This window comes from Eumetopias jubatus, unplaced genomic scaffold, assembly GCF_037043125.1.
Source record: "Eumetopias jubatus isolate StellerSeaLion01/CBP00866 unplaced genomic scaffold, mEumJub1_p1.0 scaffold_8, whole genome shotgun sequence".
Taxonomy (NCBI): domain Eukaryota; kingdom Metazoa; phylum Chordata; class Mammalia; order Carnivora; family Otariidae; genus Eumetopias; species Eumetopias jubatus.
In genome coordinates, this window is record NW_028274814.1 from 111,285,737 (window position 1) to 111,429,915 (window position 144,179).

At 37.4% G+C, this 144,179-nt stretch overlaps 1 protein-coding gene across 1 annotated transcript; it reads right to left on the reverse strand.

Annotated features, from left to right (window-relative positions):
* Positions 1–30,202: 30,202 nt before the first annotated feature.
* KITLG (KIT ligand) lies at positions 30,203–98,019 on the reverse strand. Its single transcript, XM_088025733.1, has 9 exons — positions 97,900–98,019; positions 71,207–71,320; positions 60,245–60,307; positions 47,437–47,607; positions 44,903–45,062; positions 44,096–44,179; positions 32,265–32,374; positions 31,514–31,581; positions 30,203–30,242 (listed from the first exon to the last, which is right to left on the reverse strand). Exons 1-9 carry the CDS (start codon positions 98,017–98,019, stop codon positions 30,203–30,205), a joined length of 930 nt encoding a protein of 309 aa, XP_087881859.1.
* Between the last annotated feature and the right edge of the window lie 46,160 nt (positions 98,020–144,179).

A 144,179-nucleotide genomic window follows, 5' to 3' on the forward strand; every position in this document is an offset into this window, starting at 1 on the left:
AGGAAACTAATAAAAAATCTTCTTAAGATAAAAATAATGCTATTCGGGGACTCAAGCTATATCTATAATTGGTTTTTAAATTTTTATTGATACATATTATATTGTAGATATGGTTCTTCTGTTCTCAGTGCTTTACAGTATTCCATTTTGTGAATATACCATAATATATTTGTTCCATTGTTAATGGGCATTTGAGTAGTTTTCAGTCTGGGAAACTATAAACAGTACCGGCTACGAACACTCTTGTGCATGTCCTATGTTGAGTATGCTTCTGAGAATGTGTAGGTAGTAGAACTGGTGGGTCTTAAGGGATGCAGACACTCAGCTTTCATTGATATTGCTCATGAGTTGTTTTTTTTAAGACTGTAGTTTATTTTATTTATTTATAATTTATTTGTTTTACTTGCTTTCTTTTTTTTAGTTTCACATTTTTATTTAAATTCCAATTAGTTAACATACAGTGTAATATTAGTTTCAGGTGTAGAATTTAGTGATTCATCACTTACATACAACACCCAGTGCTCATCCCAAGTGCCCTCCTTAATCCCATCACCCATTTAGCCCATCCCCCCACCCACTTCCCCTCCAGCAACCCTCAGTTTGTTCTCTGTAGTTAAGAGTCTGTTTTATGGTTTCTCTCTCTCTTTTTTTCCTCATGTGTTCATTTGTTTTGTTTATTAAAATTCACATTATGAGTGAAATCATACAGTAATTGTCTTTCTCTGACAGACTTATTTAGCTTAGCATAATACTCTCTAGCTCTGTTCATGTCATTGCAAATGGCAAAATTTCATTCTTTTTGATGGCTGAGTAATATTCCTCTGTGTGTGTGTGTGTGTGTGTGTGTGTGTGTGTGTGTGTATACCACATCTTTGTCCATTCATCAGTCTATGGACATTTGGGCTCTTTCCATAATTTGGCTAATGTTGATAATGCTATAAACATCGGGGTGCATTTATTCCTTCAAATCAGTATTTTTGTATCCTTTGGGTAAATACCTAGTAGGGCAATTTCTGGATTGTAGGGTAGTTCTATTTTTAAATTTTTGAGGAATCTCCATACTAGAGGGTTCCCATTTCTACACATCCTTGCCAACATTTGTTGTTTCCTGTTTTGTTAAATTAGCCATTCTGACAGTGTGAGGTGATATCTCATTGTAGTTGTGATTTGCATTTCCCTGATGATGAGTAATGTTAAGCATCTTTTCATGTGTCTACTAGCCATCTGGATGTCTTCTTTGGAAAAGAGTCTATCCATGTCTTCTACCCATTTTTTAACTGGATTGTTTGTATTTTGGGTGTTGAGTTTGTTAAGTTCTTTATAGATTTTAGATACTAACTCTTTATCAGATATGTTGTTTGCAAATATCTTCTCCCATTCTGAAGGTTGCCTTTTAGTTTTGTTGATTATTTCCTTCACTGTGTAGAAGCTTTCTATCTTAATGAAGTCCCAATAATTCATTTTTGCCTTTGGTTCACTTGCCTCCAGAAATGTGACTAGTAAGAATTTGCTATGGCCCATGTCAAAGAGGTTACTGCCTGAGTTCTCCTCTAGGATTTTGATGTCTTCCTTCTCACATTTGAGTCTTCAATCTATTTTAAATTTATTTTTGTGTATGATGTAAGAAAGTGGTCCAGTTTCATTCTTTTGCATGTTGGTGTCCAGTTTTCCCAACACCATTTGTTGAAGAGACTGTCTTTTTTCCACTGGACATTCTTTCCTGCTTTGTCGAAGATGAGTTGACCATAGAGTTGTGGCTCCCTTTCTGGGTTTCTATTCTGTCCCACTGATCTATGTGTCTGTTTTTGTGCCAGTATCGTACTGTCTTGATAACTACCACTTTGTAATAGAGCTTGAAGTCCGGCACGGTGATGCCTCTGCTTTGCTTTTCTTTCTTAAGATTGCTTTGGCTATTCATGGTCTTTTGTGGGTCCATACAAATCTTAGGATTATTTGTTCTAGCTCTGTGAAAAATGCTCGTGGTATTTTGATAGGGGTTGCATTAAATGTGTAGATTGCTTTGGGTAGTATAGACATTTTAACAATGTTTGTTCTTCTAATCCATGAACGTGGAATGCTTTTCCATTTCATTGTGTCCTCTTCAATTTCTTTCATCAGTGTCCTATAGTTTTCAGAGTACAGAGCTTTTACCTCTTTGGTTAGGTGTATTCCTAGGTATCTTATGGTGTTTGGTGCAATTGTAAATAGGATTGATTCCTTGATTTCTTTTCTGCTGCTTCAATTGAAAATTAAACAGATTTCTGTACTTGGTTTTGTATCCTTCAACTACATTGCATTGGTGTATCAGTTTTAGTAATTTTTTGGTGGAGTCTTTCAGGTTTTCTACATAGAGTACCACGTCATCTGCAAATAGTGAAAGTTTGACTTCTTTCTTGAGAATTTGGATGCTTTTATTTCTTTTTGTTGTCCAATTGCTGAGGCTAAGACTTCCAGTACTATCTTAAATAGTACTGATGAGAGTGGACATCCCTGTCTTGTTCCTGACCTTAAAGAAAAGCTCTCAGATTTTCCCCATTGGGGATGATATTAGCTGTGGGTCTTTTGTGTACGGTCTTTATGAAGTTGAGGTATGTTCCCTCTATCCCTACTTTGTTGAGGGTTTTTATCAAGCATGGATACTGTATTTTGTCAAATGCTTTTTCTGCATCTATTGAGAGGATCATATGGTTCTTACCCTTTCTTTTACTAATGTGGTGTCTCACACTGATTGATTTGCCAATATCAAACAAACCTTGCAACCCAGGAATAAATTCCACTTGATTGTGGTGAATGATTCTTTAATGTACTGTTGGATTTGATTTGCTAGTATATTATTGAGAATTTTTGCATCCATATTGATCAGGGATATTGGCCTGTAGTTCTCCTTTTTAGTGAGGTCTTTGGTTTTGGAATCAAGGTAATGCTAGCCTCAGAGAATGAGTTTGGAAATTTTCCTTCCATTTCTATTTTCTGGAACAGTTTGAGAAGAATAGGTATTAAATCTTCTTAAAATGTTTAGTAGAATTCCCCTGGGAAGCCATCTGGCCTTTTGTTTGTTGGGAGACTTTTGATTACTGAATCCATTTCTTTGATGATTGTCTATGTGTTCAAGTTTTCTATTTCTCCCTGTTTCAGTTTTGGTAGTTTATGTGTTTCTAGGAATTTACCTATTTCTTCCTGATTGCCCAATTTGTTGGCATTTAATTTTTCATAAAATTCTCTTATAATTGTTTGTATTTCTTTGGTGTTGGTTTTGACCTCTCCCCTTTCATTTGTGAATTTATTTATTTGGGTCCTTTCTCTTTTCTTTTTGATAAATCTGGCTAGGGAGTTTATCAATTTTATTAATTCTTTCAAAGAATCGGCTCTTAGTTGGGTTGATCTGTTCTACTGGGGTTTGGTTTGTTTGTTTGCCTATCATTTATTTCTGCTCTAATCTTCATTATTTCCCTTCTTCTGCTGGCTTTAGGCTTTTAGCTCCTTTAGGTGGAAGGTTAGGTTGTGTATTGGAGATTTTTTTTTGCTTCTTGAGGTAAGCCTGTACTGCTATATACTTCCCTCTTAGGACAGCTTTTGCTGCAGCCCGAAGGTCTTAGACTGTCATGTTTTCATTTTCATTTGCTTCCATGTTCTTTTAAAAAATTTCTTCTTTAATTTCCTGGCTGACCCATTCATTCTTTAGTAGTATGTGCTTTAACCTCTATGGATTAGTGGTCTTTCCAAATTGTTTCTTGTGATTGACTTCAAGTTTCATAGCATTGTGGTCAGAAAATATGCATGGTATGATCTCAGTCTATTTGTACTTGTTGAGGCCTGACTTGTGACCTCCTATGCGATCTGTTCTGGAGAATGTCCCATATGCCCTCGAAAAGAATGCGTATTCTGCTGCCTGAGGATGAAATGTTCTGAATATGTCTGTTAAGTCCCCCTGGTCCAGTGTATCATTCAAAGCCATTGTTTCCTTGTTGATCTTCTGCTTAGATGATCTGTCCATTGCTGTAAGTGGGGTATTAAAGTCCACCACTATTATTGTATTGTTATCAATGAGTTTCTTTATATTTGTTATTAACTGGTATATATATATTTGGGTGTTCCCAAGATGGGGGCCTAAATATTTGCAGTTGTTAGAGCTTCTTGTTGGATAGACCTCCTTTATTATGATATAGCGTCCTTCTTCATCTCTTGTTACAGTCTTTGGTTTAAAATCTAGTCTGTCTGAAATGAGTATGGCTCCTCTGGCTTTCTTTTGATGTCCATTAGCATGATAAATCGTTCTCCATCCCCTCACTTTCAGTCTGCAGGAGTCTTTAAGTCTAAAATGAGTTGTAAGCAGCATATAAATGGATCTTGTTTTTTTTAATCCATTCTGACCCCCTATGTGTTTTGGTTGGAGCATTTAGTCCATTTGCATTCAGAGTGATTATTGGTAGATATGAATTTCGCACCATTGTATTACCTGTAAAGTTGTTGTTTCTGGAGATTTTCTCTGTTTCTTTCTAGTCCTTGTTCCTTTTGGTCTTTCTTTTCCACTCAAAGAGTCCCTTTCAATATTTCTTGTGGGGCTGGTTTAGTGGTCATGAACTCCTTTAGCTTTTGTTCAGCAAATTTTTTTTTTTTTTTCTGAGAGAGAGAGAGAGAGAGCGTGTGAAATGGAGAGGGGTGGCAGAAGGAGTGAGAATTTAAGCTGGCTCCATGCCCAGTGCAGAGCCCGAATATGGGCCTCATCCTCATGACCCTTAGATCATGACCTGAGTGGAAACCAAGAGTCAGACGCTTGACTGACTGGGTCATCCAGGCGCCCCTGTCTGGGAAACTCTTTATCTCTCCTATTCTGAATATCAGCTTTGCTGGATAAACTATTTTTGGTTGCATATTTGTCCATTTCAGCATGTTGAATATATCATGCCATCTTTTCTGGCTTATCAGTTTTCGGTGGATAGATCTGCTAACCTTACTTGTCTTCCCTTGTAAGTTAGGGATTTCTTTTGCCTTGTTGCTTTGGGATTTTTTCCTTATCTCTGTATTTTGCAAATTTACTGTATGTTTTGATTTTGGCCTGCTTTTGTTTATTTGTGCTTCCTGGATTTGGATGTCTGTTTCTTTTCCCAGATTAGGGAAGTTTTCAGCTATAATTTACTCAAATAAACCTTCTGCCATTTTCCCCTCTCTCTTCTTTTTCTGGGACTCCTATGATATGAATGTTTTTATGCTTTATGGAATTGCTGAGTTCCCTGTCTACCTTCATGATCCAATATTTTTCTCTCCCTCTTCTTTTCAGCTCATTATTTTTCCATAATTTAATCTTCTATATCATTTATTCATTCCTGTGTTTCTTCTGTCCTTGAGGTCATTCCATCAATTCAGTTTTTCATCTCAGTTTTAGCATTTTTTATTTCAGCCTGACTAGGTTTTAGGTCTTTTATCTCAGTGGTAAAGGACTCCATGGTGTCTTCTCTGCTTCTCACAAGCCCAGCTAGTATCCTTATGATTGTTGCTTTAAATTTGGATCAGGCATATTTCTTATATCTCTTTTGATTAGATCCCTGGCCATGACCTTTTCTTGTCTTTCTTTTGGGATGAATTCCTCTGTCTTGGTAATTTGTTTAGGTCTCTGTCTTCTTTTGTTTATTAGGAAAGCCTTGTATGTTTCCTGTTCCTGAGAGTAATGGCTTTATAAAGAAGAGGTCAGATTCTTCCTTCTCTACAGGAGCACCACAGTGTCCTCAGGGCTCCACACTGGCCATGCTTTGGACCTCTAAAACTCCAGTCTTTGAGCCCCACTGGTTGTAAAAACACACGAATATCAGCCCCTCACATTTTCCTGTCCAATGGCTTTGGGGAAGTGTTTTGCTTGTGCAATCCCCTGTGCACTCCTCTCTCTCTCACCTCTCTCTGTGACCAAGGCTCCTTCCCCACCGCCACACCTGTGATCCATTTCTCCCCCAAACCATGTCTCTGCACCTCATATCTTCTGCAATGTCACCTCTTCTCTCCCTCTAGTTGTGCTGTTTGTTCTGTCAGTCCTCAGATTAATTTCTTGGGTATTCAGGATGATTTGATATTTATCTGGTTGTGTTCAAGATAAAAGGCAAACCTAGGGTCCTCCTCCTACTCCTTAGCTCCTCCCCCATATATAATTGGTTTTATACAACATCTGACAAGAGGTAAAAAATAATCAGGTACATGAGAGATAAGACAATGAGATCAAAATTAAATGAAACATATGACACAATGAAATTGTATCATCAACTTTATATTTTTAAGTTTCTCATTATGGAAAATTTCAAACATACACAAAACTAGAAAAATAGGGGTGACTGGGTGGGTCAGTCAGTTGTGCATCTGACTCTTGATTTCATCTCAGGTCATGATCTCAAGGTTGTGAGATTGAGCACAGCATGGAGCCTCTCTTTCCCTCTGTCCCTCCCCTCTGCTTGTGTGCACTCTCTCTCTCTCTCTTAAAAAAAAAAAAGAAAGAAAGAAAAGAAAAAAAAAACATGATAGAAAGAAAAAGGAACACCTTTCTATCTATGTCATCCAACTTTGTTCTTCTTTCTCAAGATGGCTTTGGCTATTCCAGATCTTTTGTGGTTTCATACAAATTTTAGGATTATTTATCCTAGTTCTGTGAAAAATACTACTGGTATTTTGAAAGGGATTGCATTGAATCTGTAGATTACTTTAGGTATTATAGACTTTTTAACAATATTAGTTTTTCCAATCCATGAGCATGGAATATCTTTCCATTTGTTTGTGTCATCTTCCGTTTCTTTCATCAGTGTTTTACAGTTTTCAGAGTGAAAGTCTTTCACCACTTTGGTTATATTTATTCCTAGGTATTTGATTCTTTTTGTTGGAATTGTAAATGGGGTTGTTTTCTTAATTTCTCTTTTTGCTACTTTATTATCATTGTATAGAAAGGCAACAAATTTCTATATATTTTGTATCTTGCAACTTTACTGAATTCATTTATCAGTTCTAATAGTTTTATGATGGAGTCTTTAGGGTATCATGTCAACTGCAAATAGTCATAGGTTTACTTCTTCCTTACCCATTTGGATGCTTTTTATTTCCTTTTCTTCTCTGATTGCTACAGCCAGGACTTCCTGTGTTGAATAAAAGTGGTGAAAGTGGACATCTTTGTTGTGTTTCTGATGTTTCAGTTTTTCACCATTGAGAATAATGTTAGCCATGGTTTTTTATATATGTCATTTTTTAAGTTTAGATATGTTCCCTCTAAACCTACTTTATTGAGAGTTTTTATCAAGAATGGATGTTGTACTTTGTCAAATGCTTTTTCTGCATCTATTTAGATGACCATATTGTTTTTATCCTTCTTCTTGTTAATGTGACTGACTGATTTATGAATAGTGAACCACATTTGTATCCCTGAAACAAATCCCGCTTGATTGTGGCAAATGTTTTTTTTTACTGTATTGTTGTGGATTTGGTTTGCTAATATTTTGTTGAGGATTTTTGCATCTGTCTTCATTAGAGGTATTGGCCTGTAGTTTTCTTGTTTATAGTATCTTCATCTGGTTTTGGTATCAAGGTAATTTGGCCTTGTTGAATGAATTTGGAAGTTTTCCTTCCTTTTCTATTTTTTGGCATAGTTTGAGAAGAATAGGTATTAACTCTTCTTTAAATGTTTGGTAGAATATTTCTGTGAAGCCATCTGGTCCTGGACTTTCATTCGTTGGGAATTTTTTGATTACCAATTCAATTTAATTACTAGTAATTGGTCTGTTCAAATTTTTTATTTCTTCCTGATTCAGGAAGAAATAAAAAAACTTCCTGATTCAGTTTTAGAAGATTGTATGTTTCTAGGAATTTATCCATTTCTTCTAGGTTGTCCAAATTTTAATATAATTTTTTATAATCTCTTATAATTCTTTGTATTTCAGTGGTGTTGGTTGTTATTTCTTCTCTATTTCTGATTTTATTTATTTGAGCCCTCTCTTTTTTTCTTAATAGAAAAGATTATTTTCTTTTCTTTTATTTTCTTTTCTTAATAGAAAAGATTATTAATCTGGCTAAAGATTTATAAATTTTTTTTATCTTTTTAAAGAACTAGCTCTTGGTTTCAATGATCTTTAGGTCCTCTTTTTAGTCTCTATTTCATTTCTGCTCTAATCTTTAATATTTCCTTCCTTCTACTAACTTTGGGCTTTGTTCTTTTTCTAGCTCCTTTAGGTGTAAGATGAGATTGTGTATTTGAGATTTCTCTTATTTCTTGATGTTGTCCTGTATCACTCATTATACATTTCCCTCCTAGAACTGCATTTGCTATATCTCAAAGATTTTGGACTATTGTGTTTTTATTTTCATTAGTCTCCACGTATTTTTAAATTTCTTCTTTTACTTCTTTGTTGACTCACTGGCTTATAATAGCATGTTATTTAGCCTCCATGTGTGTCTGTTTCTTTCTTTCTTTTTTTTTTTGTAATTGGTTTCTAATTTCATATCATTGTGGTCACAAAAAGATACTTGGTATGATTTCAATCCTCTTAAATTTATCAAGATTTGTTTTGTTATCCTGGAAAATGTTCCATGTGTCCTTGAAAACAATGTATGTTCTGCTGTTTTTGGATGGAATGTTCTTTATATGTTTGTTAGGTCCATCTGGTCTAATATGTTATTCAAAGCCACTGTTTCCTTGTTGATTTTCTGTCTGGATGATCAATTCATTGATGTTAGTGGGGTGTTAAAGTCTCCTACTATTATTGTATCACTGTCAATTTCTCCCTTTATGTCTGTTAATACTTGCTTTGTATATTTAGGTGTTCCTGTGTTAGATGCATAGATATTTATAATTATTATAATCTTTTGTTAGATTGATCCCATTATCATTATTCAATGCCTTTCTTTGTCTCTTGCTACAGTCTTTGTTTTAACATCTGTTTTGTCTGATACAAGTATCGCTACCCCAGCTTTCTTTTTTTGCTCTGTTTGCATGGTATATGTTTTTCTATCTGTTCACTTTCAATCTGTATGTCTTTAGATCTGAAGTCTCTTGTAAGCAGCATATGGATGGCTCTTGTTTTTCACCCATGCAGTCACCCCATGTCTTTTGATTGGAGCATTTAGTCCATTTACATTTAAAGTAATTATTGATAGGTAGGTACTTAGTGCCATTTTGTTAACTGGTTTTTTTTTTTTTAGAAGTAGCTACTTTTTATTGAATTATAATTAACATACAGTGTTATATTAGTTTCATGTGTAGAACATGATTCAACAATTTTATACATTACACAGTGCTCATCACAATAAGTATAGTCACCATCTGTCATCAAACAATGTTATTACAATATTATACACTATATTCTCTATGCTGTACTTTTCATCCCTGTGACTTATTTTATAAATGGAAGTTTGTACCTCTGAATTCCCTTTGGAATTCTTATCTGTTCTTTCCCCTTCTCTTGCTCTCTTCCTTTGTGGTTTGATGGCCTTCATTAGTACGATGCTTGGATTCCTTTCACTTTTTTTGTGTTTGTATTTATTATAGATTTGTGGTTTGTGGTTACCATTGGGTTCAAATATAACATCTTACATGTATAAGAGTCTGTATTGAGTTGACGGTCTCTTAAGTTAGAACACATTCTAAAAGCACTAATTTTTTACTTTCCACTTCACGTTTTATGTATTTGATGGCATATTTTACATCTTTTATTTTGCATATCCTTGACTAATTTTTTGTAGATATAGTTGATTTTACTACTTTTGTGTTTTAACCTCTATACTGGCTTTATAAGTGATTAGTACCTTTATATTTGCTTTTACCTGTGAAATTTTTTCCTTTCATAATTTTCTTCTAGTTATGATCTTTTCTTCTCACTTAAAGAATTCTCTTTAACATTTCTTGTAAGGCTAGTTTAGTAGTGATAAATTCCTTTAACTTTTGTGTGTCTGGGAAACTATTCTTCTATTCTGAATGATAACAGTATTCTTGGTTATAAGTTTTTTTCTTTTCAGCATTTTGAATATATTATGCCACTTTCTTCTGACCCACAAAGTTTCTACTAAAAAATCAGCTGACTGGGGCTCCCGGGTGGCACAGTCATTAAGCATCTGCCTTTGGCTTACGTCATGATCCCAGGGTCCTGGGATAGAGCCCCACATCGGGCTCCCTGCTCAGGGGGAAGCCTGCTTCTCCCTCTCCCACTCCTCCTGCTTGTGTTCCCACTCTCACTATCTCTCTCTGTCAAATAAATAAATAAAATCTTTAAAAATATTTAAAAAATCAGCTGATAACCTTAATATGGTTTTCCTTCTGTTTTCTCTTAGTGCCTTTAAAATTCTCTCTTTATTCGGGCACCTGAGTGGCTCAGTTAATTGGGTGTCTGGTCATGATCTCAGGGTTGTGGGATTGAGTCCCGTGTTGGGCTCCATGCTCGGTGCAGAGTCTGCTTTTCTCTCTCCCTCTGTTCCTCCCCTGGTGCTCTCTAAAATAAATAAATAAAATCTTTAAAAAAGTTCTCTCTCTTTATTATTATTACTCTTTGCCATTTTAATTATTATGTATTTTGGTGTGGACCTCCTTGGGTTCATCTTTTTAGGGGCTCTCTGTCCTTGCTGGCCCTGGATGTCTGTTTCTTTTCCCAGATTTGGGATGTTTTCAGCTATTATTCTTCATATAAGTTGTCTGCCTTCTCTCTCTCTTCTCTTTTTGAGATTGCTATAATGTAGATGTTATCATACTTGATGATGTCACAGAGCTCCCTAAATGTATTTGCATTTTTTATTATTATTTTTTTTCTTTTTGCTGTTCAGCTTGGTTACTTTCCATTATCCTATTGTCCAGATTGCTAATTTGTTCTTCTGCATTTTCTAATCTGTTGATTCCCTCTGGTATATTTTTTGTTTCAGTATTGAATTCTTCAGCTCTGACTGGATCTTTTTAAATATTTTCTCTTTTTTGAAGTTCTCAATGAGTTCATCCACTCTTAAGTCCAGTGAGTATCTTTATTACCATTGTTTTTGAATTCTTTATCCAGCATACTGTTTATCTCTATTTCATTAACCTATAACGTTTATTTTGTTCATTCTTTTGGGACATATTCTTCTGTCTCAATATTTTTTCTCTCTGTGTTTTTTACTGTGTATTAGGTAGGTCAGTTATATCTCTTGGTCTTGAAAGAAGTGACCTTATGTAGAAGAGGTCGTGTGATGCCCTATAGAACAATGTCTTCTGGTCATCAGAATGAGGCACTTCAAGGGTTTCCCCTCTGTGGGCTGCATGCACCCTCCTGTTGTGGCTGAGCTATGGTTGCCTTCAGCCCAGTTAGCTGCAATAATCTCCTTTGCTTGCTGTGGGCACACTGGGCAGGTGTTGCTCCCCACATTATTGAGAGACCTGTCTGTGGCCCATTTGGGCTCATTGGTGTGTGGGGCAGGTGCTCACCCTAGTTCTCTGCAATTAGCCTCTCTGTCACAGCAGGAGGTGCACCAAGGCAGGGCTTGCTCCCTGCTAGGCCAACAAGGGGACTAGCTGTAGGAACTACAAGTGCACTGGTGTGTAGGGTTATCTTCCTGCACCCTTACCAGGGCATGAGTCACTCTGGTGTGGTGCCAGTCATGGCTGGGGCTGCCTGCCAGGTGCAGTGGGTCAGAAGCTGATTTGGAGGGATGCCTGTTGAGACAGGCAGGTTGGATGCAGTGGGTTCATAGGGGAATACTGGGGCAGGTCATGTAGTTCTAACAGGATAGATGGAGGGTGTTAGCACTGGTTCCAGGAAGTGCCTAGCTATCTTGGTTGGGGGATGGGAAAACAAATGGCATCCACTGGCACCTTTGTTTCCTGAAGAAATCTCCTGCAGATCCTTGCACCTCCAGCAAATGTTCTAAGATTATTCAATGAATCTCCTTCACATATACCCCAGGCACTTTTCAAACTTCTGCTTCTGAACCGTGTGTCTTGGGCCAAATTATTTAGTATGCTGACTTTTTAAGGGCAGTGACTCAGTTTTCTACCACCCTCTGGCTCTCCTGGAATTAAACCTGCTGGTTTTTAAAGCTGTTGGCGTTAAGCCCCACTGATTTTTAAAGTTCTCAGAATTAAGCCCCGCTGTTTTTCGAAACTAGATGTTATGGGAACTGTATTTCCAGTGCAGGTCCCCAATGCCAGGGGTGCTCATTGTGGGGTCTGATCCTCTTGTTTTTCCATACTTGTGATGTCCTTCTTGTTTGTGGTCAGTCCTGCCAGGCATTTGGTTCCCAGCTATGTCTCTATCCCTCCTACCCTTTTTGATGTGGCTTCCTCTCTATGATTAGCTGTGAAAGGTCTGTTCTGCCATTCTTTAGGTGGTTTTCAGAGTTACTTGCATGGATGTAGCTGTGATGTATGTGTGTCCATGGGACAAAGTGAACTCAGGATTCTCCTACTCCACCATCTTCTTAAAACTCCTAGGTTTTTAATAAATAAATATAAAGATTACAGAATCTTTATATCCATTTAATATATTTGAATTAGGAGTTTACAATTTCTCAGTTGTTTTTATGAGCTATTCCAAAACGTGTTTCCAGATTGGAGTTAAACAATATGTCTGAGTTTTATCACTTTTTTTTCTAATGTGTTTTGATTTTTTGTTTTGAGTTTTTAAAACTATATGTTAGATGTCCTTAAAAGTCAGAAGTCCTTAAAATGTCATTATTTCCCAAAAGCCTTATGTTGGGGAGACCATCTTGTTACACAAAACCTCTTTAGAACATTTTAAAGTATGTTTAAAGAAATGCTTGAAGCTGCTCTGTGAAAGACATTATTAGGAGAATGAAAAGCCACAAACTGTAGCAAATATGTGCAGAACACATCTGACATAAGATTTGCATCTAAAATATACAACCTTTTAAAATCCAATAGTAAAGAAACAACCCAATTTAAAAATGGACAAAAGATTTGAAAAGACATCTCACCAAAGAAGATAAACAGATGGCAAGTAAGCTAATGAAAAGATGCTCACCATCATTGGTCATTAGGGAACTACAAATTAAAACAATAATGATACACTATTCCCCATCTATTAGAATGGCTAAAATCCAACAAACTGACAATAAAAATTGCTGGAGAGGATGTGGAGCAGCAGGACTTTTCATTCATAGCTGCTGGGAGTACAAAGTGGTACAGTCACTTTAGAAGACAGTTTTGTGTTTTTTACAAACCTAAACATAGATGTCCCATATAGCCCAGCAATAATGCTCCTAGGCATTTACCCAACTGATTTGAAAACTTATGGCTCCCCAAAAAATAAATGTTTATAGCAGCTTAATTCATAATCACCAAAAAACTGGAAACAACTAAAGATGTCCTTAATAGGTAAATGGATAACCAAACTATGACACATCCAGACAATGGAATATTATTTTATGATAAAAAGAAATGAGCTATAAAGCAGTGAAAATATAGATGAACATTAAATGCATATTGCTAATTGAAAGAAGCTAGTCTGAAAAGACTACATATTGTAGAATTTCAATTATATGACACTCTGGAAAATGTGAAAACTGTAAAAAAAATAAAAAATCAGTGGTTTCTAGAGGTACAAGGGAGGGTAGGAATGTTGAATACATAAAGCACAAGAGATTTTTTAGGGCAATTAAAACAATTCTGTATGTTCTATAATGGTGGGTGTACAACACTACACATTTGTCAAGACCACTACATTGAGAAGCCTAAAACATGTGTCCTTATATACAGATTTTCTGGTTCTATAAACATAGCAATTTTAGGGGTGCCTGGGTGGCTCAGTCATTAAGCATCTGCCTTTGGCTCAGGTCATGATCCCAGGGTCCTGGGATCAAGCTCCGCATCAGGCTCCCTGCTCCATGGGAGGCCTGCTTCTCCCTCTCCCACTCACCCTGCTTGTGTTCCCTCTCTCACTGTGTCTCTCTCTGTCAAATAAATAAAATCTTTAAGAAGAAACATAGCAATTTTATTAAATTCTATTGTGTTTCCTCATAATTAAGAGGAAAAAAGTGTATTTTTTTTTTATACTTATATTACTGAGCATTTTCTGGTTGGGGAAAGCTACCAAGCCTTGACCAGGCATTAATGAAACCTGGTTCTTCCACTTACAATTTTACACATCAGGTGATTGTGATGATTGTGAGAATTTTCCACAAACTGGCTTCTGCCTCCATTCATTTCAAACCTTGTTTCTCATCCATCACCCACATATTTCTGGTACCAGGTCCATAAGACACATTTACTAGGGCATCCTGATGCAGCCTCTGCTCACACTATTTTGGGTCATGGTGTCCTAGTGAATTGGTGCAGTGGTCAGTGGGAGTGTTTCTAGAAGCCATTCCCACACCAGAACACTAATACCTTAAAGATAAATGGAAGTGGCTGCAAATTTTACAATATATTACTACATGAATACATTGCTAGCTCCTTCCTATGATGTATAAAAGACCTACAATGTGTGAGGACCAGAAATTTAAGTTTCTTTAGCTTCACAGAAAATCAGCCTCCAGGTGTTAAGGAGCCTTTGGAAGTTCTCTTTTATTTTTTTTTCAGTTTTCAAGGTAAAATAGCCATCAAGATTATGAGCTAAGAGTGAGAATGGGGAATGCAGTGGGGGGTTTGGGAGACAAAATAATGTATAAAATAGCTATGAGAATGGAAAAGCAAAAAAGACTAGAGGAGAGCAATAGACTAGAAATATAATTGTTGGAGCAGCATTAAGACCTACTTGACAGGAAGGAATCTAGAGAAACTAGTAGGTATGATAGTGTATTGTATACCAGTCATGTTTAGCCATACAAGCACAGATAAGGAGTGGATGGAGAACTGTATTTGAGCAGGGGTGTCAGTTACCAGGCAAATATTAGGAACTGAGAAGGATCAAGAAGAAAGTATATGCAAGAGAATGATTATAATGCTGGACTGTGGATTTTAACCCATTTAAGGAGAGAGGACATCAAAGATTGACAGTTAGTGGAAAATGGTAGAATTATAGATTGACAGGCCCACTGGATCAAAGGGAGTAAATTGGAAAGATACAAAGTGGTGGTCAGAGATGGAATATAGGGAATTGAGATATGAATGCGTTACACTTAATGGAAATGATAAAGTCTATAGGAAGACCATCAGACTAAGTGGCTAGGGTGGTGTTGAGAACTGGCTCATTAGAAGAAAAGTTCAAGGACCTGAAAAGACAGGATGTTGAAAGGATCACTTATGTGCATATCAAAATCCCAAGAATTAAGACCGGAATACAAATGAATTGAGTGACAGTGAACCCAGGCCTAACACCATCAAGAAATGAGTGAGTGGAACCTAGGAGTTATTCATGGAAGCCACAGTGAGTGGCAGTGGATATATAGTCTAATAATATGAGAGTCAAATCTGGGAGGGCTTAAGGAGGAGAAAATAAAACAGAAGCAGTAATGAAGAGCAGAGTACCCACTTCTGGACCCAGTGACAGTTATGGAGGAAACACAGCCACTAACTGAGAGGCCTGAAAAGGTAGATATATCCTCAGAAGAGATCCTCATTTTGAGTAAGATGATGAAGGAAAAGTTCTGAAAGTACATTGGATTTTGCTAAGTATGGACTGGAATTCCAAAGGGCGCCCATTTTATTACAATCTCAATGTCCATCTATAATTTCCTGGCTATAATGGCACAGTGGATAAAGCCTCATCTGGGCTGATCCAGAGTGTTACACATTCTTCTAATAAATGGAAAAGGTAAGGTTAGAGAATAGTATTATACATATTATATACATACACACATATACATACATAGACACATATACGATTTGCTCATGCCAAAAAGTTCTGGAAGTTAACACAAAGTAGTTAGTGGTGTTAATCTCTGGGGGAACGAAAATTCAATATTAAAGGGAGACTTTTGCCATTATTTTATACCCTGCTGTAGTGCAATACTGAAATGTACAACGATGTGAGACAATTGACATGTGAATACTTACTGACTCTTTAATATTAAGGAATTGTTCATTTTTCTTTGGTGTGACAAGTGTACTATGGTTATGTTTTAAAAAGTTATAATTTATGAATACACACATAAATATTTACAGGTCAAATATTTTTAGGTATTGACCTACAAATAATATGAAAAGGGGAGTGGAGAAGGAGTATAGATAGGAGGCTTAGAAAAAACAAGATCATTCAGTAGTGAAGTCAAGTTGAAGCTAAGTTATGCTTACATGGGGTTTCATTATACTACTCTGCCTACTATTATAAATATTTCAAATTGTTCATAAAAAAACATTATAGAAAATAACTTACCAGACATTAGGTAATATCTGTTCACTTCAAATTTTGTTTCAATTACACACTTTATTATTTGTATTAAATTTGGGGAATACAGGTGTATAAATATTCATGGTCCTATACCTCACATTGTTCATGGCTTAAAGGGGAAAGAAATCAATTACCAATCCCCCCAAAAAAATTATGAGATGGATCAAGGAGGGCCTTGTAAGCCATGTTAAGGCATTTGGGTTTTCTTCTGAAAATAATGAGAAACCATTTAGGTGTTTTAACCAGAGAAAAATAACATCAGATATCTCCTTATTATTATTTGCTCTAACTTAAGGAACTGATTGAAAAAGGGTTAGAGATGTGTGATCAGTTAGAAGGCTATTATAGTTGTCTAGGCTTATACTGGTAAAAGTTTGCAATATAAACATTGAGCAGAGGAGGCAGAAACACCAAAGTTGAAAAGAAAGGGGTGAATAAGTATTGTGTTATAATGGTAGGGGATGTTGTCTCAAGAATCAAAAACCAACCAGAGGTTAAGCAAGATAACAATTTATTGCCCAAATCACATGAGCCACCATGGTGTTTGATCTTGCCATTCTTCTTCTCAGAAACACGCAATGGGAATTTTCCCATGGTCCCTAAGAATATCTACCCTCAGGGCGCCTGGGTGGCTCAGTTGTTTAAGCGACTGTCTTTGGCTTAGGTCATGATCTCAGGGTCCTGGGATCGAGCCCCGCATGGGGCTCCCATGCTCAGCAGAAAGCCTGCTTCTCCCTCTGCCTCTCTGCCCACTTGTGCTCTCTCTCTCTCAAATAAAAATCTTAAAAAAAAAAAAAAATCTACCCTTCTTGTGGCATTCAAGAAGGCTGTGCTCTCTTCTCTCTCTATATCTCTTTTTGTATTATATGCTCAGGGCACGCTGGTTTGTTCTGATAGAATAAGCTAAGAAATTTTATTGCTTCTTGCTTTGGAAAGTGTTGCTCAAACTGGGTATAATTCTCCCGTCAAAATTTTTCTCACCCCTGTAAGTCTCAGCCCAAATACCAACTCCTCCCTAATCTCACCTAGTCTATATCCATTTCTTCTTCTTGCATGCTTTAAGGACATGCTCTAAGCTTTGCACTTAGGTAATTACTTCAGTGTGGTTTTATGCATAGTACAGTGGTTTTCATGTATTTTCCCCATTAGAAACCTCTTGAGATCAAACAATGTTAACTTAATAGGTCAGGTAATCAAAGACAATTTTAGTAACCAGTGAATATTTATTGAATTAAAATGATTTATCTCATGTCCATATGACAAAATCTAGATTAATTTCTGTAGAAAAATTTGATTTTAGCTTAATAAATTGCTCAACCATGTTTTTTTTTTTAATTTATTTATTTTAGAGAGCACGAGCTTGAGGGGGAGGGAGAGAAAATCTCAAGCAGACTCCTTGCTGAAGGTGGGCTCAATTTCACAACCTGAGCTGAAACCAAGAGTCAGATGTCCAACCGATGTGCCAGTCAGGGGCCCCCTCAACCATGTTTTAAATATGTGTGATAATCTTGAGATATAAAATGACAGGGCAAACTTCTGAGAGTGCATAAAATTCTTTATTTAGAACAATAAAGTATATGTATATATAATGTAATTTCAAATTCAACCTGTATAAAAAGGGGTCAGGACATATACCTAGTTTAAAAAGTACACATATAGTATATACACATACACATCACATTTTACAACCTTTTTTATTTAATTACACTTCAGTCATAATAAACTAGTGTTGACATACATTTACATTACAATATGCAAACTCCAATCTATGACTGAACTAGCAATATATCTATGCATCCATCTAAATGTCTGAATACTTTTCAAGTCCATCAATTTAAAAAATAGTGACAAGTGGACACTATAATCACACATTAATCCTTAGAATATAGGATAGGATATTCTTATTGAAAATTCTTGAGTCTTATAACTGAGAAATCAAGTAATTGAAAATACTATGGTTTTTAGGTTAAACAATTATCTTAATTTTATTTTTAAAAATAACATCATAAGGATGTAGTTGGAGATGGCAGTTATAAATTTACAGTGCTTAGGAAACATTTTAGGATTATGAATATCCACTTTAATATAAATTACTTCTAAAACATCTTTTAGGAAATTAAAGTACCATTATTTTATCTGTAACAAAGGCATTTCCAGACTTGTTAATGGAAAGCAGCAACACCATAAATTGTGTGATCAAACACCATAAATTACTAGAATTTCAATTTGAATGTTTATATTTTAATGCCAATTTCACAAAATAATACTGTTTCAAAGACAAGCTGGCTTAATTAAAATTCTTATCCCACTTTCTAATTTTAATATGTAATTTATGGATGACCCCTTTCCAAATGGATTATAAATTATCTTTTGGCACTCAAAAACTTTGAGCATCTTATATTTTGTGCTCTAGGCTTTTAATAAAATGAGAGCATTTAAATAAGCTTAATTTGGTGCATTTCCAAAAGTTACACATATCTTATAGTATCTCTTTCTAAAATGTACTTGTGGTTTTCATTCTTCAGAGGCAATCCAAAAACATTTACTTAAGCAAAGGAAAAAGCCATCTCGTGTAAATGGTTATCCAATTCACCCTACATGAGATTTAATTTTACTTTTACTAACGGATCCTATTTACATTACAAACAAGAACAGCAATGACTTTTTATGTTCAAATTGCTTATTCACAGAGATCAGAGTTCAATATTTTATATGGAATAATTTCAGATCTATTTTATTATCTTTGTCAGTCATATAATCAATAGGTTTCACACCTAAGGATATGTGACCTCCAACTTCACCATAAAGGTGAATAAAAAACTGAGATCCAAAGAGAAGTGACTTACCAGTATTAGTTAACAACGGAGTGGAGGCTTCTGACAATTTCCCCCCCATCCACTTTGCTATGCCAAACTGTCTTTTTGAAAAATATTTCTTAAAGAATAGATGGGAATGGGAATGGCTAAATGCCTCATGTTGGAATTACATTTTGAAACCAAAACCTAGCTGCACAAAAACATTAAGAGATATCAATGAATTCTGAATGGATTTTCTGTTACTTTCAAACCTCAGTTGAATTAGAATACCAAAATATGCCACAGAGTTTCCCCAAAGTACTTTAATACTCAATTAAATGTGTTTAATTCTTACTAAAAGCAAACACTGCATTATAAACACATACTTTCTCATACATTTTCATTCTTCACATACTTAATCCTTTTTAAAGAGAATAGGGTACTTATTCTATTATCATATTGAAAAAAAATCAATTTGTCTCTGACTCATTAAAAAGTGTTAGTGTGGTAAGCACATGAGATTATAATACAAAATCCACCAACACTTCAGTATCACTGAGCAGGCACCATTTATCACAGAGCCAGTTTCTTTATGGGTTTGTGTTCTACCAAAGAGGTACAAAGCTCTTAGTATAATTTAGAATCTGCAGACTTCTGAGATCATTTTAAAAGGCAATTTTGAAATGTTACATAAGGTAACTATCAGGTACATGGCACCAATTTAAAAGGTGATTTCATGGTTTATAGTATCATTTGTGAGTTTTCCATGATTTCTGAAGGATATTTAGGACAAATATTGGATAAAATAAAGCAAAGATATATATGTATCTATATATATCTATATCTATTTATCTCAAAGCAGATATGACAATTCCCAAGCAGCTAGCATCCAAAATAATGTTCAGCCTTTTTCTACTGTTCATGCATTTTATCGAACTTTAGTGTTTTCAAAAATTGGTAATTCATATAACTCTCAATGAACCAATACATTTAATTAGGCAGAATATATTGCCCCTTGCCGATCATGCCATATTTCATAACTTGCTGAATTTGTTTATTTAACTCTATTGATTAGAACCATGTCCTTGAGTGTTAAAACCCAGCTCCTAGCTTTGAGAACAAAAGTGCATTTATTGTACTCTCAAGCTCATTAAACAGCATTTTCTCATGCCTAAGAGAATCGAAACCGCTGGTGAAATAAGTCAAATTATTAAATTGAGAAGTATCAATCTTCTCAATCTATACCTGACCTGCACACATAACTCGTACTAATTTATATCTCTTTTCCTCAAAACAATCAATATCACACACTAAGAGAGGTCCTTTCAGCAATTAAACTGACCTCTGATTTTATTACTAGTGTTGATTGTATCAGGGGATATTTAAGGGCCTGAATAAGTCAATGCAGCTTCCCAAAGCACCTGGGTTATATCTTAGAGAAATGACTACCTTTTAAGGAACCCCAGCACTTTAGAGAAGGAAGGGATCATAGAAATCATCTGGGCTCTTTGGTACAAAAAAAGAGCAAAGGCCACTTCACTCAAGTTTTATTTGGATCTGCTTTGAACATAATCTAAAATCCAACTATGCTAGAAATTCTTGGACTTTTGAAATCAAAGGAAAGCTCGCAGTTTTTCATGCCCTCCCTTTTTTTTAAATCACAACACTGAAAATGGTCATCTGAGGGGGAAGAACATGACAATAATGTTTTAACAAGAATTAAGTTATAATAGAAAGCTTTGGGTTCCTTTATGTATGTGTTCATGATATAATAAAAGAATCTTCATCAAAATAAACCACAAGAAATCATTTTAGTCAGATGTTTCTTTGCGTATAAAAAAATTGGTAATGGAAATTCACGTAATGTCTTAACAAGTTTTAGTTTAAAAGCATGATGTCCATCTTGGGAATTCTTACCAAATTCACTCTTAATAGGACAAACGCAGTTACACATTTTAAATACAAACGGACATGCATAACTACATAAAGCTCGCTATTTTTAATTCATAAACATTAATGAATATACAGTGCCTGATTTTAAATAAATGGATCCTTTAAACTGATAATGGTGATTATATGAGAAATAACTAAAATTTCCTGATTCCTTGCTGCCTTATAAAAGCCAAGTAACCTAGTTTTCAATACCCATATTACCATGTGAGTGTGGTTTTCTAATTTTAGATACTAAATATCATTTATTTTTACTTTCTCTCATGATGTAAATTGAAAATGGGACTGTCACATATTCAGCAATTTCTCTTACATCCCTTTACATAACTCTGTAGTTTTAGAATATAACCATTTCATAATATATTTTGCAAGCACAATTTATACACTCTTATAGGGGCAGGGGAAAAGGGTGTCGAATGTGCTCCTCAGTGACTGTCTTGCTGTTCAGTGTTCATAGCTTTGGGCCATAGTCTTTTGGAAAGTCTCCTCTCTGCAAAGGCATCAATATTTTGGGTTTTTTTGGGGGGGGACTTATTATCTTTTTTTACCTTTTTATTCAACTTAAACTAAAAAACAAAAAAACCTAGTTCATCCATTTATTCCCCCACCCCATCCTGTGCAACAACCAATCTTTCCTTTGTGTCTATGAGCTTGGTATTTTTAATTTTTTTACTTTTCTTTTTTTAGATTCCACATATAAGAGAGAGATATGGTTTTGTTGTTCTGACTTATTTCACTCAGCACAATGCCCTCAAGTTTCATCCATATTGTCACAAATGGCAAGATTTCATTTTTAGAGCTGAATGATAATCCATTTTGTGTGTGTGTGTTACACATACACACACACACACACACACAGACACACACACACCCATCTTCTTTATCCATTCATCCATTGATGGACACTTACATTGTTTCCATATCTTGGTTACTATAAATAATACAAATAACATAGGGGTTTATACTTCTTTTAGAATTAGTGTTTTCATTTTACTTGGATAAATACTCAGAAGTAGAATTCCTGGACAATATGGCAGTTCTATTTTAAATTTTTTGAGGAAACTCAAAATTTTCCATAGTGACTACACCAATATACATTCCCACCAATAGTGCACAAAGGTTCCCTTTTCTCCACATCCTCACCAATACTTGTTATTTCTTGTCTTTTTGATTTTAGCCATTCTGACAGTGTGAGGTGATATCTCATTGTGGTTTTGATTTGCATTGCTCTGGTGATTGATGTTGAGCATCTTCTCATCTGTAGGTCTTTGGAAAAATGTCTATTCAGATCTTCTGCCCATTTTTAAATTAGATTTTTTTCTATTGAGTTGTATGAGTTCTTTGTAGATTTTAGATATTAGCCCCTTATCAGATATATGATTTGAAATCATTTTCTCCCATTCAGTAGGTTTTCATTTTGTTGGTGACATCACTGTTCTAATTCAATACTGGCTCCCAGGCATGATTAGATCCAGCTAACCATGTCCATTTGTCTAGTGGGATATAAGTTTATGTTGAGAAGAGACTGAGATCAGACCCAGATCATTAATTAGCATCTACAAGGCTAACATGTCACCCTACTCCAATTATTTTGTTTCCACTGCTTTCTATATGTAGAGTTGCTGATGCTATTGAGTTTTTGTTTTTAAAATTTTTTCTAGATCTCTTTGAGAAAAATTATTAACCCCCCCCCCCCACTATTCAGGATGAAATCTACTTGCAGAGACCAAGATAACTATGAACTGCAGGTTGTAACTGAAAATAAAGCTATGTGGCTTTTCAGCAATTAGACATTTCTGGAGGCATGCAAAACGGTGCATGCAGTCTGGGACACGTGCTTTCTCTCCCAACATCAGTTGCAAGTTCTAAATGAGACCACAAGTCCCCCAGGTCCTTAAAATAGAGTCCTGCTCCATGCAAGTTCTTCTTTATAGATGATTAATTCAGTGCCAGTTTCACAGTAAAACACTTTGTTCCAACTTGTGAATCATCCATATAGAGTCATGGGTAGCAAGAACAGATAAAAATGCAGTCTGTCACTCCAGACAGAATATGAATTTGTTTAAAGCTGCTTCATTTATGAAGCAAACATGAACTGTTACCCGCCTAGAGAGGAAAGAAAAGAGAGAGGTTATGGTGTATCTGCTTTCTGCCTTCTTTTCATTCTCAATAGCTGAATTCATAGGACTACAGATTGAGTAATAGACTTAAAATAAATGCTTCATTTACACAGCCTAAAAGAACTTGACAAATCTTTTCCTAGATGCAATGGCTAGTCACTCCCTCTCTGATCTTCCTGGTAATATTTAACATTATCTGAAATGATCTTAGTGTTTGAGTCCCTCCTCCCATTAGAATGTATGCTCCATGAGGACATAGAGCTTTGTCCACCTTTTTTTTTTTAATATTTTATTTATTTATTTAGAGAGCGAGAGCGAGCAAGAGGGAGGGGCAGAGGAAGAAGCAGACTCCCCCCTGAGCAGGGAGCCCTATGTGAGGCTCGATCCCAGGACCCCAGGATCATGAACTAAGCCTAAGGCAGACACTTAACTGAGCCACCCAGGTACTCCTTTTATCTTTTTTACTGCTGTACCCCAACACCTAGAACAGTGCCTTGACACAAAGGAGATACTCAGTAAATACTCCTTGAACATATGGATGGATGAATGCATACCCGGTGGCTTTCACACCTGTTTGCATACCACAGATTGTTCCCATTTGTGGCAAGAGGGTTATCTTGTAGCCTTGAATTTCTCTAACCAGGCTATGAAAAGGTGGTGGGTAAGTGGTAAGGGGAGAGGCTTTGAAAGACAAAGGCAGTGTCTAGAGAGAAATGGAGTAGCATGAAGGAGATAACCAGTGGAGAAGTTGATCAACACCAACAAATAGCAGCCTTCTGGCCACTGAGCAATGCCAGAGTCTTGATTGCCTAGCCAGGTTCAAGCCATCGCTTCTCCCAACTGAGGAATAGCTGCAACAAGATCGCTTTCAATACTGTTAGCCAAGAAAAGAAAGACAGAAATCCTGGCACAGCATCCTGACAAAGCCTCTGGGGAGGTTCATTTGGCCTAACAGCTTATTGTACTTGAAACATGAAAGCCAGACATTTTTTCATTTCTTCAGAGCTGGTGTTAATCCAGAGTTTTGGACTCGCCTTTAGGATTTTCAATTTTCAAGTATCTATACTTCCTTAACTGTTTTTGTGTCATAACCCCTAAATAAATGTATATATTGCTTTTTCTTCCCTACTCAATACTCTTTGTCCTTATCAATTCCAGAGTCTCAGTTTTTAAATATTTGAGATCAATGCAGAGGTTAAATATAAATTGTGTAAAATTCCATAGTATAAGTGATAAGAAGTGCAGTATTTTTTCCAGTCTCTAAATGAATATACCAAAAACCATATTACATGACAATTTACCAAACAGAGAACTCTAGAAACTAGAGAACCTACATCTGGGAAAGGAGAATTAAATTCTGAAAGAAAAATTAAGAAACATTAAGAAAACTTCAGAAATCCAAAATATAGAACAGATATTTTAAAATAAAGCTTGTTTAAAAAAGCAAAAGGGAATCACAAAAACAAAGAAAGCAAAAGGATATATTTTTTAAAAAGCTAGTAATAGCTTAAAATTCTAAACTTAAGTAGAGAAGCAAGATTGGAAATCTATTTCTAGTTTTGTCCCCAGGTCTCTTAGCAAAGAAAATAAACTTGGAAGGTTTGACAACTGTTTTCCCATAGAACAAAAACTACAATTTTTATAATGATACCCTAGATCCTAGTAACAACCTCATGAAATGAGCAGGGTGAGTCATATTATCCCCCTTATTATCTTTGAAAAACCAGGGATTAAAAGACAACGGACTCATCCAGGAACATACAGCTTAACTAGTTGCAGAGCCAAGGCCTGAACCCAAGTCTAATCCCTTCTAATCCTCTGTATTATAATGTGTACAGAAGGAGTTCAAAGACAAATCCTCCAAAGCTCCAGAAATTCTTAGGAAGCATCTAGTAAAGAGTCACAGATCTTGCCACAGTCCTGTGTGTGTGCTCAATGACCAAATTTGACTCAAGGTCATCCATATTCCAACTCTAAGATCTATTATCTTCTGTCTTAGCTCAGGTCTGCAGGAAATGTCCAGGTTGTGTTTCTTTTGTGAATCTCTCCACCAGCCTAATTGTAATAAGAATTATTAAATAATATATTTATTTATTATTATTTTCAACACTTACCCATGCTGGGGTGTGTCAGTCCTAGTGTCCACAAACTCATGCTATTTACGGTCAACCAAACTGGGCCTTCTCCGTGACGATGCAGTCCTTCTCCCAAGGTCTCAATTAAAATTCTTTGTAGCTGACTCCCAAACCCCAAATCTATTATTTCCAGCCCTGACTGTTCTTTGAATTTCCAGGCTAATGGATTTGGTCACTGGTCAGTATTTCCTAACAGCTCCTTCCCTTATTTTTTTTTTTTTTAATGGCACCACCACCTGGTTAGTCCCATAGGCTCTAAATCATCCTTGAGTACTACTTGTGATGTCAAGCCTCACATTCCATCAGTAACTAGAATGTGTTGATTCTTTTACTGCATATCTCCAAAGTGGTTCATACTTTCCTATTTCCATGGCCATGACCTTAGTACAGGTCATCCTGTTTGGAAGACTGGCCTCTTAAGTGGAACTCCCTGACTCCAGTTCACTGCTCCCACCCATGTGGTCTGGCCTCACCAACATCTCATTACTTTCCTAAACCTTGGATTTGATTGTATCACTCACATCTTTTCTAAGCCCTCCAACATCTCCTTACATTACTCAATACAGTATACGTCCTGTACTTGGAATTTTTCAAACCAATCCCCACACCCTTGTTTCTCAGCCTTTTAACCCCTCATGTATGACCTTCCACTGGAGTCCAACTGTACAGAGGGACTCTTGAACACTCTGCACTTTTGGCCTCCCTGACTCAGTTTATGCCATCTGCAGTATCCGGATTACTCCTTCCCTACTGCTATTAAAATTTTACCAACCATCCAAGATCTGGCTCAGTATATATGCCACCTCCATCATCTACATTGTGATGAAGGCTTTCTCCTGTTGCTAGTGATTTCTCTCCCTTCAGATAAGGCAACTGTATATGGTCTGTCCATACCACACCTATGTCGAGGACACATCCTGTACAACCATAAGCAGTGGTCTTGCCTTTGATCTCTTATTGCATTTGCCTTGTCAGCTCCTTTCATTGCTTTTTTAACTTCATAAACTTCTGGTTTCCTTTTAAAAATAGGTTATTATGCATATGCCTTATTTCCTTTTGTAGGTTATAAGCAATTTGAGGACACAACTAGGTTATATTAAGCTCTGCATCTAACAATCTACCTACTAGAGTGTGTTGGAACCACATTTGTAGGAAGAATGAAGAGCAAAATTTTTCTATAAATATTTTATTTCTTTCTCAAACTGCTACACACAAGCTAATAAATGAAAAAAATTCTTGTGGGATGCCAGCTATGAATACTTGGCATTAGCTCATTGATTAAATCAATTTTTAACTTTTTGTATAGATATTTTCATGTTTGGTGTTAAATAAACACCAATCTAGTATATTTTCACTTAGAGCCAATTTCTTTTGTTTCTAGCTCATTACCTTGTAATCCTTCCATCTTCTTTTCTTGTTTTTAAAATATCAAACCATCCTTCTCTTCATTTTCCAATTATGGGTTATTTCATTTGAAGAACTAACTATTCCATTTTCTATTCTAGTATTCCAATATTTGTCTTAATTTTAGTTGGTGAAACTTACACTTCAGGGAGAAATTCCTGCCATAAATCTGAGTCATTCCCTGAACTTTCCCCTTCCTTGTAAACCAAAAAAAAATGGCTATAATCCAAATTATATCTAATTTTTAAAATATATAACAACTGCACATTACATTTCCATCTTGGTAGTTTTTATTATTATTTTATTTCTTGGCAAATTTCCTTTCCTAACACGTCATATTCTGCTCTCCCAAACCTTTTCCTTTATCACACCCCTCTCCCCAAATTATACTTAAAAGTTCCTTGGCAGGTTTTATTTTATTTTATTTTTATTTTATTTTTTTAAAGATTTTATTTATTTATTTGAGAGAGAGAATGAGAGAGAGAGAGCACGTGAGAGGGGGGAGGGTCAGAGGGAGAAGCAGACTCCCCGCTGAGCAGGGAGCCCAATGTGGGACTCGATCCCGGGACTCCAGGATCATGACCTGAGCCGAAGGCAGTCGCTTAACCAACTGAGCCACCCAGGCGCCCCCTTGGCAGGTTTTAAATCTCTGCTGGTATTGGGACAAGCAAAAGGCTTTACTCTACATAACTGGTACTCAGTAAATGACTACAAATGATATCTATATATTTTGACTTTGGGGTCTGTAGATTCATGATGACGAGTGGATCCTTTGTCTTCCTTTTTCCTATCCTTCCCATGTCTATTTTTGTTTTTATTTTCATAAATTTTATTCTCTCGTTAATGCAATTCTGAGATTCTTCTCCATTTTTTCCCCAACAAATATTTATTCATCATTTGCATGAACAAGGTATAAGCTATATAGTTTGATGGGATTCCAAGATCAAATTCAGAAACAAATCCTGTCCTGTAAGAGCTTATGGTTTAGCAGAGGACACAAAATGTCTATAAAAGTATTTGTGAAGTCTTATTAATGTGTATTACATTTCATATGAAATGTAACATGAAATATAATTAGAGGGCCATAAATTTGGGAAGTCAGCTTTTTGGAGGTAGTGGTATCTGAGCTGAGTCTTGAGAGAGAGATCCTTGCAGACATGATGAGTAAGGTGCTTTACAAAGGAGAAAGCCACTTCATATTACTTATCCATTTCACACTGACTACTCATTAATGTGTGAGGAGTTTATTTCTAAACAATCCCGAGCTTCTTTTTAAAGCTAGGTTGATTCATTGTAAACATGAACAATATTTCACATTTTAAGAAAAAGAGTCATTTCCCATGACTCTCTTTCCCCTTGCTTTGGACGCTTTACTTTCCTATTGACCCAATTCAGCAAATTATGTGTGCGTGCACACAAACACACATGCGATAAAAATAAACCCAACTTCACTTAAAGATTTTTAAAAATTTATTTTTTTGAGGTAAGAGATCTTACCCTCTTTCCACATATTTAAGTACACAATATAGCACTGTTGACTATGGGTGTAATGTTTTACAGCAGGTCTCTAGCACTTATTCATCTTGCAAACTAATAAAAACCCTACTTCAGAAGGACTGTCTTCCTTACCAGTGGTTGAACTTTCATTCAGGGTTTATCCACTCTGTCACACTCATTCAACAAGCATTTAGTGAGGGTCTACAACACATAGGCAACAAGTGAACTGCTTGTGAAGGAGACACAGTAAGAACCAGCCAGGCTCAGTTCCTGTCCCTGACTCTTCCCTGACTACATACAACTACGCCTAAGTTGCTTGACTATGGTTGCTTTAAAATGCAATTGTTTTCCCTCCTAAACAGGTGCCCTGAGTTCTCCCAGCATAATCCATTTTCCAAATGTCACAGGACAAATGCCACAATTAAAAACCACATGATTAAAGACCTGTGTGCCAAAACAGGATTCCAGCTATCAGTGCAGTCCAAAACCAAACAGAGGACATTACTTGAGACTTAAGACTCCATTAACCATGTAGTGTGTGGTTTGTAGATGTCTAGCTTAAGGGAACTGAAATGGCAGAGAAGCAACAGTGAGGCTCATGCTGGGATTGAAGGGCAGAGAAATTATTTTTACTAGAAACCTATAGTTTCAGCTTGCAGAGTATTGCTCCAGAAAATAAAAGGTATCAAGTGAAAGGTTTATTTGTTAACATTATTTGACAGAAACATGAGCTTAGAGAGAAGGTAAGATGGTGAGCAACAACAACAAAAAAAGTGCTACTTATGCTCTGGATATGATCAAGGGTCATGATTAAAGGCCTAAATGAAGTCCGTGTAAATAGCAGGGTCAAAGTGTTAGAGAAATATGTGACATGATTATTATATCATGTTACTTGGGGCTGTTGAGAAATGTTTTCCAACTACCAAAGTGAGGCCCTGGAGGAGTTAAAAAGCTCTCTGACCCAGCTTCCCTGGGGAAGGTTCAGTCTGGAGATAAATCTCTGAATCTGACCTATAAAGAAAAGGCAAAGCTCACCACAGACCATCTATCTAATAACCCCAGAGAGTAAATGATCTTCTGACAATGAGGGAATGCAGGGAACAAACTGAAGACTGAGGAAGATGAGAGGACATTCATGCTCCACTGTAATAAATGCACTCGAGAGCCCATGGCCATGAAAAAACCAACAGCCAGTTGGTAGCTGAAGTGGAAATGAGCAGAGCAGGAACTGATGTGAGGTCAAGTTAGCGCCATTTCAGGTGCTCGCCCCCCCGCCCCTCCCCCACCCTGCTAATCTGGCGTCTGCAGCTTGGCCCTGAGAAAGTAGACAGGAGAGGAAATAGGAGCATCAGTACCTCTGGGGCCTTGGTTTCTTGCTCTCTTTTCTCCCACAAGCCCTCCACAGACCCACACTATCTGGTTCTGGTTTATGTTTACTGCATCCTGGGCTCTGGACTGTGATGAGGCACAATTATTACCAGTCATGTGGCAGGTGGCACTTTACCTTGACAACTTTTTTCTCCTGATTTCTAAGATATTTTGGTCCTTTCTCTTTTTCCTTAAAATAGCAAGGAAACATTTTTGCCATTCACTTGTTTCAGCATCTAACAATTGAGATACTTTTTCTATTATGTTATAGTAGTCACACCTAACTGAAAGGGGTTTTATTTACTCTTCCTCTATTAATATTATTTTATTTTAGTCCTAATTTGTTCTTTCCCCTTGTCTAATTTTTTTCTGGCCTCAAAATTGTAAACACTCCACTGTTAATTTTTTGTATACCTCCCATACAAGATGAATCCACTAATCACTGCTTGGCCTTTCAAAATGTCAGAACACACATAATTGAATTATGCATATCTAATTCATTGTAACAGCTTCAGTTAGCATACTGACATCAGTTTAATAGTCAACTTAATAAATTTTGTTTCTAAATTTTGGCATCTAAGATGCTGTATCATTTTTTAAAAATCTTTCATCTTGAATTCTAAAAACTTACCAAGATACGAAAGTAACAGTGTTGATATAAGCCACAATTACACCTCTTGAAACTCTCTCTCTTTTTCTTGCAACATACTGAAAAACAACAAGAAAAACACTTTATTTGTTTTGGAAAGAGATTCTGAAGTACACCATCATCTGGACATTTTATAAGGCAGTTTTTCTGAAAATACAGTAACAAAAGATGGCAGAATTGAGTGGAAAGCTTACCTTCATAAACAATACTAAAGAGAAGAAGGAAGACGTTATCTGCTTCAATATAGTCTTCCCAAGGAGTGTAAAAATTCTCTCTGCATATGCATATACACATACTAAAAATGCCTATCTGTACTTAATATGTGTATATGTATATACAAAGGCATGACAGAAGAGAAAGTAACATGCCAAATGAAACTATAACTGGAGGTAAATCCAAATAGTAGTGTTCAGGCAATATGGGGTAAGGTAAGAAGTGATCAGCATCAGCTACAGTAACCTTAAAAATAATTTTTGTGTTTGGCTTTGGAGAAAATACTAAACAGATTGAGAATAGTTAAGGGCTCCAAAAACTAGAGTGAAGTCAAATACATCAAGTATGCAAGAGAAAGTCACTGCAAGTATCCTGACTAGGAAGTAACCTTATGAACCGGGGTTCAAGGGAGAATGAGACAAAGGTACAGTTTAGAGGGGGAAAGGAAGAGCAAGATTCTGTGGCAGCTCAGCCAAGACATCATAAAGACATGAGGATGCTGACTACTGCCAAAGAGCTAAGAGACACAGAGAGGAGGAATCAGTATATCCTGTTGGTAGCATGGACATGAAAGAGAATATGCAGACATGCCTCCAGAGCCCCATGACTGGGCATCTACGCAAGAGTCTGCTGCTTATACAAATGGAGCCGAGATGACCTCTATTGATACCTTAAGATGGGTCATGAAGACACCAGTGTGAAGGTCTTCCACAGGTAAGTGGAGATGTGGGACTGAAGCAAGTGTGAGAGGCAGGAAATGTGGATAAAGACCATCAATATGTGTCGGGAGCTGCCATGGAGAGCAAACAACTTTTTTTTTTTTTTTAAGATTTTATTTATTTATTTATTTGACAGAGAGAGAGAGACATAGCGAGAGAAGGAACACAAGCAGGGGGAGTAGGAGAGGGAGAAGCAGGCCTCCTGCCGAGCAGGGAACCCGATGCGGGGCTCGATCCCGGGACTCCGGGATCATGACCTGAGCCGAAGGCAGACGCTTAACGACTGAGCCACCAAGGCACCCCAGCAAACAACTTCTTAAAGACATATGAGCATGCGCATGTTCGGTGAAATGGCAACATCAAGCTTACTTATGCACATATTGAGCAAAACAAAGTACCTTATTTCATTATCCTCTTCATTAATCTGTATATTTTCAACTGTCCTTGTGAGATTTGGTTGTCTCTTCTGGGTAAAGAACAAGGATACATATTATAAAACTATCAATAAATGGTATAATATTCAAGAGGTTAATGGTCTCTACTTTTATATTTTATGTCAATAACTCCAATATCAGGGTTTTCCTTTTTTCCAGCATGCAGCATATAAAATACTTTTGCAATAAAAAAATATGAAAAATGCACTGTATTATTGACTCAACATTTTTAGGGGGCTGGAGGTGAAAAAGTAATGAAACTGAAAGATTTAAATGGTAATCAAATTCAAAAGACATTTCAAAAAGTTGAATCACAATGATTTAGCACATTTCAAAATTTTAGACAGGTCTCTGTGAGAACATAAGAACAGAAATCCAAAATAGCAGATAATACAAATGGCATTTCTACTTGGCTTTAAGCACATCATATGATTTGCAGCATATTTCCTCCTTTTTATATTTAGTGCAGGCTATTAAAACCAGTTCCCATTTCTTAAGTGTGCATTTTCAGTGGGAGGGGTTGTCTCCTAAGCATGATAAGGAATAAGGGGAAAACCTTAAGATTTAGAGTCCGTTGAGACTAAGTTAAGGTAGGACCTTTTCTCAGAAAAGGGCAGTGTGGTAATCGTTTATGTAAATATAGTATGCACAAATAAATACCTAAAGTTCACGAAGTTTTGATCAAGAAAAAAAAAAAAGGAATAGCAACACTTACCTTCCAGTATAAGGCTCCAAAAGCAAACCCGATTACAAGAGAGAAGAATGCTGGCAATGCCATGGCGGCCCATTGTAAGTTGGAGTCTCCAATGGGGTTTGAGGCCTTCCCTGTAATTAAAACAGTACAGTGGTGAACACAGCATATCCCTGCTAGAGGTTTTCCTCTTATGCTGTGGTTGTTCCCAACTGTTTCCATAATGTATTCTTGACCTAGCTCTGTTTAAAATATTTGAAATGCTGATTTTTCTGCTGAGTATTGTTTTGGGACAGCAATACAAGTCCATGTTGTCTCCAAAATATGTTAAGTTGAAAAATAAAAGAAAACCCACAGAAGGATATCGGACGTGGCTGATGTTGACACATATGGAACGCAGACGACATATTCCTAAAAGTGATTTTTACTCTCAAGCAAATCCATTTTCTATGACTTTAAAACCTTTTTGTTTTCTCACTCTTCACACCTTGCCAAGAAATTGTAAAGAGGGCATTTTGCAACCTGGATCGAGGTCAGTATGCATTTAGCTGTTCTGCCTGCCGCAAATAATAAGTCATTAAATGTATTTAGTGGTTGAAGTATTTCTAGGTACCTCATGCTTAGAGTCATGGCCTTTCCTCATCACATCTGCAGTATACGTTTCCTGGATGCCAGAGAGTGCCCAGCTCTGTGCTAAGGACTAAAGATTTGATTTTTTCAGACCTTTTATGTTGGAAAGCCTGAGACCATTAAACACTAAAGAATGGCTGAAAGCACCAGTATCTTCTCATTGCTTACTCTGCTTACTTTAAGTGACAGTGAGAGACAAAGACAGAGACAGAGAGAGAGGGGGGAAAAAACATGTGAGATGAACTTGGACTCCTTTTGATCTGCTCAGCTCCTCCGTGAGCAGCAGAATGATTCATGAATTAAACAAAACACATCTACCACAAGGGTTTCTTCTCTCTGTCTCCTTACAAGGAACAACCTGGTTGTTTATAAGAGACACAGACACATGTGCCAACCTGTACAAAAAGAACTGAAAATCTTCAGTTTTCTTTTTATGAAGGAATACATTTAGAAATTATATATTTTCAGCAATTATAGGATCAAAATGTAAACTAATCCAAGGTAAAGTGACTATTTTGGGCTATAATATTTTGCAATATTTGGGATACTGTGTCAGCCTATAGTCACCTATTTAACATATTAAGTACCTAAAGTACATAATATAAAAGAACCAAACCCCTGTATGTGTATAAACATTTACAGGGAGAACATGAACTTAGATTTAACTTGAGAGGCAAGAAACAAATCTTATCTACTGCAGAGAGAACAGGAATTGCCTATTTCCCCACCATTTGTAAACTGGGAGCAGGAAATTCACTAATTCCAGGACTCCTATTTCCAAAGGGCTTTAATAGGAAGTTTGTGTGTATGTGTTGGGCGGAGGGTGAGTCATGGGTGCCCCTTACACTTAAGGAAGGGCGATGGGGATGGAAGTGGGGTCTTCCATTCATATAACTATGAATCACTTCCTTGAGACTAGACTAGCATATCTTCTGACCCACCCCCCATCCTACAGCCTCGTGGGAAATAAGTTTTAGGCATTTTAAAGTAGAATTCCAACGTGAATTCTTTCATCAAAATAAAGCAGAGTTACAACATGGAATTTAGTATAACTTAAGCGGTACTACAATTATTGTAATAATATAGCTATTTTAAGAGTTATATAAGATTGTGTATACTAATCTGGGATTTAACTACCATTTATAAAAGTGTTTTCTCTCAGAAAATGGATTCAGAATTATAAGCAATTCTTGCCATTTTGGGAATTTTAACACCACTATCTGTACATAACTTGGCTATTTGCGGTTGTATTCTAGCAGCAAGTTTGAATTCTCCTTCATGGCCACTGGCTATATTGATGAAGAATAATTGGAAGGCAGGCAGGTAGGGACTTGCCCCAAGAGGAAACCACCATTAAAAGGATTTTACACTGCCCTGGAAGGAGCCCTCCACCCTTTCCCATGTGACAAAAACCTGATTGGATGACAGGCTAAGGGAGGTTTAATCAGATTGAAACAGCCTGTCAACAAGCCCATAAAAATCCCTAGACTTAGAAACTCTGGTGGCAACCCCTTCAGGTCCCCTCCCTCCTTGGGAGCTTTGTACCATCACTTTGCTACCACTCAGTAAAGTTTGCTTTGCTGCCCACCACTCTGTCTCATCTACCTCTTCTTCAAAGTGGTGTGACCAAGAACCGTGGGCACAGAGAAAAAAATCCTGCAACACTACGGACCACAGCGTCTATTGGGACTGCTGCGTGGTTATGATAGATTTGACCAGGTGACCTCCTGGAGGGGTGTCCTCATGAAGGTATACAGAGAGAACAAAGGAACCTATTGATATTTTTGTCCCCAGACTCCAATGGAAAATGAATGAGCTACAATGATGCTATGGAGAATTCTATTACATATGTTTGGGTAGCCAGATGCCCTGGAATCAAGGCGGCCAACACCCTATTCTTCCTGTTCTTTCCAAAAGCCAAATCTTGACTTGAACCATTCAGACCACAGGAAAGACAGGCCCATTAGCAACAAGCAGAAATGGCTTACTAGAGAGTGAGATATTCTGGGATTCCCCACTCACAATCTCTCTCAGGTAGGACAGCCCCTAAAGAAGGTGTTCCAAACAAATCCATGCTGGATGAGAGACCTAACTAAAGAGAACTCACTTCACTCTTCCAGAGTAGTGACTTTTTAACCACTTTAACAGTTCCATCCCCAGGACTATGGCCCCAAAGTCCTAGAATCTAACACACTGCAGCAGTCCACCTGCAGGAGACAGGGAGGGAGGGGCCTGGTAAAGACAGGAGGGGAAAGGGACCAGAGGAACTGAGCTTCACCTCCTTGAGGGGTCAATGTTAGCTTGCTTTTGTTATTTCTCATTAATGCAAAGAGTTTAATAGCCAGCCTTTGGTTCTCTCCAGTGATACTGTCATCCCTCTCACAGAGAGAGAAAAAGGATGTTATCAGAAAAGGCCTATTCATACCTCCAGTGCATGACCCCCCAAGAGTTTCTACTGCTGCTATCTACCAGGGATCAATGAGATTTAAACTGTGTGCCTCAAGGCCCAAGTGGTGGGTATTTGGCGTGGATGCCCAATCTAGTAACAAGGCTTTGCTTTTATGTAAAGATTGCCATGAAAAACTTGTAGGGTGAGGGAGCTCATCTGGACAGGATTTGAGTAATCCCAAATCCCTGGGCTGTTGTCATAATTGTATCTCATTATTATGAATGTCCAAAATTTGTGGGAACTGACTTGTTTGGTTTGACAAATACCCAACATCTGTTCAAATACAGAACATGTAAAACTGTGCTACAATTTTGCTGAACTCTTTTTCAAATGATTTTGCTTATAGGCATCACCATGCCTGTGAACATGGACCTCCTGGTGCTTAGAAAACCTTCAACTCAGTACTCCTCCTTAATTCAGATTCAAAGCTCATTGTAGGCTTGCCACAAGTACGAACCCACAGCCTTGGTACACCTACTTGACCTAATAATGATGAACACATATCATGCATAAGGCATGGCTCCACATTCATGCATGTTAACACATTTCAAACCCAGGAAACTCTATGAAGGAAGTACTATCATCCTTCATTTGACTGGCAAGTCCAGAGAGATAAAGTAACTCACTCAAGGTCACATAGTTAACCAAAGGCTAACACTGGTATAGAAGCCCAAGCAGTCTGAGTCATAGACTGTCTTTTTAGAAGATGTATAACGTAATGTCAAAGTAAGGACTTCTTCTGTAACATTTAAATACCATTTGCAAGGATCTTAAACATTCTTTTAGCATGGTATAAAGGAAATTACTATTATTTTGAAAGCACAACTCCTTTAGTAGATAACTTGAACACTTTTATAAGGGAGATTCATGGGATAATATAAGATACAGAGAGGACACTCACATCTCAGGACTCCTTCATAAACATTGGTCCTCCACCTAGCATGGCCACTTTTTGGGATTTTATCCTGCAAACCAGCCTGGTCACTTCAAATTTCCTTGCCCATATCCCCCCCCCCCCAAATCTTACCTCCTTTATGCTACAACTAAAAACATTTACATGCTTCTATTAAAATACATATTATAATATATACACAATATATATGATAAAATACAAGGACTGTTTCTCTTACAAAAACGTAAGCTCTACAAGAGCTAATCTTTGCGCATGGGTATCTAAGTGCCATATTGATGAGTGATGTCTCCTGACAAAAAGCAGCAAATTATGCAAGACCCATACTTTTCTACAAAAAGGAAAAAAAAAAGGAAAGCAAAACAAAGAAAAAAGAAGGCTGACCATTCATTTTGTAATAAAAAAAAAGTATGTGTTTTATATTCATTTGTCTTTTGAGGTAAGTAGAAAAGACTTTTGCTTCCAACCATGATAATAGCAGGTTAGCCTCCCCAACCTAAATAATTATTATACTAGACAAATTATTTGAGGCAGTTATTTTCATTCATTAGACAACAGGTAGCTCAAAAATGTAATCCCTAAGAGAGTAAAAACACATGGTGAGGCCCATGATTGTCTTCACTTTCTGGCTGGGAGGTATGGAAGATAGAAGCCAATTAGGGTTCAGTGGTCTCACTGAGATAGGGAATCAGAGACTGAAGTTCAGGGATGCAGATGTGGCTGGAGTTTGTGGGGCAGGGTTACTGGTGCTGTGCAGAAAAGGAGCTATGCAGAAAAGGAGCACCAGAAATCTCTGGAGGAATCTCCTTGTCATTGGTTAAAAAAAATAAGCTGTACAGGGAAATCCTGGGGCCAGCGGGTTTCAGTCCTCCCCTCTTATCTGCCAACAGAATCGGGCCAAGAGACGCCTGCGGTACGGGAGGGAGGAAGCTCCACCTCCCAAGAAAAGAGCAAGTGGGCAGGCAGCTGCGGGGCGGAACCGAACTGTGTGCAGGGTGTTTAGAAGTCGGTCCTGGTCGGCGCCGCTGTCCTCGAGGCCATGGTGCAGGCGGAGCTCTGGGCGATACTCAGGTGAGGGCAGCGGCTCCGCCCGGGGATTCCACCGCGGAAAAGCTGGGTAGATGCGGGGCAGGCAAGAAAGGATGCTGTCCGCACTGCTCCCTGGTAGCACCCTGAGCAGCCGCAGTTGCGGTAACAGCAGCAGAAAGCACAACACGGGCCGAGGAGGCAACTCGAGCTGCTGGTAAAGTCGCCCAACAGCTGTTTCTCTGTAGCATGCGAGTTGACAAAACAGCCAAATAACAGGGCTCCCCATGACAATCTCCTTCGAGCTCTTTTTCCTTGCTACTTGGAGCTGATTTATGCGGAAACATGCCTTGCACTTGTACCTGGAGGAACTGGAGACAGTGGATTCGACCTTTAGCGGTGGTCATCTACCCGGTGTCCATAGTGGTTGCGGTTCCTCTATGCATGTGGGAATTACAGAAGCTGGAGGTTGGAATACACACCAAGGCTTGGTTTATTGCTGGAATCTTTTTGCTATTGACTATACCTATATCCCTTTGGGTGATACTGCAACATTTAGTATATTATACACAACCGGAACTACAAAACAAATAATAAGGATTCTTTGGATGGTACCCATATACAGTTTAGATAGTTGGATAGCTTTGAAATATCCCAGCATTGCAATATATGTGGATACCTGCAGAGAATGTTACGAAGCTTATGTCATTTACAACTTTATGGGATTCCTTACCAATTATCTAACTAACCGGTATCCAAATCTGGTATTAATCCTTGAAGCCAAAGATCAGCAGAAACATTTCCCTCCTTTATGTTGCTGTCCACCATGGACTATGGGAGAAGTATTGCTATTTAGGTGCAAACTGGGTATTTTGCAGTATACAGTGGTCAGACCATTCACCACTATTGTTGCTTTAATCTGTGAGCTGCTTGGTATATATGATGAAGGGAACTTTAGCTTTTCAAATGCTTGGACTTATTTGGTTATAATAAACAACATATCACAATTGTTTGCCATGTATTGTCCGCTCCTATTTTATAAAGTACTGAAGGAAGAACTGAGTCCAATCCAACCTGTTGGCAAATTTCTTTGTGTAAAACTGGTGGTTTTTGTTTCTTTTTGGCAAGCAGTAGTTATTGCTTTGTTGGTAAAAGTTGGCATTATTTCTGAAAAGCATACATGGGAATGGCAAACTGTAGAAGCTGTGGCTACAGGACTCCAGGACTTTATCATCTGTATTGAGATGTTCCTTGCTGCTATTGCTCATCACTACACTTTCTCATATAAACCATATGTCCAAGAAGAAGAGGGTCCATGCTTTGATTCCTTTCTTGCCATGTGGGATGTTTCAGATATTAGGGATGATATTTCTGAACAAGTAAGGCATGTTGGAAGGACTGTCATGGGACATCCTAGGAAAAAGTTTTTTCCTGAGGATCAAGATCAAAATGAACATAAAAGCTTGTTATCTTCATCCTCACAAGATGCAATTTCTGTTGCCTCTTCTGTACCACCTTCACCCATGGGTCACTACCAAGGGTTTGGACACACTGTGACTCCCCAGGCTACACCTACTACAGGTAATATATCTGATAAAATATGTAATGATACTACAGAAGAAAGAAAAGAACTTATAGATAAATCCATGGCCTCCTGAACAGTGTGCAAAAGCACACTGCTCCTGCTACCATGATTTCATTACCTGGTATCCCATTGCTCAGGATTTTGTGCTTGGGACAAGCCATAAATGATGGAAAATTTCAACATAAAGAAGGTGAAAGCCAGGTACAACTACTGGATTTACATAACTGACTCGAGTTTTGTATATCACAAATAATCAGTCTAAATATCCTAGACTTAGACTTGATTTCTCAACATTAGAGTATCACGTACTCAAATGGTAGAAAATGACTCTACTAAATGTTCCTAATGTTACACTGCTTTATCAAGAGGATGGACATTAAAAAAAAAAAAAATCAATGCTTCCTACCACTGCTGAATGAATATAATGCTCTGGACTTAGCAGAAAGTATAATTTGGAAATATGAATTAGTGGAACTTAATCATAATCAGGTGCCATATATGCCCACCTAACAATTATTTCTCTATTTCTCAACTGGATATCTTTCAATAAATAAGAATTTATCATTAAAAAAAAATAAGCTGTACATCCAAAGGAAGAGTCTTCATAAAACCTGGTAATAAACAATACCTGGGAAGCTATGACCTTGACAGTCAATCAGAGACAAAGGGGCTCTGACAAGCAAGAATGGGGAGATTTTCTAGGCATTCAAGAGGTATCTCAGAAACTCCATGCCTTAAAATAAGCCTACTCTCCCCCTTCCCTCTAAGAAAGCTTAAAAACAAGATTGGGAAGGAAAATAAAGATAATCTGCCACTAACTGAACTGCCCATCTGTACAAAACTCAAAAGTCTCTAAAGTAATGCTACAAAATCTGCATTCTCATAAACATAGTATCCACAACATCCAGCATGTATTCAAAAATTACTACCCATGTAAAGGAAATATGACCCATAATCAGGGGGAAAAAAGCAGTCAATACACACCAACCCTGAGATAACCTAGATGCTGAGATTAGGAGACAAGAACTTCAGAGCTTTAGTACTACAGTTGACCCTTGAACAATGCAGAGGTTAGGGGCACCAAGCTCTTGCACAGTTGAAATCTACATATAACTTTGACTCCCCTAAAACTTAACTACTAATAGCCTACTGTTCACTGGAAGCCTTACCAATAACAATTAGAACATATTTTGTATGTATATCTATTATATACACTGTATTCTTAAAATAATCTAAAGAAAATGTTAAGAAAATCGTGAGAAAATACATTTATAGTACTGTAAAGATCTGTTTATAAGTGGACCCACATGGTTCAAGCCCTTGTTGTTCTAAGGTCAACTGTATATCCAGGGGCCAAAAAAGAAAATATTATCATAATGAATATGCAGATGGAAAATCTCAGCAGGAAAATATAAAAAGAATTAAATACAAATTCTAGAATATAAAATACAAACTTAGCAATGAAAAAATGTACTAGATCCAAACCCACAGAATATATAGCACCAAGAGTGAACCCTATGTAAAGTAGGTACTTTGAATGGCTATGATGTGTCCATGAAGGTTTATCAATTTTAACAAACGTACCTCTCCGTGGGGGATGCTGATAACAGGAGAGGATGCACATAGGTGTGGGCAGGGGGTGTGTGGGAAATCTCTGTACCCTTCCCTCAATTTTGCTATGAACCATAAACTGGTCCAAAAAAAAAAAATTAAAAACAGCAAAAAAAAAAAATGTATGGATGAAAAGTTCAGCAGCTTACAGATGGCAGAAGAGCCAGGAAACTTGAAAACAAATAAGTAGAAATTATGCATTTTGGTGAACAGAGGGACTAGGGAGAGGGAAAAAAATCTGAACAAAACCTCTATGATCTGTGAGACAATATTAAACTACCTAATATATGTGTGATTGGTATGTGTGTGATTAAATATACTATGTGTGATTCCTGGAGAGGAGAGAAAATGAAGAAAAAATATTTGAAAAAGTTATGGAAAAATTTTCTCCAAATTTTGGGGTAAATGCACTTATATATCAAAGAAGCTTGACAAAAAGCAAAAGAAAAAAAATACAAAAAACCCCAGTCCTAGGTACACCTTAGTCAAACTACTACACAGGAAAATTTTGAAAGGCAGAGGGAAAAAAATGACCCAGTACATATTAGAACAAATATAAACTCTGAATGCCTTTTTGTCAGAAACAATAAAAGCAGGAAGACAATTGAGTGACATCTTTAAAGGACTGAAAAAAAATTCTGTGAACCCAGAATTCCATATCTAGTAAAAAGCACCTGCAATACTGAAGACATGTTTTTTTTTTTTTTTTTCCTTATGTAGGCTTCACACCCAGCACAGAGCCCAATGTGGGGCCCGAACACATGACCAGGAGAGCAATACCTGAGCTGAGATCAAGGGTCGGCCGCTTAACACTTAGCCACCCAGGTGCCCCTAAAGACATTTTTTAATTAAAAGAAAAAAAAAAAAGATGTTACCAGTAGATTTACACTACAAGAAATGCTAAAGGATCAGCCTGAAAGGAATTAGTACTGGATGGAAAGTTGGGTTTACAAGAGGGAATGCAGAATTTAAGAAATAATATATGGGTAAATATAGAAAACAACTATATTCTTTTGCTTTTTAAAAAAGACATAGGATAGTTTAAAGCAATAATTATAAGACTACTGTGAGGCTTATAACCTAGATCTATATGTTAACATAGCACAAAAGATAATTCTCACATTTTTTCTTAAGTGCTACATTAAGTAGAACATTGCAAGATGTATATTGTAATTCCTAAAACAACCATAAAACAATGCAGAGATCTGTTGAAAATAAAATGAAAAAAAAATTAATCCAAAATCGACCTGGAAAGGATAAATAAACAAATGAGGCAAATAGGAAACAAAATGGTAGGCCCAAATCCAACCATACCAATAACTACATTAAATATAAATGGATAACACACTCTAATTGAAAGTCAAAGACAGCCTAGCTAAAATAGCAAGGCCCAACTATATACTGTCTACCAGAGATGTTCTTTAAAAATAAAGACAGTAGGTTGAAAAGAAGAAAGGTATACCATGAAAACAGGGAGTATAAGAAAAACTGGCTCCACTATTGTAGACAAAATACACTTCAAGACAAACTACTCTAGCAGAGGTAATGACAAATATTTCACTAACAGTATAAAGGTCTGTTAATCAGGGAACCCATAACAATAATTATAACCACCTTATAATACAGCTTCAAAATATATAAAGTGAAAACTCATAATCAAAAGGAGAAATGGCCAAATTCACAAGCAAAAGATTTTTAATGCTCTTCTCTTAGTAACTGATAAAAAATTAGACAAAAATTTAATAAGCATATAGAAGATCTGAACACTATCAGCCATTTTGATCAAATTTGAGAATGCTACGCTCGATGTTTGAATGATACACATGTTTCAATAAATTTTGAAATATTACAGTGCATATTTTCTGACAATAGAATTTAGAAACCAATAAGTTATCTAGAAAAACCACATATTTTTAGACATTAAATAACCCACTTTTATATTACCCATGAATCAAAGAAGAAATCACATTGAGAATTAAAAAATATTTTTAAAGAAATGATAATGGAAACACAACATATCAAAGTGTGTGGGATGCAACTAAAGTTGCTTACAAGAAAATTTATAACTTTAAGTGCTTATATCAGAAAATTAGAATGGTTTAAATCACTAATTAAATTTTTCTACCTTAAGAACTTCAGCTACAACTTAGCTGAACAAACTAAACCCAAAGTAAAAAGAAGGAAATAATAAAGATTAGAAATCAATGAAATATAAATTAAGAAGCCAAAAGTTGCATCTTTGAAAAGATTAATGAAATAACATCAGTAGTTAATAAGAAAGACCTTAACTGGCTAACACACAGTCCCTTTTCAAAACTTTTCAGATCTGATGTGTTTTGTAATTCAGAATTTCATATTTTAGAGGGTTCTGTCTTACAGATATTGTATATAATATCCTCAGTGAAGTCTAGGTAGCACACTGTAATCAAACACAATATTTCTGTAGTGAAATCTATAAATATTCACTTTTAGAAAGAAAAAGACGATAAATAGCCTTATCTCAGTTTAGGTCAGGTCAGGTTTTGGTGGCAAAAATTCCAAAACAAATGGATTTTAGAGGTTTTTAAAAAATTTCTGAATTGCAGAATTGCTATTGTGGATTTGTACTAAACTGATCACTCCTTTTTATAGGTAGGTCCTCTATGTCCCTGAACATATGACAGTGCCCAATTACTAAGTCTTCAGGGATGACATTCTTAGCTAAGATCATAGGATGAATTTTTTTCCTTCTACAGCTTCCATGAAACTAGAGGATCAGAATATTTAGTAAAATCCAATGACCTTTATAATGACCTTGCCTGTATTTGAAAAGGGGACATTAGACTTCCAGGAAATTGGGTTCCTAGTCAAAGAAGACAGAAATTTCAGGCAAAGAAGCATATTCTCCTCTATATAGTAAATAAAATCATCAGACATACAAACACATAATAGTAAATACTGATATATACAAAACTGAAAATATCCTTGGAATTCTATACAACGGACATCTATACTTTCAATTTTCAAATTCCATTTTTGTCAGGCAAATTCCACAACAAATATATTAAGTTGACAATGAATAAAGCTTAAATTATATTTCTAAAAGTAATTATATGACTTATTTAAAATAATCTCAGCAGATTTCGACCCAATTTTCTAGAGATCATCTTGAGTGGTAGGGAAACCTGTTTCTACAAAGCTAATATTTATTTATTTAAAAAAATTTTTAAAGAAGATTTATTTATTTATATTAGAGAGAGAGAGAGAGAGCACACAAGTGGGAGGGGCAGAGGGATAGAGAATCTCAAGCCGACTTTGAGCTGAGTGAGGAGCCCATGTGGGGCTCAATCTCACGACCCTGAGATAAGGAGCTGAGCCAAACCAAGAGTTAGATGCTTAAGAAACTGAGCTACCCAGGTGCCCCCAAATTTTTATTTAAATTCTAGTTAGTTAACATATAGTGTAATACTGATTTCAGGAGTAGAGTTTAGTGATTCATCACTTACATACAAACCTAATAATTCTCAGGAAGACCATAACAGGAAGAACAGTAACAGAACAGTATTAATAGTAATAATTGCAGAAATTTCCTTCAAAGCCCATGCAATACTCCCATAGGTGCTAACTGGAGCCATGCATGCATTAAATCAGACGTATGTACTTACTATTACTGCTACTGCTGTCATTCCTAAGGGAGCTGGCTGCAACAGGGGGTAACATAAATGGTTTTGTGACACTGACTCTGGAATCTAAATAGAAAGCAATAATGTGTCAGTGTTGCATGGTGATTTACATAAATTACAGAGTGTGCAAAAGGTTGAAGTGCAATACCAGAGTACTTTCAAGGTCTGCTTCCCCAATTTTGATTATTCAGATCCTATTTATTTCTTACTGGGTCCTGTTCTATTTTTATTAAGAAATTCATCACAGTCACCTTATAGAACAAAGATTCGTTGCCTACATATGTTAATAAATCTAAGTAACACAAATTGTTGGTAATTAGTCTTAAAAAAAAAAAAAAAAGCAATGGAAGTAGATTTTGTACTACAGGGACCCAGTGGGATAAAAGGTCTCAATACAGAGTAACTGGTGAAGATCAGAATTCATGACTCAGAGGTAGACCTTAAGGAAAAGATTTGAAAAGGGGACATTAAGAAAACTGAAGATGAAGAATAACATACACTACACAATACTAGCAAATTATCAGATAAAAAATGAGTCACTGTATCCCATATTGTTTACCCACACAAAATTCGTATATTTGAAAATGATGAGTGCTGCTTTGGTTTGAAAACCAACAAATCAACTGATCACTTCTTTCATGCCATTGATATATGTCTTTGTATTAGACATATGCACATACATCTTTCTCTAGCTACACATATATTTGAGTCAGAGGTAGATTCTTACCTACACATACAAGATTCAAGCTTGCTTTTGGCATTTAAATTGGAAATGCTTATATGTCTTACCTTTTTCAGGACTTAATGTTGAAGAAACCACACATTCACTAGTTTTAGATGCCATGGTCTCCAAGTCCTTGAGGGCATCAATGGATCTATTAAAAATTCTGAAGAATTCTTCAGGGGTAAAATGCCTGTGTTCTGGGCTCTTAGGTGTTTTTTTTACATTCTAGAAGAAAACAGGATTATATTTTTCAGATAGTTTACAGATTTAACTGATGTCAAGGTAATAGACTATAAATACATTCCCCAAAGATTCAAGTAAAACTAACACTTTTAGAAAACTGTTGTATCACACATAATTCAAATTGGTACTACAAGATAGTGATCCCATCCAGTTTGGTCTGGGGCTCAACTCTAGATAAAGGAATGGAGTGGTGGTGGGGGTAAGGTGAATAGAACATCAAAACAAAATAATGTTAGCAAGAAATTAGAGACACTGTTCTTTAGAAATGCTCATTAAAATAATTATTCCTCATTAAAAAAAAAAATACCCCTCTATAACACATGCTCCAAACAGCCCAAAATTAGAAAGTCTGATGATACTAAATATTGGCAAGAATATGGAACAAAGGGGACTCTTATATACTGGTGGAATGATATAAATTGGTGCATTTGGTATCATCTGGTAAGACTGGACATGTGCCCATTTTGTAACCCAGAAATTCCACTTTTAGGTGAATACTCTATAGAGAAGCTCTGGCACATATGCATCAGGAGACATACAAGAAAGTTCTTAGCAACAGTGTTATATAACCCTTACATCAAACAACAGAAGAGTGGTTAAATCATGAGAGACTCTTAACTATAGGAAACCAACTGAGGGTTGCTGGAGCGGAGGTGGGTGAGGATGTGTTAACTGGGTGATGGGCATTAAGGAGGACATGTGATGTGATGAGCACTGGGTGTTACAAGCAACTGATGAATAACTGAACTCTACTTTTGAAACTAATGATGTACTATATGTTGGTCAATTGAATTTAAATGAAGAAAAAAAAGAGTGGTTTAATAAATATTGGTATATTAAGTCCACTCTATAAGCAGGAAAAACTTAATTTCAGCTATATGCCTCAAAGTGGATATATCTTATAAACATAATGCTGAGCAAAAGAACCAAGTTATAAAAGAATAAAGAGTATGATTAATTTCTAGAAATTCCCCAAGAAAGCAAACCAGACTATATTTTAGGAATTCATACATGCATGATTATCTATAAATAAAAGTAGGTAATAATAACACCTATGTAGCATTTGCTATGTACTACACTAAGTGCGTTATACATATTAACTCCATCTCCAAGACAACAAAGAAATACCACCTGGGTTCTAGCCACAGTGCCATGATTAGTAAATATATACTCTTCAGTATTTGGGATGATCTTCTTGACATCACCATTTACCTAACACTTAACTCATCTTTCAAGCCCCAATGGGCGGATTATTTCCTTCATGACACTGTTCCTCATATGCCCTACTTTTTGTGACCTCTACCTCTTATCATTGCCATCAGAACACTATTTGTACTAATATGATATAAAAAGACATGTTGACTCTAAGATGTCATAGACTGTAAGACACACCAATTTAGAAATTAAAAAGTAAAGCAATAGAAGTGATGAAATGTAGTGAGGAGTCTCTTAGTACAGTAAGAATTCTGAGTTTGAACACACATGGGATGGATATTGGGTCTTAAAGAGAAATTGAATTTGGATGAGAAGGAAGTATTTAAAAGTACAGAATGATATTTAAAACCTTAGGTTTAAACATCTAGAAGGTCTGTAGGGTAGACACTGAATTGTGAACTCTATGCTAAAGCAAGTCTCCCAAGATCTATTTTGTGGTATTCTAAAATAATAATAAAAATGTTTATTAGGATTTATTTTGCCAGACATGGTACCAAGGCACTAATCACAAATCATCTAATGTCAACTCCATGAGATGGATCCTGTCATTGTCCTCATTCTAGGCATAAAGAATGTGAACACAGAGAGGTTAAGTTCACAAAGGTAACTAGTGACAGAGTCAGGATTTGAACTCTAACACCTCATTCTTGATCTCTATACACTGCCTTGTCAATAAAGTTCAATCTCACAGCACTGCCACGCCCACATTCTGAAGCTGGTAACAACTAGTCATCAAATGACCTGGAGATGTTAAAATGCACTTCATTGTTGTGACATGATTACTATGGATAGGAGATCTAAGTGTTCATTATAGACAATTTTCCATTTAAATGTAAATGAACATTTGTAACCTAAAAGGTGGGTTATGAGGACTTCATTCACGAAATAAAGGTCTATTTTTTTTATGTTTAGTGGGAATAAATTTAATTTTTATATTAAATGACATCTAAGCCTTTATGTATGTTTCAGTATTGCAGTGTGACCACAACCACCTATTTTCCGTGCTCATCTTAAAAAAATTTTTTAATTAAAAATTTATAAATTAAAAATTTCACAAATAAAGATATTGCCACCCTTGCCTAGGTCAGCATAGGTCTTAGAGAAGAGTAGTAAGAAGCAATCACAAAGAATACAAAGTTACCTCAAATGAGTGTTCTTCCATGCACTCCACAAGGTCATCCACTATTTTCACAAGTTTGTCTATGATAGAGTAATTACTCAAGCCTTCAGAAATATTTGAAAACTTGTCCAGAAGATCAGTTAAGCTGACTGACAACTGTTCCACCATCACGCTTATCCAACAATGACTAGGCTGCAAGAAATTGAAAGAAAGGAAGATAAAGGCATCTATTGTAAATACAGTAAACTTGGAGTACCCTTCTTTAAAGACATCAATGTTTCAGTCCCTGCTGGACAAAGAATTTCCTTATATCAGAACAGGTCAGTTCTTGTGTTTTGTTTAACTCAGATTTAACATCTGCTTCAAAATTTGCAAATGAATAAAGACCTGAACAAAGTATTGCTGGTAAAGAATGTTGCTCTTCCAGGGAAGTAAATTAAATACAAAGCCAAGTCTTACCCTTGACAAGGTTTACTTATTTTACTCACAGCGTTTTTAGAAAAGCTTTATGCAGAGGGAGTTACCTAGCCCTCAAGGACTCACAGTCTTTTGGTGAACTGGAATATGAAACAATGGATTAAAATAGCTTATTTTTCCAAAGTGCTTGATAGATTTCAAGGCTTCTTCATAGATAAATTCATGTGGATGTCTAAAAAACAAACAAACAAACAAAAGCCCTGGCAGGAATGTGGTCTCTGAGAGAAGCACTTTTGCCTTAGCAGCAGGACCAGCTACACAATTTGTGGAGCCAAGTGCAAAATGATAACATGTTTATTGGTTCAAATTTTGTTCAAGAATGAATGATTACAAGATGGTAACAGCAGAGTAGTAAACCAATCACGGAGCCTTGCCCATGAAGCTAGCCCTGCCCATTGGTTAGAAGCTCAAATCTGTACAGTCAGGTATAACTGGGTTTGATTCTGGCTAAGAAACTCCAGACATCTGCATAAATTCTCTGAACCTCTCTGTAGAATGGGAATAACAGAACAAGGTAGTTGTGAGGAGATAATGTACATAATTTGAATGTAAGTTTTAATGAAGGCACTATTTTTTTTTTTAATATGGCCTAGAACAGTGTCTCTGGCATGTGAAAGTTGCTCAGAAACTAACTGTTGAACAAATGCATGAGTGAATAAAAAATGAATGAGAAAAAAATACTCTGTGTCAGGGGTCTACACTTTCTGTAAAGGGCTAGATAATATTTTAGGTTTTGCATGCCAAGAGGCAAAAATAAAGGATATTATGTAGGTGGGCATTTATACAGAGAAAACAAATTTCTACAAAACTTTTATTATAAAATTAAAATGTAGTAATAATAATTGAATATAATGTCTTTTGCAGAATAATCAAATTTAATCTTTTGTAATATAGGTCTACCAATAAGAATGGAATTCTTTATTTTGGATCAACATTTTGTTTAGCTGGGTTTCAAAGTATTCTCGATTATCAGACTACAAATGTTCATCTGTAAAAACCAATCTCAGCTGGCTGGCCATATAAAATCCGGCAGTGGATTGGATCTGGCCTACAGGGTATGGTATACCAGCCTCTGTTATAAATGGCTCTGGGCCAATAAAGGTTTAGATTATCAGGAAAAAGATCTCCTTGATGTATTAGTAAATTCTACTTTTTAAATTACTGTAACATTACTTAAAATAAGTTCATATACTTTGTATACTTTAACATGTTTTCTTACATAAACATCTTTTAAGTAGAATCTCTGATTTTTTTTTAAACTTGGCTAAAATGTAACAAGTGAGAAAAATAAGATTGGGGATAGCTATAATTGCCGTGGTGTATAAGATCCTAAATAATTTAAAATAACTTCTGCTGCAATAAAAATATTATAATCATAGGGTGTACCTGATGCCATGTAAAATTAATCAAACCACTAAACTTGATTTCTCTTCTTACTAGCAGAATATCTCTATGGGGGGAGGCCAAGTGATTTATCCTAAATTATACAAGGGGGCCGTCTTCTATTCATTTAACAGAACAGTTTTAATTAATATAAGACAGCCAAAAAGGAAATGGGTTTATCTACAAATTGGTAAGCCCCAATTCCTGGAAGCACTAAATGTCATTCAAAACGTTCAGGAGTGTTGGCTCTGGCTTCAGAAAAGTATAATAAACAAACCCCCAAATGGGAATTAGTTCAATTAGGCCATTTCACTCAACTCATCAACCAAGTTCTCAAAGACTATGTGTTTCCAAAGTATGTTCAGAATGGATTCTTTGTTTTGTTTAATCAGTGCTTATCTCAAGCACATGTAAGTTCACATTTGCATCATTCACAGGTCTCTTTCCAAAATGTCAGTCTTTCCTTTGGGACTGAATCGCTCTCCAAGTCTCCATCCATTTAAACAGTGATAATTCCCTTTCAGATAGTCAGCCCTGTCAGCAAGGGGCAGATTTCCTAGAATCTGGGATACAGCACATACTGCAAATACTGTTTGAAGAGTATTTATACGGTAGGGCAGCCTTCCCCAATTAATTCATTCTGTTGTAATGGTGCAAATTTTTCTGTGGCAAGCTGATTCTAGGTGTCAGTCTCTTTAAATTCTGTCTTCACTCCACTTTATAAACATGCTTGCCTATCCTTTCCTCAGATCTTCTGACATAGAAGAACCAAAATCAAATTCCCTTATTCTGAACTAAGGTACTCCCTTTAGTTTCTGCAGTATGGGTGCCTTAAGTGAGCAGGTTTTTTTTTTTTTTTTTTCCTTTTTTGTGGTTAAAGTAGAAAAGATTTTGTTTATAGGTTTCTTATTTTTAACCAGGGAACTCTGGGGTGCTTTACTACCACCACTTCTGTTTATCTCTATTTTCAGCTGAACTCTATGTTTGCATTCTGTATTCAAGTTCTTATTTAGCTATGACGACTCTCTCACGGCCACCCATGGTCCCCGTCCCCCACGGTCCCCAACTTTCATATACCTAATCAACAGCTGAAGCAATCAACATTTCCTAGCAAAATTCTCAAGCCTAAACTTCTAACTTCTTACAGTTAAATCCTGGAAATCTCACCATCTAATCCTAGCCCAAAATTTGCCCTTTAAAAATTATGAAGTATTCATTGCTAGCTGATATGAGCTTCTGTACTACTACACTGCTGCAAAACACATTTCTAAACATCTTGTAAATTATATTTCATTCATTATTCATTCTTGCCAAATTTCCTTGGAAAAAACTATATAGTCAATTCAGAGTTCTATCTTTTCATTAATTTGCTTAAAGAGTTACATGTTAGCTTTTTAGGATTCTTGGACTTATTAAAGATAGATCTGAGGCTGAAAAAAAAATTAAATATCAGCCAGTTTTGACCTGTCTGCAAGAGAGAAAACCAGTTTTGACTAGATCATCAAGCAATTTCATATTTTCCTTTTAATTAAATATAGTCAATGATTTGCAAAGAGAATGAAACACAGGAAACTCAGTATTTCATTTGTGAGATGATAGATCTGCTTCTTGACTCTTCCAAGATTATGATTAGGAAACGGATGATTGAAGGCTATAAGTTTCCAGAATATAATTTTTCCTTTTGCCTTCATAATAGGCATTATTATCACTATTCCTTAGCTTTAGACCATTTTAAGCTTAAATAGTTCTGTATAAATATCAACTCACAACACTCATCAGAAGAATGTAAGATACAAATAATGTTCTCTATTTTAGGAGAAGAATGTGAAGAATTAGGAAAGCTGATAAAACCACACAGGAGGCCAAAGAAGTGAGGTAAGAGGTGCCTCTCAAATTCTTGAAGTACATATAATTTAATTTTCCATTCACCTATATATACCTACAAAACAAAATATACTCCTTGCTTTGAAAGGGAAAATCTGTCTGGGTTTTCCTTAACTCCAGACTCTCAATTTCTTATCTTCTTTCTTGGTAGCCTCCGTCCTACATTTTCTGGGTTAATTACAGCAACTCTGGCTAAGACTACTGGAAAAACATGCTTTCAATTCCTATGTAACATGTATCATTCTAGAATGCTAACTGAATTAATGCATCGGTAATTCTTGACCTGCCACCATGCCACCACCATTGAAGATTTGTTTAAAAGCTGTAAACTTCCTAAGGGATTTTAAAGCACCATGACCAAGTTAATGATTTAACTAAATGATTAAATAAAAGACATAAAAACTCCTATACTTAAAAGCATTCTAAACATAACTAGAATAGGACTGCTTCCAAAGACCAATAATGAAAATATCTTTGCACATTCTAAAACCACACATAAATTTAAAATAGGTCATATATGAGTATATAAAATACATAATCTATGATATGTGATATAACACCTCTGCAGTCCCAGAACTGATACATTTGAGACCCTGGCTGAAACTGTGTGCTTTACAAACATCCTGGGGACTTGCTCAGTCTGTCATGCTTTTCTCTTCTTCTATCCCCTGCTTCATTCAAGAAATTGTTCTGGTTTATTAGCTGAAAGAATTTGACACAATATTCTGCATCAGTCTTAGACGCAGAGGGAGTCTCTAAGGGCAGTCACCATTAGCTTTATGGGATTAGAGGCTGAAACTGGGCAAAACGACAATGACATTTCTTCATGCACACACTTGGCGCTACTCGCCATTTGGTACTGTAAGTATAGAGATACCTGTGTGCTTCCTTAGTGGGTCCAAGGTAGGTATCTACATTGTGAGAGTTCCCTACAAAGGAGTTGGGATAATGTATCCATTAGAGATTTTCAGGGAGAAAAGCACTGACTCATAAAACCATGAGCCCTCTGAGGAATATTCACAAGCATGCATCCTGTCTTCTAATCCAACTAATCTAATTACCAGCATTACTGCCCAGTTAGATTGTTTTTGTATTCTTTGCTTTAATGTGTGTGTGTCAAACTGAAGTCTAGCCAGAATTAGAGGTATGAATGCCCAGGGCATAAAGCATTCCTTTCCTTCCTCTTGTGCTTCCAGCATTTACTTCCTGGCTGAGAAATCAAAAGAACCTAGAGCCATGCCATTGAGAATCACAATAGTTTAGATCTGGAAGGAATACTGAAGACCATCTGCTCCAGGCCCACCAATTTCATAAATGGGAAAACCAAGACCTAGAGCAGGGAATGCTTTGTTCAAGGTTGTACAATAAATTTAAAACAGAAACATTAGAACACCAAACCAAGACTCACCTAGTTCTTTTACCAGTGGTACAAAGCACATACAGCTGCAGTATTTTTTCTGCCAGGTTGACCATGAGTCTTGTGGTCTCAAATCTGGACCAGGCATATTGGTCCTTAGATTCAACTAAGAGAGCTCTGGGGAACGGAACTGACTCTTTCTGTGTCACTTCAGTAAGTTCAGAGTCATACTGATGAAAATAAATTTCTCTGAGCCAATTGTCACAACCAAACAGCAAATGCCAACTGCCTTTAGTGGACTTCCTTTACTCTCCTTCTAGTATTTACTCTTAGGGCTGGAGAAGAGACACTCCCCTGCTACTTTCAAACATTCCATGGCAGGCAAATTTCAAACATTTCTATAAAAGCACTTTGCAAAACAGTGTGTGCTCACAATCCTGGTGTGGAATCTCTAAAATCTTAACTCCCTTTTGGAGGAGCTGGGTTTTGTTATGATTTATTTTGGTCTTCTCCCTAAACAATTAATTTGGGTTTTCAGTATTCACTTTAGGCATCTAACTTTCATTTTCTTGCTTGAATTAAAGTGATGTAGAAACCTCAATCTGATTAAGATGATAATTAGCCCAAACACTATAAATATATGTTGTTTCCCAGGGCAGGCCTATAAGTGGTCCCTGAGCCAGACACAAAATAGCACAGTGAGGAAGGAACAGCATGGCAGGTAAGGGCAGAAATGATGAACTAGAAGCTCAGTGTCTAGTCCCAACTGTTAACACGCTTTGTGATTTTTGTCAAGTCACTTTATCTATTCAGAGCTTCATGTTTCTCCATAAAATAATGGGGTCTGTCTAATCTGTGCTAGCTAATACGGGGCTATTAGCCCCTGTGGCTACTTATCACTCAAAATGTGGCTAGCATGACTAAAGCACTAAAATTTTAATTTTACGTACGATTCAGTGACTGGAGAAAGGTTTTTTTAAAGAAGATTTTATTTATTTAGAGAGCACGTGCAAGCAGGAGGAGGGGCTGAGGGAGGGGAGGGAGAGAATCTCAAGCAGACACTGTGCTAAGCATGGAGCCCCACATGGGGCTCAATTTCACAACCCTGAGATCACCACTGGAGCCCAAATCAAGAGTCAGATGCTCAACCTACCGAGCCACCCAGCTGCCCCATGCCTGGAAAACTTTTTAAGTGCATTTGGAAAGACTTAGATATATTAATCTGCACTATCAATTGTAAATTTTATGAAAATCTAAATATGGAGTAAATATTTCTGATGAAAATTTAATGTCTGCACTGAAGTACGCTATAGGTATGAAATACACAGTAGATTTTGAATATGAAAAAATTTAAAATGTTCCATTAATTTATTTTGATAAGGTAAAATGTTGTTTTGGATATACTGCAATAAAAACTATTTTACTTATTCCCATGTTCCTTTTTACTTTTTTTTAAATGTGGTTACTGAACAATTTTTAAGATTACATATATGGCTTCCATTATGTTTCTACCAGACAGTAATGGTCTAGATATTCTGAAGAGTGTCTTAATATAATCACTTATTAAGATGGGCCCTGTACTTTGAGTACACAAAAGAGCCACTTAAAAATAGTATTTAATGTTCTATTTTATTCATTTAACATTTTATACTTACTCGTTTTAAATACATACTTTATTATATAGGAGGTAGAAGTAGATAAGTACAGTGTCTACTTGGCTGATTTAATTTATTTCTATAGGAAGTACTTCTAATCGTAGGGGTTGAGCCTTAGGTATGGATCCTATGAACTTGCCCTGTGGCCCTAACTGATTGGATAATGGCAGATCCCTCAGCCAGCTGGACCAGTTGGGAAGTCTCCCCCACCCAAACCTGTAAGGTAATAGAGACTAAACAGTCTCTGAGCAGCTCTACAACTGCAAATATATAAAGCTAGGAGTCTGGGGTAGCTACATTTCACCAGGTGACTGGAACACAAAGAAATTCTGCACAGACAGAACAGAATAAGGCAGAGATGCAGAGACTCGGAGAGAGGAAAAGGAAAACCCGGTAGTTTTCCAATCCTGGCAGAGTCCCTTCATGAAGCCTGGCCACATCCTCACTTTTTTACTAGAATGCTGTTCTTCAGCATTCTTATAACTGGAATTTTTCTTTCTTTCCTTTTTTTTTTCTTTCTTTCCTTCTTTAAATTAAGTTTCAATTCATTACTGTTAGTGAGAACCAAAGAACTCTAAACAAATAAGATGGACTCCTTCAAGATTTGGAAATCAGGATATTTTTTGCTAACAGTTAAATGTTTACTGGTAAGCAGTTTTTGAGTAACACCTACTTGAATGGCGAAGAAATACAGAGTGAAAGATTTGATCCCTAATCTTTAGATAAATAAGATACAGTAAAAAGAGAAAACATAACAAATAATGATAGCATCTGACAAATGTATATATTCTATATCTTGGGCTTTTCTGATCTTAATTATTTCTCACAACACTTTGAGACAAATACATAACATATACAATTTTAAATAGCTCTGTAAGCAATATATGATCAGGTACCCAAAATGAATAGCTTCTGGACAAATTCTATAAAAATTCAAAGATGATGAGCTAAAAGGTAAGGTCCACAGATCAGATACCATGTTGGTGTTACTGACCACCATGTCTCCCGAACCAAGCAGAGCAGGGGTAATGCTAGTTTTTACTGGCCAGATGATACAGGGAAGAGAGTACAGTCTTGAACGGTAGGAAATGGGCCTGGGGATAAAGTGGGATCTCATCCTGACCTTGGATGAGAGGACCATGAGGTTGCCTTCAGCTACAAGATATTGCATGATTCTGCAGGTAGAAATGGGATGAGTGGATGGAAGAGGAAAGGGCATTCGTGGCAAAGGGAAGTAGCACTGAGCAAAGTCCTGGAGTTGAGAATAAGCACGGTAATTTTAGGAGGCAGGGATGCATCTTGCTGGCGTGGCGGGTTTGTGTTGGGGAGTAATAGATATTAAGATGGGCTGGTTAGGATGAGGCAAGATTATGAAGAGTCATGAACATCAGATTCAGGAATTTGGCATTCAGCCTTTAGTCACTGGAACAATGAGAAAGTCCTTGAATATGGAAATGACTCAATGAAAGTAGTTTAACAGGAGCCTCAAGGAAACCATGATTCCTAAAAATTGAATAATACTTTATACATAAGATTTTTAATAAAATGTACATATATCTAAAAAAAGACAGCAATAATGTTGTGCAGATATTGTTTGAGGAGTTACAGGCACTCAATCAATACAACAATCTTGTGGACTCTATTCAGGTCAAATTTGTGCCTCGGGGAAACAAGAGATTACATGAGAACTTTTCTCCTTCCTTCTTCACTTTCTCTCAGCAGATATTCATGAAGTGCCTATCAGTCATTAGGCACTGATGATATAAAACAGAGCAAACAGAGACAATCCCTGCCCTCATGAAGTTGACAGGTTTAAGTGGAAGGTTATCAATTAAATAAATCCACAAACGGAAAACTGCTACTTTGAAGAAGGAAGGTCACAAAGAGCGTTTCCAACCGGCGGATTTGGTTTCATCAAGGAGGAAAGGGAAGGTTCCCTTACACAAGTGAAAATGAAGCCAACAGTCTGGAGTTACTGGTATCAAAGGTCCAACTAGGTACAGAGGAAGCCACGCACAGAGGAACAGGGGCCACAGGGAACAAGTGGGAACGTGGGGCTGGAAGAGGATTTGGAAAGGTGCCACATTATGAGGGTCTCGGGGCCTTGTTTCAGGAGCTCCTTTTTCTGCTGGGAGAGGGGCAGAGGGAGAGGAAGAAGCAGACTCCCCGCTAAGCAGGGAGCCCAGGCTCAATCCCAGGACCCTGGGATCATACCTGAGATGAAGGGAGACAGTTAACCAACTTAGCCACCTAGGCACCCTGCCTTTTCCAGCTTTTGGAGACCACCTGCATCCCTTGGCCCGTGGCCCCTTGCCCCATTTTTAAAGCCAACAGTGCAACATCTTTTAATCGATCTCTCTGGCTCTCACACTCCTGCTTCCCTCTTACAAGGATTCACAAGATTAGACCATGCCCATCTGGGTAATCCCAGATAAACTCCCCATCCCCAAATCCTTAATTACATCTGCAAGTCCCTTTCACCATGTAAGGTGATATATTCACAGCCTAGGACATCTTTGGGGAGCCATTACTCTATCACACATAATATCAAAAATGCAAAAACCATTATCCTAGACTGGATCTTGTACTGGAGGAAAAGAAGTACCAAAAAAAAAAAAAAAAAAAAAAGAAAGATAAATTTTGATAAACTGAAATACAGCCAATAGATTTAAATATTTGGGTTATTGATAAATTTATTGAAACTGACAACCATACTGTGGTTACAGAAGAGAAAATCTTTTACTTAGGAAATACACACTTAAGTATTTAGGGGTAAACAGCCATTAAGTATACAAGTGACTCAGTGAGTTTAGAAAAATAACAACCTGTGCACAGAAAGCAAGTATTTAGTAAAGCAAATGAGGCAAAATGTTAAAAATAGATGAATATGGATTAAAGAGTTTGTGAGTGTTCTTAGAATATTCTCGTAACTTTTCTGTAAATTTGAAATTATTTCTGAATAAAAAGTTAAAACTGATGAATCTAATTAAAACTGAAATGTCTTTTTTACTCAAATACTATAAGCAAGTCATAGTTTATATCATTTTATAAACATTAGAATGACTAGATCTGTGGCACAAATTCAGCAACCCAATTTTTGTGGTCTTCCTGTGGTAACATTACTGGTAAATAGAAGGATCAGAAATGTTTAGGATTTTTATGGTTGGTGATTTAAAATCCTAACAGTCTGGCAATATTATAGTTTCAAAGAGCTTAAAATAGAATTGGTAATTATCGTCAGATTTAAGTACCAACTGGTTGGTCACATCCTGCTATTTGTGAGAGAGAATCTGCTAGGTAATTTTCTAGGACGTCTCTTGGAAAAGTAGTGCCCACCCCCCAGGAGTATTTAGCAGATTTTTAAAGCAAAAGCATGACAATGAACTGTATTCTATTCTAGAGCCTTTTTTTTTGCCTGGTGCCTCAGGCAGAATTTTATTGCTTTGGCCCCAAAGAATCTTTCTGGTACCCATTCTGATTCCTACTCCGCCCTCTATTGTTTAGAAACAAAAGATAAGGCAGCTGGGACTCTGACCACTGACAAATCATCACTGGCCTCTCCACTGGGAAACTCCTCTGGTCTTGGCAGAAACTCATTTTAAAAATAAAGGTAAAACAAAGCCTACGACCAGTTTCTGCCCAAAGCCTTCTGCACGGGCTTATTTTTCTTGCCAATTGTGGTAGCCAAGAACAAAGTTTCTCCAGTTGTGCCAAGACAGTATGCCAAGATCAAATAATAGTGAACTTTTCTCAATTACAGAAACACACACAAAAAAAGTGGCAATGAATCAGCTTTATTTTTACAAGTTTGGCTCTTGCTACCACCAGCCCATACTGAAATCTGTGATTTAGCACAATCTATGATTATACCAGCACAAAATAATCTATTTTGTTATTTTCAGTTTAACATTAAGAGCTGCATGATTTCTTTGAGTCAGTTTGGCAATCACACACCTAAATGCTTCTCCAGTCAGGGTCAGGGTACATCTTTATTACTTGAATGTTTCACTTAGAACACCTTCCTCTGGGGCGCCTGGGTGGCTCAGCTGGTTAAGTGTCTGCCTTCAGCTCAGGTCATGATCTCAGGGTCCTGGGATTGAGCCCCACATCTGGCTCCCTCCTCAGCAGGGAGTGTGCTTCTCTCTTTCTCACTCTCCCTCAGCTCTCCCTCTCTCTCAAATAAATAAAAATCTAAAAAAAATAAGAAAAAAAGACGAACACCTTCCCTTGCTATTGTAATTATTTAGATACTCACATTCTGTAACCCAAGGTTAAATGTCAGATGACCTAAGGTTTTTTTTTTTAAGACTGTCACTTTTTAGTCGTATAACCTTGGGTAAATACTTGTAAACCTCAGTTTGTGTCATTTGTAAAACAGAAATCACACAAATCACAGTAGCTATCTTGCCTTCCTGGAAGGGTTTTTCTAATCATCCAAGGAGATAAATACGTGAAATCATTTTGAAAATTAAAAAAAAAAAGCATTATATAAAGGCCCAATCATTCCCCCACACCTAGTTATTATTAAAGTCTTTTGCACATAAGGCTATGTGATGTGTTTGTTTCTTAAAGTATCTGGTAAGGTGCTGGCTCCATTATTTTTTCCTAAACAAATACTGTACTTGTTCCCTGAGTAATTGAATGATTAATTAACTTCCAGTCTGCTATGATTTTACATTCCTATTTCCAGAGAACTCCCCTAATTCAATGGGACAGACACTGACCTAGATTTCAGGATATCTGGTTCAACATGAAGAGCAATGTTCTAAGAAACTTTAGATAGTTCATGCTAACTAAAATGCTTACTTTCCTAATGAAAAGAAATAGGCCTTTGACATTCTTTTGAAATGATAACCTTAGTCAGTCTTTGAAAGACTTTTTAAGCACAAGCACTTTGCGATGTGCTTAACACACTGAACTGGTACTAATTTTGATTGACTAACCCACAAAAAGTACTCAAAGCTAAGACAACTTACACAAAGTGGATCTGTAATAAGAACTTCAGAAATCATGGAAAGATGTCTACTTGCAGAGTCACCCAAATGATTTTAAATTAACTCAAGGAACACAATACAGCAGTTAAAATGAATCAACATGGATCAACACATGTCAAACGTGTGTTGCAAAACATAAGCAAGGTGCAAAGTGGTATATACAGTGTAATGCTATTAAGTCTGCAAAAAATACAGTAACTTACTTATGTGTTAGTACAGATTTTCAGTAAATGGAAAAGAGCAGGTGGCGTTACTATGTGTTGTTGCACTCAACACAACCCCAAGGGATGCTATCCCCATGCCAAGCCTTGAAAACATGCAGTGGAATGAAAAATTCCAGCGCAGAAGACTTGTTGCTAATAGTCAAATTGTCTATAAGAGACAAAGTGAGGACCAGTAGAGAAAGAGGCAATACAGGGGTCTTTAATAATATTTATAATGTTTCAGTAAAAAATATATTTGAAGCAAGTATTGCACCATGGTAAGGTTTAACAAGCTATGTGGTGGGTACATAGGCATCTCTATGCTTGCAAGATTTCTTCATGTATGAATTCTGATAACTCATAATCAGGAAAATAATTAAAATTTCTTGGTTGCAGTAATAAAGGTGTATTTATAATCATAACCTCATATTTATATTGTAAGTTTCTCAGAATCTTTTGACTAATAAATTCTGAGATAAAATACATGGCGGTCTCAAATTAAATAGGAAAGAGGCTTATAAAGGACCTTTCCAGAATATGCAAAAAATTTGCCCAATTTTACACTCAAGCGTTTTTTAGGAGGAAGCTAAAAGAAAGAGAAATCTGTGGCTAGCTCTAAGGAAGATGATCTTATTCACTTTAGAATTAATAGGTCTAAGACACATGTGCTGAAATGCTTACCCGTAAGTAAAGTTTAGCAGTTACTTGAGGATAAAACAAAAACAAAACCATCCAAGTTGAATTCCAAGGATACTTTCTTCAAATACTGACAATTAGCTAACTCCCAAATGGCCCATAATTTCCTGTCTCAATAGAATGATCCCATCTCTTTTGTCAGCTACTAAAAAGGAACTCAGAAATGTACAGTTTACTTACCAAAACATCCATCCCGGGGACATATTTGAGGGCTATCTTATAGTCTTTCGGAAGATTTGCCACCTACAGAGACCAAAAAAAGAAGAAAAAGAAAGGGGGGGGGGAATCCATGAGAAAATTCATACATAGAAATTAATCATACTGTTTTTAATGAGAGAAAAATACATACAAACCTGTTATATTGTTTTTAAGTTGCCACTGCATTTCAATATTTACATAGTGATTTTCCATTCTTGATTTCCTTTTGTAATCAAAAGCCCTCTCCAAAAATACAGTAATAATACAAGTCTTTTAGACTCCACATTCAGTAACGAGTATTAAATATAATCCAGTGAATTTTGGAAACATCTAAATTTCAATTTCTATCTGTGGTCTTGGAATTCCCTTCCAGGACTGTTTTCCTACTGTTTCACCAAAGCATCAATAATACAATGTTCTGTTTTGGTTTTTTTCGTCAATCATTCTCAAAGTGATGTGTCAACATCACCAAGGAACTGCTAAAAATGCAAATTCTCAGGCCACATCAGCCCTACTGAATCTTACTTAAGTCCTCCAGGTGATTTTGATGCAAGTTTGAGAACTTGTTGACCTTAGAAAAAAATGTCAGTGAAACTCAAAAGAACACTACTACTCATGAAAAGCAAATGGTTTCTAATTAAATAATTTGTAGAGATTCAATTCTGTGAGATAACTTAATCTGCTTACATAGGCCTGAACATTGGAAATGTGTCAAGTAGTCTGCCCAGCTTCTTTTAAAGGCTTTTAAAAAATATCTAATACATCTCCATCAGTCACTGTGGCATGTGTTGAACAAACACCTTATTTGGAACCAAATCTAAATTCTGTACTTTGGTTTCTTTCTCTCATCTATAAAATGGAGATGAAAGTACCCATGTCAAATAGCCAATTTATGAACTGTGATAACTGAATGTGCCAAACACATCATAAACAATCCATATTCTATATTGAGGGATATATTGGCAACTGACTTCCCAGGTATGGATCCTGGGGTTCTAGGTTCTCTTATCAGAGTTCTAGGTTCTAGATTTCTAGAGTTCTAGGTTCTCTTATCTCCTTTCCTACATACAGCATCACAGAGTCACAGAGTTCTAGGTTCTCCTATCTCCTTTCCTACATACAGCACCAGCTCTGTCATACCACCCTGAGTACAATTTCCAGCTAACTATAGCCAACAACTGATTTAGACCATGAGTCTTAAGACAATATACGGTGTAAAAAAGTGGTTTTGCACTATTACGTCTTCAGTAGGTCTACCTTACTTTTGCAGATTTTCCCCTTCATCCTCTCTGAAATCTTTGCTCTTCCCCATATTAAGGTAGGATCTTGCTCATGTTTGCTGGACTAGGTCACCTCTGACAAGTCTCCCACAACACAATCTGTAGGTTTCTTCTGCTGGCAAAGACACAGCTGACACTTTTGCAGGTAGAAACACTGGAATTAGACTGAGCAGCAACATTTTACTATGTTATGAACCAACCATGTCAATTAAAGCCATTCCAGATGGAGAAACATGACAAGAAGTGGCAGGTGTTCTGAACACAACCTGCTTGACAATCTAGCCCCTCCCTAAGAATAATTTACATTATCTGTATCTATCTACCTATATAAAATTGACAGAATTAGTATTCAGAAAACTTAGGACCAGAGTATATACATAAACCTAATGAGCAGAAAAAAATGTAAGGGATGTGGCCAATTCCATTTTATTAGTAATTTATATATAAGAATCAGCTGAAAGAAGTCAAAGAAACCTTACTGAAACACACTGAAATCTCCATACCTTACTACTTGGGGGCGGTCTATAGTAATAATTTCTGTCTTAAACCGATTTATGGAGATTTAGTTTCTGATGGGATGAAAATTCTATATTTGAAAAATGCTTTGCAATTTATAACAAGTTTTCATATACAGCCTTTGCCACGATCTCATGAGATATATACTATTAAGCCTGTTTTATAGATGAAGACATGGAGGCTCCAGGGGGCTAACTGGTATCTCCAGGTAGCAGGCATCAGGAGTTCCTGATGGAGGGAGGATACAAACCCAGCCCTCCGTGCTTTGCTCAGCACCATCCTCTACAGAGCGGTCTCCCTTTATTACTCTCTTGGCTGACATTGGTTCCTTTCCAATTACACTTGGAAGAGAACTTGGGAAGTCAAGGTGTAGATTTTTATGGTTGCTTCATGAATTATTGTATAACTTTCTAAACACTTGGGAGTGTGTTGAAGAGCACTCAGCACAGATACTTTTGTGATAAATTCAGCTTCTTTGATATACATTGATCATTATAGAAAGTCTGACAGTGCAGAGGGAGGGAGCCTCTGGCCTGGAATTTAGAAGATGTTAGTTTGATGGAGGAGTCACGGCACAGGTTCTGGCGACACACTGTTGGATCCAGGCCCTCCTGCGTGTTAACTCAGATCTTGGGCAAGTTACTTAATCTGCTTTAATTTCGACATGTGTAAAATGGGAATCATAAAAAAATCTAGCTAGTGAATTTATAAACACTAAATAAGGACTAAATAACTCATTTAAAACACCTAGTGCTTAAGCATGGTATGTACATGAAGATGAGTTTATATTAATTGCAAGAGAGTGGGACATTCTAGATAGAGGAGGGGTCATATGCAAAGAAAAGGAAATGGGAAAGCACAGGTGTGTTCGGGAGACCACGGACAGATAAATCAGGCTCCAGCAAGTAAGAGAAAGGAAATATGCCAAGAAAGCCACATTAGAGAAGGACTTGAATGTTGGGCTAAGGAGGCCCAGTGGGAGGCAGTGACTCTACCACCAAACCCTATAAGCAAGTCACTTCTGCCTCATTTCCTCTCCATAGAACTTCTACCACTTGTCTGTAAAATAAAGGGAACTAGGTAATTACTAAAAATGGAGTCAGATCTAAGTTTCTCATGGAAGTAGTGGTGCTACAACGGACGTCCAAACAAGGAGGGATCAGGATAGTAAATTCAGGAAGACAGGTTTGGAAGGTATGGATTGGACCAAGGATAGAACAGAGACCAGGAACAGTTTAGAAGACCACTAGAAAAGTGCTGAATGTGTATTAAATATTTATATAGAGATTGGAAGATGAAAAAAAACAGAAATGAGGTTTAGATTCCAGGGCAGTAGCCTGATGATAGGGTTAAATGGATGAGTAATCAAAACTATAGATTTTGAAAACAAATCAATTCTAGTTAAAATAAGTTCAGGACAAAAAAAAAAAATCCCAAAAAACAAAAAAAACAAAATGGAACTTAGTTGATGGAGAATTTTGCCAAAAGCCAAATTATTCCAATGAGCTTTTGTGGTTTGGTGTTTGAACATGTCAATACTATGCCAGATTGTAAAATGCATAAAACTGCAAAAACAAGTCACTTTATGATGGGCTCGCTCTACTAGATGGGTCCCATTGGGTGTCTTTAGGATTGACCACACTCAGTGACACTGGGAAACAAAAACAAAACCAAATGCATAAGGGAACAGCATGAGGAAACGCTGAAAACTCAGCCAAGAAAAAGTCTTTTTACACCAACAGGCACTGGCTGCATACCAGGTCCTAAAGGTATTTGGACTCAGAAGAAAAAAGAACTCAAAGTTAGAACGCTTAATGCCCTCTCTAGATCACTAATCTAAAATCTTTGGATCTCATGATTCAAATGTCATCGAGGTCTCTAAAGCTCATGAAATCAGTGGCTTCTTGGACATCTTTGCTGAAACACTTACTTGTCTCAGTTGTTTCTCCCTGGTGCAAGGCAAGAATCAAAATGCAGTAGTAGTAATTCCTGATTCCCTTGGTACTGTACATAAAATGTTGTGCAAAAGTGAACGTCTCTGGAGAAAGGGTTCACAGTTTCCAGAGTCTCATCAGACCCAGAGAGTTGAAGAATCACTGCTTCGGCGGGGGGGGGGGGGGGGGGGGGGGGGGCGGAATCTATGCTTATATTTAAATATCCCAACTCACTCATGTATAGCAGCTTAGTATAATGCTGGTTTTCAGAAATAACACAGGAGAAAGCTTTTTGCTTTTTTTATTTTTCCTTATAAGTCATCCCCTGTTAATACTAACAAACCCACCAGGACAACTGTCTTTAGTGTTCAAAGGTATTTGTTTTTTGATAATAACTCAGAGATTAAAAAAAATAATAATAAGATGACAACTTTACAAGACTTTTCTGAGTCCTCTTTTCTCAGTGAAAAATACCTAAATAGAGGACTCATCTCCCTCCAAAAAATAATAAAAAATTAAAAAAAATTTAAAAGAGATTAAAAGAAGATCTACAACAGGACCACTTCTTAATCATAAGGTGACTACTACCTAGGAAATAAGATTCAAGAGGTTACAGTGATAATTCTTAAATGGCAGTTGACATTTAAATCTTAAATTAAGACATTGTAAATTATGAACTAGGTTCATGTGTTCCAGAGACAGGTAGTTATGGGTTTGAACTTCTCCACTCAGTTTTCTATTTCCAGGTAAGGATGGTCAAATTACTTGTCACTAGGTCTCAGCTTCCTAATCAATAAACTGGGGGTAAAAATAATTACCTCCTAGGTTTGTAATGATTAAAGGACAGAATTCAAATAAAATGCTTTGCATGGTTGCTGGATACTCACACAGTAACTTGCTTTAAAAAGTCAAGGACAAGAGCTATAGAACCTAAGTGGTTCATCCTATAAAGGAAGAATGATTTTTTTCTTCAGAATAAGACTGCCACGTTTGGTAACATAGCAGGGCATTTGTCAGTTTTTACAAATATTATTTCCAATATACTTCTGTCCTTTCTTTGAATACTGCTAGTCTAAAATTTAGTTTTAAATAGAAGAGGAAATTTCTACCGACTGCAGGAGAAGAAATTAAAATGCTAAGTGTAGCAAACTAATAAAAATAAACTTTAAAAATTATCCAGCTGTCAAACCATTGTTCTTCAAAGGTCCAAAATAGAAAAAGGAAAACCCAACCCCAAATGAGTGTAGGAGATCTCTGCTTTCATTTATTTATTTATTTATTTTATTTATTTATTTGAGAGAGAGAGAGAGAGAGAGAGCGCATGCAGGCACAAGTTGGGGGGGGTTGGGCAGAGGGAGAGGGAGAGAGAACCTTAAGCAGGCTCTATGCTCAGTCTGGAGCCTGACACAGGGCTCAATCTCAAGACCCTGAGATCATGACCTGAACCGAAATTAAGAGTTGGATGCTTAACCAACTGAGCCACCCAGGCGCCCCCATGAGATCTCTGCTTTTATTTTATTTTTTATTTTTAAAGATATATTGAGAGAGAGAGAGAGAACACAAGTTGGGTAAGGGGGAAAGGGGGAGAGAGAGAATCTGTCAAGGGCAGGGCCAGATGTAAGGACTGATCTCATGACCTTGAGATCATGACCTGAGCTGAAATCAAGAGTCGGAGGCTTAATTGACTGAGCCACCCAGGTGCCTCTGAGATCTCTGCTTTTTTTTTACTAAAAGATGTTTTAAAATTTTTATTTATTTATTTGAGAGAGAGAGAGAGAGAGCATGAGCAAGGAGGAGAGGCAGAGGGAGCAGACTCCCCACTGAGCAGGGAGCCTGACACAGGGTCCTGGGATCATGACCTGAGCCACTTAACCAACTGAGCCACCCAGGCACCCCTGAGATTTCTGCTTTTAAAGAGAAGACATGCTTAGAAAAGCTCAGAATTCATCTAGAAATGGAAAGACTCAGAGACTCCAAAACTTTATTTTAATGCAGTGGTAATTCTATTTGAAAAACATTGTACTTGAAGAAGAATAAATATCAGGATTATTCAAAACTGTCCAAAGTGAAATTTATTTGAGATATTTTTATAAACTCCCATTACGTTACACTCTAAGAGTCATGTGTTAAAATAAGTGCCTATCATAAGACCAGGAAAACCATGAATTCCTGAGATTTAATTCTATTCTGATTTGTAGACTGACTTGGGAAAGACAGAGTAATTTCACCTTTATAAGATGGGGCTGGGAAGCAACCTGCCTTGAACATTTTGAGGAAGACAAATAATTACTCAGTAGATATTTTAAAACAAAAAGGTTTTTAAAAAGCAACATAGTCACATTTAAATTCCCCCGAGTGAAAGAAAACTATGATCACAAACGAAGGGAACAGTATGAAGAACAAAAGAGGTAAACCAATTTGAACTATTTCAATATTTGGAAGCCTCCTTCTAGAACACAATTGTTAAAAGCTGCAGCCTAATTGTCCCAGAGATACAAGTGTTTAAAGTTTGTTTCATCCTCTTCCCAGATACTTGACCCTTTCCTTAGGTAGGTCTGAGTTTGTCATTTAAAACAAGTCTTGCAACATTTTTTAGAAACAAAGCAAAATGTTCCGTAAATAGATGGAACTATTCTGCTGAGCAAACATGCCAGAAGGATTTCAAATGAAAACCATGGGGACTATAGTGGCAGCACAAAGTGTCCAAGAAGAAATTAAAAAACAAAACAAAAACACACACACACACACACACACACACACAAATGACAGCAAGGTCATAAATCATGTGCTTCTGTGACATGAGAACCACCCCAAGGAAACAGACTTCAGATCAGTGGGCACAGGATCAGTTGCACCTCATGCAGAGGAGGAACTGGTAGAGACTGCAAAGAAATGTTTTCAGTCAAAGAGATTACTGGGATCACAAGGTAAGAAAAGTGGTACTGTCAACTTACTTTGTTTCTCTCAAATTGAATGTACCAAGGTTGCGCCTGTAAAGCAAATCCCTCTTGTTCTATGTAACCTCCTCTAAGCAGGAGGCACGGCATTACTGAATTATTCTAACAGGTGCAACCTGACAAAGTATCGTTATGGAATTGCCCCACTGTACTTCAGAGGATGGCCGTGATTCTCTGTATCTATATAACTCCGAAGTCCCTCACGTTGCTGTCTGAATTAGTCAAATTAATGAGTTTTAGGCTAAGGATAAGAACACAGTTTTGTTTTTGTTCTTTTTTTTTTTTCCCCAAAAATGAAAAAACCCCAACATTAGAAGTATGATCACCTAAGCAGTTCTGGCACTTCCATGCAAATCCCTATCACTTACGATGCTAGTTGGAAACACCCCATCCTCACAAGCTGACCCTCAGTATTTCTGCAGCGGGAGCCCTGGCAGCTGTACTTTTAATAAGTATCCTAAAACGTGGTAATTGAATGATTCTCAAATGATATCCTACAAATGCTGGTTTACAGCAGTGACTTCCAACATTTTTTCAGCTCAATTCTTTTTTCCACATCAAGTCTTATTTGGACATCCAGATACACAAATGAAGGCAGAGTGGCTGTGTGGGCGCTAGGAGCCAGTTTGAAAACTACTGTTGTAGAAGGCACAGTGCTGGTAATGGGACCCAGAGCTGGGCTTCACCACTCCTGGGTCTCAGTTTCCTTATTTATTTATTTACTTTTTAAAGATTTTTGTCAGAGAGAGAGAGAGAGTACAAGAGCAAGTGAGCACAAACAGGGGGAGTGGTAGGCAGAGGGAGAAGCAAGCTCCCCGCTGAGCAAGGAGCCTGACATGGGGCTCGATCCCAGGACCCTGGGATCATGACCTGAGCCTAAGGCAGAGGTTTAACCGACTGAGCCACCCAGGCGTCCCTCAGTTTCCTTATTTATAAAACAGTTTGTCCAGATTGTCTCTAATTTCCCTTTCAGCTCCAGTACCCTCTGATCCCACCACAGCACTACTACCACTTCTAATAGCTAATATTTAGCAGGCACTTGCTGTGTTCCTAACACTGTTCTACTGATTCGATCCTTATAATCACTCTATGAAGTACTATTAATCTTAATACTTATAAGGAAACTGAGGCCCAAAGAAGTTATAGGACAATAACTGTGATAAAAATAAATTTACATATACATTCTCTTATTTAATCTATAAGATAAAATTGAGAAGTAGAAACAGATTTAGAGAGGTAGTTATTTAAGGTCAAAAAGCTGGGATTTAAATTCAGGTCTACCAAATTCCAAAATCCATTCCTTAACCAATATATTGGCACAGGTTGGTCCTACATGAAATCTTTTAAATGGCATCCATGTATGTGTTGTTATTGTGGTATTAATGATATGCATTCATATTTTTATGGAGATAATTTATCTCCCAAACTAGATCATGAACATTTTGAGGTCAGGAATTATTCTTCTATTTCCTACTCTATGAAATACGGGTTGTGAATTATGGTAGGTCTTTATTCAGTAGGAAGTAATCTGAGTCCTATTTTTTTGGTGGCGGGGAAAGAGAAAGAGAAGGGGGGAGGCATAGAGAGGGAGAGAGACTCTTAAGCAGGATCCACACCCAGTGTGGAGCCCAACATGGGACTCGATCTCACAACTCTGAGATCAAGACCTGAGCTGAAAACAAGAGTCAGACACCTAACCGACTGAGCCCCTCAGTCACCCCTGAGTCCTATTTTTTACTAACTTGATTTTTTTTCAATAATCCAAAGTAAACACACTAATTTCCCTAGATCAACTCTTGAAATTAAAAAAATTTCCCTGAGTCATTTGCTGGAAGGGAGGAAAAAAACCTCTTTTTTCAGTCTAATGATTTTACATTTGCTTTCTTGGGGTGAGGATTTATCTTTTAGTGTCAATATTAATAAATATCTCTTTTCCAGGCTCTTCTTTCTCAGTAATGCTTCTTGCCATTTTTCATTGTATCAGCAGATAGGTACCAGACTGAAAATAAACAGATGGTCAAAGACAAGGACGGAAAACCTTGGAAGGTGCTTGTAATACCTACTTACACCACTTGAAAAAACTGGTTCGACATTTCACAGGAAGTAATGCTCATTAAATAGTTTTCCTTAAACACTTTGCAAGTAATAATGTGTATAAGTAATTTTTCTTAAATATCATGTTAATTTTGGATATGCTTGGCCTGTGGTCAAATATACCATCATCTTCCAACTATGATTCATTGCCAATATACTTGACATCTGCTCCTTAGGACCCCGGCAGATCTCCACTGATCATCCTCAGCTCCACAGTTACACCAGCAGCCCCATGAGAGCTGTAACTTCCCAGCTGTGAACTACTTTAAGCATCATATTTTTGAGACTCATGTTAATCTGACATCCATATAAATTTATGTAACATAGATAAAGCTAGTCATAATAAGAATTGGGACTAAATTAGGATCAAGACACTTTGGTCTCCAAACTTTGACTGAACAGACCATCTAGAGCAGTAGTTCTTAAATCTTCTTTCAGAAATTTCTTTAAAATGTAGATGCCTGGAGCCCTTCCTCAGACCTATCATTGTATCCTTCTCTTAGAGTGCAGTCCAGACACCTGTAATTTTAATAAGCACCACAGGAGATCATGATGCTTACCACAGTGAAGCACGTTAGGTCTTCATTCACTGAACAAATGTTTTTTACCAATGAGTGCCTTTTACCAATATAAAATTTATAATATAAGCATATATTTTCTTTTTAGTATAGTTTCTTGGGTCACAGATTAATAAGCAACTTGAAGAAGAGGTTTATGTGTACATTCTTTGAAAAACAAAACAAAAAAAACAGGGGTGACTGGGTGGCTCAGTTGATTGAGCGTCTGACTCGGTTTCAGCTCAGGTCATGATCTCAGGTTTTGAGCCCCGCATCGGGCTCTGTGCTTTGTGCAGAGTCTGCTTGAGATTCTCTGCCTCTCCCTCTGTCCCTGTGCTTGTGCTTGCTTCATTTTTAAATAAATAAAATCTTTGAAAAACAAACAAAAACTTTCCTCACCTCATCCTTAATACCTAGCTGGGCACATAGCAGGCAAATGCTACATTGTTTTGATCACCAGCCCCTCAAATAAAATGTGTTGATATATCTTCAGCTACTGCATCAGAAAATTCTTTTTAAACCTGGACCCTCTAGACATCCTTCTAAGGAATCCACATAAACTATGTGTGTGTGTGTTTGTGTGTGTGTATGTTACTAACTGTATTGAGGCTAAGCCAGAAAGACTCTGACCATAGAATTAAACTTCTGTTTTGAAATTTGGCAATAAACCCCAAATAAAACATAAACCAGGAAATAAATACAAGAATAGGGAAAACAAGTATCTCAACAAATATAATTTTCTTTCTTTTCTCCATTTCATGACCCTTATTTCTTCCCTATGCTCGTATCATCTGTTCTCTAGACAATTTTGAAATAAAAGAATGACATTTGGCGATTCTGAACCACGCACTTACAAAAAATGCTTCTCAAAGTTTGCTCATCCTGAAGTCATACATTGTAGCTCAAATGGGCATGTAAAATCTCCCCTAGATCAGGAGAGCTGGGTAGAATGCATTCCAGATGCTGTATTATCTCTCTCTCCTTGGTACGCATTTTAAGAGAATCATGGCATGAAGCTAGACATGACTAAGGGGTACTGGTGTAAAATGGCTTTTGCTGAGGGATGAGTTCCAATGTGACAAATGTGGGAGATGAGTCTGTTCAACATTTGGGTAACAAATCACTTCTCCAGCTATGTTCCCAGAGGGAGCACAAAACCACCCACATGTGATGGGGTCTTCATGCTGTTGGAAACGGGAGAATGGCTATCTCAGCTTTTTTTTTTGTTAGGCTTGTTAGAGAAGAGAAGGAAGGCATGGAGGGGGAAAAAGACACACTGAGAAACCCACTACAGAGATAATGGGGAACAAGCTAGTGCTGCCACATCAGCACACAGAGAACTCCAGTGTCCTTCGCTGTCTGTGACGGAGATGAAAAAAATGAGCAAAGAAACAAAGTCACTGTGTGATATTACCAATTTTACCAACAGATTCTCCTTGATAGTAATATCTCCCTACTTGCTCACTATACACCCTTTAGAATAACTCACTGATTTTTTTCTTTGTGATGGAAAAATACTAACCTGGGACAAGAAAAAAATGAAATCTTTTTCAAAAAAACACAAGGAAAAAAAACCCCACAGCTATTGAAAGCATTCCTTACTTACCAATTTTGTAACGTCTTTCACATCATCAGTTACACGGTTCCTGCAGATCCCTTTAGTTTTGACCAGAGGATTAAATAGGAGTAGTTGAAGATAAATGCAAGTGATAATCCAAGTCTAAATGAAAACAGAAAAATTGCTGGTGATGATCAGTTAACATCTGCAATCACTCAAGCTCTTACATCTTTTATCTTAATGTGGAAAAGACAATCTACATTAAAAAAAAATGCTACCAGCTTAAATACAATTCAATCTTGAGTAATTGAAGTATGCTCACCAAATTTTTAAAAAATTGTCCGTTAAAATGTGGTTTGGGTTTTTCATTTCTATGACATTACTGTTTACTTTTGTCAAAAGCATTCAAGAGCCAATTTCTTAATGGGAATTAGGAATGAACGTGCAGCAACACATAAAGGATCTACCACTTGAGGTGTTTTCTAAAAATTAGGAATGCTTAAAATTCATACCTCAAGGCACTAAAAGAAACTTTCTCTACTTTAAGTGTAGACTGTTTGGCAAGTAGCAGCAAACCTGAACAGTGCTTTAAATCCAATAGTATAGGACAGGACACCAAAGTGAGGGAGAGAGATGTATTTTTAGATTTAGGAGAGAATTTAACCTTTTATGAGACATCAAATGAGTCAGTTTTTAATCACAGCTTTTTAACCATTTACTATGGAAGAACATTTCTTAGTGAATAGGAAGAAATTCTTGAACCCTAGCGTGAGGTAATCACCTACACAACGTGCACTTACACACATCTCTCCTTGAAAATAACACAACCATGTTTTATAGTTACTTCTATGCAGGACTTGTTTTTTCTTATTATACTATATTTGAGGTTTTTAAGAAATTGGGCATCCAATTCTCTTTTTTTTTAGTAACTTGAGAGCCCATAACACAGCACCTTGCATATTAAAAGTTCTTAATAAATATTTGCTGGATGAATCAGTGACGAAGGTAAAAACGATCTAATGCTTCAAATTCAAATCCATTTTATTGACCAAATATTATGAGATAGGGACTGTGACAGTCACTAGAGAAACAAAGGTGATGAAGGTGCCTTTGCAACTCAGAGGCAGGTACATAAATAAAATGCATACTCTATGATAAATGCTTTGGGAACACAAAGGAGGAAGCAATTAATCAATTAACCTCAAGGAGGAGAACCTTGGCAGGAAGACCATGCCAAGAAAAGCCAGAGAGAAAATGTGACTCTGGCTGGCTTTTGGAGGATAAGGAGGAGTTTGTAAGAGTTGACAAGGAAGGGATGAAAATTCCAGAAAAGACAAACAGCATGAGCAGAGGCATGGAGATGTGAAGATATTTTAAAATATCAGAGTTCTTTTATGAGTTAACATTCATTTATGGCATCTTAAAATTACACAAAGTCCATCTGCGCATGGCTAGAAATCTTCCCTATTTATGTAGCTGCCATGTATTAAAAAAAAAACAAAAACCAACTGGGGTGCCTGGGTGGCTCAGTCGTTTAGCGTCTGCCTTCGGCTCGGGTCATGGTCCCAGGGTCCTGGGATGGAGCCCCATGTCAGGCTCCCTGTGGGGTGGGAGGCCTGCTTCTCCCTCTCTCTCTCCCTCTGCTTGTGTTCCCTCTCTCGCTGTGTCTCTCTCTGTCAAATAAATAAAATCTTTAAAAAAAACAAAACAAAAAAACAAACGGATTATTTTCCACTAATACCTGCATGCTAACTAGATATTACACTGGACCAGATGATGATTACCATTTACTGAAATTTCTGAGACTACAATGCGACCTACCTGGCTTGTGAAAAAATTCAAACTTTTTTATTGTTTTACCAATGTGATCTATTTTAGCAGTAATCCCGGTTTAAGTTTGGTTAAAGCTCCTTTCAGCACTGTGGGGTCACACTCTTCATAGCACCCTCTCCCTTGGACTGAAATGAAGACTAAATTGTGCAAATGATTTCTTGGAACCAACCAGGATGTTCTTCGGTAAGTGGTAAATAAACTGTGGTATATTGGACGATGGAATATTATTCAGTACTAAAAAGAAACCAGCTATCAAGCCATGAAAAGACATGGAGGAAACTTCAATGTATATTATTAAATGAAAGAAGCCAATCCAAAAAGGCTACATACTCTACGATTCCAACTATTACGACATACTGGAAAAGGCACAACTGTGGAAATAGCAAAAAGATCAGTGGTTGCCAGAGGTTGTAGGGGGAGGCATGAAAAGGTGGAATACAGGATTTTGGGGGCAGTGAAAATACTCTGTATAATGGTAGGTATGTCATTATACATTTGTCCAAACTCACAGAAGGTACAACACCAAGAGTAAACCCAGTGTAAACTATGAACTTTGGATGATTAAGATGTATCTGTGTAGATTTATCAATTGTAACAAATATACCACTCTGTAAATGTGTAGGGGCAGGGAGCATAGGGGAAATCTCTATAGTTTCCTCTCAGTTTTGCTGTGAACCTAAAACTGTTTAAAAAAAAAAAAGGGCTTTTAAAAAAAAAAAAGTCATGTTGAGGGCCCCTGGGTGGCTCAGTCCATTAAGCATCTGCCTTAGGCTCAGGTCATGATCCTAGGGTCTTAGAATCGAGCCCCACAGTGGGCTCCCTGCTCAGCGGGAAGCCTGCTTCTCCCTCTCCTCCCACTCATGTTCTCTGTCACTATCTCGGTCTCTTTCTTTCTCTCAAATAAATAATTTTCTTAAAAAATCACTTTGATTGCTGCGGTGAGAACCAACTTTAGGGTAGCAAGAGGTAGAAACAGACCAGTTAGGGGCTCTTGTTATAATCCAAGCAAGAAAGGGTTGTAGCAATGCACTGACCAGAAGTGGTTAGATTCTGGGTATCTCCTGTAGGCTCAGCCCCAGGAAGATTTCCTGAGAGTCGGAATGTGATTTGAAAGAGTCAAAGAAGACTCCAAGGATTTTGGCTTGAGCAAATGGAAGGATGGTTTTGCCATCAACTGATATGGGGAAGGCTCAGGGTAGAGAAGGCCTGGAGGGGAGATCAGGAGCTGAATTTTGAGTGTGCTAAATTTGAAATGTCTTTGAGATACCTTAGGGAGGATATTAGAGGTCATGATATTTGAATCTGGATTTAGAAGGGAAGTTTGGGCTAGATATATAAATGATAGCCTTTGATGTATAAATGGAATTTATTCATCATTCAAAAGAGTGGATGAGCCCATCCAGGGAGTGAGGACAGACAGAAACAAGAACAAAGAATTGAGTCCTATGCTGCTCTAACTGGAAGAGGTCTGAGAGAAGATTTAGAACTCACAAAAGAGCTGGGGAGCTTGAGAGAGAAGCCAAAGGAGTAGGAGGAAGCCAAGTTTAAAAAAAGGAAAAATTACCTGGAGGAGGAGGTCAAACTATGTCAAATACTTGTAATAGGTCAAGTAAGAGGAGAACCGAGAACTGACCCCTGGATGTGACAGGATCCAGCTCCCTGGTGACATTAATAAGAACATTTTTACTGAAGCAGTTATGGGAAAAAGCCAGTCTGCAGTGAGTTTAAGAGAACATAAGAGAGTAATTAGAAACCGTGAATGTAGATAGCTCTTTTAAAGAGTTGTCCTTCAAAGGAGAGCAAACAGACAAAAGAATAAATAAATAAAAACAAAGTGGGGTAGCAACTGGCAAGGACTTGGGGCGAGGGGCGAGTTTTCTCTGTAAGCTGATAGAAACATCAGGTTGTCCATATGCCTGTGTGGATGACGCAGCAGGTGGGTGTAACTGGCGACGTGGATTAGAAGAGAGGCAACTGCTTGAGCAATGGTCTTGAAAAGGCAAGAAGAAGTAAGATCTAGCTGTCAATCATAGGGCCTGGCTTTAAATCTAGCTGTCAATCACAGGGCCTGGCTTTAAATAAGAGCATGTACAGTTCATCAGTACTATCAGTCAAGATGTTGAAAAATTGAGTGCAAATGCTGGTGTTGTTTCAACAATACAGTGAATAATGGCTACCATTTACTGAACATTTATTATGTACCAAACACTTTGTATATCTTATCACAAACTTTAAGTTTCATATATCCTAATTTTATTTTTTTATTTAAAAATTATTTTTTAAGATTTTATTTATTTATTTGAGAGAGTGAGAGAGAGAGAGAGAGAGAGATCATGAGCAGGTGGAAGGATAGAGGGAGAAGCAGACTCCCCTCTGAGCGGAGAGCCCAATGCGGGGCTCGATCCCAGGACCCCAGGATCATGACCTGAGCTGAAGGCAGACGCTTAACCCACTGAGCCATCTAGGTGCCCTTTTTTAAAAAAAAAATTTTTTTAAGATTTTATTCAAATATTGTCATTTTAAAGATGAAGAAATTGAGCTACAGAAAGATTTGGGACTTCTAAGTGATAAAAAACAGATCTGTCCAATTCTAAATCCTGTCCTCCATCCGATACCGTCACAGCATTACCACAAGGGCGTCAGATCACCGGTCAGGGCTCCAAACAGCATAGCTCCAAAACTTCAGTAATTTTTCAGATATCATGCATATGAAGACAAGTGTGTTCCATAATCCATGTCACAGCAGAATAGTCTACATTTTTCAGGATACCATAATTTTTAATATATGTTCTATCACAGTTTTAACAAATATTCTAATACAGACATCTATAATAATTGCAAAGCAATCTCACCAGGGTAGCCTCCATATCCTTTTTTGCATCAGTTATATACAAACACCTGTAAAGATAGGATTTTGCTCATTTTATAGGAATCTATTTGACTAGGGCTAAAATTAAATCTGTTAATACATTCACACATCTCTGACAAACTATTTCTTGAAGCACTTCATTTAAAGCCGTTACATAAACTTGTAATTTATTTTTGTATATACTTAGCTAGTAGTATGGGATATTCGCCTTTTGTAACAACTGAACAATTCACTCTGGTGTAACTAAACATTAGAACAGAGGAGGAGTCATGGGAATAATGTCCCTCATCAGTATTCATGTGAGAGGAGAGGGCTGAAATGCAGAGCTTACTTCTTTATATGGAAAAGTAATTTTTCAGTATTAGTCTATATAGATTATAGACATTTTTCTAATATATAGTACACACATTTCCTTTATTTCTTAAACAGTGGGTAGAAGTATTAAACCTTGCTTTTTTTGATGATTCAGGTTCATGACATAAAAGGCTATGTGAAATAAGCCAGACGTAGACAAATATTGTATGATCTCACTTACATGTAGAATCTAAAAAAAAAAGGAAAGGAAAAAGAAAAAGTAAGTAAAGAAAAGTAAAGAAAAGTAAAGAAGAGAAAAGAAAAAGTCAAACTCATGGTAACAGAGTAGAATAGAGTGGGGGTTACGAGAGGCTGGGGAAGATCCAGATCAAAGGGTACAAACTTTCAGTTATAAGATGAATAAGTTCTGCGGACTTAATGTACAACACAGGGACTATAGTTAATAAGACTATATTATATACTTGAAGTTTGCTGAGAGTAGATCTCAAGTGTTCACACCACACACAGAAAAAAAGGGTAACCATGAGGTTATAGTTGGATTGTAGTCAGTTTGTGATGTATACTTATATCAAACATCACACTGTATACCTTAAATATATATATGATTTTTGTCAGTCATACCTCAATAAAGGTGGGTAGGGGGAGAAAGCATTTCAAGTGTGTGGTTGTGACCGCCCTCCTCTAAGTAGCTCCAAAGTACAGTATTTGTTTGAAAGACTGTTTTTAAAATTTTATTTTTTGTTGGTTTCTCACTTTACCTGTTTCTCCCAGGCTGTCAGGTCAATATCTGCAACATATTTTACTGCTAGTATGCCTACTTCTAGCCTCCTGTAGTCTCAAGAGCAACACACAACACACGGCCCATGTGGGGTGGGGTGGGTTTGATAGGCAGAGTAATGGCAAAAAGATGGCCAGGCCCTAATTTTTGGAACTTGTGAATTTTTTCCTTGTATGGCAGAATGGACTCTACAGATGTGATTTAGCTTAGGACCTTTAGGTGGAGAGACTACCCTGGATTCCCTGGGTTCAAACGAATCCTATGGCTCCTTACAAATAGAACCTTTTCCATCTCTGGCTAGAGAAATGCAATAAGGGAAGACGGGGTAAGATGTGACATGATAAAGACTTTACTTGCCATTGCTGGGAAGGGGCCAGGAGTCCAGGAATGCCAGTGGCTTCCAGAAGCAGAAAAAAGCAAGGACCAAAGTTTACCTTAGAGCCATCAGGAAGGAACGTAGTCCCACGGACACCTTATTTTTAGCTCAGTAAGCCCGCCAACTTTGGATTTCTGAATCCCCAAAACTGTAACCTAATAAATTTCTGTTGTTTCATAAGTCACTAAGTTTGTGGTAATTTGTTACAGCAGCAATAGAAAACTAAGAGCTCAAGAAAGTTTTGAATGAATTAATGGATGAATGGCATAGTATTGTGATGTCTAAGCTTTCCTGGTAAGGAAAATAAACTGCCCCTGTCAGTATTCTGGGCCCCCAACCCCTGCTTTAAGCAAAGCAGCTTGGTGTTTTGTTTTTTTTTTTTCTGTTTTATTTGTTCATGCTTCTGGGTCAGATTTTATTTGAACAAAGGTTTCCAAGGGCAAGAAAGGAAAAAAAAAAAAAAAACACATGCTTTTGAAAACCGGTGGTGGCAGAGAGCAGAACGTGGATCCTGGAAACCTCTTGAGCCCCTTACCATGTGACCTCAAGAAGCCAATTAGTCCTTCGAAGGATCTGTTCATCAGTGTAGAAGATGAGAATAAGAATAATTTTTGCCTTACCCACTTCATGGAGCAATGGTGAGGATCAAATGAAAACTTTTCAAAGTACAGGTGCTGTGCAATTATTTGTTGTGTGGTTTATGGGTTTTGGATCGTCAAGTAAACCAGGGAAACAAGGACTTTTCAAACCGAATAAAATAGGGAAGATGACTTTATAGAGTCAATCTTCCATGAACAGAGTATGACCTTTAGTATGCAGATATTTTGACACTGATTTTGGATGCAGAAGCTTTTTTCAATTCATTTCTTTGTTCTCAACTATGTTTAGCGTAGCATCAGTTAACAAATGACTTCCAGTTGAGTAAGGTATTTCCATGTATCACCAAAATATTTATCTTTGTTTTCTCTCTCTTCCTTTCTCTAATTTCTGGAAACTCTAACAAGGGTATACAGGTGCCTAAATGTGGGGGGGGGAGGGTGTGCTCGCGCACACACCCTATCGGAGATAGAATGCTGAAGCAAAATGTCCCTGTATTTGTGACTTCTGCTCTAAAATGTATCTTTTCAGTTTGGGCAATCATCTCACTGTTCTTTTTTTTTTTCCTCTCACATTCTCTGCTTCTGCCTATGACATTTTTCTTTGGCTACTTTGTTTTAGCATCGTACAACTTTTCTCTCTAGGTCACGCTCATTGTGTGATAACCTCTCATTTCATGATAACCTTTCATTGCAGACACACTGAACTAATCTTATTGTCGGCAGTTCTAGATGTTTTTATTTAGAGGCATGCGTCAAAAGTATTGACAAAAGTATTCCCCCACATACTCCCCACATCACACGTAATTCCAATAATCCTTTCACTGCTAAAAATTGCCTTTACATTATTTACATGATAAAAAAAAAAAAAAGACTAAGAAATGTGGTTGTGTTGTTAGAACTAAGCCATGACAGAAACAGTTTTGGTAGAGGGAAGAAAAGCGACAAACATTCATACTCCATTATGAATGACAGATACAGCAGATCTTTTTCTGGGAGGTTTTAACAGTGGCAGATAGTACTAGAAAAGATACTTTGAAGAAGATGGGGGAAAGCTACAGGAAGATGAGGCTGGAGACCCTGAAAGGCAAAGGTCTTACCGATGGCTCATGTTTGTTGAGAACCAGTCTCGGCAGACCCCAGTGGGAAATTTCACCGAATCATCAATTCTTTCTGAACCTAAGAACCTTCCTTATAATAAAAAGCCACATGCCAGGAAAAGGAGCTGCAAAGTCCCCCTAAAGCAAACTATTTACTTGATCTGAACATGTGTGTGTTATCACAGAAGTTGCTTTGCACACTTCTTTCCTTTAGTACAAACGGACATGCAGGTAGCCCAAGTACATCAGGGTAACAAATGCTGTTTGAGAAATCAGAAAATTCCAAGCTTCTAAACTTGGAGGAAAACAACAATGACAAAAACCAAACTTTTCTATGAACCTGAGAAGAGATTTTAAAAATATGCATTGCCAGGGCCCACATTACACACTTCCCAAAGTCGGAAAGGTAGTGGAGTGTCTGTGTAGCTTGTTTTCTTTATGCACAGACCTACAGAGTGGTATTAGGTCTGCCCCAAACAAAACAGCAGCTGCTGCCAAAAACAACATTCATCTTCGCTTTAATCTTGAATGCCAGGCTAGCAAAGCAAGCAGTTAGTTCACTTGTAGCCCAAATGTGCTCTGGAAGCGGGCCAACTGGCTTCACTACCCAGAACCAGGAAAGCAAGTTACCAAGATACAGGTATAGTAATTAGTCTTGAGTTCAGGTCTTTTGAGGTCATATGAACAACATCCTTCAAAAATAACCTTAATGTAAACCAACAGCAGATTCTGTTTCAGGGAAGAACCATTTAATTCTATGTGACTTCTTCCTTCAGATGTTTAATTTTTAAAAAATATACCGTTACACATTATAGAGAAAATACCTAATCATCCCTACACAGGCTCAAATTCTTCTCTAGTGGTTGTCCAATAAGCTCAAAGGGGCAAAGGAAACATGTAATAGTCAAGTTGAGAAAAAATAAATCTGCTACCAGGAGATTGTTAACAGGATAGCTAAGTGAAACTCAAACCAGCTTCTTCAAGTCCAAATTGTTGCACTAAAATCTTGTGAAGATACACGTCCATATCTCTCCATGTAGATCCTTTTGTGAGGTGAAATGAAAATATCCTAAAATATGGATGATCACTAAAATCTGTGGTGAATATGCTCTACTAACGAAAACTGAACAACCTAGAAATAAATGGTTTAATATAAAAAGATAGGCAACGGCTTTAATGTAAACAGTAAATACAAGAATTTCAATGGGAAAAAAATGAGAAAAATTACCCTTGATGGTCAGTCCTTACTCTAAATGTAAATGCTGTTTGAAGGGAAAATGACTCACACATACTGACATCTAACTAAGGGCCACACACAGGAGGAGCAGTTCGCAGATATTATTACATGTAATCTTCCCACCAACCAGAGTTTGCAGGTGAGTAAGACACGCTTCAGTGGGTTTAAACCAAGACCTATACTATATATTAGGAAGAAAAATACTGGGCCAGTCAGATAATAAAACTGACTTCATTTATATTTAATGAACTATTCAATTTTATTTAAAATACCTATGCAGTGGACGGCATATAGGTCCATTTGGCTGAATCAGTTTTTGATTGAAGTCACAGTGTCAAATTATTACTAGGCTGGGTAAACACGTAGTACAGGTAAATCAAGCTATACTTCACTATAGCTTTTTAAAATTTTCATAGCTAGAGGGAGAGGAAAAACAACAAACAAAATAAAGTGTAAGTTGTTCCTTCTGGTAAAAACAAAATTGAGTACTTTTCAGACTTCTAAGAGCTACCTATACATTTAACAAACATTTATGGAACACCTGATAAGTACATAAGTGTATAAGATAAAGACAAAAGATACTGATTTTGGCCTCTGGAACCTCAAACTACTAGGGAACACAGCAGGGAGACGGGCAGGGAGGGGAGGGTCCCAGGAGGGACAGCTAAACCTGACTTTGGGAAAGGGGAACTGAAGGAAGGGCTCAGAGAGAGCTCCTGGGAGAGGGCCTATTCTTCACAGGTGAATAGCAGTTAACCCAATCAAAGAGAGCAGGGGTGAAGACCCCTGACAGAGGAAAGAGCAGGTGCCCACAGAAGTGAGAAAACAAGGCATTTTCATGGAACTTCACAATGATGATATGACTGGAAAATGAGTTTCAAGGAATAAACAATAAAATAGATGTCGCTAGAGAGATAGGCGGAGGTCCTCCCAATTCTGCTAATTGATTTGGATTTTATCTTAGAGACACGGGGAGCTCTGGAAGGACTTTAAGAGGAGTATCAAGATCAGATTTATTTTTGAAAGGCTTATCAAGCATCAGCATGAAGGACAGACTGGGGCATGGAGGTCACTGAAGTCATCAACTGGTGCAGAGGCAGTGGGAGTGGAGGGAAATGGTTAAGTTCAAGAGGATATGGAAGTAGACGGGGACATGGGTGACTGACAAAGTGGGTGGGGTAAAAAGGGGAGGAGTCACAAATGACCTCAAGTTCCAGTTTAGGTGACTGGGTAAGAAGTAGTGCTTTTCACTGAGCCAGGATATGTAAGAGAAGTGGCAGCTGGAGATTGCACGTTATCACCCAAAACCCTGCAGGACAGATACCACATCTAAGGAGGAAGAACTATCTGCACAGATGCGACAGTGAGAAGCCAAGCACAGGAGAGGCAAATCAGTTGACTGTGGGATCTGACGGTTGCCGAAAAACACCTCATGGAGTTGGCACTGACAAGGATCGTTTCTGTGGTTCTGACAGAACTAGGAATCCATCCACCATGGGTTCACAGGGGTAAAGGAGTGTGGGGAATCTCAAGGATCTACCAGGAGAGCTTGAAAAGGAAGGAGAGCAGGTAATTCAGAAAGGCTAGAGCATTAACTTTGGTCTTAGTAGAAAAGAAGGCAGCTCAAGAACAGTGGGGCTATCGTGATAAGCTCAGCCTTCCTCTTTCTTAAATGGTCTGTGCCTGGGAACAACTCACCTGTGGCTACTGAAAGCCAGGTGAGCTCAGAGGCTTCACCACTGTGTGAAATCCCATGCAACGAACTACCTCAGGCTAGAATCTAGGGCCTAGATGTTCAAGTTTTATTATTCCTATTTTGTAAGACACTTACATGACAGAAGCATTTATGCCAGCAGCAGACATTATTTCATTAGAAACAAGGGTAATATAGGTCATTAGCTCTTCAAAAATATAGCAGTTCTATAAAAACACAGGGAGAGACTTCCCCTGAACAGTATAATCCACTGTATTTTAGGGAGATACTGATGACTAATTCTAATCAATTTTATGAGGAGGATATGTAACAAACCAAACTACTCTGGAAAATTGGTGGGTGCTAGTTTAATGTTGAACCTAGATTTACATAGTTGTTGCCAATTCTTTTTGCGAGTAAATATATTTTCAAGGAAATAGGAGATAGGCCCCCAAAATTGGCCAAAGTATAGAAACATAGCAAAAAAAAAAAAAAAAATCATGGCAGTTCTGAAATGCACATCTCCACCTTCAGTACTCTACAGGCCCTGGTTCTTTTTGGATGGCGTTGTTCACTATTATGTCAGTTAGTTGCTCTTAAAATTAAACCACAATATGCATTCTTGAGCGTTGAAGCTTTCCAAAAAAAAAAGGGGGGGGTATAAAAACATAAATTCTGATTTATACTCTTTCAACTACATGACTCACTTCCAAAAGTGTAATCTCAGGTAAATCAAAAAGCTCTGCAATTTTTCAAAATCCACAATGTCTTGTGCATTCCGAACAACTGAGAGATGGAAAAATGAATGTAGGTTCCAGTTGCTATCTGATCCCATGTACTGAATCTGGACTGAAGGACTGAAGTTCCTAGAACATCTTGTGTTTTTTGTTCTTCTATGGTTGCAATTAAATGCACTCAGATGTCTTGTCAGATCAGCTACCAGGAGTCTGACAAGTTTTGTTTCTCAGGGCCTTTTAAGTTTTAAGAAAACTTAATCTGAGGAAGCAAGCTCAGGAAATCGCCAAAATTCTTTTCCCTACCTAGGCTTTTTTTACTACATTAAAATAAACTAAATCTTCGTACTCTGATTCCAAACAGCATCAGAACCAATGGGGGTTAAAGGCATAAGCTAAAGCACATTCACAATCTTGATCATTTTCTACATCACCTCAGATGGCAAGCCTGATTTGCAAAGGTCATGGCCTAAGCATTCCTGATTACTCAGTGTGTGCTGGACACACCAACTGCCTTTGGTTAAGTTGAATAAACTGTTGAAATGTTCCCCCCCTTTCACTCAAAGTGCTCTAACTGAAACAGGGAGTCAGCTGTCTTTCCTTTAGATGAAAGTGTGTAATCATCTGGTGTTTAGGGGTGTTTACTAAGATTGTAGATTCCTGAGCATCATACAGAATCTAAATTTCTGTACATCTGAGGAATATACACTTTTAACAAGCCCTCCATGTGATTTTTAGGTATCCTTTAAAGTCTGAAACAGGCTATTTTAGGCTGTCCTAGCTCAGGGGTACTATATCATTAGGGAAAACAGAAAGGTCTAAAAAGGTATACAAAGCTGCATTTGGTTCAAGGGCTACATATTAGAAGCTCCTGATTTAGATCAACTTGAAAGAAGAAAAGTGAAATGTAATGAACAGTGTAGGAGTAGTGAGTGTAGAGGATACTGTGGATTGGCTCTTTCAAATTCCACTCCAGCCCTCTCCTAGCATATTCTCCACTTCTGCTCCCTTGCAATTAGCTACAGTTGCAGAGGCGACTCAGCCAATCAGGTACAACCCAGCAAGACTGATATGGGAAGGATATTCTTGAGAAAAAAGCTGGATGCTGGGCATGCATTTTGCTCACATGGATGGTAGTGGGAGCAAAGAGTCCCTTCAGTCAGGAGCAGCAACAGCTTCCTGCACTAGCTGTAACAGTTTTAAAGGAAGCAGTGGACTTAACTGGGTTCTAGGTGACCAAAGGATTCTGGAAGCTCAGCCTCCTCTTCTGGCCCCTCCAGTGGTTTTATAAGCCATCAAATACACTTCATTATATCTCCCCTTCTGTTTAGCTAGAATGGATTATACCACATGTACCTAAACCCTAAGTAATACTAGGAGAAAAGAACCCAAGTTATTAAGCAATTATTTCTCATAAAGCTTAGTCTAAACTTTCCTTAGGAATTTTGCACTAGTGTTCCAAAATTCAAATTGTAAGATAAGCATCACTTTAAACTTAAAAAAAAAAAGCAATTTTTTGATTGGCAATCCATGAAAATGTTAATGTCATTCTGCTACCTAAAGCACAACAAAGCATTTATCCTTGACATGCCCAGAACATGTTCCTTTGGTAACAAGACACTTCCAACTGCAAGTTCATTGTTGATGGAGATGATGTTTAGAGCAGAAGAACATCAGCAAAGACATGGATTCAAATCCTAATTCCATCACTGACATGCTGTAACCTCTGTGAGCCTCAGTCTTCTCTTGGGGATAGCATTTCTTTGGGTTTTTGAAATGATTAAATAAGAGTGTTATGTAAAGCACCCACCCATGCCTGGTACTGACAGATCATGACATGACTGCCATAGTTATTTAATCATTATTACTAATCCTTTAGATGTTGAAGTCAAAACTAAGAGTTGAAGGTCACATTCCATGTATGTTCTGCTCCCTGTAGATTAAAGATCAGCACCAGAAGAGGATAAAGAGGTTGTGAAATTCCCCCAGGGCTTGGATTTGGATCAGCTCTCCCAAAGCACGCAGGCCCATCTTGACCTGGTGTAAAAGTGAGGCTGAACTGTTTGGGTAATGAGTGAATGTTAATCTAAACAGCAGAGTTTCAAAAGTCAACCAGAGCTTCAGTAATAAATTCAAGACAGTTTTAGAAAACATTAGTGTTTACTCATACACAGAGAAGCCCAACTTTGAATCTCTACTCTGCCACTGAACAGCTTTGTGGCCTCTGAAAAGTCACTTCATCTTTCTCTGCTTTGGTTTCCTCACCGGCAAGATGGACCTAATTGTAGAACCCATTCCCAGGCTTGTTGAGGGCAAAAAGGAGTTTTAGTTGGAAAGCACCTGGTATAGTACCAGACAAATTGCACACCCCCATCAGTTCTTCCATGGTTATTAACGTTGTAGTCTTTCCAACCACACTTAGCACAAGCACCCCCAAACTCGAAGCACTGTGGTTCAAGCCAAAACCCTGGGCCCCATCCTTGATTCTTCCTGTTCTCCTATTTCCACATTCAGGCTGTTACGTCCTGTTAGTTCTACCAGCAAAATAAATCTTGGAACATTCACCTTTCTCCCTCTCCTCCTATACTGCTAGAGTACGAGCTCCACTCCTGCCCAGAAGGCTTTCAAGGGCCGCTAAATAGCCTCCTTTGCTTGCATGCTTGCTACTTAACAATAGCGTGGTTCTCTGGGAATATTAAACAGCACTTGCTGCCTGCTTAAAATCTCTGAATACCTACCTTTCTATTCCATTTACAGCAACATGCAAGCTGCTGATCAAGGCCTATCAGGCCCTATTTAACGTAAACTTGCCTACCTCCGTGCTCATATCTTAGCACACAACCCTTTCTCTCCCCACCAGACCCAACAGCCACACCGGCCTCCTTTCTGTCCCTGAAACACCTGAAATATATTCCTGCCATAGGCACTTTGCACTAGCTGCTGTGAGCTTTCTCCTCTTGGGCTCTGCAAAGGCAAGTCCTTCTCATCATTCAGGATTCAGTGTGAACATCACCTGCTCAGAGAAACCTTCCCAGGTGACCTGTCTTAAGTAGCCCCAAACGTTCTCATACCACAGTTTTATTTCCACTGAAGCACTTTTCATCGGAAATTATTTTCATTATCCAATTAGTGGACTTTTTGATCACCTGTCCCTACTGAAAAGAATGTCAATGGTGTGAGGATGAGAATTGTATTATTCTTGTTCTTCACTTTTATCTCCAGTACCTTGAGCGGCTCCTCACTCATAGTGTATGCTCCTTCACATTTGTGGATTGCATGCAGTGCAAATTGCCACTGAAGTATGCACAAAGTTCAAATCCTCTCTTATATAGAACAGGCCATGATGGTTACAGTACAAGTTTGGGTTTAGGAACTGGGGCACAGATGAGGTCTGGATAATGTAGGATTCAATTCTCAGCAGATGGTGTCCACATTCACACAACAGAATTGCAACATCACCCACCAGTTTTGCTTATAATTTGTCTCCGGCACTTGAGTTGGAGCACGATAAGGCCAGTACTTTTCAGTGCCTCACTGTTTTATCCAGAGTGGGTAGAGCAGTGCTGAGCCACAGAGAAGCCTCTCATAAATATTTTTTAGATGAATGAATATAGGATAAACAGAAGAGTTTTACTCATCAGTTGGCCATAAACCATTGTTGCACTTCTCCCTCTAGGGTCCAATAACTGCTAAATCCTAACGACAAGTTTGAGTAATGTTGCAACATTCTCTTAATTATTCAAAACAGACCATTAGCTAAAGGCTTTTTGGTTTGAACTTTAAGTCATTTTCTCTGTGCCTTTAAATACTTCTCTAGCTCCATGAAAATGGTAAATTAGGATATAAAACCAAAGGTAGACTGTAAGCTCCATGAAGTACAGCAACAAGATAATTTTTGCTATTATATTTCTAGCCTCTAGCACAGTGCCTTGCAGTAAAAATACTAGATAAATCTTTAAAAAAATTGTTAGAGAGAGCTCACACACAAAGCGGGAGAGGGGCAGAGGGAGTGAATCTCAGCAGACTCCCTGCTGGGCATAGAGCCCAATGTGGGCTAACTAAACAATTTTTAATGAACAACTAGTAGAAAAATGCCTTTCCCAGCAGATGTGGCCAAAGTAGGATAATAGACCAAAGTGCCGACCTTCCTGTAAAGTCCCCAGAATCCCCCCTCTAAAGGAACTAGGCAAGTTCAATTTTGGAGTTACTTTCCCTTATTGACCCAACAGGTATTCAACAGGTATTAAAACCATAACAAAAAACTCCCCACAAATCTGGAATATAGGTACTTTCCTGTAGTAAGTTCAGTGGAAGTGTCTGAGCATTCTACAACTCTGGACTTCAATTAGAATTCAGAATATGGCAACTATAAATTTCTCCCTGTCTCCCCAGTGAGTTGCAATCCATCAAAATTTCTAAAGCAGCCAATAAAAAAAAAAAAAAATTATTCATGGGGATCTGCACTGGGAACACCTGCAGAGAAATGGATTTCACTCGGGAGAAGACATGTTCAGAAGTGATGACATTAGGTTCAGCTTTTAAATGCTAATTTTATGGCTTCCCAAAGCAATGGTTGACTTATACCTACTAAAGCAGGCCAAAAAAAGTTCATAGAACTGAATGGTTTTTTTTTTTTGTCATCCAGATCCATTCCTAGTTTGACTAAAGAGTAAAAACGGTACCTTTCTTCAGAGTAACTGAGGCATACTATTACTGCTCCTTTCTCACATGACCTGGATGTAAGAAACAGAAAGTTGCATGCCAGAGGACTCATCAGCTGACTCAAATGACACTCTCTGCCCGCCCCCCAAAAGGCTTTAGGTGTACCTATAAGTGTGAAAATGCAATAATAAGTGGCAGGCTCTTTTATTCCGATTTTTCACCATGATGTTCATGAAATTATACTTAGCATTTTCCATAATACCACTATGTAGAAGGAGACTCCAAATCCAGTAGAGAAAGGAAGATGTACAACAGAAATTAAAAAGAAGATCTTTTCCAGTGTAACAGGATGTAAGTATTGGCATCACAGATTTTTAAAATTTTTAAAAGGGTTCTGAGTTCATCTTCAAAAGAAATGTAAACTGTAAACTATTTTGTGTCCTAAAATTCTCCCTCAAGTTGGATTTGGAAGCTTACTTGATAATATTCCCTGATTAAAAAAAAAAAAAAAGAATATGAAAAAATATTTTAAACCCTCAAGTTCTTACTCTAAATAATGCCGGGAGGAAAAAAAAAAAAAAGGAACTTTCTTCTTGGGTCAGGAAAGAGGGTGAGTGGGTAGCCAATTGCAAGATAATCCTTTGGGCTTCTTTTCAAAGCAGCTGCTTTGCTGGGGAATCAAAGCAGCATGGGGGAATAAATGTAAACAGGGGACTGCTTGGGTAGCACAGAGACTCTCTCACCACAGGGGGGAAAATGGGGATCTACTTCCTCAGGAAGTAAAGAGAGGCCTGTGTGAGCAGTGCGTCCAGCTAAGTGAAATTTAAAAGATATGCTTCAGCTGCCGTAGGATTAAGTGCCAAATCTGCACAAATAATTTTGCACATCTGCTTGTTTAATTTTTGTGTGTTAGCTCTCATTTACGGTACTTTTTGGAGCTTTCACTTACAAATTAGGGCAGGAGGTAGACTTTGCTCTTTGTGATACAGTAATTACTTAAAATCTGAGAAGTTTTATAGATTCCAGAAATGTTAACTTTTTTCGTTCTCTGCCCCAAACTGAGCTAACCTGATTTAAAAAAATAAAAACGAAAGAAAGAAAGAAAGAAAGAAAGAAAGAAAGAAAGAAAGAAAGAAGAAAGGAAAGGAAAGGAAAGGAAAGGAAAGGAAAGGAAAGGAAAGGAAAGGAAAGGAAAGGAAAGGAAGGAAAGAAAGGAAAGGAAAGGAAAGGAAAGGAAAGGAAAGGAAAGGAAAGGAAAGGAAAGGAAAAGAAAAAAGAAAAAGAAAAAGAAAAAGAAAAGAAAAATAGGCCACACTACAAGTTTACCTACCTTTAAGACTTGGAAAACTTGGCATCAAAAGAGTTTTAGGAAGTTTTTAAAGTTGCACTACACATCGCTGGTCTGGCAGCAGCTGTATTACCTCTCTGGGTCACTTACAGGGTGGATTCTCGCCACAGAAGAAATGTGAAAACATGACTTTTTATTACTCCTTCACCAACCTTCCTCCACACGTACATAGATCTTTGATCTTAAGTACTAAAACATCATTTTTTTGCTAAATTCCTTAACCACACCTGTCTTAAATTCTTAACTACTCAAATTGAACCATCTAAAGCTTCTACTGTCATATTTGTCTTCCCTCACTTTCTTAGATAGAGATTACACACATCAGTGTCTGAATCTATAGGACACCCTGTCCTTGTCTACTGCACTGGCTAACTATTAACTAGCACAGACTATGAAAAGAAAATCTAAAAGGAAGCATCTTGAATGCGGGCAAGATGTGGAAGAAGAATCTGTTTACTCTATTTAGAATAGTCTTATTATTATTATATATCAAGAAAAACACCCTATCTAGGCAATACAAGATGACAAAGACTGGTATGAAGCAAAGGCTTAGGAGCAAACAGACCAGGTCTGAAGACTGACGAGATGTTAAGATGTGGAGTAAGTTGCTCAATCTCCCCAAGCTCATATTCTTCTTCTGCAAAGAGGAATATCCACACTACCACTCTCATAGATGGTGAGAACTGGGGGAAGATAAAGTGTGTATTTTCTTCATCAGCAACAGCATTAGGCCTAACATCTTTTCTGGCTCTTAAACCTTCTATACATCTTAAATTAGCAGACACTCACTGGACTTGCCGTTCAACCTATTGTATTATTTCCTAAAAGATGGCCAGCAACTTGCCCACCTTTTTTTTTTTTTTTTTTTAATCCATGGTCTCCATGCTCTTCTAACAAACCTAAGTGGCCCATTTCTCTCTCCAAACAGAATTATGTTTGAACAATGTATGTTTGTGCGGGCCTGTGCTGCAGGTATGTTATATGTATTTCTTATTGACATCAATGCATAATAGTAATGTTCTAAAGTTCTTCCTACCTTCCAAATCACTCTCCTTATATCAACTGAGGTCAGACATCAACTGAGGTCAGCAGGCATAAAGATGATAAATACCCAGATCCACTCTTAGAATACTGATAGGTATTTGGAATGCTACATCTGATCACACTTTGGTTCAGAAAATCTTTACCAAAATTTTGGTGCTGAGCCACTAACTGGAGATACAAATACGAGGCAATTTAGCCAGGTAGACAGATAAGTAAGAAGATAATTTCAGTACAGTGTTTTCACACTATCTGATTTTATTTTTTTAAAGATTTTTTATTTATTTATTTGAGACAGAGAGAGAGAGAAAGAAAGTACAAGTGTGGGGCGGGGGGGCAGAGGGAGAAACAGACTCCTCACCAAGTGGGAGCCCAATGTGGAGCTCAATCCAGGACCCTGAGATCATGACCTGAGCCAAAGGCAGAAGCTTAACTGACTGAGCCACCCAGGTGCCCAGTATAATTTTTTTTAGAAGATTTATTTATTTTAGAGAGAGAGAGAGAGCACACGCATGTGAGTTGGGGGGAGGGACAAAGGGGGAGGGAGAGAAAGAATTTCAAGCAGACTCCCTGCTTCACATAGAGCAGGATGCAGGGTTTGATCTCATGACCCTGAGATCACAACCTGAGCTGAAACCAAGAGTCAGATGCTTAACCAACTGAGCCACACAGGCGCCCCCATTTTTTTTTTTTTTTAATGCACGGTAAGATCACTAAACACAAGGGAAGTGGGAGTGAAGAATAAGGGCAAACAAACATCACAGGGAGCTTCTGAGAAGAGAGACTGTCTCAGACAAACGGTGGATGGATAAGGAAGGGCCCACAGCACCTTCAAGACCAAGTGCAGTGTGGTAGGTACATCACCGTACCACTGTACATTATTAGATGACACTGTAATAAAACGCATCACTCAGAGTGGTGGAAATAAGCAACAACCAAATCAGAGAACTCTTTACAGTGTGTTGAGGGTTTGGACTTTATCCTGCTCATAATGAAAAGTCAGGGGAGGATTTTAACCAGAGTAGTTACATAGTAAGACTTCCTCTAATTACTCTAGATTGTGTGCATTAGAACTTTTGAAATGACAGAAATCACCATTTGTTTTGTTGGATAATGAAATGGACACCCTTAGAGAGACTAAAACACCAATGCCACATAGTTAAAACCAAGACATGATCTTCAGTGTTAGCAAATTCTTTGTTCTGATGTTCCTGCAGAACCCCTCAAATGCCAGGACACAAATTTTCAGGGAAAGATGCAAGTACAAGATCCCTTGTACTCCAGCTCTCCTCCTAAATCACTTAAAAAATAATGTATGTCAGTGATTCCATCCCGTTCTCCTTTGAGTTTGAAAATAATGAATGTTGTATATATTAGCATTTAAAAGAAATTTTGCTCCTTGGTTTCACAGTCTTGGTTCAAGTTTCTGTGTTAGACCTACTCTGAACTGAACTCAAAATTACTTCACACATTCCTAGATTGGTAATTTAATCACAGAGGTAGCGATGATCAAAGATTCAGTCAAGAAGCCTCTAGAAACGGCCTTAAGATTATACACTGTCAGAAAACAGGAGCTGTTTTTAGTCTTTCACAAATGCTTTGAACAAGTCAGCACTCCATCAAAGGAACATAACGGTTTCATGTTCTGTCAGAGAATGTAATGCTTGTTTACCCGAAGCATTTGTCTTGATTGACACAAAACTTACTTGAAGATTAACTGGACAATCAAGCCCTTACTCTTGAAACACAATTACCTACAAGAAAATAAAACCTGAATTCATATTGAAAACACTCTCAAACTGTTGATTCTGACACAGGTATTAAATTCAACACAGGAAAAAAAAATGTTTTGAATGCAAAAATGCATTTTGCTTGAAAGCAACTAGCATTTACCTGGGTATTTGGCTCATTTAATCCTCATAACCATCTGAGGAATTAGACACTATTATAAACTTCATTTTACAAATGAGAAAAAGAGAATGTTACAAGAATTAAGTGACTCAACGTCATCCAATCTGAAAAGGTGACTCCAGATCCAGGAGTCTCCAAAGCTATCACTACACACTATACATAAAGTTGTTTCAGGCTTACTCTGGAAGACATTAATAAACACAAAGCTTTTAAGGATTTGGAAAGTTTGAATTTTTTAATCACTCAAGGCTTAGAATAATATGACCCTAGGCCCCTAAGTAGAACAGCACAGTCTACAGAGCACTACTCTAGTAATTACCTCTCTCTCACACACACAAGCTTGTGAGGTAGTCAAGACCTATGTCAGCATCCTTAGTTACAAAGGAGGGTGCTGACCCTGATCCAGACCACTTACCAATCTCAGTTTACCATTGCACAATCTTACTTCCCAAAATCACCCATAATCTCTGCTTTTCGATGACAACAGATTTTTAAATTATTATAGCCACCACACAAATGGAATAAACCAAAGCAGTACATAGTCTGATGTATACTGATATTTTGCTGGTAAAGTACAGCCCAAAAGATTACGGATACCATCTATCAAACATCAGTTCTGGGTCAGCCAACTTCCATATATTATCTCATTTAATCTTTGTATTCTTCCAACTGCATACTATTACCCATAATACTCCATTATACCTATGAGAACATCAAGGCCCTAAAGAAAGAATGTTAATAACATGCACACAGTCTTGGTGAATAACAGAGCTAGGACTTGGGGCTCCTTCTAACCCCAAAGTCTGTGCTCTTTCACGTATCTTTGAGGTCGGTGAGTCAAGCACTTTTGCACAAACATATAATTTTGTGCTTAACAATACAGTAGGAAAATGTGTTAGGCCTGAAAATTATAATAGTGTAATTCTGAGTGACAATCACAAAGCAGGTACACAACATACTGTGTCTACGTTAAAAAAAGTAAGGAAGGGGGAAAGAAGGAAAGGATGGGGGTTGGAAGGAGGAAAAGGGGAGGAGAGAGGCAGGCAGGAAGGAAAGCTGCTAAGAATTATTACTTTATGGAAGAGGAAATGCTGGGTAGGAAAAGGTGAAGCAAAGTTGAATAATCTACCTAAGATCCCTCAGCAAGCTAGAATCAAAAGCCAGAGGGAAAGCTTTAGGAGCTCGGATACAAAACCTCTTTCCACTCTCCCTTGACAAATGGCTATATTTCTGCTGATGCCGAAAATGACTTCCCCTCCCAGACAGGGAAAATAGGAAATCACTCACCAATTCATGGAAAGGACTCATGTTCTGTCCCTCCAGTTTCAGGTGTAGCACAGAGTTTAGGAATGCAGACTCTGGTTCCAGACCGCCTGGTTCATAGAGCAGCTCTACCTCGTATTAGCTCTGTGACCTTGGGCACATGATAGAAAGAAGTAACTTTGCTCCTAGGTAAACTATCTTGCAATTATAATTATGCACATTTAGCTCCTTCTCCATTTTCATTAAAGTAGGGAACGAAAACAATCAAATTATTCAAGACTAAAGTGAATCCGAAGCCTGACTTATCTGGATGGATGGCTTCAACCTTCCCTTTCATGCTGACCGTGGAGACTTTGCAATTAAGTCATGGATAGTGATAAACTTACCATTTGTTTAATGCCCATTATAATAGCAAACGTTTGATTTAGTATTTCCAATGTGCCAGGCACTAGACTAAGGGATTTTTGTGGATTATTTCATTTAATCTTCATAACCACCTTTGAGAAAGGTACGGGGAAACTGAGGCCCAGGATTACATGCCTAGCCAACCAAAGCAGGCCATCTAACTGGTGTCTGTTTGGTCCATCACACCTCTGTTCTGTTGTCTCCTTCACCTGCTCTCAAGTGATTCCTTCTAGCTAACACTTTCATTTTCAATAAAGTATTACTAAGTTACACAGTGATACCGCTCATAAGGGTATCCGGACAGTCATTTGTTTAAACAATCAAAACATCAAGGTAGAAAATGATTTTTACTGTTCATGCACTTGGACTGAACTGACAAGGAATTACAAAGCAAAGGTCACAACTTAGACGGCTGATGGTTTTAAAAGCCAGACATAAGCATAAGGACATTATTACTAGTTTTCTAATATGATCACAGCCACTTAAAATTGTCTTCAAAAATAGCATGAAAGAGGGTCAGAGCAAACTGATTGAAGTAATCCCTGATGCATCACTTTTTTCCCCCAAGAAATTTTTTGAAACACAATTTTAAAATATTTTAAAATCTGCCCTCTGCCAAAAACAGTATCATTTTCTTTGAAAGACAACAAGGATTTGGCAGTAATTCTTAATTCCAGAAAGTAAAAGGCATTTTTAGAGTTTCTAAAGGGGCCTCCCTCACAACAGATGAGGCATGCATTTGATGGCTAAGACCACAGAGGTGGAAGAGGCTGGTGACCAAGCCCAGGCTCCCTGACTTGTGGGAGTCTTGCTGCTCATCACAACCATTCACACTCCTGGGTAGTGCTGAGGAGGTGGTGGTCAGAAGCACTGGTCCCTCATGCAGAAACTCAACTTTGCCTGCTCTCAGTCTTGCCTGTATAAGATTAAAAGACATCATCTACACACACACAATCTCAAGTCCTTCAGACCGCATGGATATGTACATTTATACTTAAATATGGGTGCATTCTACTGCAGTGGTTAGGAGGAATCTAGTCTTTAGAATTAGATAGGCTTGGTTTGAAAACCAAGCTCTTCCACTTACTTGCATTTTTTTTTCCTTTTAATCTTGGGCAAATTTTCTTAATCTCTCTGAACTTTAGTTTCCTTTATGTGTTTAAAAAAATCAATATCTCCTTCTTAACATTTTCTTTCTTTTCTTTTTTCTTTTTACTAGAATCAAATAAGATATACCTGTGCAGTTTGTGGCATGGTGCCTCATCCATGGTGAGCAGCCAGATATTAACTTATTAACTAGTCATATCATTTCCTTATTCAATAAGCTATTCTTTCTCTTGTTAAGCAGCTTGTCTTTTGGTCTATTTTGTATAACTCTTTCCTTTCTCAGAAATGGAAGAAAGTAAAGGAGATCAAATTGGGGGAAAATTTTGTTGAATTTACCAAGAGTGCTATGAGTGTTAAAAAAAAAAAAGTAGCTAATATACAAATAAGGCAGTTAAGGCATTAATCTCTAAGGATTATTTTAATTCATTTATTCAGAATGCAAGTCTTATAGCCAAAGCCAGGTATATTACTAGTTATGAATTTATTCCCTACAGAATGTGGATTTGAGGTAATGCTCCATGATTCACTATTCTAGCAGAGAATGAAATGATTATTTACTAAGTGCAAGTCACTGTACTGTTAGACACTATCTTACTTAATCATCACATCAGTACTATAATAGGTAGTTATTTCTGCACCCATTTTAAAGATCAGGAAAGTAAAGTTCAGAGAAAAACACTACAAGTCATACAGATAATAAGAGGCAGAACCAATAATATATTTGATCTAGAACTCAATCCAATGTTTTCTACTTTCTTGCATGGACTCCTGTTTTGGTTAGTAAATGATATTGCATATTCACTGAAAATTAATGCTGTAAATGGTGAACCAACTAGCCCTTCCACTCATCAACCAAACACATGTTTGTGTAATAGACTCAGTATGGTAATTAAAATTTGCCTTCTGTTTAAAAAAAAAAAAGCTTCTTAAAAATATATCAGCACCTAACAACATGAATCAGGTATCTATTCATTCCACAACATTCAATATGTATTTACTAAGCATCTAGTATATATAAGCCACTCTGCTAGGCAACTAGAATCATGAAATTTTTGTTGTCCAAATTTTTGTTTTAAAGATTTTATTTATTTGACAAAGAGATAGCGAGAGCAGGAACACAAGCAGGGGGAGTGGGAGAGGGAGAAACAACCTTCCCGCTGAGCGGGAAGCCTGGATATGGGGCTTGATCCCAGGACCCTTGATCCCAGGACCCCGGGATCATGACCTGAGCCGAAGGCAGATGCTTAACGACTGAGCCACCCAGGTGCCCCTGTTGTCCAAATTAATATCACTGACAGCTGTTTTAATATCTGAACTGCTTTTCTTTTTTGATTCAATGTTTCTATAAACAGAATGTGTATCTTTGGGGTACTAAATAAGCCTCATGGATACACTGTGGTTGGGCCAGCTAAATCTCTTTGGGTGTTAGTCTTGGCAATAACCACTTGGAGTTGGCCGAAGAAAGACCTTATCTCAGTTTCCTCATCTGTGAAATGGGATTTGAAAAAATAGTACCTACCTCCCAGAAGAAAAGTTCTATGAATTAATTGATCTTGGAACAGTTTTCTACTAAGTGGCATTTTGGCATGAACTTAGCATGAGGGTGGTTTGATTTTATAAAACAGTGACGGAAGCTATTTAAAACAGCCACACATTTAAATGTCAAACACTTTTGACACAGAACTACAGTAAATTTCCTTTCTTCAAGCTGAATCATTTGTGTGTGGCATTTGTACAGAAGTACAAATAATGGTCAAATCAGTTTGGAATTTAAAAGTGTACTGAAATGTTTAGGAGAAAAAAGATCCAAGTTTCAAAAAGTGGGGGGATGTCTACTATTTTCTAAATATTGTTAAGACATAGTACTATGGTCATGGAACATTATAAACAAACATGTACTAAAATCTTAAAAATATTTCCCTGGGCAGGGGTTAAAAAAATGAAAAATTTCAAAACAAAAAAAAAAACACACATACACAAAAAAAAACAACCTGTTACAATTATTGCCAAAACAAGAATTATAGAAACCCTGTTTTGTGGCCCTGTGGCTTTCCTACATAGAATTTATTTCGTCTAATATTAAAAACAGGCTAATAACCTGCTTTTCATTTTTCGTGAATGTTTTCAAGCTCCCTTTTTATTCCTGCAGTTGAGTGCCCATTTTAGACCACCTGGAGGCAGAAAACACCAGCCACCCTCCTCTACTGTGATAATTTATCTTTCTAACAAGCAGTCAAATAACGTGTTGGTCCGTCCTCTACTTAATGGAACAACACATCAGAGATGTCTGGGCAGGGCTAAACAAATAGAGCAGTTTTCTAAAATCACCAGAAGATCCAAACTAAAGCAATCACAGGAAGCTTTAGTTGATCATCAAAAATGTAAATCCCTAATGTGTTGACTATTTCAGAAGCATTAAAGTGTAGGTTGACACAGAACCCTAAATAATGATGTGTGACTGCCAAGGCTGTTTTGCAATCCTTGGGTTTTCGAGATCACATTAGAAACCATTTCATATGAAACCTTGCCACCCTTCCTCCCTCTGCTCTCATCTGAAGGTCTGCAGGGAATATAAATGTTGATAGCCATCCATACGGACAACACATCCCAGGAGGGGCGCAAGGCCTTTATAACACAACCCACTTTCTCTGCAACACTCTTCTTCGAAATCAAGGAATCTGTGTGTTTTCACAAGGCAGTTGCTTAGGAGGGCATTGAGAAAGGGACCGCAAGAAGTAGTGGAAAACTCAGCACAAGAGGGACCCTTACAATAGATAGCCACTATTAAATTGTCATTTCTATAGGTGAGCTGGTTATTATACCGTTCAAACGCTTGTATGAGGAGAAACAAGCCAATTAGGAGAGGAGTTTCCGTCCTGGAGTTTAGTCAAGGCACTTAAAATGGAAAGGTCATTGGCTTCAGAGACTTTACGTCAAGGTAAAAAAAAAAAAAAAAAAAGGGAAAAATTCTCAGCACCCACGGGGCTTTTGTTCAGAAGATGAACTTTTGCTCCGGAAAGGGCGACAGAGTGTGTGTATACAAGACAAACATAAGGGCCCCTCTGGGCTGTGCTCTTGCCTCCCAAGTCTGCAGGGGGAGGCACATTATGCAGTGGGGACCGCCCTTTCTGTAAAGGTGAAAGAGACCGAGGCTTGCTTTTTCAAGTGAGCACTGGCAGTGGGTTTGCTCTTGCTCTTGCCCTTTTCCACGGGAACAAGGCATTCTTTGCAAGGCAACTGCTGGATTTTTGAGCTGCTGGTCTGGGCACCAGGAACAAAGAAAAGGAACCCTAACTGCCCCCATCAAGACCGCATTCTAATCCTCAGCACTCAAAGCCCCAAAGCAACAGCTATACCTGCAAAGTCAAGTGCTGAATTCCTGCATCCAGGTGGCTGGTATATAGCTACTGCTACATGTTTAACTCTCTGGATCTCTGCCTCTTGTTTCGTCTGTTTTAGTAGGTAGAGCTCACTTGACTCTGCAGGCATTTAGAGTAGAAGAGCCTTACTGTCATTGTCATGACCATATTTTCTGAGGAATCCATGGTCCCTTGTCGGGAGGAGAGGTCCAACTGATCTTCGAATATTCTCATGTCAACAAGAAAAGGACTGTCATGGCTCCTGACTGCTAAGGAAAACCTCTTGCTGGCTACTAGGCTTGCCCCAAACCTCAGCTAATGTTAGTTTTAGAGAGAAGCTAAGGAAAGAAGGCAGGCGGACAGGCGAGACGTGTTCCAGAGACTGTAGTAGATCTGCAAAAAGCCAGGGCAAGGAAAGACTCGGCCAACGGTCATCCACGGAAACTGTCTTTTCACTCAAGCAAAAGGGCTGCTCCCTCTTTTTTCAGCTTCTGTGAATCCAGCTACAGACCCCTCCTCTTCACTATTTTCTCAGGATTAACTCTAGGGTGCAATTCCCAGTAATACTACTACCACTCAGAGACTTGCCTGTGACTTGCCCATGACTTGCCCAAGACTTGCCCAAGATTTGGGCAAGACTGGAGCCAGATCCGCACTGAATAGGACCCATTCCTCTGATACTGCCCACTAAGACTTCTCCTGCATGACCAGATTCTCTCCATTTTCTACTTCCTGCACATAGATGCTGGAGACTGCAGGGGTAGCAAAGAGAAGCAAATACTGGGAGGCATTCATTACCTTTTGTAAGCCTACCTCCTCTGGCTGTCTGACCTTGCCTTAGGATTCTTCCTCCCCTAGAGAATTTAAAGGTAAGAAGAGAGAAAGATCCTCTTCAACTATGGATATTGCTAAAATAGGAAGTATAAATATCATTCTTATTATAGAGAATTATCAAGTAGTAAGTGAAATGGCTAAAAGTACAATGTCCTATAACTTAAATCTCTTTCATTTCTCTCCATTGACCGGTTCATAATCATAAAACAATGGTTATAATTTGCATTCACACCAAACCAAAGCAATGGCCACATAAATCTCCAAATCAAAGGAAGCTTAAATGTCATGTAAATGAGAGGTTCAAACCTCTATTTTGCTGGTATCTTAGAAATCGAAAATTTTAGAACTGGAAGGCGCTTAGAAATCACCTACTCCTACCTTCTCACGTTACAGTTGAGGAAATCCAAGTTGGAAGAGATTAAAAGGCCTTCCCAAGTCATACAGCTTAGTATCTGGGCTAGTAAAAGAATTCCATCCCCTAATATCCAAGTCAATGTGGCAACCTAGAAAAATAGTAAAATGTAGCCAAAAGAGAAAGAGAGCTACATAAAGAACAGTCTTTCTTTAGATGACATACATTGTGATTTTAAAAAAAGAACCATGAGGCCTAATTATAAGAAAATCACCCACCCCTACCCATCTCCTTTTTTTCTGGACAGAAGGAAATAGGTAGAGATGAAATAATGACAATTTTCTCAAACTCTTAACCTTTGTAAACAGTTTTTAGTATACACATACTTAAGTGAAAAGGCAAAAACATCTTGCTGCATCTATAAATTAGTAAGGCTATAGTCAATGGTTTCTATGAAATGAAGTCTATACAAAATAACTCTGAAAACAGCATAGATTATATAAGCATCCTGGTGTTCCCTCAATTTGTTTTATAAATTGTTCTGACTACACAGGTGACTAACACCAGAAGAGTCTCTTGCAGCTGCTCATGATTCATGTACTGGAAAACAAAGATAAAAGATCATTCCTCAGATTTATATCCAAATGCTTTACACCCTAATTTACAAAAGGGCACATTAAGGTAATCGAGAAAAGAAAAAAAAAAAACTTACAAACTTGCATAATGAAAAAAAAAAAAGTTACTGCATGTTGCCAGGTAAAGGACACCCTGCAGAATGAATGCATGGCCTCCCTCAGAAAAGCAAGTATCTTTAGTCTACAATAAACTCTCAGAATCATACCGAGGCAACTTAGAAAGCAAGAATCTCTGGAAGTATGGAAGCGAATCAGATATGGTAACAATATTTCCAGTTTCTATTTTTATTTTCAATTCTAATGCTCTTATTTAGTTTTACCTTTAAAGAAAAACTTGAACAGTGCTCATGCCACACAGTGCCTTTGTTTTCACACAATCCTAGTTTGATGTGTGTTAATCACAGTCTATAAACAGATAACAATCTATAATGGGAGGCACTGAATCCATAGATCCAGATTTTATAAAAACTTGATCTCTCTGCTTTGCTGGTTAAGCATCATTTAGACGCAATAGCCAGTTTTTCACTGGCTTATAAGTTGCCGGCAAGGCGATTCTCTTCTCAGGGACAATAAATTCTGATTGTAACTACAGTAAGCCACTGTGCTGGGATAAAGACCTATATAAAATTTTGTTTAATCCTTTACAATCAACACATGAGCAGAATCTTTATAACTAGTTGATAATCATCATACAGATTATAAACTGAAAATCCTAAGAAGTTTAACCATTTGCCTGAGGGTCATTTGTCTTACCAGTGGTAAAAAAGAAATCAGAATTTAAGTCTTCAAAAGCAAGAGCCTAGGATCTTTCCATTATAGCTTAGGTACTTCCTAGATATGGATGGGGAAGGCACATGCAGTGGGGTTCAATGGACCATGCAAGAAACTTTCCTCCAATATTCTGACTAGCTATTTGGGCAGGGATTTTTTTTTTTATGTTATTTATGGTGATGGAAGAATTTCAGTCACTTATCATTAAAGAAAAAAATGTGACACAATCACTATCTTCAAATTGGTAGTTAGACATAAATAAAATTTAGCAATTTTAACTGGTTTGGCTCAGGCCCTCAGATTTCCATATGGTTACTTTCCTTGTTTTCTATTAAATGTAACTGACTTAGCACTTGACTTTTAAAGTCTTGGCAGAATGTATCAATTAAAAGTATATAAATTAGAATTATTCAAAGCATGCATTCCAAATTGAGTGACTTTAAGGACAAAATTTAAAATTGCTCTTTTCATAAATGTTAAATTTTTTCTAAAAACTTGCATCATCACACAGATGACAAATTTCATAAAGACAAAAGAGGATATTTTCTTTGGAATAACATAAACAAACAAGCATTCTATTTATTTCTTTTCTGAAAACTAATGTGTGCCTAAAATGGCCTTTCTACACTGTTTGCAAGATGAATTTTTCCTGTCTTAGTATTTCTAAAACTGACAGCAGTCATGAAAACTCTCACAAACCATTTCAAAACTAAAATATAAGTACAACATTGATAAACATGGCGCGAGGCCCATTAAACTGACAGCTCTTTTCTAATTGTTCTTGCCAAAAATGCTGCACAATTGTTATTTAATATACCAGTATATCAGAGCATTACATTGAAAAAAACGACTACACATTGAAATAGATGTTCTTTCTAAACCAGTGCCACAATTCTCTTCAGAAACTGTAAAACCACACAATATGAATAAAATACAATCAGAAAGATGCAAAGCACATTCATTTCTGTAGGCTCCTGACTCAATTTATTGTTACAATTGCTCCTAAGGACTACTGCCCGTGTAATTGTTTTCCAAATACTGAAGTCCATCACCCAAGCTAAATAAATGACAGAATCATTTATCAATCCCCAAGTGGTTGTTGATGGAATTTCCACACTCACTTGGCTTGAGTGAAAAGCCAGAATGCCTGTGTGTCTCTGGGATTCTTGAAGAATTTATAATTCAAGTTAAAACTTATTATTCTTATTACTATTATTAAATTCTCATTTTGTATCGTCGGTAATGGAAACGTACAGAATCATTTGCCTTATGATGGAACTCTGGTTTGATGCCATATTTATAAATGATTACTTAAACTGTTGAACATTAATAGACATTCTTCCCTGGCAAGGATAACATTAGATGCAGTAGAACAAATGACCTTACTTATTAATGTCTAATTTCCTTATGCTATTCTCCATCCACATAGAAACTGCACAGAAAATTTCTCTCTAACTTTTGGATTAGGAAATTTAACGATTTGAAGGAGGATCTAATCCCCCTCCCCTATTTCCATGATTTTATTGATTTCCTACTATTTCCAAGTGTCTTCCTTTGCAGTGGCAAGAATGTGGAATTGCTAGAAGTATCCTTAAAGGAAACCTTGAAGGTCATTAGATCCCAGGCAATGAATGCCTTCATTCAACAAGGGCACTGCCCTCCTTTGCCTGCAAACCCTTTAACATCAGCAAGATCCCCCAAGGGCTTGCACTTTAACTTGGTTGGAGCAGGTCACATTTCTAAAATATTTAGCAGTCTCAAATGTCCCTGGTCGGCAGCACTGAGTCACAAACACCAGAGCGTTTCAGGCTAGATCAACCTCTTTCTAGTTTTCAATGGAATTATTCCATGTAATCCGATTTACACAGCCATATAATCAAAGCGAGAAAGGAGATTACAGAGCTCACATTTGTTTTGCAAAGCAAGGGTGCAAGGATCATCAATCCTCCTGACTCTCAAAGTGACATGGTAGTACATCGTCTCCCTTTGGAGTGTTGGACATTAACCTGATCTGTCTCCTGTGTTCTTGTTTAAATAAGAAGGTTTAGGCTTTTTTTTTTTTTTCCCCCGAACTAGAAGGTAGCGGTTTCTCCACCAGCTCTCACCACTACCATTCAGGTGAGATGCTACTGTAACAAGAATTGGTCCCCTGCCCTTATTATTCCACAAAGGAAAAAGCTTGTACAAGTCAAATAATTTCATTAAAACTTTTTCTTTCGGTGCCAGTCTCTAACATTCACATTTCAACAGCACAGTGTGGTGATCCTGGGTGTGGTGTTCAATGCTTTGCCTATAACCTAACCTTCTTGCCCCAGGAACCTGTGCTCCCCTCCTTAGTCTTGGGCAGCTGCCCTCCAGACTGCACAAACCTCCTTTCTGCCAGGAAACGTCCCTTCCCCCTGCCCTTTCCACCTGTGCACTGGGCTCCATTCTTCCTACTTCCTTCTGAATGTGTACATTTCCCAGGCCCACACATCAATTTAAAATAGGATAGGAAGCAATTCATTCAGTAAAGCATCTTCAGCACATGGATGCCTTCATTCTAAATAGACGATTTGGACAAAGTCTCAATTTCCTTTTACCCCCACCACTTCCACCCCCTCGGAATTGCAGTCTCTGATAGATCCTCTTGGGGGGTGAAAGGGCAGCTTTACCCAACTCGGGGCAGATACACAGATAAATTCCTAAGGGGAGAAGTGGGAAGAGGTAAGAACTGCAATGGAGAAGGGAACTCTGGGTGGGAGTACCATGGCAGCCCTTTCCAAACTATAAGCCAGATATCTGCTTCAAGGGGGAAAAAAAATTCTAATTGTACCCCTGGGCGGTGCTTTACTCACAGTGTTTATGTATAATGCACAATTTAGCTGCCCTGGGAAATTACCTCAATAACTATCATTAGAGGTGCCTATTTAAAACAAAACAAAACAAAATAAAACAACAAACTTTTTTTCTCTTCTGTACTGGAAGAAGGTGGGTGCAATGTGGTGGTATTACCCCCCATCTATGGCTCTCTAGAAACTCACCCAGAGCCGCAAACCTGGCAAAGACCGCGCAGAGCCAAGTTTCCGGGGCTGGCCGGGCAGGTTCTCCGCCCCGCGGAGCGCGGCTGTTAAGGGGCAGCTGCACCCCTGTCCGCACGAGCCCCGCGCCCACCTCGGGGCTGCACAAAAACCTGGGTTCGAGAGTGAGCGACCGTGGTGCGCTGGGAGCTGTTTTGTAATCTCCCGGAATCCACGGGAAAATATCTCCCGTGCAAAGAAATGCCTTCTCGTAGTAACTTAACTCTCCGGCCAAAGAACGGACCCTTCCATTTTACAGGAACTGCGGTTCCCGACTGACAGCTCCAAACTTAACGGCAGCGGCTCTAAACTTGACACCAGCTCCCTCTCATCGCTCCCACTCCCTCTCTCTGGCTCACCCGGCCAGGGCGGCTCCGACTCGCACGCCACGCCCGCCTCCCTCGCAACCTCTTGGCTCGTCCCGCGGGCACAGCCCCACACGCCCCGGCAGCCGGTGCCGAGACGAGCCGGCCTCCCCCAGGCTCCGGGCGCGATTTTCTAGGAGAGCCGGCAAGCTCCCGGCGCGCCCTACTCACTTGTGTCTTCTTCATAAGGAAAGGCAGCGCGGTGATCCAGCCCAGGCAGCGGTGTGGCGACTCCGTTTAGATGTTCTGGAGCTCCAGCATATTGCACGAGCAGCGGCTGCAGCTAGTCCACGCATTGGGTAGCCCGAGCGCAGCGCTCTCTCCACGGCCCGTGCTTCCCGCGGCGCTCCTCGTCCCGGCGCAAGGCGGCAAGTGAAGCCTGGGCCGGCGGGCCGCCAACACTTTTATACCGGTCCCTCCCGCCTGCTCCGGACACGCCTCCTTCCCTTCCGGAGCCCTGGGGAAGCTAGACGGGGCAGGGGCGCGGGGGGGAGACCCGAGAGGGCGGCCAGAGCGCGGCCAATGCCCCCGAAGTTGAACAAATCAGGCCAAGCGCTTCCCCTCGCCTGGCCGCCGCGAGCGCACACCAGAGAGAAGCCACGGGGGCGCCAAGGGTGAAGCTTAACCTGCAGCCGCCTCTCGCGCCGCGTGCCGGGTGTGGCGAGTCCCAGCTCGGCCTCTCAGCTCCGCCGGGGTTCACCTGGCACCGCCCGGGGACAGACGCGCGCTAGCGAGAGCTGGGAGCTCCCCCCTTTGACACTGGGGCGGTTCGCTAGAGGAGTTCACTGGGTGCCTAGCAAAGAATTCAGCCCGCCCCGCTTTGGGGGCGGGGGTGGGGTGAGGGAGCTTAATTGGAATCCGTAGTTAGGCCATTGTCTTATCTCCTCTAACATAATATTTTTTAATAATTTAGTCAATGAATGAATATTTATAATTTAAAAAAAATTGTTGACTCAGGGTTAAGTATTGCTAAGGGAGATGCTATTTTCAGAATGGTTTACTGCTGCTTTAGAAATTAACATTAAAAGAGAAGCCATAGATTATTAAATGTGCAGGTCGATAACAGCAAGTGTTTGAAAGTTGTACTTTTTTGTTAGAGATATTTTCGAAACCAGAAAGATAATGAAAAAACAGTGATAATAGCTAACGCCATTATGTGATGCACTTAATTACATACCAGGTGTCATGCATAGGACTTTTGGTAGATTCTTTTGGTAAATCTTTTCCTCAAATTTATTGTACAGGTCCTATCATTTTTATTCCCATTTTTATGGATGATGAAACAGAGGCTTAGGTCAATTTTCCCAAACCACAGCTAGTAAATGGTACAGCTTAATTTGAATTCAGAGCCCTCTGGCTATATGGCCTTTAAAAAAATACTTAGAACAAGTATTTTATTGCCTCTCCAAAACCCTTCTATTTTTGTTCTTGTAACTGGAGACCATTAAAAAGAATTGTGTTAATTTTTTAGAAGAAAATGTTAACCAGACATAACATCAATAATTTTGGGGAACAAGAATAATGTACAAATTTAGGAATTAGGTATTTTAATGAGAGTAGGATTCCAAATTTGCATAATTAGTTCAGTGTGCCTTTGTTAAAAAATAAATATGCCAAACTTATAACCATGAAAGCAGAAACTAGGTAAAATTTGAAGTTCACTGGGTTAGTTTTCTATGGCTGCTGTAACAAATAACAACAAATTTAATGGCTTAAAACAACACAAGTGTATTATCTTGCAGGTTGGAGATTGGGAGTCCAAGATGGATCTCACTGGACTAAGTGTTAGTGGTAGTGCTGCACTCCTTACAGAAACTCTAGGGGAGAATTCCTTGTCTTGCCTGTTTCAGCTTCTAGAAGCTGTCCACATTCTTTGGCTCATGGCCTCCTTCATCTTCAAAGTCGGCAAAGGTGAGCTGAGTTCTTCTGACCTCAAACCACTCTGACTTTCCCTTCCATCTCCCTCTTCTACTTCTAAGGGCCTTGTGGATAATCCAGGAAAATCTGCCTATTTTAAAGTTAGCTGATTTACAATAATAACTCCATCTGCAATCTTAATTCCCCTTTGCCATGTAACATAGCATATTAACAGGTTCCAGGGATTAGGATGTTAACATCTTTGGGGGGTCATTAATCTGTGTGCCACTTTCACTTAATAGCAAACAAATTTGGGTATTTGGTATGTCACTGTGCATCCTTTAGCAAGTGCTTTGCTCCACGTGGCTGGAGCTCCCAACTAGAAGACCACTTCCCCGTCCATAGTTAATGAAAATAAATGTTTGAAAAAAAGAACCACAAGAAAAGTTCACAGTATTAAATGACTGTTATTACTCTCAGTCAGAATGGTGCTGCAAACCACTTTAAGCAGAAGTGGAAAGAAGCCTGAAAACAGAAGTAAGTATGACAGTATTGGAAAATCATTTAATTAATGACTCCACTCAGGTAATCCCAATTTTAACCAGCCCTTGGGGGTAATTTTGCTATGCCAAAATCTTCCAAACACTTCATATATATACAAATAATGCATAAAGGATCTATACTCCTGAAATGCATTACTATAATAGAAAGGGAAATGAGTATGAGAAAGGTTGTTTCAGATTCTGCTGCAGGCTCTATGACCTTGCCTCAAATCATGGGTATATCAGTGTGACATGCATAGCTGTAAAGGTTCCCAGGATGATTTTAGGTGGTGAACAGATTAATATTTTGTTTATTTTATCAAATGAGTATAAATTAAAATGTATATATTTTTATATAATATGCATATATATCACATCAAACAGATGATTCCAAGTTGTTTCTTAGAAAAAAATTTAAAGGCTCAATTTAAAGACAGTTTAGGGTATAATATTAAATAAATAATAACTAGTACTAAGGGAAGGCATATGTGACAAAAATCGTGAAGTTGGTAGAATTACAAAAACTTGGCAAACATCAATCTAACCATACTAATTTTATGAAGCTAACAGAAAGGAAGGGCTAATAAATTAGGCCAGGTTTAAAGAAACCAGGAGGTGAACCTCTCAGAAATTCAGGTGAATTTCTTTTTATTCAACTAAGTCATTCATCTCAGTACTCAATATACTCATCTTCTACAGTGTACTCTCACCCTCTCTCCCTGCTCCTCCCTCCTTTTCCCTTCTCAATTCTGTCTCCTCCTCCCACCTGCACAGCTCAATGGCTCTAGCTAAATTTAAATCATCACTGACTTTCTTATCCATAACTCTATCTTTTGTTTCCTTCATATTGCTCACCACAGTTTTGCTGCATAATCATGTTATTTGAAATCAAGTCAGGAAAATAAAAAGCAGATATCGAAGAGATTAGAAGGAGCTAGTATGCAATTCAAAGATTCTCCAGCAAGCTCATGGGAGGTCAAAAGTGGGTCAGAAAGCCTGAGATCTCCCTTGAAGGCAGACCTTTGGAGGAGACACAGGCCAGTATCCAGTCCCTTAGCAGAAGGAAACCAGGAGCTACTTAAAAGTGAACAAGTGTCAGGGCTATGCCCCAAGTGGATAGGAGACATGGTGAATGTTTTCTTGCAAAAACAGTAGGCTCCCATTATAGGGTTCAGGGAGTTCAACATTTGGGACATTTTGAAGAAAGTCTCTCCATGATAATCTCATCTTTACTTGCATTCTTTCAATGCTACTTTGTCCATCATGCTGTTTTGATTAATTTTTGGAAACAGTTTATGTTTTTCAGTTTAGTATTTGTTGTTGTTACGAGACAGGTCTAATTTAGTAAATAAGTCTTGTAAGTCTTGTCTCATGCATGTGAAACATCTGTTTATTTACCATTTTGTGACTGCCCTGTGTTAGACACACATGTTGTTTTCAATACCTTTCTTTAAAAAACAGGCACCCCAAACTAAAACTGTTATTGTCTAACCAGGCCAGACCAGAGGTTGCCATCCATTCCCATCTCTGGGAGAGATGGAAATGGAGAATCACATTTTGATTATGTAACTTCCTCTGCTGAAAACTCTTTGGTGGCTTGTCATTTGCTCTTGGGATAAAGAAATAAATACTTTAGCAAAGCCTTCACAGCTTCCAGGGTCTGGCCCCTTGCTGCCTTTCCAAAGTGAATTCACTTTGTGCTCCCCTGCTCAGACAAGGGCCTTCTTTATGTTCCTCATAATTTCTTCCCATTTCAGAGCCTCTGCATATCTCCTTCCTTTTGCCTCTGCTTACACCACTTTGCTCAACCCTTTTCTCTTTGCCTAGTAAATATCTTCTCATCCTCCTTAGCTCTCAACTCAATATTCTCTATATCCTCTTCCGTAGGCAGGCTTTCTCTAACCTCTGATTCGGTCAATTCCCCTCTTAATATAAACTCAAGTATGAATTCCTTCTCTTGTGTAGCACTTACAAAGTGGCTGCAGTTTAACATTTGTCTGGGTGAGTATTTGATTAAAGTCATTGACTATGACTGTCCTCACTCATTATTTTATCATCAGTGTCAAGTCCAGTGAGCAGAACATAGTGAATCTCTTAATACTGCTCTAATTAAGTTACTGATGCCAGACATGAGGCAGGGATTGTGCTAGGCCCTTAGTTTATACTATGTCACTAACTTCTCACAACAATTATGTAAGAGAGATAATTTTTCTATTTGATAGATAAGGAAACTGAGAACCAACAAGATAAAGTAGTTTTTTAAATGTCCTTCAAACAGTAAGTAGAAAGAGCATTGCTTTAATCCAGGCATATGGACCATGGTAAGCATTTATTATCTGCCCAGCACACTTTCCTATTCTTCTCTGCTCTATCAGCACCCCCATTTCCTTCCAGTAGAATTCACAGTGGATTTCATGTATTTCATGAGGGATTGTAATTCACAAGGTTCTTCGTGGGCCCGACCCCCGACCCCCCTGAAGCCAGACGTAGGAGTTGGTGAGGTAGGAGTACAACACCCAAGATGGACCCGTCAGAATCCACTGTGGAACTTATCTGCTAAAGTTAATTGGAAAGATTACCTCTTTCCTGTGGAGTTGCCACACTACAAAAATGTGAATCTTCCTTTATCCTTCCTATGTGATTTTACCAGCCTTAAAAATGATGAAAAAAACATCAGTTTATGGAGTATTCTTTGAATAACCCATATTCAGAGAGTACCATCAAACCCATTTGTTTAGTTCATTTTTTCCTTGGTTATGGAAAAAAGATTAGCAAATACTTAAATTACTGGATACTAAATACTTAAATTATTGGTAGTTTGCCTTCTTTTTCTTTTATGTTGTAGCTAAAAATTAACCATAGGCCCAATTTAAAAACCAACAGTAAATAATTAACATTTCTGAAAAAAGTTGAACCTGGATAATACCAAATCAGAGGGATTTTTAAAAAAAATTTGTTTAAACTCTTTTGTGAAATTCTAGAAATGTTAGTAATATTAGTTCAGAATGTTCTATTTAGTGTTATCAATAAATATTGATCCTATATCAAATGGAGTTTGATTGACAAAATAAAAGAATTAGTGTTTCATGGAGATAATTGTAATACAGATCATTATCTCTACACCTATCAAATAATCAAGAAGACATTAGCCATTATGGCCCAAAGAAAAAGTGATATTATCAAGAAATTCTAAAGGAATAAACTTATTTAAATATTCTAGTAGGAATATGAGAGAAAAGAAATCCAAAGGATCTTCATGAAGGAATTTCTTGGCATATTTAAAATTATTAATTTAACCTTACAGAAATAATTCATATCATTTATTCATTAATCAACTTGACAAATATTTTTTAATACCTCCAGATGACTAATGATTTCCTTTAAAACACAATATCCATTTCCATTGTCCACTGCCCTACTTCAGAGGCTCATGGATCTCACTTTAACTATTTCATCAGACCCACCAGTGGTCCCCCTGTTCCTGGTCTTTTTTTATTCCAGTCCATTTCAACTTCACTGCCAACATTTCAGTAGCATCTGTAAAAATCTAGTCACAGCACCTCACTGTCTATAAATGTATTTTGATTCTCAGTACCTAGAGAACGAAATCCAAAGTTCCTCACAATTTGGCCACAATATTTGTAGCTCCCTACGTTCATTTGCTATACCAGCCACTTCTGTCCGACTAGCCATGCTGGACCTCTTAACATTTTCTCTTTGACGCCTTTGTTCTTGTGTTCACATTGTCCCTTTAGCATGCAATAGCTTTTTCTCTATTTTCTGCCTGAAATCTCCTTTTCATCATTCAAATCCTGGTTCAAATAACACTTCCTCTTTGAAGCAGAGTGTCTGTTCATTCTTTATAACCTTAATTAGGTTTATAATTAATGGGAAAATTAATTTGTAATACATGAATCCTCAGTGAAGGAGAAAAGGATATTGTTCAAAATGTGATGAGTAAAAGAGTAAAGTGAGCTGTGGGAATTTGATGGGAACATTCTAGAGAGAGAATAGGAAATAGGGCTTCATAAAACAACTATCTTTTCATGTCATTATGTTTGCTACTAAAAGTTTAACAAACATTTTTGACTCAAACTTATTTTATAATAAAAAAGGTATTTCAATTAACTTATAAAAACATTTTACTTGTCTTTTTCTAATCCTTTGAGATTTCAGAAACTTATTTCATGAACATGTAGTTTTTATTTTTTAAGATTTTATGTGACAGAGAGAGAGAGAGAGAGGGAGAGAGCAAGCACAAGCAGGGGGAGTGGAAGGCAGAGGGAGAAGCAAACTCCCTGCTCAGCCCCATGTAGGGCTCTATCCCAGGACCCTGGGATCATGACCTGAGCTGAAGGCAGATGCTTAACCGATTGAACCACCCAGGCACCCCAACGTGTAGTTTTTAAAACTAAAAGACAATTTTGATAAATGTAGTTTACATAGTTAATCCACAGATGAAGAAACTGAGGCCACAAATGGCTAATTTGAATGAGGGGCAGAATCCACATCTCTGGAACTGACTTATGAAACACTAGTCCAGAAGCACTACCTCTAAGGAATCAAGATCAAAGAGTAAATATTCCACCCTTGTTTATAGTAAAGAGTGATTTATTATTAATAAGAAATGATTTAAAGACTATTCAGAAAAGGATTTCTAGCAAAGAAGAAAAGTTGAAATCAATTTTCTAAATGATATGTATATTCTGGGAATATGCTTCTCTATAGTCTGTATTCCCAGAATATTGGACACTGTTGAACATATATATATCTTAGATGTTCAAATACCATGAAATGTTACAAATTTTATATATTTTACCAGAGGTCCCTCTGCTCCATGACATTTTAAAAATATATTGTCTAATTGTACATTTTTGCATAATTTTCCTGGTTATGACTTTCATGTATGTCTCATAACTTTTATGTGTATTAGATAAATTAATTAATTTATGTTGGTGTTTTTGGCAGTGATGTTACCCTCTTCAGTTATCTGATTTTAAAAGAGATTTGTGGCTCCAACTGTGGCAATGTTCTTTTCTATATTCTTCTTTTGAAATGTGTTTTCTAATGAGTCACTTAAATGAGAAGTTTCTAGAGCATGGTTTATTTCCTAATTGAAAAAAGTATTCTTTTTTTTTAAACATTTTTATTTCTTTATTTGAGAGAGAGACAGAGAAAGTGAGAGAGAGCACAAGTGGGGTGAGGGGCAGAGGGAGAAATCGACTCCCCGCCAAGCAGAGAGTCCAATGTGGGGCTCGATCCCAGGACCCTAGGATCATGACCTGAGCCGAAGGCAGATGCTTAACTGACTGAGCCACCCAGGCGCCCCTCTGTACAACTTTTGAATGGCACTGTTGATAAAGAGTGTAGAGACATAGATAAATATACTACTTTGTAAAGCTCTATGACAAGATATAATGCACCTCCCCTGGTTATCTCTTTCTATAAGAACTATAAACAGGGAATGTCAGAGAAGCTGTCACATATTTGGAATTTTTTTCCTTTCTTTTTTTGGGGAGTGTCTTTAGGTGATAAAGAATGGGCTTGACATTAAGGTGGCTAGGCAGCAGATAACTTTACTATTGTGGGTTCCGCAGTCTGAAATAAGCAATGTAGATACTTTTTTTTTTTTTTTTTTTGGTGGATGTGCAACTTAATTAGACAAGTAGCAGATTTTTCATGTCTCTCTCAGCGTCATCAGACCACTTATCAGGTTTGGATAAAAGACATTTGTTCACAATGTAGCTCATTGTCTGTGTTTTCCCTTAGCTAGAAACTGTTTGTAATGACCCCATCTTTAGAGGTTATGGGGATCTTGACCAGTTTTCAACCTATTCTCCAGAGGCCTTGAGGAAAGAGAGGGCCTTCAGAATCTAGAGATCCAACTTCAAAATAGCTACTAAGCCCTAAACATTGTCATTATTAGCCACATTCACCAGCCACCCTTCACCTACCTTCCTTTTCTTTATTCTGTTTCCATTCAAAGCTGCCATTCCATGCTATAAAGGCTCTTACAGCAAATCGGAGATACCACCTTTCTTATTCTGAAGACCACACTCCAGGTGAGACAGTGTGAGATAGTAAATAAAAGTAAGGTTATTGCTGTCAGAACAATTAATTTTTAAATATGTACTTTCTTTTTCACTTATAATGAATGCATGCTTAAATTGGATTGATTATTGCTGTGATACCTTTCATTTACCTTAAAATATGTAGGATGGTATCGTGTGTGTGTGTGTGTGTGTGTGTGTGTGTGTGTGATTTAATTGAAGGTACATCCCCCAAGTGCTGTAAGCATTCTGTTGAAGAATTTCAGTCCAGGGCTAGTTTTCTAACTAGAAGTTCCATGCTCTAGAGAATACTAAGGCCACTACTTCTATTATCCATATCTATACCATACAAATCTACCTTATTTATAGATGTTGAAAATATGTTAGAAATAAGGATGTTAGACAGCACTCATAAACAGCACACTATATGGCAAAATAATTTTTTTTAGGCAGGACAAGGGTTGCTTAGCTCATTGGTAATATTAAAGCTCTTCAGGATATATGGATTGGATAAAACTGTTTTAGAGGCATAGACGGGAATAGGGTATAAGAATTCAAGGAAGTGATGATACTCGCGACTTGAGCCATAAAGAGACTGATTCCAGTCACTGGTGTGGGAGGATTTCTAATGATGTGTCTGTCTTGAGTAAATATTTCATGCAAGATGTTAATGAGAGCACTTAACTGTACAAAAAGCTGGGACTTTATCAAGCTTTAAAGAATATGTTGTGTGGGGCACCCGGGTGGCTCAGTCATTAAGCGTCTGCCTTCAGCTCAGGTCATGATCCTGGGATCAAGTCCCACATCACGCTCCCTGCTCCGTGGGAAGCCTGCTTCTCCTTCTCCCACTCGCCCTGCTTATGTTCCCTCTCTCGCTGTCTCTCTCTCTCTGTCAAATAAATAAATAAAATCTTAAAAAAAAAAAAAGAATATGTTGTATGACCTGAGTTGTATCTATTTGTCAATATACTGATCTATATGTGTTATAGAATTTGGTCTGTGATTTGCATTCAGTGTGATCTGGTGACCACACAACATACCACAAATAACCCAAAAGTTGTGCATATTAAATTGGCTTGAGGTCAGTTCATAATTGTTTATGGAACACTCACCAAATGCTAAGTACTTTGCATATATTATTTAATCTTTATAGTGATCTATACAATAATCCTTATAATACTCCTAACACAACTGTTACTTTTTGGATTTGGTAAACCATCTATGTATAGGATGCTGTTAATCATTGCCATTATTTGGATAAAGAGAAGCAAGATGATCAAATTCACCTATAAGGTGGGTACAGTTACCCTGTTTTACAGATTAGGAAATTGAGCCACAGGGAGTTAATTGACTACTGAAGGTAACAAAGCTAGTTAAGTGACCAATCTTGGATTTAACTTGTTCCTGAGTGACTCTAAAAACCTATCCTTCTAATCATGATGTCTTACTGCATCCATTAATGACTCTTTCTTGTTAAATAGAAGAATTTATGAGCTAAGAAGTGAGTTAAATATTTCTGATAATGCAGTATTCACATTGTAGAGTTTTCTTGTGTGGTCAAAAGGTGGAAAATAACTTGTCAAGTCCTAGGGCATGCTGGGTAGCTGTCAGGACCATAGGATACTTAGACACCTTTCAAAGGAGTATTCTCAGTGTGGAAAATGTCCTTAAGGATTCTGATTCAAATGACTGATTTCATGACAATGAAGGACTCTGAAAGCGGAACAAGGTTCTTTTATGTAGAGCAAAGGAAATAGGCTAACATTGAGTCTTTTCAGGGCAAACAATGGAAGCTGAAGATTATCTGTGCTGATTTTTACCCTAATCCCTGTTATTGGGTTTCTGGTTACCTGACCTTAGTATAGTTTGTACAATATCATCTCTGTAACCTTTGTGTTTCTCGGTTTATCTTGATCAACTATCAGTGCAAAGTGGGAAGCTGCCTTTCATCTGGTTTCCAATGGTGCTAACTAGAAAAGGAGAAACTAAAAAGTTTGCATTGAGCAGAAATAAAGTAGTCAAAGTATTAAAGCACCTGACAGTGAATCTAAAGGAGGTATTTGAAGAAGGAAGGCTTCCTAGGGAGAAGGTTCACTAAAGAATATTGGCACCATAGGACACTGTGAACAAAGAGGGTTGACTAAAATCTTGATTTGCAGTGGTACAAAGTTTTCCTATCTGAACTTCAATAAAGAGTTTTTGTCAATTCATCCTTATGCTGAAGCTGTTCTCCTAAATCTAATATATCAAAGATCTGGCATCATTAAGGAAGATAATCCTAAAAAGGAAGATAATCCTAAAAACTCTTAGCAATATAAGCAATGCTAGCAAAAAAAAAAAAAAAAATAGAATGTGTAATGCTACACAGGCTTTTCTCTCTGGAAAGAAAATAGAACAGGTTTCACTTTTGGAGACCAGCTAAATCAGGTGGAAGAGCAGAGAGAGGCTTTGTAGCCAAAGAGGGAGAAGAAAGTGAACACGGGAGTTGTAAAACACAAAATGATTTCTTTACAACTGTTTGTTAGATGAAAGGAGGAGGCATACTTTACTTATCTAATGTGCTTCATTTTTTTAGTGGAAAGATTAACTTTTCAATAAACAGACCTGGCTTTAAAGCCTGGCTTCACCATTTGCCACCTGGGAAATTTAGAGCAGATTCTTTAATCTCTCTGAGCCTCAGTTTTCCCAGAGGTTAAATGGAGCTTCCAGTATCTGTCTCCCAACAGTGTTGGAGTCTGTATCTGTCACTAATCTTCCATTTTTGACTTTGGTCAACTCGCCCTCCTGAGCGTCAGAAATTCCATCTTTAAAATGGGAATAATAATGTCTTCTGGCTCTAATTGAGACCTTTTCCCCTACACATATGGACCAAACATATAAGAATGATGCTCTTGGTAGCTTTTGTTCCATCAAACCAGAATAATAATGACTACCTAGTAGTGGCACTTTAAAGATTAGATAGTAATGTATTTCAGATCCCTTGTTTATGGTAGCCAGGCAATAGATAGTGCATAATATGCGTGCAGTAAATATTAGAACTACATTATTAAATTCACACAAGATCCGTAGGTGGCATTGGCTTACTCAATACTTACTTTCATAGAAAAAAAACATATGCCATAGTAGACAATTTATGAGACAAAAATTTCTCATATTTAAATTGTGTTCTCCATTTTTTCCAAAGCATAATCATATCCTCATAGAGAAGGGCACACATACATCATACTTCCTATCCTTCCAGAGAAATTTAGTGATATTTACCAGAGGTGATACGACTTTAAGTAGGGAATCAGACTTGGATTCTGGATTCCTGAATTCCATCCTTGTGGTCTCCTCACTACACTGCATTCTCTTTGTTCTGTGGGTCTGGCACACCTTTCTAGAAATCCTCTGTTATGGTAAACGGTAAGAGCAAGAAAAAAATAATTAAAATAGGCTTTCCTATTATGAGTTCATGATGTGTTGATATCCTTGGCTTATTGTTTTTTAAATGTAAAAAAAGAGATAATGAATTCTCTATAACATTTAGAGAGGAACAGAGAGAACACACTTTTGCTAAATTGAGTGGACTCGTGCCACTATCAGTTTTGAGCCTTGACCTGATTTCAGACCCTCGAAAGTTGAAAATTAGCAAAATGTTTTGCCATTTTTCAGAAACAAAGATTGAAGCTTTTAAGATCACAAATCAAATTCATCAACTTTAGATACCTAAGGAAAAATATTTTGGTCAACAGAGAAAATTAGAATATCAACAAAGTTATTTAAGTTTCTTTGAAACACGTCTGCTTATAGTACATGGTTACTGAATACATATTGTTTAAAAGCATTGGGTTTATAAGAATCAAGCCTAAACTGAGTTAGATTACTTAATGTAGTTTATTTTGCCCTGCCAAATACTTTACTACTTGATAATTTTTTTCTTTGCATTATTAGAATACTTCTAGAAAGTATCAGAAATATAAAGCAATGGTAAATCTAATATACTATCTATTTTAGTTCCATTCAACCTACAATAATTTAATTCAACCTATAATACTCATAAAGAGTCCACTCTCTAGGGCATAATTCTGGCCCTAAGATAACTAAGGTCTCTGAAGAATTTAATGTCTGAGCTTTATGACAATAAAATCATATAGTTACTAACTTTTATTGATCTCTTGCATGCATCAGCCACTCCACCAAGAGTTTTGCACATATTTTCTTATTTAATACCCCTCACAACATCGTTTGGAGATATATTAACCCCATTTTATAGGTAAGGGAACAGTGGCTTAGATTAAGGAATATATCCAGGGATACACAGCTCCTAAATGGTTTAATTTATTCACCTAATTCATATATTAACACAAATACGCAGACACAAACCAACTTACTTATGCAAGTAGACACAAACAATTGCAACTTTAAAAAAAAAAACTATGAATATATTTTCCCTTCTTTAATTGAAACACAGGTGTTTGCTCTTACTGTTGTTTCTCCTAACAGCTTGTGCTTAAATAATGACTGTGTGACAGTAGCATCGTCACTGTATGGAAAGGGCGATGCTGTTGGTGATCACAGAGGAGGGCAAACGCCTTTCATGGCCATTAACTCAAGTCTTAAATGCTCCAGCCCTACCACTATGCTTTGTTCACTTTGTATGATAAATTTAACCAAAATGATATTTAAATTTTAGGTTGACTTCATAATAAAACTTCTCCTCTTAAACCATAGTTGTGCTTTTCCTAGGGAATTGTGGTAACGGCATGCTTTGAATATACTCAGAACTGTCTTGTATAAAAGGATCCCAAACACACAAGGCTGGAGAGCCTCAGACATGAGTGCATGAGGGGCAAAAGGGTAGGAGGGAAACATGAAGTTTTAAAAAGAATAGACTCCCCCCCACCCCCATTTTATTTAGTTTTCAGATAGAAAACTCTTAATAGAATATTTAGAAAAACAGAGATATCTAATTCCAAATAGGGGAACTAAGTGACTGTATTAGTTATTAGGCTGCCGTAACAAACTACCACTGATTAGGTGGCTTAAACAACACAAGTTTATTTGCTCACAATTGTGGAGGCTGGAAGAGTTGGCTGCTTCTGTGGCCTCTCCTTGCCCTGCAGATGGCTGCCCTCTTGCTGTGTCTTCCCATGGTTGTCCCTCTGTGCATGCATGCCCTGGTATCTCTTTGCATGTCCAAATTTCTTATTATAAGGACAGCACTCATATTGGATTAGGGTCCATTCTATTGGCCTCATTTTAGCTTAATTACCTCTTTTTTTTTAAGATTTTATTTATTTGAGAGAAAGAGAGAGAGAGTAACAGAGAGTGCACAGGTGGGGAGGAGAGGGAGAAGCAAGTTCCCCACTGAGCAGGGAGCTCGATGCGGGGCTGGATCCCAGGGTCCTGAAATCATGGACCTGAGTCGAAGGCAGACGCTTAATGACTGAGCCACCCAGGCGCCCCTGCTTAATCACCTCTTTAAAAGTCCTCTCTTCAAATAAAATCACATTCAAGCTACTGGGGGTTAGGGCTTCAACATATGAATTTTGAGGGGAGACACAAGTCAGCCCATAACAGTGACCTTTAGCTGCAAAGAGCTGAGTTCTTACAGATCTAGAATTTCATATCTCTTTTACAAAATGTTCGCTGTAGCTACATTGAGCACAATCTAATTTATAAATATAATGCTTTTCTTTAGTTATTAAAAATGATATTCCTTCTCTTCTGTGCTATGCAGAGTGGGGGGTCCCTATTACGGTGTCTGGGTTCCCCTCATAAATTAAAGTGAAATTTCCCTAGATGTCCTGCAAATGAAGGAGGAGGACGTGCTCAATTTCCTCGCAGCAGGAGCCCACTGAGGCGGCACCAACCTTGACTTCCAAACACCGCAGTACATTACGAAAGGAAAAAACAAAACAAAACGATGGCATTACCTCATAAATCCGAGGAGAAGCTGGGAGAAGCTTCTGCTGGCAGCTCATGCCCTTGTTGCCACTGAAAACCCAGCTGAAGTCCGTGCCATATCCCCGGGGAATACTGACCAGCGAGCTGAACCTGGAGCCCCTCGGCTCCTGGAACCTTCCCTAAGCCATGACTTCTGGTGGTTCCTGATCCCAGGGTGGAGCGCCAGTCGCTCATGGAGGCCTCCTAGGTTAACGCGCCGGTCGTGGTGCTGCAGAACACAGACTCTCCTGGGCACGAAGTGGACACTGTCATCTCCCTCAGAAGGTCTGATGGAGCGGATGCCCCGGAAGTTCTGCGCATGCGGGGCGCCGTTTCCGTGAACCCCCGTGGGAGGTCCCACCTGGTCTCTGCTTCTACACAGATCCTGAAGGGATTGGAAAGGAGGAGCAGGCCCCTGCCAAAATGGATGTGACCAAGGAAGAATTTCAGGGTGAATGGACTGCTCCGGCTCCCAAATTGACTCTTACTCAACCTGAAGGCCCAGACGGGTGTGAGGGCGTGCAGGTGCCCTCTGCATCTCGTGCATGGTTCTCTGCTAGAGTGGAGTGACCGGCCTGCCCGGGGAACACTGGACCACAGCACCACTGCTCCAGCGACTGAACGGATAGAAACAACCACCGAGTGGTCTTAAAGCTATTCTTCCACACGCACTCTTTATTTTTTAAATGCTAATTTAAAATTGTTTTTGTTTTTTAAAGACGTATTTATTTACTTGAGACGGTGGGGGGGGTGGGGCAGAGGGAGAGGAAGAATCTCAGGCAGACTCCTTGCTGAGCTCGGAGCCGGTCGTAAGGCTCAGTATCACGACCCTGGGATCATGACCCGAGCTGAAACAGAGTCGGTCCCTTAATAGACTGTGCCATCCAGGCACCCCTCTTCCACACACTCTTAAACAGAAAATGGAAATGAGGTTGATGAAAAAGAAACAGTTTCAAAAAAAAAAATGACACTCCTGAATTAGCTTTAGTAATATATATTATATCTGTGTGTGTATATATAAATACACACACAGGCAGGTAGAGAGACAGCTACGGTTAGAGCTGCCTTTTATTCACTCACACATTTACAACCAAAAGTATGCATCCATTTATTAACCAATTAGATGTAACCAAATGAATAACCCAAATCACACATTTTCACCATGCTAGAAGCATTCTTTTTAAAAATTCATTTGACTAAGTTTCTCTTTTAGATTAATTTATAATTTCATGTTACATTAAGCCTGGTTTTTGGATATATTTTATAGACTAAAAAAAATTATCTGCAGTTGTACTGAGTTAAAAGTTATCTCAAGTACATTCAGCAAGAGCCTTGCGTTGTGGATTGAATTTTCCAAACATGGCTGTGACAACATTTCCAATTCCACACACTCTTGCCAGTTCTCAATGAAGAGGTGAAGTCTATGTCTCTGCCTGTCTCCCACCTTCATCTTTAAAACTTGGTGGGCCTTTATGACTGCCTCAGTAAATAGCAGAAGGGATACTATGGGACTTCTGAGAACAGGTCCTAAAAGGCAACATAACAGTTATTTTTATTTGCTTATTTGACTATTTTTAGGTAAGTTCTTCAAATATGTTTGATTTTTTAATGCTGCATGTAGTTCAAAATTTTGCTTAATTTCTTTTTAATGATCCATATAATAAATATTGATGTTCCCATCTGATACATTTGTTTGCTATTCTGTAGAGAATAGCCATCTGTTTTTATTGTGGAGGTAATATCTTATGAATCTTGAATCATTCTGTGTACTGTCTTAAAGTATGACATAAGCCAGCACAGCATACTGAAAAGTTCATTAATATGTTGGCTGTTATGAATTATAAATATTTTACTTTTCTAGATCAGTTACTTCATTTATTAAAAAATGGGAGGTTATACCAAGTCAGTATATGACCATGAAATTACCTTGTTAAAAAATCTTTTTTAACAGGATCCTGATATGACTCTATGGTTAAAAAAGTTTTTGGAGTAATTTCTAGTTGTTCAATTCCTTAATGTAGGAAGATTTCAAACTCAGTAGAATTACATTTAATTCTCAATTATCATCAATAATGGGAACAAGATAATAATAATTAAAAGGGGTAAATAATCTCCAGATTTTGTACTTTTGGATTTCAAATGAGTTTTGCATTATTTTGTCTATTGTTATATAGTCCTAATTATTCTTTCTCACTGAGATATAAAATTTAGTATTAATTACTAAATATTTTATTAATTTATTTAGTATTAATTAATTAATTAATAAATTTTATTTTAAAAATAAATAAATAAATTAATTAATTAATTAAATTTATTAATTTATTTAGTATTAATATACAGTCATATCAAAATTTTTTAAAAGGATATGCTTTTTATATGATGTAGTCATTCCACTCCTCAGAGAAATGAAGGCATATGTCCATACAAAGTCTTAGATACAAATGTTCACAGCTCCTTTATTTGTAGTAGCCAAACAATGAAACAACCCAAATTTCCAATAAGTAAATGGATAATCCATTTTACATATATACAATGAAATACTACTCAATAATCAATAAAAACCAACTAGTGATACACACAAAAACATGGATGGGTCTCTATTATTAAAATATTATATGGAGTGAAAGAAGTCAGACCAGATAAAGGAGTACACACTATATGATTCCATTAATCAAAATTCTAACAAGTGCAAAATAATCTATAGTGACAAAAACCAGATCAGTTTTTGCCTGGGGACAAGTGGAGAGTGGATGATAGGGATTCAAAAGTATATGGGAAACTTTTGATGTGATGAGTATATTCATTCTTGACTAGTCTGATGGATCTATGAGTATACACATATATTAATACCTATCAAAATGTACCCATTAAATATGTCCTTTTTTGTGTGCTAAATTTACCTCAAAATAGCTTTAAAAATAATATAAAAATCTTTAAAATAAACAAAAGGTTGTGAGAGCTATATAAGAAAATTTTAAGACTTAAAATATATGTACAGTATCTGTGGACATTTTATTAAATTCTTGGCAGAATTTTTATGCCTCTACTGAATGGCATGATGAATATTTCAGTTTCTAGTTTTAATAATTATATAGTTTTTGAGTTTTTTAAATAATGACTACATTAATTTGAACTAGATATTTGAACAATTAATATACATCTATGCTCATAATGAGTAATAATATATAATTTACAAATTCAAGTGTAACCAATGTTAATTTATTGCTACAGCAATATTCAGTTTGCTGTCTTGCTTAAAACTGTCTTTCTAACCTGATTTAATGCCAGTCAATTACTCAGCATAAATATTTGAACCACATTGTGATATAGGTTGTGGGTAGTGAGATAATGTAAAGAATCAGAGAAAGTTTGAAATCAGATAAAGGGGTGAAGACTCATGTAACTATAACAGAAAGTGCTAAATACTTTTAAAGAATTACAGAAAAATAATCACAAAAATAATTATTTAAAAAAATGAAGAATTACCAAAACAAAAACAAAAACAAAAAAACCCCAGATTAATACTTGGGGCAACTCATCATTTTCAATGGATAGGTATTGCAGTCTTATAGATCACTTATGTCTGAAAAGACCAGGGATGTCCAATGGAAGAAAGGGTGTTTGAGTTGGCATTTGAAGGCAAGTTAGAATCTGAACATTAGGATTTGGGTTGGAGAAAGAATATTTCAAATGAAGGGAACTATGTATGCAAAAACAAATGGCTAAAAATGCCAGCTGCCTGTAAAAAATTTTGACTGGTTCAGGTTGGTTTGAATATTTCTGCATGAGGGCCAGTGGTTGGAGTATAGTTCGAGAGGTAAATTGAGATTAGATCATATCTGAAACACTGCTTATTTGGTCAGACTTGAGTTGGTAAGCTACAGCGAACCATCAAAGTTGTTGAGCATTTTCATGTCATGATAAGATCTATATTTTAGGTAAATAATATGGCAACAGAGCGTAGGAGAAGTTGTAGGAAAGAGAAAAAAATTTCTGCTCTAAATAGTTTTTCATTTTTGAAATTGTCACCTATGTTGCCAAAAGATACTTTTTTAAGCAGATAACATATTGCCTTTATTAGGGGTGCCAAGAAAGAGGAGTTAGTTATTAGAAATAGGGTAGGTTGAATAGCTAGTGACTACACAATCCACCTGTAGACTCTGATTTACTTACACTCTGATCATCCTGGCATACCAGGTCATACTCTGGATGAGAGGGACATTTATCTCCCCTACTAGGGCAGCTTTTGGCTAATTATAACTCCCATGCTAAGACGGGGTAAGTTAAGAGACAGGACTATGAACCTGGCAGACAGAAAGGATCAGGTAGGCATGATGATACATCTGTGGAAATTAGGAAAAATTGGGATCAGCGTGCAAATTTAAACTAGGCAATGGATTAGAAGGAATCATGAAGGGTGGTGAGGGGGGTGTGGGATTGGGAGAAGAGAGGAGAATTTTTAGCATGTGCCAATTTCCCTGGTGTAAATACTTCTACCATAGTCAGTTTGAAGCTACCAAAGTGGGATCAATAGGCACACAAAATTTTTGAAATTGAAACAATCTGTTCTTGTGAGCCAGCATGGGCCAGCTCCAGCCCACTACCAGTACTGCCACAGAGATTTATAACTCAGGCAGGGAAAAGGGACCAGAGATCAGGGAATTAGGCAAACAGATTGGGCAAGAAGTTGTCTGAATCCAGGCAAGGCATCTGGATGATATATACCGATATCATCAGCAAGAAAAAGCTGGTTATATTCCTGAAAATTATATGAACCATGGCCTCCTGTTCTTTTCTTTAATCTCTGTGGGGGTAGGTAGAGGCAAATTGGAATATCTGCCTGAGTTATGAGCAGGGGGCCTAGGAAGCATCTTATGGCAGTCATAGTCTTCTTTCTCCTGGATAGTTATGATGGGTTTCTGGATCATTAGTAGGGCATTGGCTCCTCCTTTTGATTAGAGGCTTCATTCTTAAGCCTATAGCTTGGCAAATACAGAATAAGGAAAAGTAGTCACTGAAGGAAAGTATTTCTCCATTTGGTAGTGAGTTGCCTGCTTCTAGCCAGGTTTTTAAAATGAGATAAATGAGATAATTTGTACAAAAGTCTTTCAGCTGCCTCTCTCTCTCTAAATGTTCTGCCTTGCTTAAAGCAAGCTATCATTCCAAGTGACACCATTCATAAATACGGTATTATAAGAATATTCTTTAGCTCACATTTTAGAATGGGAGGTTTCAGGGTTTAAATCTGTGACATTGTTTTATTTCCAGAAGAAATTTACAACCTAAATAATAATAAAAAGAATTCTAAAATGACCTGGTGACTAAATGTTTTAAAAATAACTGTCCTTAACATATCAATATTTTTTATGAGTTTGGCCTTTGCATACAATTTTAGTAATAGTATTCCCATTGATAATTTCTGCCAATTTGTTAGAAGTTTAGGGAAGCCCAGAGAAGCCTTCCAGAATGTCAGTAAAACAATTAAATATGGTATTTAAAGGATCCAAATTTTGTTAAAGATTTAAACTAAAAATTTCTTAATTAGAATATTCCCTTTTCCTTTCAAATATTTTTTGTTAGTTGAACTAAATATTATTATGCAAAGACTATGCAAATAGTTGTAGAAACAGTGTTTTCTAAAGATACACATCCACCTTATACCATAAAAAAATTTTGGACTCATTTAAAAAAATGGTATTTATACAATTAATTATGTAAAATCGTTAGAAGTTGTGGAATTGGAAATAGTTTGTGGTTGGGTTCTCTGTCTCCTATGAAGGAAAAAAAAGATAAATAAACAAAATTTTAAAATATTAATTTTAAATTTAATATTAAATTAATATTAAAATATTAAAATATTAATTTAAAAGACACCCTGCCCAAGCCTACTGCCCATTTCATTTTTCATTCCATAACTCTTAACCCTGCGTTACTGCTTTTCCATGCTACCAAGCCTGTCTCCACCTGGCTGAAGAGCTCAAGTCCAAGCCTGTCTCTGATAATGTACCTGAGCCTCTTCTCCAAAGTCCTTCCCAAGGCACTAGGGCTTCAAGCTTTCTCTTTCTTGTAAAGTCCAGAGGCTCTCCCAAGAGAAGTGTGAATTTACAGCTGTAGGCCCAGGTCAACAACATTTCTACCCTGCTCCTTATGAATCCACAGACTATGGTGGCATGCTATACGCCTCTTTGTGAGTTGTAAGGTTCTTTGTTTACCATAGCATTATATACTGTTTATCCCCCCCCCCCCCCGCTTTTCTTTTTCCTGAGAAGGGCTGGGGAGGTAGGTTTGGTATCCTATTTCCCTTGAATTTTGTGAGAAGCCGGCCGTGGAGTATAAACTAGTATTATGTTACTCTAAGCCATTTCTTGGCTTTTCTGTTAAGAATTGCCTTCCCTCAAACCTTTAACCATGCTCCATATACTCCCTATCCCCTTTTCCGCTCTATTTCCCTCCCTAATAGTCATCACTGACTGAAATGCCTTATATTCTACTTCTATATTTGTCTATAATTTGTTTTTTTTATTCCACTAGAATGTAGGTTTCAGAAGATCAGGGGTTGTGTCTGTGTTGTTTACTGTTGCATCCCTGGCACCTAGGGCCATGCCTGTACACAGTAGGTACTAGACAGTTATTAAATGCATGAATAAATATAAGAATGAATGAATAAACTCTGGAAGATAGGGTTCAGAGCTGGTAATAGGGTCAAAACTGTGGCTTTCTAGGAGCCAGCTTCATAAGAAATAAGATGAACATAATATCCAAGCATGGCTATTATTTATTGTAAATATATGCTTCATTCATTCATCTGTTCACTTAAGAACAAACATTTGTTGAGAACTTTTGCATAAAGGCATTGTTCTATATGCTGGAAGTTGGTGCAGAGTTCCAGGTTAGTAGCTTTGCTAGGGTAAATAGGGTTCAGAAATTATGTGTGTTATTATGATACACTGCATGGGTGCTTACTTCATGCTGGCTGAAGGACTATATGAATGAATGCTAGAATAGGCAGGGGCAAAGAAGCTGTGAGTGCCTTTAAGGAGGTTGTGAAGAGATCTCGGCAGACATGGATTTACTGAGGAAAAATCATTTATTTTATATACCAAAGGAGTTGTTGGTAGTGGTCACTCTGAGCTGAGGGAACTAAGTGGTCAAAGATATGAATGAGGAAGAATAAATCATTCGGGAGAAATCACAAGTTGTTTGTGACCAGAGATTGGGAATGTAGGTTGGGGCAGGATTAGAAAGTACCTTAAGAATTTTAAATTTGTATCCTCTAGGTAATGGGAAACTACTTAAGGTTACTAAGTGAGGAGTGACATGTATTTTATGTGTTTCAGAAACAGGAACATTTTTGGTGCAAAATGTTTGGGAATGGAGGAGGAAGGAGATTTCATATAGAGATGCTGGTAGGGAGCCATGACTTTGGTCCAAGTGAAGATGATGGGGTGATAGCAGTGGGAGCAGAGACGAGGTATTAGAGTAAATAAATATTTTGGAGGTGGAATCCATAGGATTTGAAGAGCAGACTAAGGAATGGCGGAGTTCCTAATTCAGGGAACTTACATATTGTTTTAGCTTTAACTCACATGTATGACGAATACATGGGGTAGAGGGAACAGGCTTGGTGGGAAGTTGGGGAGGGAGACACCAGTTTGCTCTTAGACTTGTCATGTTGGGGTTGCCAGATGCTATTACGAAGATGACCCCTGGGCTCAGTGTAAAATGGGGCTGTAGAGGAAGATTTGGGTGTCATTGCTGAGGCTATAGGATTTTATGCATGCCATCGGATAGAAAGTACAAAGCAAGAATAAAAGCAGTGCTCAGATGGAATTCTGAGGAACGTGAGTATTTAAGAGGAACTGGTAAAGACGGAAAATAAATACTCGGTTTCACCAGAACCAGAGGAAAGAGAAGGGAGGGGGAATCTTTGCAGAAGGAAGAATCATCAACCAAAAACTGCAAAAGTCAAGAGAACGAACAAATAAGAGTTTTGGGTGGCCTTAAAAAGAGACATTTCAGTCGGGTGCTGGAGGTGACAGCTGGGTTGTGAGGTCTAGAGGTGAGAAAGCAAACTGAATGCTCTGCGTTTTACATGAATGCATAGCAGCATCGCCTGTTGCACCCTTGGCCCCTCTCCATGTAACGCTTTCCACAAAAACAGATTCGCAGTCATGCAGGGCTTACAATAAATTGAATTAATTTAGTAGCTTGTACTCACATGAGAACTCTGTAATAGTATTCACGAGTTATACAATGTAACTGGGAGTCCTTTCCTTTTCCTTTAGCACCCTCACAGATACTTTTTATGACTGAGGAATACCACCTACTGAACAAAATGTCTTTGAGGAAGTGAGTGAGGAAGTCTTCATTTCTGAAAAAATCAAGGGTACATGCTCTGATTACCAATAGCAGTCACCTATCTGAGGTGTCCCTGATTTATGTTTAATTGCTTCTGAGCTGACGATAGTAGCCTCGGTCACCTATGTGATGAAAAAAATTGCTGAGATCATTTTATAAGCAGAATTTTTGTCCAAAAGCAAAGGGCCAGAAAGAACACACATACCTAGGTATCTGTGTATGTAATGGATAGACAAATCTGAAGAGTATACAATCAGTAGTTATTAGTGAATAACTTTGGGTAGGGGAGTGAGATTAAAGAAGGGACAAAAGTAGAACTGTACTTTTTACTTTATATTCTCTTGCACTATATAAAATTTTCAATTAACATCTATTCATGCATTACTTACACAATTCTTTTTTTTTAATTTAAAATTTAGTTAACATACAGTGCAGTTTCTGGAGTAGAGTTTAGTCATTCTTCACTTACATACAACACCCAGATGCATTACTTGTACAGTTCTTTAAAAGAAGTAGTATCTCCTTTTGTGAAGACTCTTTTCCACAACTACCACACACAAAATACTAAACAGAGTATAAAATGCATTGAGGGTTTAAACATCTACTTGTTGACCGGTTAGTCTTAATCATGAGCCTATTGGTGAAGGGAAAAATGTGAGCAAGGCTAACCAAGGGTAATATAGATAGATAGATAGATAGATAGATAGATAGATAGATAGATAGATAGATAATTGATAGGTAGCTAGGTAGATAGATAATAGATAGATAGATAGGTAGAAAGATAGATAGATAGATATAGTTAGCTAAATTTTGGTGTTCTTTTCAGCAGCCAAATGGTACAATATACTTTCCCAGAGTGTAGTCCTCTTGCATGTGAATCACAAGGGGGTACTCAGTAGAAATACAGATTCCCAAGTCCCGCTTTTGATCTACCAGATAGGATGCTCTGAGGGTCAAACCTGGGAGCTTGCATTTTTAAAGAACACTTTTGGCAGTTCTCAGGTATACTGACATTTGAGGATCATTGGTACATAAAGAAGAGTACTAACTTGGGAATCTGTGGGCCCAAGTTTCAGTCCTAATAGTTACCATTTAGGTGGTCTTGCACAAATGGTTTGTCTTCTCTGACACTCACTTTCTCTTCTGACAATTGGCATTCCCTCCCAGTTCTAGGATTCTGTGATATGTCTGACTGTAAGCATGACATGGTGCTGTGAAGGAGAAACTTACCTGTAAATAAATCTTTTTGTTACCATGTTTGTATTTGTGCCTGGTCCTACCAAGTAAGATGCTTTTAGTGAAATTGTGTTTATTGTTTCAAACTTTTAAAATCTGAGATTATCAAACCTTCAGATGCTTATCTGGAACAGAGTAGGAATTCCTGCTGCTAATGGTCATGGGTGTCAGTCATGGGGGGAATCCTTGCCAATGTGATAATACATCAGTCATTAAAATTTCTATTATTCGTCCTGATTTGTAAATATTTAGAGGTGAACTGTCTGTAAAGTGACTGGGGCAGATGATGGGGTTGGCTGGGGAAGCACAAGTGATGAAGGCAGTGCTGTAAATGTAAAGAAGTTTAGTTTCTTAATGTTGGAGGTTATTGCAATTCTAAGTTTCCTTTAGTGTGGGTATGATCTTTCTCACCTCCTGTCTTTGTGTAATAGCTTGGTAGTTAGGTCTCCTGCAAGCTTGCTTTGCTCTTGTTCTGGTTCTTTGGACCAGATTCCCCATCTGCTGGTCAGCAGTGATTGAGGGTCAACTTGGTGAAATGATCCTAGAGTCACACCGTAAGGTGAGAAAGCTGGAGTAAGCAGTTGGTGAACATCAGGACAGAGAGTCTTTCTTCTGTTGATCTTTCCTCCGCTTCTAGCCTAGAGAAGAAAAATGGTAGAAGGATTGCTATACTTTCGGTATTTCACTGTGCAGAAATTCATGAGAATTTCTTCTATTTGTTTAAAATTACAATTGTTAAGGACATAAAAATGTGGTTTCCTTGTTATATGCAACACTCTACTGAACTTGGTATTGCCTAGTATATCATAACCATAACAAAAATAACCACATGCACACACACACACACACACACACACACACACACCACCCTGAAATTTCCTAATGCTATTTAGGATACCAAAGTCCCAGTTGTATTTGTAAGATACTGTGTCCCTTTTCGGCTGTGTTTCCTTTTCTTTCTAGTGCTGGAGCTATTGCCCTCCCTTTTTCTCTCCCTCTCTCCCCCATTTTCTCTTTCTCTTCCTTCCTCCTTTGAAAACTGGTCTAATATATTTGAGACCCAATGGTATTTTTTCATAGACTGCAGTGATTTAATACATGCAGTGGGGCCATATTTTATTTATTTGTTTGTTTATTTTTCATGGGGCCACATTTTAAAAAGTGCAGCTACTTATGAGTTCTATGGCAAGGGGAGGCTAAGGGGAAACAGGTTTCAGTTTGAGTGGAGACTCTCCTTTGTTTGGAAAAATCACCTTAATAGGGCTATTGCTTATGACAGGGCAAAGTCCAGAGTAGGTTGGGTGAGATTTGCACAAAGAAGAAAAAATGCTATGCTACCTAGTGAAAAAGGCGGTGTTCATTGAGTAAGTTGGTAATTCTGAGAAATTGTTAGGCTAACTGACTACTTCCTCCGGCTGGTGGTTGATAGGGACAAGAGAAAGGGGTCACTGGGGGATGATGAGAGAAAGTAAAAGACCTTGAGTTGTAGAGATCTAAGGCTCAGCCCTGGAGACCAGGGAAAAAGGAGGGAATTTCTCATGGAAGAATGTGGCCCATGAACTTTAGGATCTCAATGTCTGATTTTAATTTTCTTCCTTATAATTAAGTTTATTTATCACTAAAGCCTGGATTAAACTTTGCTGAGAGAAATTATGAGACAATTTTTTGATCACAGTTGTATTGATCTCATGGTGTGAGAGTAGCTGTTTTGTTTTTTTTTCCCTTGAGGTTAATGGGACGGTAACAACATTCTTCCAATGGATGTCATCAGTCAGTGAATTCTATGAATTGGCCAGCAACAATGAAAGTGGCTTATGAAAGAGCAAGAAATGAGTGGTAACACCCAAGATTGACCAGTAGAATGCACAAGTATTCTCCAAGGTTGACTGTGATATTAAGAAAGAGGGAGGTGAAAGGGCATGCATATCTGCAAACTTGCAAGGGGAAGAGTTAAATGATTTTTATCTGGATATTAAAGGAAAGGGAATTTCCAAAGTTGCAAACTTGAGACCCCTCAGATTAGTCATAGTATATTGTGTTTTCAAAATGCCTCCTATTTAGGATTATCGATTTTGTAAACATGAATATCATACTTTTACATCCTGTAAGTTAACATTTAAAAAATGTTCTTAAGGTTAGGGATAGCCTGTTGAATGTAATTTTATATAATACTATACCCTATGTGATGGGATGAGGGTTAAATTTTATCCATACAAGACTACTATTTGATTGCAATAAAAAAAAGATGGGCAATGGAGAGACTGAACTCTCAGAGGTCATCTGACTTTAAAAAGATGAATGGAGTTTATTTGATTGACAGATCTCATAAAAGAGAATTTTGATGGAAAAACAATCTGACTTTGTAATCAGTCACAGTGTTGTTTTTCACTATCACTCTGGAATTCTGCCATTGATACAATGCCTGCTTTGCAATCTGTTTTTTCTTAGTCACTGCTTTCTTCTCCAAAATTCTCTTCAGATTAAGAAATACAAAGCCACACTCAGTAACACTGATTCATGAATAAAAAATTCACAATCCATAGTCCTTCCATAGCTCTGAATTTTTTTTCTCCTCCTTGAGCTTTTTCAGTTTAAAAATAAATAGAGACACTTCTGGGAAGATTAACTTAATTTGTTGTCATCAAGTTAAAAATCATCCACTTCATATTGGCCTCATTCTAGCCCAAACAGTGAGGGTGTTATAGATAATATTCCTTAAGCATAATTAGTTTTAATCTTTGGGGAAAAAGAATCTCTATTACTAGTCAGTAGTCCAGTTCTTGGGATTAGAAGGTGCACATGGGTATGAATTGTGGCTGACACTGCACACCCTCTATCAGTGATTGTATCAGGAGTCAGCGGCCTTAAAGGGAGATACAAATTGGTGCCACAGACTTGGCGCCAGGCACAGACAGGGCCTGGCTTTTAGTCATGACCAGTGTTGCACTGTCAAAGTGATTTCTAGATGTTGTGACCTATTACCAGCTCCCCTGCCCTGGGATGCACAGCCACTATTGAATAAACTTGCTGTTAATTTGTCTTTTTTGCTTTTGTGTTCCTTTATTTTCCTGGCCTCCCTTTCTTCATTTTAGCTCGTCACTAGTTACAAGAGTATCAGCTGGAAAGTGACTCTTGAGAAGTTGAGTGAGGGACGATGATTGAAATAGAATTAAAGAACAAGCTCTGTAACCAACCCTCCCGACCCCACCAGCCCATTGCAGGAAACTTGAAGGAGCACAACCTCAGAAAATGTGGACATTAGAAGGGGACTCTTAGGAGGGAGAAGGTATCAAGAAAGAAAACTTAACAGATGAGAGATTTTCTCATAGGATGTCATGACAGAAAGGGACATATGGGTGTTACCTGGGAAAGAAAACATCGTAGCTGAAAAATTGAAGGGAGCCAGGCAGAGAACAAAAAGAAGGGGAAGAGCTGGTTAGGAAGAGAACTTTTCTGTAATTTAACAGCCTTCAAAACAGAGGCATTCCCAATAAATAATTAAATATCTATAAAGTTATTTATTATGAAAGTTCATAAAAATAAATTCGATTATTAGATATGAAAATCAAATTTCCTTTTTTTTCCTTCTCCAGTCTTCAGGACCTAATGGAGAAGGGCCTCAGAGGATTTTCCTTAAGTCATTATTTAAAAGAAAAAATTCTGTCCTCTTCTCTTCTGCCATTAAAACTTTGCATGGCAGTGGACTAAAATACATTAGAGTCATACTGGGGAGATGCTAGCAAGGAAAACTTACAGTAATGGGGATGCAAATGTTTCTGTTCCCCTCTATTCTCATGGGCCTTAGTTTAACTAAAGTCACCATCAGCATTTTTCTTAAGCTGCATTTACTGTATATATTCAATTTTAAATTAACTGCACAAGGTTTATTTACTTCATGGATTATCTAAGACTCCTTTTTAAATATCCAAATATTAAGTAGGGTTTTAGTGTTTGAATTTCCTCCCATTGTGCAGTTCATGTGGAGTCAGAAGGCCGTGGTGTGTGTCAGCAAAACATAGGAAAGCTTGATGTGAAAAACAAAACTCAGATATCCAAAACACCTAAAATCAAATACAGTATGCTTCAGATCATCTATGGTTTGAGATTATTTATGTCATTAAAACTACTCCTCTTCATAACCATGGATAACTGCCAATTGCCCAAATTCTGGTGCCTGGAACTCATAGATAAGCAAAAAGACTATCAAATACTGTGAAATCACTGATAGCTACATTCTTAAATGACCAAACTTTTGATATTTTCTCAGAATCACTCTTGGTCTCATTTTAAAATCCAAGCAATAGTTAAAGAAAACTTCTAGTTCTCTGTACTTAGGATGGGTTAGAGTTATTACATATACATTTTTGCAAAAATTAGGGCACTTCTGCCAAGATAAATATTGTGTAACTCCCTAAACTATTACAATGGCCCAGAAGTAAACTTACAACAAATAAAAAGAAAACAACCCTTTAGAAAAAGCATAATCATCAAGGCAGACAATAAAATGCATTCTTGATAGACATTTAATGCATACCTTATCTTAAATGGAATATAAAAAGAAAATATTTTTGCTTATATTTTGGGATAAGATCTAAGAAGTAGCTCATTTATTTGTGTTGTTTTAGTTTGCTCATGTTAGAGAGGAATGGTATAATACTGATATGTCCTCTTGACTACTTTGTTAACCATATTTATAATAGTCAGCAATAGTATCTGAAGTCTTTTTTCTTTCTACTTTGGACTGTGTTTGTTTCCCCTAAAAGTTTTTCTGGTCATCTTTCCATTTGAGGTCATTGTGTTGGTATATGTCAAGTTGACTGAGCCACAGGGTACCCAGATACTTGGCTAAACACTATTCTGGATGTGTCTTTGAGGATGTTTCTGGATGAGATCAACATTTAAATTGGCCGACTGAGTAAAGCAGATTGCTCTCCTCAGTGTGGGTAAGGTTCAACCAAATTGTTGAAGGCCAGATTAGAACAAAAAGGCTGAGTAAAGAAGAATTTGCTCTCTTTCCCTGAGTGTGTTTGAGCGGGGACATAAGTCTTCTCCTGCCCTTGGAGTCAGACTCAGACCGGAACTTACACCATCAGCTAGACTGGTTCTCAGGCCTTTAGACTCTGACCCAAACTTTGCCATGGGTACTCCTGAGTCTCTAATTTGCAGAGTGCAGATCTTGGAACTTCTCAGCTTCCATAATTGCATTAGCTAATTCCTTATAATAAATCTCTTCATTTGTAAATATATTCTATTGGTTCTGTTTCTCTGGAGAATCCTAACTAATACAGTCACCTACCTAGCTTTCTCATGAGCTTGTCAATGAGAGCTAAGCCTGACTATAAAAACACTAGTTTCAAAGATTTGTACTCTCTTTCTGCAAAGTCTCTTTAAAGAGAGCACCAAGAGGAAAAAGCAAAGGAGGGCCATTCCTATACATGTGCCTAGAAGCTGTCCCAGGGCAACCCCATTTAAACAAAGAGCTGCTTCACAACACCTACCTCGAGCTCATTTCATGTAGCTCTATGTGTCTCTCTCTGGCTTGGAGTCCCAAAATGCTCTTAGCATCTGGCAGCCACTTGCTCAGTTCTCAACTACTCATGCTCAGTTGAGGACTCACTCAGCCTCTAGAAGATTTACACCCAGCCTCTGAAAGTCATCTTTGCTCTTGTTATTTTCTAAGCCCACCAGTTTGGTTGGTTCTACTGGGGTTGCTTCTGACTTCTTCAAGGGTCTTTACTCTCATATGGATGGATGGGCTTTGGAAACCCTGGACTTCCATTATATATATATATATGTATATACACACACACACACATATATATACATATATATATATTTCAGTGATATATATTTCATATATATAAACACACACTTTTTTTTCCCATATCAGATGTTCAAAAGATCCCAGGACCCAAAAAAGGATCTTTGTCCTAGGGGGTTGGTATACTTGCTGGTTCTTTAAGGCATTCTGGTTCTTTTCTTTCCTACCCAGGAAAGATATATGAGTCAAAAGCATTGTTTGCTTTGTTGAACCCAGGAGTTCAGCAGTGTTTTAGCACTTTCTTAACCAAATGTCCTCCCCTTAACTGAGATGGTTGCATATACTTACTCCTCAGAGGGATATATCAAGCATTCACACCTGTCTCAGGGTGAGAAAAATAGCTCAAAGTTAAGCCCAACTAAGTAATTTTCCAAAGAAATCCTGTATTCTCTAAGTTTTCAGGGTAAGACATATACAAGTTCACTGATTATTGAAATTTTAGGATACCTCATGTTTCCTAAGCGTGCATATTAGCAAAAGGTGTATTTTTCCTGCTTCCTCCAACATGTCTCCTTCCCTCATCCCACCTTTATTTGGGGGCACTAAAGTTCAGTGTTAAGATTTTCAGTGATTTCCAACAAATACTTATGGAATACCTCTGTTCTTTTAATCCCTGGATTTTTACAGTTGTAAGCTACAGTGACAGGATAAAGCCACTGCCATACTTTTTCCCTGAGTGAAGGAATAATACTGCAATACATTTGTGTTCTGTCAATTTGCTGCTATTTCACCATGACACCTTTGAAAGGTTTTTCTTAGTTATGTGTTATCTAACAGTAGGACTGGTCCTTGTCTGCATTGAGCTGTCAGTCTAGCAGGAGAAAGCTTCACAAATAAACAGTGATAATCAAAAGCGACAACTGTAATAATGGTGTCTATAAAGTGCAATGGAACTGAGCCTAGGGAGCAATTAACTCTGCTTTCATGCATGCAGGTCAGGGAGGGCTAGGAAAAGCTACTGAGAGACTTTTCTTTTGGGTCTTGACATGAATATAATTTGGCCAGGGGACCAGTGGGAAGGGAAAGAGAGAGATCTGACAACTGTAAAATACTTTAACACTGCAAAAAATTTACAGGAGCGTTCTTTCTTAAACCAATATTTGAATTAGAGAATTTAAGAATTCCTATTAAGCAATGTCTTTTAAATGCTTGCAACCAAGAAATTCTGTGCCAGTTTTTTTTAAATAGAGAAACAAACAGCTGTATGCATTCAATGCTTTATTAGTTTTAATTTTAACCAACAATGTAAAAACATTTTAAGGAGTAATTTTTCTTTTGCTTTTTATACAGAGGCATTCTAACTTGTCTAATATTTATGGAGTGCTTTATATACTTTATCTAATGTATACTTATTCTCTTAGAAAAGGATTTATGCTTTCTGTAAAACAGAATTGCTACTGCCAGCTACTATGTGATTTGATTTATTATAAGAGTTCATAAGTTAGACTCATTATCACACTCCTTACAAAGGGTCATTCTGGAAAAAGTTTGATTTAAAATTTTAAAGTTGTTATAATTACTGGTCAGATCCTCCTGAAATCTCTAGTGCTCTATTCCAATAAAGTATCAGAACTCTATACTTTTTGTGCCTTTATAGATGATGGTTATTTTTGGACTGTTTTGTGAGGAAGTATATTTGAAGATATTTATGCACAATTTTTGAGCACCTACAAAATATCAATGTGCTCAGTACCTATAACACAGTCCTGAAGAAAAATAAGCTTGTATACAAAGAATTATAGTGCAATAGGTTAAGTGCTATAAAAGAAGTATGCATAAAATATCAGAGACTCAAAAATTATGAAGCACTAAATTCTGTTTAGGGAGAGGTAAGATGGCTGAGAATGGTTACCAAAGGGAGAGGGTATTTGAGAAAGGCCCTAGGGGAATAAGGAGAGTATTTTAGTTGAAAGCAACGTCGTGAGCATAGTGCATGTGAAGAATGGTGAAAAGTCCTATGGGGCTGGAGGTGAGACTGGGAACCAGGCTGGGGGCACAACAATTTAAAAGGTCTTTATGTATCACTTAAGCTGAAAAAAGAAACAGCATGTACTAGAGAGATCACCTTGATAACAGAAAGGGGAATGGGTCCTTTCTAGAAAAGAACAATGGCAGGAATACAAGTTAGTATTTAATAGGCAATATGAGAGTCTCAAAGGCAATACTCACAATGGAAAGAGACAAGGCAGGTGGGTTATAAGAACTGTCTGGAGATGGTAAACTTGACAGGAACTGGTGGTCAAGGAGGGAGAGAAGAAGGTGTAGAGGAAGAGTGGTAAATAACCAACCTTTTACTTTGGGAAATACAATGAATAGTGGTATTATTAATTAATCTAGGAAAGATAGGAGGAAGAAACAGCAGTACTTAGTTTGGAAAAGTATATGGACACAGGCTTCAATCTTGGTTTTCCCCTCTATTACTTACTACCTATAGGAAACTTGGCTAAGCTCTGCAATCTCTCACAGCCTCTGTTTCTTCTTTTAAAATAAGGACAATTATACTCTCTTTGAGGAGTTGTTGAGAGAATTAAATGACAAAGATGTATGTAAAGTGACCAGCACTTTCCTGAAATATCAGAGGCACTTAATGTTATTGTCACTTCTACCTTCTCCTTTTGACTTTGAGGAGCAGTAAAGATCCAAAATAGTTAGTCAGCTAGGTAGCTAGAGCTGCTGTTAAAAAACAAACAAACAAACAAAAAACAAAAAAAACCAAGAAAACAAAAGGAAAATCTAGTCAAAGGAAGAAGTCAACAGATTCTAGAGATTTTTTTAAAAATAGGATCTAATGGGGGCACTTGGGTGGCTCTGTCAGTTAAGTGGCCAGCTCTTGATTTCGGGCTTAGGTCATGATCTCAGGGTCATGGCATGGAGCCCTGCATTGGGCTCTGTGCTCAGTGGGGAGTCTGCTTGAGGATTCTCTCTCTTTCCCTCTCCCTCTGCCTTTCCCCTCATTTGTGTTCTCTCTCTCTCTCAAATAAATACATCTTCTTTAAAAAATAGGATCTAATTGATTTAAAGTTCTAAATGTTCTTAGATTGTTGTTAGAAATTATATTGGTATATAAAAATAAAGCAACTTATAAGTCCTTAACATGACCCAGTCCAGAGAAAAGTAATTTGACCTTTTTTACCACTCTTACTATTACATTATCTGCAATTAGTATTATTTAATCCTCATCTCTATAGCTACTATAGAAATACATTATATTCTAAGCAGCTTATTTCTGTTGGTTTATTTTCCCAGTTAAGACAAAATTCAGCTAAGGATTATTGAGGAAATGAGAGGCACTATTGTTAGCCAGAGGAGGGAATATATTTTAGAAAGTAAGTATGTTCTGAGAGGAGAGCATCAAGATGTGATTTGTGGTAATATTATTAGTATTTTTTTTATTGCTGTAAGATATGAGAAAGGGAGAAGGAAGTGGTCATTGGCATGCAGTTGGCAAATGATAATGATTTGCTGGCTCAGTAAATATTTCCATATGTCATTGAGCATTTTGAAATGAGTATATTTTAGACTTCTTTTTTTTTTTTTAAGATTATTTATTTATTTATTTGACAGTGAGAGAGAGCACAAGCAGGTGGAGAGACACGCAGAGGGAGAGGGAGAAGCAGGCTCCCCACTGAGCAGGGAGCCTGACACGGAACTCGATCCCAGGACCCTGGAATCATGACCTGAGCCAAAGGCAGATGCTTAACTAACTGAGCCACCCAGGTGCCCCTAGACCTCTCTCTTCTTCTAAGTCATTATTCATTCAGCATTTTTTCTGTTATAAGTATAAAACACAATTTTTTCCCCACAGAATTTCTGAATATTTATAAATGTCTCAGTGTTAGATCTGATCTCCTGTATAGATTGATTCCAAAAGCCTTTCACCCATTTTTCTCTTTTATTCCCAACCACAAGAGGGCATATATCTTATACGCAAGCAATGAATCATGGAACACTACATCAAAAACTAATGATGTACTATATGGTGATTAACATTACATAACAAAATTTAAAAAAAAAGAAGTTAATAGAAAAATATGGGCAATGTGTGCTGTTTCCAGTCTGTTCAGTTGTCTACCCTGTCCTGAGATCTCAGATTGAGAGAGGTTCCCTACCACCTCATGATTGCCTTTGGTATGGAAAAATGTCTATCTTCTTATTTCCAAACATTCCCATTTACTATCATGAATTTATCAGGTACCATCCAGACTTGGGTTTGTTTGTTTCTTTCTTTCTTTCTTTTTCTTTCTTTCTTTCTTTCTTTTTTTCTTTCTTTCTTTCTTTCTTTCTTTCTTTCTTTCTTTCTTTCTTTCTTTCTTTCTTTCTTTCTCTCTTTCTTTCTTTCTCTCTTTCTTTCTCTTTCTTTCTTTCTTTCTTTCTTTCCTTCCTTCTTTCTTTCTTTCTTTCTTTCTTTCTTTCTTTCTTTCTTTCTTTCTTTCTTTCTTTCTTTTTCTTTTTCTTTCTTTCTTTTTTTGTTTCTATTTTGTGTTTTTGTTTTGTTTTGTGTTTTACCTGAATTATCCCCAGTATACCAAGCAAAGAACATGGCTTTACCACCTGTTATATAAAATATTTTGGTAACATATTAAACTAACTTTCTAAATGCTGAGTGCCATCTTTCTATAATTCTGCAGTTTGGTCAATAGGATAATATTCACTCTGATGATAGAACTTCATCATCCCACCTAATATTTATTTTTCTTTACTCTTTTTCCAGAAGAGAGACAACTTGAAATCCTTGGAAATTCCCAGTTGACTGGAAGATCTAACTTGAAAAGAAACAGAGTGGTGTTTCAGAGTAGTTTTGGTCAAGCAGTAGCTTTGGATGTTACATTGTTATTCCAGATATAAGTTTGTTCCAAAACAAACTGATTTAATTTTTCTAAATTAAATTCTCCCTTCCCTTAGAGTTAAGAGGTGTTACACTACCTCGAAATATGCCTATTGTCTAGGCTTGCATGGCCTGTAGGAAGGCTGGAGTCTCTGTGGCTGACAGCATGCATTTTTGGCTTCTCAGACTTTCCATGAAGCTTCCAGGGCTTTGGTTTTGGGTTTTAGTCCTGAAACATTCCAGGCTCACCTACATTAGGTTCCTGCTTCCTCCCAAAATGTTTTCCAGTCCCCTGAAATCTCCCCTCATTCTGAAACTATGACACTTCTCTCTTTAATCCCTGTAAGACCTTCTCTCTCTAAAATAATCCAGCTTCTTTTAAATTAAATTCAAGAGCAAAAGTCTTTAGAACACAAAAATCTTGCTTGTCTTGTAAAGAGGGAGGAGGAAAAATGGTTCTCATTTTCCTGGTGAGCCTATAGAAAAAGGTCCCTTAGGGTGAGCAGATTTTTTGTGGGTGTATTTTTATGTGTGTAAGTATCAATAATTCAGTATGAAGTGTAATAGTCAAGTAGAAAATCAGATATTCATTCCAAAAATATTTTAGGGGACACCATTATGTTCTTGGTACTGTAATTGGCATTGGATTTGAGGTATACCTGTGAATCAGAAGTTATATTCTATAAGGAAGTTTTCTGGAGCAAGATGATGATTAAAATGTTTGTAGGCACTGTCATAAATGTTGTATGTAAATTATTTTATTTAATATTTGTAATAATCTTATGTTCAGCTATAAATTATTAGTCCCATTTTTTAAAAGATTTTATTTATTCATTTGAGACAGAGAGATACAGAGAGAGAGAGAGAGAGAGCATGAGCAGGGGAGAGGCAGAGGGAGAGGGAGAAGCAGGCTCCCCGCCAAGCCAGGAGCCAGATGTGGGGCTTGATCCCAGGACCCCGGGACCGTGACCTGAGCCGAAAGCAGACGCTTAACCGACTGAGCCACCCAGGTGCCCCTATTAGTCCCATTTTATAGATAAGGAAACAGAAGTGGAAAACACTTAACTGGTTTGCCAAAGTTTAAATTGCCTGTAAGTGCTTGAGATATTATTTAAACTCCATGTGTTCAAATCCTGTTCTCAATGCTGCCACACTAGTCAGGATGGCCATAAAGACTGGGAAGATAGATTTTTTTTTTAAGATTTTATTTATTTATTCATGAGAGACAGAGAGAGAACAAGAAGCAGGCCCCCAAGGAGCAGGGAGCCCGATGTGGGACTCGATCCCAGGACCCTGGGATCATGACCTGAGCCGAAGGCAGACGCCTAACCATCTGAGCCACCCAGGCACCCAGATTTTTTTTTTTTAAATAGATGGAACATCTTGATTACTTCTTTTGAAATATGCTTAAGTTGCTGTTTTATTTAGTGACAATTAGACACACAACTGTTACGTGTTGAATTGCATCACTCTCAAATTCATATGTTGAAGTCTTCACCCTCTGTACTTAAAAATATGATTTTACTTCAAAATAGAGTTGTCATAGATGTAATTAGTTAAGTCAAGATGATATTATATAGGAGTAGGGTGAGCCTTTAATCCAATATAACTGATGTCTTATAAAAAGGGGAAATTTGGACACAGATACAGGGAAAATGCCATGTGAACATGAAGGCAGAAATAGGAATGGTATACCTACAAGCTAGGGTAAGCCAGAGATTGCCAGCAAAATATAGAACCAAGAGAGAGATGTGAAATAGATTCTTACTCAGAGCCCTCAGAAGAAATCAAATCTGCTAACACCTTAATCAACCTCCATAACTGTGGACTTCTACTTCCAGAACTGAGAGACAATACATGTCTGTTATTTAAGCCACCTAGCTCTGGTACCTTTTTACAGCAGCCCTAGCAAACTAATATACAAGTCATCTAAGGCAACACATGAAAGATGAGGGATTGATGAAAATGATCCCTTAATGTACTGTGTTCACTGATGATGAGAAAAACACATTGGACAGATTACATATTGTAACATAATAACAATAAACCATTTAGTATGCATGTTTATCCACGTTGACAGTCTTTATAGCCACCGTGTATATTTTACTTAGAGAAGTTGATTCACTTTAAAAAATCAATAATTAGATTTATCCGTCATATCCCAGTAAATGCTTTCTTGTTTCATTGAGGAGCTTAATCAAAGGGAGATGGGGAGACCTATTAAAATAAATTTTGAAAACAGAACAAAAATTATTAAATGCAAAATCTGGGGGCGCCTGGGTGGCTCAGTCATTAAGCATCTGCCTTCAGCTCGGGTCACGATCCCAGGGTCCTGGGATGGAGCCCCGCATCGGGCTCCCTGCTCCGCGGGAAGCCTGTTTCTCCCTCTCCCTCTGCCCCTGCTTGTGTTCCTTCTCTAGCTGTGTCTCTCTCTGTCAAATAAATAAAAAAATAATAATAAAAAATGAATAAATGCAAAATCTGAAAATAAGCATTCAAGATAGACAGCTGTAGCATTTCTCATTCCCATCAGCAATGAATGAGAGTTCCTACTGCTGTACATTCTCACCAGCATTTGGTGTTGTCAATGTTCTGGATTTTGGCCATTCCAGTTGGTGTTTAGTGGTATTTCATTGCTCTTTTACTTTGCATTTCCTTGATGACATATGATGTTGGGCATCTTTTCATATGCTTATTTGCCATCTGTATACATATATATTTTTGATGAGGAGTCTGTTAAAGGTTTTTGTCCCATTTTTTAATTGGATTTTTTTTTTCATTGAATTTTAAGAGCTCTTTGTGTATTTTGGTTTACAGTCCTTTATCAAATGTGTCTTTTGAAAATATTTTCTCCCAGTCTGTGGCTTCTCTTCTCATTCTCTTGACACTATCTTTTGCAGATCAAAAATTTTTAGTTTTAATAAAGTGCAGCTTATCAAATATTTCTTTCATGGGTTGTACCTTTGGTGTTGTATTCTAAAAAGTCATCACTATTTCCCGGGTCATCTAGATTTTCTCCTATATTATCTTCTAGGAGTTTTATAGTTTTCTGTTTTACATTTAGGTGTGAAACTCATTTTGAGTCAATTTTTATGCAGAGTGTAAAGCTTATGTCTAGATTTTTTTTTTTTTTTGCATGTGGATTTCCAGTTGTTGTTCCAACATCATTTGTTGAAAAGACTATCTTTGCTCCATTGTTTGCCCTTGCTACTTTACTAAAGCTTGGTTGACTGACTATATTCATGTGGATCTGTTTCTGGACTCTATTCTGGTCCATCGATTTTTTGGTCTATTTTACAAATATCACACTGTCTTGATTAAAGTAGCTTTATAATAAGTCTTGAAGTTGAGTGCCAGATCTCCAACTTTGCTCTTCTTCAACATCATGTTAACTATTTTTGATCTTTTGGCTCTTCGTATAAACTTTGGAATCAGTTTTTGGCATCCATAAAAAAACTTGCTGGGAGTTTTTGTTGGGATTTTATTGGATCTAGAGGTCAAGTTGGGAAGAACAAACATCCTAATATTGAGTCTACCTACCCATGAACATGGAATCCCTCTCCATTTATTTGGATCTTCTTTGATTTCTTTCATCAGTGTTTTGTAGTTTTCCTCATATAGACCTTATGCATATTTTGTTATTTATACCTAATATCCCATTTTGGGGGAGTCCTATTGTACACAGTAAGATGTTTTTAATTTCAAATTTCACTTGTTAATTGCTGATATATAGGAATGCAATTGACTTTTGTCTGTTAACCTTGTATCCTGAAACCTTGATATAATTACTTATTAGTTCTAGGAGGCTTTTTGTTTTTGTTGTTGTTGATTCTTTTGGATTTTTGACCTAGACAATCATATCATCTGCAAACAAAGACGGTTTTATTTATTTCTTCCCAACATATATTCTTGTTATTTCCTTTTTTTGTCTTATTGCATTAGTTGGGACTTCAGACATGATGTTGAAAAGGAGTAGTAAGAGGGGACATGCTTACCTTGTATGTGATCTTAATAGGAAAGCTGCGAGTTTCTCACTATTAAGTATAATTACTCTTGATTTTTTGGTAGATATTCTGTATTAAGTTGAGGAAATTCCCCTCTATTCCTGGTTTTCTTAGTTTTTAACATGAATCGTTGTTGGATTTTATTAAATGTTTTTTCTGCATCTATTGATGAATTACTGTGACTTTCCTTGTTTGTAGCCTATTGAAGAGCTAGACTACATTAATTGATTCTATTTCCAGTTTTATAGATATAATTGACATACATCACTGTATAAATTTAAGGTGTAAAGCATAGTGGTTTGACTTATATGTACTTATATGTACTATTGAAATAATACATTAATTTACTTTAATGTATTATTTCAATAGTACAACTGGCCTTGTATACCTGGCATAAATCCCATTTGGTCATGGTGGCTATACTTTTAATACATTGTTGGTTTCAATTTGTTAATATTTTATTGAGGATTTTTACAACTACAATATCATAAGAGATATTGGTCTATGGTTTTCTTTTATTGTAATGTTTAACTGGTTTTGGTAATAAGATAATGCTGGCCTTATAGAATGAATTAGAAAATAATCTATATACATCTATTTTTTGGAAGAGATTATAGAGAATTGGTAAAATCTCTTCCTTAAATATTTGGTACATTCACCAGGGAAAGCATCTGGGCCTTGTTTTCTTTTTTGGAATGTTATTAATTAGTGATTTAATATTTTTAATAGATATAGTTTTACTTCGATTATCTCTTTCTCCGTTTGTTTGTGTTGTTTTTTGTGTTTTGTGTATTTGTGTCTTTAAAGAGACTGGTGTAGGGGTGCCTGGGTGGCTCATTCAGTTAAATACCTGACTCTTGATTTTTGGCTCAGATTAAGATTTCAGGCTCCTGGGATTGAGCTCCTCACTGGGGCTCAGCTTGGAGTCTGCTTGTCCTTCTTCCTCTACTCCTCCCCCTGCTCACTCATTACCTCTCCCTCTCCCTCTCCATATTATATATATATATACATATATATATATATATAATATCTTAAAAAAAAGAAATTGGTGCATTTACCTATTCATAACATTCCTTGATTATCCTTTTTATGCTCATGGAATTGGTAAGTAATGACCCCTTTCATTTCTGATACTAGTAATTCGTGTCTTTTTCTATTCTTAGTTAGCCTGGCTAGGAGTTTATTGATTTTATTGATCTTTTCAGAGAACAAGCTTATATTTTTATTAATTTTCTTTACTGATTTTCTTTTTAATTTTATTGATTACTGCTATAATTTTTTTATTCCTCTTCTTCTACTTGCCTTAAGCTTACATTGCTCTTCTTTTTCTATTTTCTTAAGGTGAAAGTGTGTATTGCTGATCTTAGATTTTTCCCTTTTTCTAATACATGCTTTCAGTACTATAAATTCTCTGCTAAGTACTGCTTTTGCTGGATCCTAAAATTTATCAGTTTTGTTTTTATTTACATTTATCTCAAAATATTTTTAAGTTTTCTCAACATTTCTTCCTTGACCCATTAATTTCATTTTTTGGATAATTGTAAAGACACTATTATTTAGAGTTCATTAAATACCAACTACAATAAACTAAAAACTCAAAGTTCTATATTTTTTGTAGTATAAGAAATTAAATTTTTATTCATTCTGACTTTTATTAATATGCAGAGAAATGCATCTCATATATTTTTTTAAAAATAATTATGATGTAATGAATCTAAGCCCCTAAGATAAATAATTTGATTTTTGTTTTTAAGTAA

Coding starts and splice junctions, on each gene's coding strand:
- KITLG (XM_088025733.1), bottom strand. CDS start 98,019: ATGAGAATATTCGAAGATCAGTTGGACCTCTCCTCCCGACAAGGGACC. Junction 60,308..71,206: donor TGAAAGACGTTACAAAATTG/GTAAGTAAGGAA, acceptor TGGTCTCTGTAG/GTGGCAAATCTTCCGAAAGA. Junction 44,180..44,902: donor AACATTAAGTCCTGAAAAAG/GTAAGACATATA, acceptor CTTTCTATTTAG/ATTCCAGAGTCAGTGTCACA.